General features: G+C 42.8%; 1 protein-coding gene and 1 non-coding gene across 2 annotated transcripts; both read left to right on the top strand.

Annotated features, from left to right (window-relative positions):
- Window positions 1-20,370: 20,370 nt before the first annotated feature.
- Window positions 20,371-97,826, top strand: LOC130487970 (sodium channel protein type 2 subunit alpha-like). Its single transcript, XM_056861541.1, has 27 exons — window positions 20,371-20,402; window positions 25,018-25,339; window positions 30,624-30,742; window positions 35,638-35,727; window positions 37,857-37,985; window positions 38,854-38,945; window positions 40,088-40,360; window positions 43,232-43,295; window positions 44,615-44,756; window positions 47,752-47,958; window positions 49,485-49,778; window positions 52,696-53,043; window positions 56,007-56,139; window positions 58,192-58,430; window positions 60,068-60,241; window positions 61,262-61,618; window positions 62,607-63,086; window positions 75,267-75,387; window positions 78,344-78,498; window positions 81,210-81,383; window positions 83,289-83,411; window positions 89,181-89,462; window positions 90,989-91,042; window positions 92,962-93,099; window positions 93,879-93,983; window positions 95,467-95,737; window positions 96,187-97,826. The coding sequence occupies exons 2-27, from the start codon at window positions 25,070-25,072 to the stop codon at window positions 97,380-97,382; spliced, it is 6,030 nt and encodes a 2,009-aa protein (XP_056717519.1). The 5' UTR covers window positions 20,371-20,402; window positions 25,018-25,069; the 3' UTR covers window positions 97,383-97,826.
- TRNAA-GGC (transfer RNA alanine (anticodon GGC)) lies at window positions 40,714-40,785 on the top strand. The gene has a single exon. It is a non-coding gene; the product is annotated as a tRNA-Ala (tRNA).
- Window positions 97,827-111,164: the final 13,338 nt, after the last annotated feature.

Consider the following 111,164-nt stretch of genomic DNA (forward strand, 5'->3'; position numbering starts at 1 on the left):
TCCCTTCCTTCCAACCTCCACAAGATTATTCTATTCTTGTTAAATATTCATTTCTCATTTATAAAATACCTCTCTTGATTAGATCTTTCAAGTTAAATCTCAAGTAAAATCTCAACAAAATATCTTCTCATTCTGTTCCATGTGAAATATTTGCATTGAGAAGGGGGGAGTCTATTTTCCCTTCCTTTACAGTTGGAATAGCCAGTTTCACATTGAGACATTAAATTAAGAATAAAAAGAAAAGAAGTCAAGCTATTTCAATTTTCCCAGCCCCCCCCCCTAATTATTTTTATGGGGCATTGGTCTAGCCTGCTCCATTCTGAGAGCTGGCAACAGGGCAATTAGAAATTCAAACACAGTAAAAACCTGAACTAAAGGTAAGCTAAAAGACAGAACATCTCCTCACTCCCTCACTACTTTTTAGCCTTCAAAATGCCTCCTTATTGGGTCTGGTAAACAGCATTGTCCCTAGATCTTAATTTGGCATGGTTCCATGAGAAGGGAGTTCTGGAGTTGTGGTGCTGCCTTGAGAACACTTTCCTCAATGTACAAATAAAGAATTTTCTACTAGGTATGACTATTTTCACAGTGTTTCCTGTCCCCTGAGGGACAGGAACGGAGGAGACCCACTAAAAACAAGTACACCTATGGTTGCAGCGATGCATACATGACATGTTAGGTTGGCCATACAGGGCAAAGTCCATTCTGCTCACAGCCCTTCTGAGGGCTGTTTCACATGTTACAGCAATAAACTTGGATTTGTGTACATTCTGTGTGTACATTCAATATAGAATCATAGCCCATCCTGGCTGTCTGACAAATGTGACTGCCTGATGTGTATTTTCAAAGACGTATTTATTACATTGTTATGTACTTCTCATGTTTTTAAGCAGCAAGACATTCCAGGAGCTACACCTATCTGGGTAGGGTCTATTTGAACAAAAGATGTTTGGAGATGTAGGATATTTTTGTAGTTTTTACTAGTCCTTGCATTACATACCATATATGATTTTACCTAGGATTGCCAGCTCTAGGTTGGGAAATTCCTGGATATTTTGGGAGTGGAGCCTGGTGAAGGCAGGGCTTGGGGAGGGGAGGGATCTCAGTGGGGTATAATGCCATAGAGTTTCTACAGGGGAATTTATCTCTGTAAGCTGGAGACTAGTTGTAATTCCAGGAGATCTCCAGCCACCGCCTGGAGACTGGCAAACCTGTTCTACACTGTACAAATTTAAAAGACAGATTCCTCACAGTAAACCCTTCCAACGGAGGCATCTATGTTTGTTGCAAGGAAAACACCCCTATCCATTTAAACATGTATGCACCATTCACAACTAATAGCGTGCCATGCTTGTTTTGACCTGAGAATTTTGATATTTTTTCCTATCCGTATTTTAAATGTTAACGAGAGTGAACAAGAATGAGTAAGTTCAGAATGGATAAAAAGATACTCCTTCGCATACAATTTGATTTAGTTATCATAGCTTAAAAATACAATGTGTGGTATTCATTACCATAAGATGTAGAGATGGCCCATATTTTAGATGGCTTTGCAAATCTATTCCAGGGCTACCCGTAGTTATTTAGCCCTAATAACTCAATCAAAACTTCAGAGGCAAAACTTCAGAGCATCCTATGCCATAGACAAACACTAGGGGAGGCCGATCGCCATCAGGTTTTGGTTCCCAGAGAAATCTGGCAAGCCACTGTAGAAAAACAAGGAAGCTGATGGAGCTTAGCCGGACCCACTAAGAGAAATCTAATATATTTGGTTCCTTGAACAGAAGCTCACAGGTTCAGTCTAATAAGCATCAGTACTGGAGGGAAATTTGTGACACTGACTGTCCTCAGAGCCTTATCGGTTTTCTTCCTTTCCTTCCAGTTTAGTGATCATATGTGTGGCTACAATACAGGTTAAGAGTATCTGAACAGTCACAGGGTTTGTTTGCTTGCTTTTGGTTCTGTTGACGATGGAATTGAAGCGAACAGTGGGATTATCCAGACCCACGGCGCTTCCTGTTCCCAAACTCATTTCAGACACCAGCAGGGTGAAAAGAGGCTTTGCCGTTCTCCTTGATCGCCTGTGGTACTTTCAGCAGCTTGGTTCGCTTCCACGATCTCAAAAAAAGCAGAAGAAACGGCATCGACAGAGAGACGCTCTGTTGCCGTTTCCCGGCTTCTCTTGTTCGTGCAGAAGACCCGGAGGGCGAAAACGCACGGTCGCTTTATCCTCCTGTAATCCCTGTTTTAGCCAGGATCGAACGCACATTAGGCGAAACGCATGCGTTCGATCCTGGCTGAAACAGGGATGAAAGGAGGATAAAGCGGCCGTGCGTTTTCGCCCACAGAGTCTCCCTGTGCCTCCCTTCCAGCCATGCCTCACCCCACGGCATAGCAGTAATCTTCATTTTCATCACTCTGCGGGAAGATTTTCACATCCCTCCTCCTGTGTGTGTTTTTCCTTTGCCAGCGCGCCGAGGTTTTCTTCTTCACTGCAGCTCAGGCTCTCCCTTCACCCCCAGCCTTTTAATTACCGGTAGAGTCTGTTATCGCACGTGGACGCTCGCCTTTGGGAGGGAGACCATTGTGCATGACAACACGATATATATATATATATTTTAAAAATGCTAAATTGTCTCCGGCCCTGTGGCAGCGATGGTGAACGCCGCCCTTGCGTTCCCCCCTTCCCTTCACACTGTTCATGCAGCTGCCAGGTCACAGTTCCCTGCTGCAGCTTCCAGGGCTAGTTGCTAGGCAACCTTTCCCCCACTCCCTTGGCTGTGCTGCTTGACTGCTGCAAGGCCGCTTTTCCTAGAGCAGGCAGAAGTGCCGCCGCTGGTCCCTCGACGAAGGGGCGGCTTGGCCGTCTACCCAGACACATCCTCCGTCTACTCTCTGGGCGAAAACACCTGGTCGCTTTAGCCTCCTTTATTCCCTGCCAGGATGCAGCCAGGATCGAGCGCGTGCGTTTCGCCGAACATGGGTTCGATCCTGGCTGAACCCTGGCTGAAGCAGGGAATAAAGGAGGCTAAAGCGACCGTGCATGTTCGCCCTCTGTTTGCTTCTGATGTCCTCATCCTTGTCAGTCAGTCAGTACGAATATGTGGGATTTATATTGCAGCTGAGAGACTCCTCAAGGGGCAGGAGGAAGTATCCTTGCTCGGATTGTCTATATGTGCCTGTACTCAGGGCCGGGGCTACCATTAGGCGGACTAGGCGGCCGCCTAGGGCGCAGACCTCAGAGGGGTGCAGAACTGGCCTGAGGGGCACAGTTATATATATATATATATATATATATATATATATATATATATATATATATATATATATATATATATATATATATATATATATATATATATATATAATTTTTAAACATTAAACAAAACAAATACAATAATAATAAAAAATTTAAAAAAAGAAAAGAAAAGGCGAAAGATTTATACGATCTGAGGAGAAAGCATTTTTTTTTCATAGATCAATGCTTAATTTCTCAAATGAGATATTCTGTGGCCCGGGTATTTTTTGGTCTCTTTGCGCTGGCAAACTGAACCCCTAACTGTTTATGATCACTCAAAAGAGGCATTCTGCACATGCTTAAATGCACTCTAGACTCAAAATTAAGACCTGCTTCATGTTATGTAGGGTTGCCAACCTCCAGGTGGGGCTTGGAAATCTTCAAGAGTTGCAACTGATTTCCAGACTACATCTGTAAATTCCTATGGAGGAAATGGCTACTTAGGATGGTGGACTCTATGGCATTAAACCCTGCTGAGGTCCCTCCCCAGGCTCCACCCTCAGGTCTCCAGGAATTTCCCAACTCGGAATTGGCTATACTATACATAACTGTAGTTACATCGCTTTTGGTGTGTGTGTGTCGGCTCTCTAATTTAGCATACATGAATGTATGGAGCTGCTTTAGACCACTGGTCCATCTAGTTTGTTATTGCCTACTGTGAAACTATTATGAGGACAGCAATTTCATATTTGCGTTCAGAACCCCATGGGTATATGCGATATAAACCTTGCCGCTTGTCAGTTTTTTAATTCATCATTAAGTCCCAACATGTCTTGTCACCACTATCTTCAAACAGCCTCCCACAAAATAGGGGCTCTAATGTGAGTAACTGTCCAACATCATTTCCCATGAAAACCACCACAAAGAGTTCATGTAGCTTCTCTGCATTTTTCCAGTTTAATCTTTCACAGTTTTTATGTCCCCCTTCCCCAAAGGAACGCGCTCAAGGATACATATATGGTTCTCCCTTCCCCCATTTTATCTTCCCAATCTCTCTGTGAGATACATTAGGCTGAAAAAAACATGACTGGCTCAAGGTTAGCCAATTAGCTTCCTAGTAATGTGGGGATTTAAGCCCGTGTCTTCTAGACCCTACTCCAACACTCTAACCAACTGTACCACACTGGTACTGTACAGCCCTCCTTTTAGCAATTCTTTCACTCCTTTGATTGTAATAGAGCATTAGCAACAAAACCTATCAGCTAGAGATTTGTGGTTAAGTTGCATATTCTGCGGCTGGATATATTATATTGCTTCTGCCATTTCATTTGTGGCATTTTCCACAGTGCTGGGATTGCTGAACTCGCAGCTAATGGAGCTATCGGCTTACAGCCATAAAAATGTTTGACACAGCTTCCTTTTGCAAGCAAAGAGGTGAGCTGCCACACCTGTCTTGCCTATCTTCGTGATCCATGCATGGTGAGAACGGAATGTGCAAGCTATGGTTAGACTTTAGTAGGGTTCTAAAGATGCACTTCAAAGGGAGGGTACCAAAAGCCTCCTTCTGCAGTGTTTCTTTCCTTGTTCTACATGCACAGACTCTTTAAAAGTTGGAGAGCTATCCCCCTCCCCCCATACACACACAACACCTAAGTTGGAATTCCAACACCATCCATTCTCTGCATTTGTTCATCAACATTTTTAGCAATGCAGGATGACTAATCCCATCTGTGGCTCAGCATCCTCAGGTGACACAGCAAAGAGGACCACCAAACAGGATCCTCAGTGAGGCTTTTCTTTAAATTAAGGCTCTTAAATTAGCTGCCTGCCAATCAACCCAAAGAGAGAGTACAGACAACGGCTCCCTGTTGCGCTGTTCAATCCGGGTGGGGGTTGTCTGTTTTTGCATATAAAAACTGGGTTTTTTTTTTTTTTGCCTATTAAAAGAATGTTTGTGTTCAGTTTACAAGGGAGTCTGCATACTTTCTGCACATTTCATTTCAAGAGTAACACAATATGTCTTGTGTCTGAGAAAATGCAATACTTCCCCCTAGCATTCATTGCCATTGTAACTGACAACACCACTGACAGGATGCACTTTCTGACATAATTACTGAACAGCAGCCCAGTTCCTGTCTCTCACACACAGAGAAGCTGCCTTATACCATATCAGATCTTTGGTCTACAAAGGTCAGTATTGTCTTTCTGACTGCAGCTCTCCAGGGTCTCAGACAGAGGTTGTTCTCATCACCTTGAGCCTTTAAACTTGAGATGCCAGGGATTGAACCTGAGACCTTCTGCATGCCAAGCAGATATTCTGCCACTGAATCTTGGCCCCTCCCATTCCATTTGGTTGCTCACACACACCACACTTTTCTAAATGTTCCCTTAGGCTTTTCTTTTCCTTTTAAAAAAGGGGGGTTAGCTCTTTAGAGATAGTATGAAAAAAGTACTGCATAAAGATTGCTCCGCTAAAGTTTCTTGAAAGAGCCCCATGGCGCAGAGTGGTAAGCTGCAGTACTGCAGTCCAGGCTCTGCTCATGACCTGAGTTTGATCCCAACGGAATCAAACATGTACATGTACATTCTTAAAGCCCAATTCCTCCCCATAGAACTTCTTACAGGGAAGCGCCCTATCATACTTTAAAGCTAACTGAAGATACTGAAGATGTGCATCCAAATGCGCATCTTACTGCTGATGTGGTCTACACATAGTTGACCACTTTCAGGGGAATGCCCCTTCCAGTGGGTAAATACCATTTACATCACAATGTGCATTTTGATGCACATGCAAGCGCACATCCCATTGATAGTAACATGATGTGTAGAGGAAGCATCCATAGTTGGATGCATATCCAATTTCGACTTGATTCAGAAAGCAGCATGCATGCAGAAGGCTGCTTATCCATACAGAATTCCTTAACTGGATCAAGCAAGGAAGTGTGAACAGAGAGGGAAGGAAAATTATTCCCTCTTTGCTCGGCACACTATTTGTATGTTCTGGTTGAGATGTAATACATGCAATGCTGGAGAAGGACACAAACTGAAATTTTTCACAGGTCTACAGTTGTTCTGTTCTATTTCCTATGAGCACAAACTGTCTTATCCTATTTACTCCTCGCCCTTATAATCAGATATTGTTCTAAATGTCTACTCCTCCTACCAATCACTAGAGTCTTAGTAGGAGGATATCATGGAAGCTTTGTGCTCCACATTATGGAATACACAGGTTGGGCCAGGTGTAATGCCATCACAAATGACGTGGGGTTCCTTTCAATTATTCTACATGCCATGTCTGATTTGGATTAGGACTATGACACACATGGAGGGGTTAATAGTTAGGGAAACCCATGTGTTCCTTGAGGTACAAGTGGGTTTCCCCAAAAGGCCAACAGCACCTCTTTAAGACTGTTTCAGGAAAAAAGAGAGAAGGAAGTACTCCATTTTTCTCAATGATGAATTACATTGCATGTAACAAAGAATCAGAATGAAGAAGAGGAACTATTATTCACCCATCAGCACCAAAATCTGTATCTCCTTCAAAATGCAGCCATACTAACAAAGCGCTTTCCAAAATGTGTATCTTTGTTGGCAACACCCATCTCTTTAAATCAATAACTATTTTAGGGGTTAAATCCTTCCACAGTAATGGCACAGGGATTTACTGCTCTGGGGCAAAACCTGTGCATTTGGCAGTCTAAACTCATCTTCGTTTAACTTACAGAATGGATGGACATTTGACTAAGTGTCTAATAAAAAGGAAAGGGAAGATTTGGAATTTATTAGTAAAGGATGTGTGCATTGGATCCAAGAAGATAGGACTGGTCAACTTCTTTGAATTATTATACAAAGAAATCTCTTGGAAGAACCAAATATTTATTATTTGGGCAATTTTGCACTAAAATTGCAGAAGGTGGAACAGAAGGTGGAAGGAGGAGCAGAAGGTGGAAATCAAAATAAATAAAATAAATAAATAAACTGTCCTTTGAACATTGGGATTACCCACCTTGTCAAGCCATTAGCAGAACTGGCCCAGAGTCTTCAAAGAATGCTGCTTGAAGAAAATTCTATTCATTGTGATATAGAGAAAGGAATGGCTTGGATGTCTAGTTGCTGCTTTGGCTAGGGTTGCCAGGAACCTGGAGGGGGAAAAATGTCTTTGTCCCTTTAGCAGAGGCTTAAGTGTGGGAATGGTCAGTTGGAGCTTTTCATGGTATGGAGGTAAATAAGAGCAAGATTCTTGGGGTGTACCCCCAAGTTCTTGTTGGTCTCTACAGCGTTACTGGACTCGAACCTTGCTCTTCTGCTGCAGACTAACATGGCTACTCTCTGAAACGATTACCTAATAAGGAGCATCCCATTAAGCCTCTGTTAAAGGGACAGGCCACTTTCCCCCTAGTCTATTGGCAACTATAGCTTTGGCATTTATTTTTGTATTTCTCAGATAGTTGGTACTGAATCAATATTAACTACCTGTAATGAATAAGAGGCTATTACTAACATAGCAACAAGAGGCCATAGAGCACAGCTGTCCTTTTCTGCCTTTGTTGCTTTTCTTTAGAGCTGTGCAGAATGCTGACGTGAGCATTATCAGGCAACCCATGCCAGGAAGAGAAGGAGGTGGAGGTCGATGCAAAGGGTTTTTACATTCCTTGTCTGTTTTTAGATATATTGGCCTGAGTCCCTGGGGTTTGTTCTACTAAACCATATCAATCACATTTAAGCCACACTTTGTACACCAGGTAGCCATGGTCTTCCAAGACCTGGATGACTCTGGAGGTGCTCTGTATCGACAGTTCTCTGGATGGGGCGCAGATGAGGATATCGTCCAGATAAGGGTGGATCTGGATCCCTTCCTGTCTCAATAAGGCCACCAAAGTCACAAGGACTTTTGAAAAGACATGCAGCGCTGCGGCTTCACCAAAGGGAAGGGCCTTGGATTGGTAGTTCCTCTTCATGTAGGCGAAGTGCAGGTACCTGCAGTGATCTGGATGAATGGGGACGTGTAGGTAGGCTTCAGTTAAATATACAGCTGTTATGAACATCTCTGGTAGAATGGACTCCACAATGGACGGAAACATCTCCATACGGAAATGTTTTGCCTTGAAAAATTTGTTTATGTTCTTTAGATCTAATATTGCATGCCAGTCCCTGTTTTTCTTGGGGACTGTAAAAAATATTGAGTACACTCCAAGGCAGTATTCCCGATGTGGTACCGGATCTATTGCCCCAATCTGAAGCAGATAGTGTATTGCTCTCAAGGTCCTTCCCTCGTTCTCCATTCGAATTGAGGTGGGGGATGTCAGGAACTTGTCTGGGGGTAGACTTTTGAATTCTATTAGATATCTGGTTGATACAATCTGAGACATCCAGGCATCTGGTTCGGAAAGGGACCACTGATGGTAGAAAAGTTGAAGCCTGCCCCCACCTTCAAGGTTCTGGCGTCACTGTTTGCTGGGTTTGGCAGACTTTACACCCTTGTTGTTATGGAACTGTTCTCCCTGGCAGGATCTAGTAAATCTCCCTCCTCTGCAAAAGGAACCCCTCCTCTGATTTGATCCAAAGCGTGGGAGGATTCTGTAAGATTTAAAAGAAGGAAAGGAGGATTTCCCACTGTTGTCCTTCCTAGAATGCTTTGGCAATGCCCTTTTCTTGTCTTTATTACCATCAAGGGCTTTGTCCAATTTGTTTCCGAAGAGACATTCTCCTTGAAAGGGATATGCCATTAAGATGGTTTTGGCCCTAAAGTCAGCTGGCCATACTCTGAGCCAAAGGGCCCTCCTAATGGCTGCAGTAGCTGCCACTGATCGTGCCAAGAAGGTAATTGTGTCTAAGGAAGTGTCAGCCATGAAGGTTGCCACTTTCATTGTTCTACTGAGACTTTCAGCTATCCTACTGTCGTTGCCCGGTATCAGTTTGGATAAGTTTCCTGACTCATACTAGCCTGCTCTGTGAATTCTTTCTTCCGCTTTTGATCTGTACAATCTTTTAGCTTCATCTGGTCACCTCCCAGCATAACCCTCCAGGGCGTGTAAGGAGATTTGTTTCCAGTGCAGTTTGCTTATCTGGATTATTCATTTTGGTCTAATCATGACGTTACCCTTATTAGGGAAATGCTGCTGCTTGCGAACTGTAGACCTGTTGTGCGTGTACAGAATTGCAAGGCCCTGTCCCAGTCACTTGTGTTTCATTAGGAATGGCTAATTACAGGGGAAGGGAAGGTTGGGGCTGGAGGACACTATGTATTATGTTTCTGAATAAATGTTTAAAAAATTAAAAAAAATGGTTGCTCTGGCAAAAAATGGAAGTGGTGGCATTTGCTTGGATAGCTAAGGTTGCCACTTGGGCCTTTCTCGCTAGGAAGTCCATCTTTTAATCTAGTGAATCCCTGATGGAGCCAACCCCATCTTTGGCCAATACATTGGAGGATTGTATAGCCTACACTGGAGCATCCACCAAGGGCATTTTAAACATCTCCATAGCTTGGGAGGCCAACTCATGTAATTTCTCGGTAGTAACAGAAAACTGTCTATTTGCTAGCGGCTTGTCCCATTTAGCCCTCACTAGTTTCTCAAAGTATTCAAAGTATTTAGGGAGGGGTCGTGGCTTAATGGTAGAGCATCTGCTTGGCATGCAGAAGGTCCCAGGTTCAATCCCCGGCATCTCCAGTTAAAGTGAACAGGCAAGTAGGTGATGTGAAAGACCCCTGCCTCAGACCCTGGAGAGCCGCTGCTGGTCTGAGTAGACTATACTGACTTTGATGGACCAAGGGTCTGATTCAGTATAAGGCAGCTTCACATGTTCAAGGAATGGGACTGTGGCATTTTGAGTTTGAAATCTAGGGGGGAACTCTTCATTCCCTTTTGGCCTAGATTTATTTTTAGGTTCCTCTGTATCAGCCTCTTCTGCTAGATCTAATGCTTTAATGTCATTGGATAGCATTGCTTGGTAGTCCTCAGATGCAGAGTTTGGGTTGTTGGTCGTCCACCTCCATGGGCTCTTTGTCAGAGATGAACTCACCCTCCTCCCTTTCCTGATCAGCAGACTCTTTGGCTTAGGAGTGATATTCTTCCCTACGGCCTGAAGCAGCAGCCTGGTAAGGAGTCTTCATGGCAGCTTTAGGGGGGCAGTGTCCGGCAGCCCTCTCTTGAAGGCATTGGTCTTCCCCAAAGGAATACTCCCATTGTGTAAATAGGTGAGCTGGAAAACACCCAGAGGACTCAAGGGGGCCCATAGGATGGTGAAGAAAAATGGGCAGTTGAAGGGTCCTCAGGGCTTGCAACTGCCTCTCCAGCACTACATTTACAATGGCCATATCAATGCCTCAGTCACTGGGCTTCCACCTGCTGCTTAGCTAGAAGGGGTAGGGGTTACAATACCAAGAGCCATCTCTGGCTGTTGAGAGGAAGCAAGTTGACCCGCTGAGACCTGCAAGCTTTCCTCACCCTGTGGGACTGCACGGGCCATTGCGGCAGCTGCCTTGCCACTCGGGGCCTTTTTGTACCTGTTTTAACAAGCTTGTCAGGACGTGATCGTTTGGGTGCACTCAGCCTGGCCTCCGCTTCCATCCCCTCTGTGAGTCCATGGCAGCAGCTGTTAAAAGGATCACCAGTCTTTTTGGCAGTAAGGACAAGATTAATGTCAGAGTCCTCCTCAGAGAGGAACTCGCCGTCCCTAATTATTCTGGCGGTCACCATTTTTCAGACTGCGATTGTTGGCTTCGTTCCAGACCCAAACAGAGAAAGCCTAAGGAAAAGTGGCAGTAACGAGACAGGAAGGCTTTAGAAGCAGATAAGGACAGGTTCAGAGTAGAAAGGCTTAGGACAGAAAGAAATCAAAGTAGAAAGAAAAAAGTTTCCTAAGAGCTAAATCTCAGCTGGAACAATGCTGTGTAGATGCTCTCCCCATTGAGGCAGGACGGAAACTGAGCAGTGGGTGGATTCCTGCCCAGGAAGACAGGAAGTAAAGAATTAGTCCTGCCTCCCCAAGAGTGCAACGGGAATCACAGCTTTCAAGATGCCCTTCCCTGAAAGCAAGACGCTTCCCCCCCACCACCCATCGCTTCAATAAATACTGGACACTGGTAAAGCAGAAAATTTGGAAATGCCCACCAAAACAACATAACCACCAGCGTTCTATGATGTACTAATGCTTCATTTCTATCTTGCTGTCTTCTGTCTCACTCCAGAGCACCCTTATGGCCAATTGACTTCATATTGCCAGTGTATTTGTGTTGCCACTGCTCAGAAAGCAGGACTCAGGTCTGCTTGTACAAAAAGGCAGGGTACTTTTTCCTCTCCAGTTGAAACAGAGCAAGTTTGCACATGTGGAAATGCGTGGCTGTTGAGACTCCTTTAAGCTCATTCATGCAGAAATTCACACACAAGAAGAGACTCGGTTATAACTCCCAGAGAAATGCAGGTCCATACATTAATAACCACTTCACTTTTCTTATGTAACTCTTGAAAGCTACCTTCCAACAGAAGCAGCAGCTCTGTATTTAATAAAGCCAATGGGACAGCCTTGAAAAATGCTCGTTTCAGTGTTCTCTGCAAATACACTAACCTAGTTACAACAGTGTCGCCTTTTTCCTATTAAAAATGTTATCTGCAATGTTTAATCTCTATTTCCTTCTACTCCATGACCATCTTTCTTCCTCCCACTTTCCCTCTCGTTATCCCTCCACCTGACTTGCTTTGTTGTCAAAGCAACAGGACATAAGAGACAAACGAGAATGCTACCTTAAATTCCTTACAGCACAAAATTAAATTAGTCTGACCCCTAACTATGCAAAATTAAATTGGTTTACGCCCCATTGTTTTCAGTGGGCTTAGAAAGGGGCAACTCTGCACAGGGTAGCACTGTTAATAACCAGTTAGATGCGGAGGTGAGAGCTTATAAAAATAACAAGAAACCCTGCCTTTTTTATTGGTATATTGAGAAAGTACATTTACTCATCTACTTCTTGGCTTTAACAATGCTCATGATTTAATTTTAAACCAAATTGTGCTTTATAGATTTTAGGCCTTCAAAAGTATCATTAGCATCACCTTGAGGTCTGTTTCTTATACTTTGGTACCGTATACTTCACCTTAGTAATCAAAGTCATGCTGACATATCAGAAGAAATACCACTGACCATCTCATAATCACACATATATTAATTGATGGCTTCTTATATATTTGGTAGATTATATCAGAGGGTTTTCACCACTTGTATTGGCTTGCTTCCCTAAATGCATAGTATATCTTATTCTGAATGCCAGGGACAAAAAGCCAGAGAAAACCTGTCAGTCATCATATTAAATTAAATTTTATTTAAATAAACTAAAATATATTAAAATCACTAGCTTTCTACTGGTCTAACAATAAGCCTCCGAAATCTAGCCCAGACAGAAATGGTTTCTAATACTTTAAAAAAAGACACTCTGGGGAGAACTTTAGCTCTATAATTATCCCCGTCGTCTGACCATTGTGTATGAGCGATATTGTTAAGAGTGCTCTCTTGCTAGATAACAAATATTTGCATGGGACATAGGTGATCAGTCTATTCCGGCGTTTCTCAACCTCTTTACCCTTGTGGAACCCTTGAAATAATATTCCTGTATCAGGGACCCCCTACATATGATTACATATGATTTACATACAATTGGCCAATTCATCACTATTTCTCACGGAACCCCTAGCAATTTCTCACGGAACCCCAGGGTTCCGGGGAACTCTGGTTGAGAAATGCTGGTCTATACCATTAAGGGGTGTACTGGTTAATATCAATACCTTCGACAGCAAGCTCATGTAGATGACAGAAGATTGTTTGGGTACCCATGTTAGAAACTGGACTGTCACAATTTACAGCAACTGAAGCTGCTAGGTCAAGGATGCATTACAATACCATCATACAGTAATCTTAGGCTATAGATTAAGACAGTGTTTCCTAAGCCATGGGCCAGGAATCTCTAGTGGGTTGTGGGCCCCTGAAGAGCAGACTTTTTTAGGTTTTTTGCTGCCTTTGAAAGAACCTGCTGCACAGAGTGCAAAAATGACACGCCTCCTGTTGCTCTTTGCACTCAGTAGTAGAGAGAGGATTGCTCTGTGGTTCTAAGCCTTGTCTTGTTCCTCACTATAATACTCCTCCTGGTGCTTGGTGTGTGTTTCCTCTCCCTGTCTCTTTCGGTCTGATGCCCCCGGTCCTGGTTTTGACACCAATGAAATCTTAACTCTGGCTCCCCTTCTTCATTTCACTCTAATAACCCATGGCTTCCTACCGTATGCTTGCATTTCAATGGGTTCGGGGTCTGGAAAGGTCGATGGCCAGAGGCCATTCAGAGGTCATACCTAGAACCCCCAAAACATTTCCACTCATTGCGCAATAGAATATTTGCGGACACAGACAACTGGTGAGCCGATCTGGCACCTATTATGATCTGCAGTCCAGCTACCCACTCACTCCACCACCTATTGTTTCTGGTGTTGAGAGGTTGATGCAACTTATGAATAATATGTTGCAGTGAGACAGTGCCCCTGCCCAAGTCATCATTCATGGTACGAAGTGGTTTCTACCTCCCCCACCCCCACACCAGATAATTTCCCTTCCTTCCTCCCATAATGCAGTGCAAAATATCTTCCTGGTGAGGAAAAAACATTATTTCGAAAAGAAAGTTAACAAAGCACAATTTATTCTTCATAAACTGTAACTGAACATCAGCATTTGTAATGAGGGAAGATTTCCAGAGCCAAATGTTCCTAGCTGATTGCTCTACACTCAGACACCGCCATGCAACAGGCACAAATTAGAGGAAAAGATTTTGTTAGGTCAAGATTCATAGCTAGGCTTTATCTTCAATAGATTCATGATTTTAACAGTGATGCAAAGTGGAAACTTTTCTTCTACTATATGGAAAATTTCATAAAATCATACTGAACGATTACAATATACACCTGAGTAATTTCAAAGTTGTGATTAACTTTGTTTAGTTGATTTTCCCTAGGGAAGCATACATGTTAATACTTACCATTTTAAGAAAGCATGCTTTATTGTTTCTTGTCTGACCAAATATTTCAGGTCAGTTGCTTTTGGCTACTAGAATTTTTTAATGTGTTGTAAAAAGCACACTTTTTTAGTCTTGTTTACTACCTGTAAGTCAAATAAGCACATTAGTTGATGTTGGGCAATGAACATTTTTTCCGCTCATAATTTTTATAAAACCCATTTTGTTGGACTATATTGTTAATAGAGAGAGGGAAAGAGAGATAACGGGAGAGAGAGAGAGAAAGCTGTGAATTTTGAGAGCATTAATGCGGGTTATTTTAAATACTTTGCTACTACCAGAGATATATAAGATCCTAAAGCAAGGAGAGGAGAGGAGACTGCTTTCTCTAAATGGCACCCCTAAGAACATTCTGACTTGGGACTTGCATATCAGGATTCCTAAAATACTTTCCTCCAACATCCGAAAAGTATATTGAGTAAAGGACATTATAGTTAAGATTTACCCCAGACGTGCAAAAACCTTGGGGCAATCCAGTCATGAAGAGCCTCAGTGTGTATTGTAAGGAGCCAGCGTGGTGTAGTGGTAAAGAGCCGTGGTTTGGAGCGGTGGAGTCTGATCTGGGGAACTGGGTTTGATTCCCCACTCCTCCACATGAGCGGCGGAGGCTGATCTGGTGAACCAGGTTGGTTTCCCCACTCCTACACATGAAGCCAGTTGGGTGACCTTGGGCAAATCACATTCTCTCAGACCCACCCACCTCACAGGGTGTCTGTTGTGGGGAGGGGAAAGGAAGGTGATTGTAAGCCGGTTCAAGTCTCCCTTAAGTGGTAGCGAAAGTCAGCATATAAAAACCAACTCTTCTTCTTCTTCTTCTTCTTCTTCTTCTATGTTGGAGTGTCTTTACGGTAAAGAATTAGGGAGTGTAACTTAATGACAAAAGTTGGCCATCCTAAAGTTGAAAGGAGATGGGGAAGAGAAACAGACTACTCCCTCCAGGATTGAAGACTACTTAGACCATGGCCTCAAAATTTATTTCTAAATTGTTTGGGGGTCCTAACTCAAGGAAGTAACCCTCAGCAATGCACAGAGGCACATGCTTAACCCATACAAACAACTCAATATTCGTAAGGCCAGAGCAAGTCGCTGAGGACCTGTGGTTCACTTACCTCCTTTTGAATGACACACACATATTCAATACAGATCCATTAACTACAGTTCACTACCTCTCACCCTCTTGCAGGGCTCCAAGAAGTAGATGGAAGTTCAGAGGAGAATACAGGTAAGAGAAAGGCAAGAATGTATTACAGCATGACACTAGTCAAATCCAAAGCTGGAGAGAATGCCACTCTGCTGCATAAATGTGCATCTTGGCATGCCTTGGGGTGGCGGTGCCTTCACTTCGGTGCAATACAGAGCAGAATATAGGACTGGCTTTATATCATACAGGCTCAGGGAGCAACCTGTGCCTTTCTAGGAGTACCATCAGTCCTTACTTGCTGTCCTCACTGGAGCATGCCCATGCCACTGGCTGGCCATCCATGTGGTAGTGAGAACAGAGTAGTAGAAGCAGTATTGTTCCTGGCTGTAGCAAACCAGGATGTAAAGGAATACCTCCAGTGGCACCTTTAAGACAAAGGTGCTATCCACACAGCCCAAATAATGCACTTTCAATCCACTTTCACTGCACCTTAATGATCGTTTGCAAGTGGATTTTGCCAGTTCACACAGTAAAATCCACCTTCGAAGTGCATTGAAAGTGGATTGAAAGTGCATTATTTGGGCTGTGTGAATAGCACCAAACAAAACAAAATTTATTCTGGCATAAGCTTACGTGAGTCCAGAGTTTACTTCACCAGTCACATGAAGTAACAGCAGTCAAAATGAAAAGGGTAAAGAGGTAAAAGAGCCCCCAAATCATCTCTACCAAACATATATGTAACAAAAATGCATGTGAAGTTACACAGGTATGCAAACAGTTTGTCGTATACAAGTATAACACTGACAGTGGTATCTGAAGAAGTGAGCTGTGGCTCACAAAAGCTCATACCCTACCAGAAAATATTTTTGTTAGTCTTTAAGGTGCTACTGGACTCTTGCCCTTTTTGACTACTGACAGTGTTGTTTGTTATTTGATATATATAGAGAATGAGAGAACCACAAATCTCAGATGTTTGGAGGAATGGTCTACATCCTATAGCAGAAGTCCCCAATGTGCTGCCCGTGGGGGCCACGCTGCCCACTGACACCTTTCCTGGCACCTGTCTAGTGTTTTTGGGAAGTGGGTGGGACCAGGTGGGGCTTTTGCCCAGCAAGGCTTCTAATTGGCCATTGGAGATTTGATTGGCTGTACATTTTTTAAAATGTTGCTTTGGCAGCAGCTATCGCCACCGCACAAGGATCTTGACTTTATGACTGCAGGTAAGCTGTGGCAGCCATTCTGTGGATGGCTTCACCTCCTGCAGCAGCCATTTTGTGGCAGCCACTTTGTGGTTGCACCCTCCACACTATGTCTGAATTCCAAAGGTGCCCACAGGCTTAAAAAGGTTGGGGATCTTTGTTCTATAGTATATACATAGCTATTTATAGAGACCTCAGCTTCCCCCAATACATGGGGCTGAAAGTGGCCTGCACAAAAGATATCCCAACCAGGCATATGAATAAAAGCCATAAAAGCACACCAATTCATAAAACCAAGTAAAGCAGTTTTAAAACATAACTTTCATCATAAACACCAGACACGCCCACCAGACGCAGCTCCAACATTTTATATGAAAGCTCTTCTAAATAATACAGCCTTCAAGATTTTCTGCAGACCAACAGGCAAGGTGATTTTCTATTTCTACTGGAGGCCAACAGGCAAGGTGACTTTTTATTTCTTTCTATTTCTATTATAAGCTACCTTGAGTTCTGCAAGGAAGAAAGGTGGCAGGTAAACTTTTTAAACAAACAAATAACCTGCTTTGGAAGGCTGTTCTAAAGAATAGCGACTAGTGCCAATAATGTGCAGAGGCGGATTTCACATCTCTAAGAGATGATTTCACATCTCTAAGAGAACACCTACAAGCAGCCATGCTGGATCAGACCAATAGTGTATCTAGTTCAGCATCCTGCTCTACACAGCAGCCACCCATATCTCCCTAAAAGGCCTACGAGCAGGACACGGAGGCTGAAGTGTCGCCTCCGCAGATGCCCCTTCGCAACTGGGCTTCAGAGTAGGGTTGCCAACCTCCAAGTGGCACCTGGAGATCTTCTACTATTACAATGGATCTCCAGATGACCTAAATCAGTTCCTCTGGAGAAAATGGAAGCTTTGGAGGGTGGGGCTCTATGGCAATATATCTTGCTGAGGTCCTTCCCATCGCCAAAACTGCCCTCCCCAGGCTCCACCCCCCAAATATCCAGGTATTTCCCAATACAGAGCTGGCAACCCTAGGTTTCATGCAGTCATTGAGGCCAACAGCCATTAGTACAGCTGTCTTGCATGAACTTGCCTAATTCTCTCTTAAAGCCAACTAAACAAGAGGCCCTTACCACATCAGCAGCAAATACCACCAGCCAATCAAATTAATGGAGCGATAGGACATGCTGAACAAGCAAACTAAGGTGAAGGAAGCCAACATAGGCCACTGTCTCCAAGTTTACACCCTTATCATTTTTTAAAAAGATCTGTAATAAGCCTTAGTCATGGAACTTTTGAACACGAGCATCTCATGCTGTGACATCTCATCTGCTTAGGACACCACATGGAAAACTAGAGAGAGGAAGGGGTGGAAGAAAGAAAACAGTGCAGAGCCTTCTCTATGCATCTTGTCCAGAGTGGGTTTGCACATCTTATACATGATTCACTGCAGTTCTCATTCCTAGTTAAATGTGGGCTAAAACAGATGCATTGTACACTCCAAATTGCTTTCCCGCTTCAAACTGCAAAGAATCCCAGGGGCATGCTACTCATTCTAACAGTGGTTAGAGTGGTTCCTCAGTGGCACAGGCTTCCTTGGGAGGTGGTAAGCTCTTAGGGTTGCCAACCTCCAGGTACTAGCTGGAGATCTCCTGCTATTACAACTGATCTCCAGCCAATAGAAATCAGTTCACCTGGAGAAAATGGCCGCTTTGGCAATTGGACTCTATGGCATTGAAGTCCCTCCCCTCCCCAAACCCTACCCTCCTCAGGCTCCACCCCCAAAACCTCCCACTGGTAGCAAAGAGGGACCTGGCAACCCTATAAGCTCTCCTTCCCTGGAGGTTTTTAATGTCCATCTGTCAGCAATACTGATTCTATGACCTTAGGCAGATCATGAGAGGGAGGGCATCTTGGCCGTCTTCTGGGCATGGAGTAGGGGCCAGCTCGAACACTGGCGTGTTTGCCCTCACGCCGGCTAGATGCTACCTTATTCCTAAAGGGGGGGCAGTGCTCCAAAGGGACACATGGGGGGAGGTAGTTGTGAATTTCCTGCATTGTGCAGGCAGTTGGACTAGATGACCCTGGTGGTGCCTTCCAAATCTTATGATTCTATGATCCCTTTGCCCTTTTCACACTTCCCATAGACCACTCCCAAATTAATCTAGAAGTTACCCTGTTGCTGTGTTGCTCATAGTGCTTTGTATGGAAGCAACCCCCACTCCATGGGGCACTTTTACACAGCCAAAATAATTCACTTTCAATACACTTTCAGTGCACCTTCATGATCGTTGGCCCATTTCCCCCATCCAGATTCTGAAAACTCAACAATAAGCCCCCATGCAGAATTTTGAGAATTCGGATGGGGAAAATGTGCACTAGTGTGTGTGTGTTAAGTGCCGTCAAGTCGCTTCCGACTCATGGCGACCCTATGAATGAAAGTCCTCCAAAATGTCCTGTCTTTGACAGCCATGCTCAGATCTTGCAAATTGTGCACTTAGAAAATCTTAGAAAATGTGCACTTAGAGAGTGGCAAATCCAAGGCAAAACCTCCCATGCACAAATGGCCTACAGTGAAATCCACCTTCGAAGTGCATTGAAAGTGGATTGAAAGTGCATTATTTGGGCTGTAGTAGAAAAGGGCAAGAGTCCAGTATCACCTTAAAGACTAACAAAAATATTTTCTGGTGGGGTATGAGTTTTCGTGAGCCACAGCTCAGCTCTTCAGATACAGCTAGAATGTGAATCCAGCTGACTTTAAGTAGAGGAGAGTGAATTCAGACAAGCATTAGTATGTCAATGTGAACAGTATGTCAATGGGAATAGCAGGCGTGATGGGATTAGGTGTGGTATGCAGAAGAGTCTGTGATGTCCAGGGGAGAGATGGGTGTGGAGAAATCAGCATTGGTCATGAGCCATGAATGCAAGGTCTTTATTCAGCCCAGGCAAATGCACTGACTTTATGAAGAAGTGAGCTGTGGCTCACGAAAGCTCATACCCTAACAGAAAATATTTTTCACAGTGGGTAGCCGTGTTAGTCTGTTTGCAGTAGTCAAAAAGGGCAAGAGTCCAGTAGCACCTTAAAGACTAACAAAAATATTTGCTGGTAGGGTATGAGCTTTCTGAAGAAGTGAGCTGTGGCTCACGAAAGCTCATACCCTACCAGCAAATATTTCTGTTAGTCTTTAAGAAAATATTGTTGTTAGTCTTTAAGGTGCTACTGGACTCTTGCCCCTTTTCTACCACTGCAGACAGACTTAACACGGCGACCCACTGTGAATTATTTGGGCTGCGTGAAAGTGCCCACATCGCCTGCGTTTTTAAAACCAGCATCTCTCCCAAACCGGCCTTGGTTGCTGGTACCATTCCTAGCTTGCTTCGCGGTCCAACAATGCACGCCTTGGGGGTAGGCTGGGCAGATGGACCACAGGATGCTAAGGGCACCGAAGCTTCAGCTCTGAAACCCAACGCTGCCAGGCTCAGGCTGCAAAGCCCGCGAGCCTCCCGCAGCCATCGCCTCTGAGCGCCCCCTCGTGGCGTTTCCACGCAGGGCACCGAGTAGTCCCTTACACAGGAAATGCTGGTTTCTACTCCAACAACCAGGATCCTTTCGCAGGAAGTTAGGTGTGGTCTATTGAAGGAGAATTGAAATAATCATTAAAACACACGCACACACCAAAAAGGCACGATGATGGAGTTTTGCTCTCTCTCTCTTTTTTGGGGGGGCTGCAGTCTTCCCGGATTAAAACCCACATGAGTGAACGAGCCTAGGACTGGTAATGCATGCCTTATTTCTCTGCAGTCTAGACAAAAAGGGTCTCGCTCCCTCTCCGGCTCGTCGTTGTTCCGCCGGCGAAGGAGGGGACCCGATTGCAAAGACCACTTTCCTTTTCCCGCGGTGGAGTCTCCTGCGGCGATCTTGGCAACTGTGGACGCCCGTCGCGCGGTTGGATGCGCCAGATGCGCTGGGATGCAGCCGCAGAGCATCCCTCCCAGATGTGTACACCTGCAGGAGTTGACGCGCGCGCGTGCGAGAGAGAGAGGGAAAGGGATGCTGCGGTTGCCTTCCACGCCGCGAACCTCGGATGCATGTGTCCTTGTGTATATTAAGGGTGGAGGGGTAGGTGGGAGATTGGGTGGGGGGCAGTCGGTTATTGCATGCCATGTCCCGTTTATAATCGCTCTTCTGCTGCATCGCCCGGCACTCGAGCTGTTAATCTTCTGGCGCTGTTGCTATTTAATTGCTCGGATAATGCGGCTCGCTTATTCAGGGTTGATGTCTGCGTTTGCGTGTGTGGTCGTGATGTGGCAGCGACTGGGCACAGAATTTGAATGTTTGCATCAGATCCCCCCCTCCTTTTTTTTTTTTTTTTTTTGAGTCAGCAGATGTGTAAGGAGGCAATAAAAAGATTGATAGATTAGAAAGTAACAGGGCGACTGTTTACACAACCGGACCCGTCATCTAATTGAGGATGGTTTTATTTATTTTCCCCCCCAAACCACAAAATGCTTTCTTTCGAGAGGCCACCCATCTGAGTTCAGGTGTCCAAGCCTGATCGGTCCTTGTTCCAAAAGAACTGGCTGCTCTCCTGAGTTCTGCACGTTCCTCGGTAAGCAGAGGGACTACCACACAAATGAATCTTCTCGGTGACAGTAATGGCCTCCGGCCCTTATACTAATGAGGCCTCTTTGTGGTAATTGGAAAAGGCAAAGGGGAGACCATCAGGTACCATCCTCCTCCAAATCCTGAATGTTAAGAAGAAGCACTTTCTTCTTCTTCAGACAACCATGTATGAATTGCCTCTGCACGTTGGGAAAACAAGACTGCCAAGCGATTTTGTTGACAGAGCGCCCACCAGCCTGGTCAGATTTTACTGGAATGGCCCGTTGTTGCCACTGAGGTCTTTTTGACAGGGGTTTTGTGCTTTCTTTCGAAATACAGGGCAATCCCCTGATGCCACATGAGTCCCTTGCAGGCAGCTTCTTTTACAGGACAAAAAAAAGCGCGTAAACGTTTGCTCCTAAATAAAATATTTATTTTATTTATTTACTGACGTTTATACCCTACCTTTCTGCTCTCATGAGCTGCTAACATGTTAAAAGCAGGCATAATAAAAACACATCTTAAAAAGCCATTAAAACCAAAACAAAGCCCATTCCAACAATCGAAACCAAGTTAAAATAAACATACAATATAGCTAAATGCAAATACAAAAGAACAATAACTAAAAACAGGCCAGGAAGGAGAGGTCACTGAAGGAACAACACATGATGCAAACAGTCTTCATCTGCTGGCAGAAGACAGCAACAGAAGGGGACAGGCAAGTCTCATCGGGGAGAAAGATCCAGAGTTTCTATGCTGCAACTGAGAACACCCTGTCCCAGGTTGCCACCCACCTAATCTCAGAAGGTGGGGGCACCTAAAGCAGGCCTCAGTTAGACTTGTAAGGCATGCTGGTCCCAACCTGTGTAGGGCTTGAAAGGTCAACACCAGCACCTTGAACTGTGCCAAGAAACAGATTAGGAGCCAGTGTGTAGATGGGCCAAGACTAGAGTGGTATGTTTCCTATGACACACTCCAGAAAACGTCCTGGCTGCAGATCTCTCCACCAGTTGAAGTTTCCAAATGCTTTTAAAGGGCAGCCCCACATAGAGCACATTGTAGTAATCTTATCTAGATGTCACTACAGCGTGCACCACAGTGGCTGGATCCTTTTTGTCCAGAAAAGGCGGCAGCTGACTAAATAGCTGAAGCTGGTAAAAGGTAGTCCTGGCCGCATCTGCCACATCTGCTTTTCCAGCAGTAGGCCTGGGTTGAAGAGCACCCCCAAACGACAAACCTATTCCTTCAAGGGGAATGTAACCTCATCCAGAACAGGTCATACTTTCCACATGCCAGTATCACTTTCATCATGTCAGGGTTGCACTTCAGATATTAGTCTGCATCCACTCCAAAACTGCCTCTGGGCACTGGTTCAGGTTTTCTACAACCTCTCTGGGACCAGCCAAAAGTGTGAGATAGAGCTGAATGTCATCTGCATATTGGTGGCAACCCCATCCAAATCTCCAGATGACCTCACTCAGTGGTTTCATGTAGATGCTGAAAAGCGTAGGGGACAAGATGGAACCTTGCGGGACCCCACAGGCCGAAGGCCCAGGGGTTGAGTAGCTGTCCCCTAGAAGCACCTTCTGATATCTACCCTTCAGGTAGGACTGGAACCACTGCAAAACAGCACCTCACAGTCCCAGCCTGGAATGGTGGTCCAGAAGAATAAATACTATGATCAATGGTACTGATCGCTGCCGAGAGGTCCTGGAGAATCAACAGAGTAACACTCTCTCTGTCAATCTGGTGCAGGTGATCCACCAAGGTGGCCAGGGCTAGTTCAATCCCATAACCAGGCTTGAAAATAGATTTAAGAGGATCCAAACAATTCAAGCAATATGCTTTTTCCGGGAATGCCTGAAATTGTCCAGCCACAACCATTTTAATTATCTTGTTCAAAAATGGAATATTCAAGAATGGTTACTGAAATCTCCCAGGTCCATGGCACACTTCTTTAGTAGTGGACACACCACTGTTTCAAGGCTGGAGAGACCACCCCCCTCTCTCAAGGAGACATTAACTATCTCTCGGATCCTCTCAGCGAGTCACCCCGCCCCCAAAGATTTAAGTGGCCATGGAATGGCAAGGGTCATGCAAGTGGTCCTCAAACCTCCAAGGACCCTGTCCACATCCTTTGATTGAATAAACTGAAAATTATCCCAAACAGTTGGACAAGTTGGCACCCTGGCGCCATCTGTCTCTGTCACTGCTAATGTAGACTCCAAGTCAGTAAGGATATGAGTGATTTTATCTGCAAAGCGTTGAGCAAAATGGTAATAGTGGACCACCGACCACTCTACCTCCTCCTGCAGGCTAGATCACAACATGCCTCTGACCACCCAAAACAACTTTGGTAGCCTATACCATGCAGAGGCAATGGTGACAGAAGAGTAGTTTGTCTGCTGCCGACAGTGCCACAGAGTATGCTTTAAAATGAGCTTTCGCCCATGTCTTCAAGAATAGCTGAAGCTCTAACATTTGTCATTTACCTTCTGCGACAGAGGGGGAAAAATATACAGGGCCAGAGTGGTGTACCAGTTAGCGTGTCAGTCAAATCCCTAATGGGCCATTAGGCCCAGAGTAACCTACCTCACAGGATCATAATGAGAACAGAACAGGGAAGAGAGAACCATATACACCATCCTGAACTCCATGGAGGAATCGTGGGAAGGAAATATGCTAGTTAGATTTAGTAATTTAAACAAAACAGGGGTGCTATCTGGAATGGAAGCTATATTCTGTGACTTGGAATGAATCCCAGATGTTAGGGGCTGCATGTGGTTGCTCACTTGTGTTCAGAGATACTCTTTCTGTTATTGTTTTACAACTCAGCCCTTTTCTATTGATAATGGGTTCTGACTGGGGCCGAGTCCTAATGTGCCTTGATTCAGTCAACTAAGACCCGCATGAGAGAATTCATGACAAAATAATGCCCTATACTGTGGAATAAGATAGAATGAATATAATTACATCCATCTCTTGTAGCTTGTGCCTCCCCTCCCTCTTTATCCTTTGCTGTTTACACCACTTTTGTTGACTAATTGTAAGCTTCTCAGGGCAGGGACCTGAGAATTTAAGTCTTTTGCTTATATCACTCTATGAAGTGCTGTAAAGGTCCCCTGTGCAAGCACCGGGTCATTCCTGACCCATGGGGTGATGTCACATCTCGATGTTTACTAGGCAGACTTTGTTACGGGGTGGTTTGCCATTGCCTTCCCCAGTCATCTTCCCTTTACCCCCAGCAAGCTGGGTACTCATTTTACCGACCTCGGAAGGATGGAAGGCTGAGTCAACCTTGAGCCGGCTACCTGAAACCAACTTCCGTTGGGATCGAACTCAGGTCGTGAGCAGAGCTTGGACTGCAGTACTTCAGCTTACCACTCTGCACCACAGGGCTCCTATGAAGTGCTATACACACTATATAAATAATACTATACTATACTGAACTACATAAATAATAGCCATAGTAATTAGTACTTGTAGTCAGTGCAGAAGATTTTGATTGTTGCTGGTGTATTTTACAGGAGTTTAATTGGGGAGAGTTTGGAGCCCCCCCCCCCCCGGATTGTTATAATATCTTCTGTTCCCTTGGATAGACAGATTTGCAAATGAGAAAGAAAATGGGATTAAAGGAGAATGAAGAATGAATGAACAATCATCAAAACATACAACTCTCACATTTTAAGTAGCCCAGTTAATAAGCTGCCCTGCGGACAAGTATTTTCCTTTCCTTGCGCAAAGCATAGTGCTAATCTTCTCTCTCTCTGTGTTTTTTTTAATCCTAGCACTTTTTTATGCATGGGGCACAACAATAATTAAGAGGTGCAGGATGAAAAGATGGCACAATCAATGCTGGTACCACCAGGACCTGACAGCTTCCACTTTTTCACGAGAGAATCTCTGGCAGCTATCGAACAACGCATTGCTGAGGAAAAAGCGAAGAAGCCCAAACAAGAGCGCAAAGACATTGATGACGACGAAAATGGACCCAAACCCAATAGTGACTTGGAGGCAGGCAAATCACTGCCCTTTATTTATGGAGACATCCCTCCGGGAATGGTCTCTGAGCCTTTGGAAGACCTGGACCCATTCTACCTTAACAAAAAAGTGAGTGCACGTTGTGAGTCTAACATAGTCCCATGGGAGCTCGGTAGGACTGGAACCCCACAGACACTTCCATGGAGTACTCTTTAGCCAATATTTTGGAACATGATAATTGCAGTTTGCTTTTGATTTCATACGTAGTTGTTACCGTGATGTGTTTTCTCTGTTCACCGATGCTGCTCACAAGCAAACTCTCCGTCTCGGAATCTTAGTGTTGACAAGATATCCCCCTGAGTTTACATGCGGTGAAACAGGTTTATTGTAACACTCTGGGTATTTTGCTGTAATTGTCACTAACCTTATTTTACAGCTGGGAAATTATTGAAGCACAAATGCACAGAGATTTTTTTTTTATTAACAGTGGTACTAGCAGCAAAGGTTTTATGGGAAGGGTTGTTGTTTTTAATGAATTGTGCCTCTCTTTGGGCCCTTTCCCCATCTTTTTCTGTGCAACAAGGGTGTAAAAAATTGGCTTTACAGTGCAATCCTAAGAACTCTTCCCTGGCAGAAAACTTCACTGAATAGACCTGGATAGGATTCTGCATGGACCTGCTTAGGATGACTGTTGGTTCTGGAACTATCCTATCATTGACTTGGTTGCTGTAGAAGTGCAGAGTCAGAATAAACATCTCCAGGGTCATCCTAACCGTGAAGCACTTTGAACAACTAGATTCAGGGCAGTCCATCAAACAGATGGCACCATTTCGCTGACTCCATCTCTGAGCTAGTACAAATATGTTTTCCTGCCTTCCTCCCCTATGTAGGCCTATGGAGGGTGAAGATTAATTTCCTCGTCCTGGTATGATTCCCTTCAGAGGATGGGTAGAGGGGAAGAGTTCAAAATGTGCCTCACAGCCACAAAGGACAGGTCCCAACTCATGCCAGGTGGCCATGGGTATCTCAAAAGGGAGAGCTTCTCCATATTTTAATAACCTCCTCTCTCTGACCTGGGCTTAGGTTTATGATTATTTCATTGAAGCCTTCCAGGCATGCACACACACACAGCCCATACATGCCTCTTGGCAGCTTTTTCTGCATGTCTTCATACGTCTCCAGCTGTTGTTCTTTGCCCTTGGTGGAACTTCCTATATTAAGCAGAGACTGACTAGCCAGTTGGCATCTCAGGGAGGATGTTAGAAGCCACAAACTTGAAACTGTCCAAAAGACACGTGTATTCTGAAGAGGGTTTACTGTACAACAACGGACAGAGTGCAGTTGAAAGGCAGATAAAGTTCCTGTCTTCCTCCTGACCCATTTCAATAAAATAAAGCACCGTTCCTTTATGAGGATTGTCATCTTGGCTAGTAGTATAATTGACTCAACTGGATAGTGCCTACAATTTCATTACAAACAGAGAGGTGATTTTTTTTTCACTTAGCTTTCCAAAGCAATATGCAAGTAGCTTACACAGATGACTTTAATTTCTTCTGTTAGCGCCTTTGGATGACTAAGCATAAACCAGTACTACTTGACAGGACAGCTCAGCAGAAGTCAACTCTTACAATGCCATTCTAAGCAAAATTACAGGGTGTAACTGTTCAAAAAGTTTTATAAGATATATAGAAAGTTTAACAGAAAGATGAGATAAGAAGAGCATAAGAATGGCCTTGCTGGGTCAGAATCAAGGCCCATCAAGGCCCATCTAATGTAGAGACTCCGTTTCCTCCTGCTTGTCAGTTCTGAAAGGAAACTTAAACTGATGGCATTCCCCTGTTGTTTGATATTTAGAGCTACACTGCCTCTCTATACATGGAGGCCTAGTCACTATTGTGGCTGTTGATAAACCTGTTGTCGGTGAATCTGTCTAATCCTCTTTCAAAGCTGAGTATATACTGTAAGAAGATGTTATATGAAAAAAAATTAGCCCTTTGGAAACGGATTAGCCTTTTAAAAGATGGATTAAGCGCTATGCAAAGCGGCAATGAAAAAAGGAGCAATGACAGCCCTAGTTTATATTACAGGCCTTTGTTTTTGCAAAATCAGGTCATGCAAGATTTTTGAGCTAAATTGCTGCAGAGAGACAGACAGGCAATGCAATCCTGTGCAGATTTAGACTGGAGTAAGTTTGCATTGAATTGTTCTGTCAGCCTCCATTAGCAGCTGCTTTTACATTTCAGCTGATCAGCATGCCAAATGCTTCCCTCCCCCCCCTTCACCCACTCTGTAGAGGATGGGTAGAAAAGTGGATGAGGATTGTAGAACGTGGCCCCCCTAACTTCTCAGTCCTCTGAATAAATTGTTTGCCGTTTCATAGAGTGTTAAGAGAAAAGACGCTCTGAAACTGAAGTGCCAAAAATTCAGTGTGCAACACAGATCAGAAGAACAGATTCATTATAACATCTTGTTCTAAGCAGATTCCTGGGAAGGAAGCTGATCACAGTGTTTAACAGCCAGAGCATATGTGAAGCTATAGAAAGACAGACATGTTTCTGAAGAATCGGAGAGCAGGACAATCAGCCTGCATACTTCCTACTCTGCTATAGAGGGTGTAGCATGCTCTTCTTTAGCCTGCCCTCTGGTTTTAGTTAATGTTGAATGGAACCAGCTTGCCTTCCTTATAAGTTCCTCTGGGATCCACAGTACTGCTGCCCGAGCTGACTGGTCCCTGTTGCAGCCGATGAACACAAAAGTTCATATCATGGCTGTCTCCAGAACAAGAAGGAATGGTGCTCCGTTTGCCTCACCCTGAGTGGAGGCAACCATACTTCTGGCCCCAAATGTATTAAAAAAAAAAAAAACATGTTTCAGCAGAGTAAGAGACTGCTGAAACAGAAAAGGCAAGTTTTCTAGGTCAAGAATTACATACAGGTTGAGATTTCTTCTGTTTCTAAACAAGGAAGCAAAATATATATTTTTTAAAGAACATGATGGATGTGCTACAAAAGGACTGTGAATAAAATAATGGATGCTAGATTGCTGTAGATGGCTCAGCATCTCAACAGGTAACAGCATAGGCAATTCATGAAATAGGGAGGGTAAATATGTTGGCATCTTCTAAAAAGCTGGCACACTAATGCGAGCTTCAATTTTGGCAGGCATAAAGGAAAACAGCTATCGTAGCTGTTCCAGCATTTATTCTCTTGCACGTGAAAGATAAATAGTAAATATCTAAGTACTTCCTATTAATGTGATAGAAAAGCAAACTCATGGCCACAATTGTCAGGTACTTGGTGCTTTTCCCATTGCAATAAACAATTTCTAACCATTCATCTTCAAATGTAATAATGAGAATAAAGACTTATGAAAAATGTTTGAAATGTTCAGCGTTCTCCTGCACAAATTGTGCAATGATTCAATGAATCATTTCACAAGGGTGTAAGATTTTATACATAACTTGGGGATATTTAATAAACCAGGCATGAGCACCGCAGTGGGGGAAACATGATGCTTTTTCAAAGCTAAAGAGACCTAAACTTGTAGGGTTGTGGGTGATGGCTGCGTACAGTTGTTAATTACTTTCTTGAATGCAGCGTGTTTCTATATAGATGATCAAAAAGTTTTTCTCTTGTGGCTTTGTCAGTTATTTCCTCAAAATGGGTACCAGAATTACCCATGGGTTATCCGGTGAATGTCTTCTATGCAATCCTTCCTGACTGTGCACACAATACATTTTTTCCCTATGTGCTACATTCAGCTGGTGATTTCCCAGAAATGTGAATGTGAAATTTGCAGCAAACATAATATCTGTGGAGCACCAGTACTTATACCATGAGATGTGGGGATGCCAGCCTCCAGGTGGGAGCTGGGGATCTTCCAGAATTATAACTCATCTCCAGACTACAGAGATCAGTTCCCCTGGAGATAAGGGATGCTTTGGAGGGTGAACTCTATGGTGTTGTACCCCACTGAGGTCTCTGTCCTCTCCAGGCTCTATCCCCAAATCTCCAGGAGTTTCCCAACCCAGATCTGGCAACCGTACCCTCCATCCCCAGCCGGTGGCTAGGGGGACCTGGCAACCCTATGCCTTATCGGTAGGGTTGCCAGGTCCCTCTTCACCACTGGCGGGAGGTTTTGGGGGCAGAGCCTGAGGAGGACGGGGTTTGGGGAGGGGAGGGACTGCAATGCCATAGAGTTCAATTTCCAAAGTGGCCATTTTCTCCAGGAGAACTGATCTATATCGGCTGGAGATCAGTGTTAATAGCAGGAGATCTCCAGTTAGTACCTGGAGGCTGGCAACCCTACTTATGGGGTTAGTGTCAGAAGAGACCTTCTGCAAGCCAGTGAGTCAATCCATATAGTCTCTAACTGCAGAGCCACGTTCTGCTAAAAGCAGAAGTTTTAACCCACGTCTCTTGATCTGGCCAGTGCTGTGATCCTGGATAGAGAGAAGTGTGACAAAGCCATTGATTTCAGTGGGTTTAAGGTCTATCCTACTATGAATAGTGGCAAGGTGACAGAAATATCCATTTGTGTTGCGGCAATAGTAGATTACACTGCTCAGTGCCTGACAGTATGGACCTATGCAGAGTTATAGCCTTCTCAGCCCGTACCCTTCAATGGAATTAGAAAGGTGCAGCCGTGTTTAAGATTGCACTGTGAAGCTATAAGCTTTAACATACCTCCTGTTCCACTTTGATGAGAAGTTGGTTGGTAGTCATAGGGCGAAAACGCATCGTCGCTTTATCCTCCTTTAATCCCCGTGGCAGCCAGGATTCAGCCAGGATCGAACGCATGCGTTTCGCCTAATAGGCGTTCGATCCTGGCTAAAACAGAGATTAAAGGATAAAGCGACCATGCGTTTTCGCCCATACTCTATATGGAAACAAAGCAACCCTGTCCATCTAAATGCCATCTACTTTTTCCTACTGGGTGGGAAGAACACCACTTTATGTTTATGAATACTGTTGTGTTTTATTTCTAAACTGATTGCATAATTATGGCTACACATGGGAGGGAGCCTTAAAACTGGGTTCTTCTGACCTGCAACAGATTGGCTTAATCCAGTCCTTTAGGGCGAAAACACAGGGTCGCTTTAGCCTCCTTTATTCCCTGTTTCAGCCAGGATTGATCGCACGTCCGGCAAAACGCATGTGTTCGATTCTGGCTGAATCCTGGCTGAAACAGGGAATAAAGGAGGCTAAAGCGACCATGCGTTTTCGCCACCACAATATTAGGTGAACCCAGACTCGACTAGGTGGGAAAGGGATTTGTTTGCATACGAATACAACCTTCTTCCTGCCGCTAACGTTAAAGCGTAACCAACTTTTTGCACATGACAGAGTTTGAATGATGCACAGGGCATTACTCCCCTTCCCCCTCCCCTTCTGTCTTTCTTCTTTTCTTCCAGACATTTATAGTATTGAATAGAGGGAAGGCGATCTTCCGATTCAGCGCCACCTCTGCCGTGTACCTGTTAACGCCTTTCAACCCTATTAGAAAAATAGCTATTAAAATTTTGGTACATTCATATCCTTTTCAAACGGTTGGTTCGCAGTGAATGAAATGATATTATTCTGTTTCTCAATGCTTGGGTCATTTTCTGTCTTGGGGAGGCTGTGAACCACATAACACCATTCTTTTTAACCCCTGGTTTTTCACTGTACTTTTTAAAATCTCCTCCTGGTCCCCATTTCTGCATCTGCTGCTTTATAGGTCACTGTTGGAAAGCAGGGCTCTCATACAAGCAGCTAAATAGCTATACTCCACCCCTTCCGTTTCTTTACTTTGCTCCTTTTCGTTTAATTTGCTCTTCTCCTCTCTGTTTTCTTGCATCGGCATCCCTCACTCCCCCATTCCCCTCTTCTTCACTTTCTATGCACAGAGCAAATGTTCCTTTTCGAGGTGTGTTTTGAGGAGCTCTGGAGAAGATTCTCAGGGCTTTCATAAGGAGAAGATTGGCATTTCAGTCCTGGTGAAAGCTTCCTTGAATGACAGCCCGCTAGTACTAGCAATCCTCCCTGCACCTGTGCATTGTGGAGAGAGTATTGGGCATGTTGTATATCTCACTCTCAGTTAGGGTTGCCAACCTCCAGGTACGAGCTGGAGATCTCCTGCTATTACAACTGATCTCCAGCCAATAGAGATCAGTTCACCTGGAGAAAATGGCCGCTTTGGCAATTGGACTCTATGGCATTGAAGTCTCTCCCCAAACCCCTCCCCCTCAGGCTCTGCCCCAAAAACCTCCCGCCGGTGGTGACGGGGGACCTGGCAACCCTATTCTCAGTTCATATGCAGGGAGGCTTAGCCCAGCCCTTGTGTGACCTGTGTGTACCTTTTAGGCATACTTCAGAATCTTACTCAATTACACAGAGATTCTGTCTGAAGATAACTTTGCAGGCAACTTGTACATTATGATGCTTTATACTCTCATGGGCTTCAAAATAAAACTGTGAATCAAGTCACAAGTCCAATGAAACCCTTTTTTTATGATACAGCTTCATCGTAGAGTACTTGTATTAGTTAGGACTTTGTTGCTACCCTCAGAAAATTATATTGAAGTTGGAGTGCTCCAAATCGGTATCCTTGGGTGATTCAGAAGCACTGTGACTGCTCGGCAAAGAAACTCAGGGCTGATTTGTAGTATGAGGTGCATTCTTCCTTCTGCCAATAGATCTTGAGTGTGGCTCCCACATAGCGTCTGCTGAGATGAACCAAAGCACAGCAGGTTTGCTTGGTAAAGGTCACCCATTACGTGGGAGTATAGATATGCATGTCCACATATTGCAGCCCCCAAAACATTTCATCCCAACTCCAGTTAGTCTTGTTGATTAAGTTTAAGGTAAGGTAAAGGTCCCCTGTGCAAGCACCAGGTCATTCCTGACCCATGGGGTGACGTCACATCCCGACGTTTACTAGGCAGACTTTGTTTACGGGGTGGTTTGCCAGTGCCTTCCCCCGTCATCTTCCCTTTACTCCCAGCAAGCTGGGTACTCATTTATGCTGATTACATTTACCTCGCTAGATAAACTGAAATGTGCTTATGTTTCTACCACCACCGCAATGTATAAATATACACACATCGTTGTTTGGCTCCCAAGAAGGAACTTCACAGACAAATCGGGGGGAAGGTTGTACCTATTGGCCCACCCACTACAGCCCAAAATATCTCCCCAAATGCTGCTCTTGTGGGAAAGGGAACCCCTCGCAGAAATAGAATGGGAGTGGGTTGGTAGTCTCATTCTCAAGGAGTGAATTGGCAACAGGGAATGTTACCTCTTTCTGTCTGTGGAAATACTCTGTGGGACTGAAGCCCCTAAGTCAGTGATGGCGAACCTTTTAGAGACCGAGAAACTGCAACCCCAAACCCACTTATTTATCGCAAAGTGCCAACACGGCAATTTAACCTGAATAATAAGGAGGTAGCACATACCCATCAGGGCTAGTAACCCGTGATGGACTTTTCCTCCAAAAATTTGTCCAATCCCCTCTTAAAGGCATCTAGGCTAGATGCCATCACCACATCCTGTGGCAAGGAGTTCCACAGGCTAATTACATGCTGGGTAAGTAGGTGTTCTTCTTTTAGTAGGGGATTTCACTGAAAGTTGGGTGGCGCCGCAAAGCCCGTGCTGTGGCCCGAGCGCTCTGCTCCCCTCCAGCTATGCCACGTTGTGAGCTATGCTCCCCTCCAACCTACCTCCTCTCCAACCCCACCACGGGAATCACCTTCTCCACAGACTCAACAGGCTGCCGTCCGCGCCGCACCCTCACGCTGCATGTGAGCCGCCCGATATGTGAGTTGCCCTGCGGCATGTGACAGGGGAGGGAGGAAGCGCTCCCATTGGGCTGCTGGCCATAGGTTCGCCACCACTGCCCTAAGTCAACCAATGTGTTTTAACTTGCCTGTGGAAACACTGATTAACAGTGACTGGACTCTGAAATCAGTACTATTTTTACAGTATAATCCTTAGTGTTGTTGTGTCCTTTGAATTCCATTCAAATCAATGAGCTTAAACGGGTGTATCTGTTTGCAGGATCACACTGTGCAACTTCTCTGGGGCATCCTGGACAAGTCCCTTTCTCTAAGTTTTATCTGTCTCACAGTGTGGTCTAACCTCTTTGGAGAAAGAATGAGGTAAAAATGTAATGAATATGTGAGTTAATGTTTAAAAAGACATTGAGCAACAGGAGAAATAAAAAGATAAGGTCCTGGGAACATTTATGCCAAGAAATGTTGACTTGTCAGTTAAATTTATTTTTGGAATGCCAGGTTATGTGATCTCTGTTTATTCCTGAGGCAAGCAACAAGCATCTTACAAATTCACATTTTTATCATTTTCAAAACTGCATAAAGTTATGTTCTCTAGGGCTCCACAACAGCTTTTCATTTATTTTGGACTAAATGTTAAGAGAGTTATCATTGAACGAGACTATATTTGTAGTGGCAAATTGATCAAGCTATCAGGGAGGAGAACAGAAGCGTCAAAACCCCTAAATGTCAAAATCCAGGCTTCTCTTATTGGAGAGGGTTGAGGGGTGTTAGTAGTTCCAGTCTTAACATCCCAACAAATAGCCAGAGGAGACTTCATAATCCTTATAACTCTGCAACTCACGTTCCCTGGCAGAAACACCACCCGTGCTTTCGTTACTATAATCAAACCAAAATAGCTGTCAAAAGTGCATGTTACTCCTCGAGCATTATACTGTTAGCCGCCCTGAACCCAGGCTTGGGCTAGGGATTGAGGTTGAAATATAAATAAATAAATAAAGTTTTTGGATCAGAGAAAAGTCCAAAGGTACCACATAGATTTCCATCATCAAAACAATGCAACTCTGCGCTTGCCCTGGGGATCACTTGTCAACTGCTATGAGCATCCCACAGGAAGGATGTGATGCAAATGTAAATTTTTAAAAATACTTATCTATCTGAAAATATTTGTGGTCCTAAATTAAAGCAGCTCTAAACATTTCCTAGTTGGTAGTGCCATCATGTGGTCATTTATGGCCTATCGTGTCTGGGTAACTTCAGTTTTGTGTAGGGGATGTACCTTTAAGCAAATACTTTTTGAATAATGGAAGGTAATGTTTCTAGTACAGAGCAAGAAGCCCTTCTCATTGTTAAGAGCAATGTGAAATCCAACCACTTTCCTAATCTGTGTCCATACTGGCAAAGCCCTCCTTCCTTAGAAACAACCCAGGTTTCCATACCTAAACTTCCCTTTACCTTGAAGGTAAAGAACCCACTACAGGGGTTCTTTGACAAAAATAGGGCTGTGCTGAAGCCATCCACTTTTCAAATTATCCTGCCTGTCTTCTGTTAAGAAGATCAGAGGTCTTCCATCCTACTCAGATCAAGACCTGCTTAGCATCAGCAACATTGCTGTGTAATGTGCCATCCATCCATACTCAGAGAACCCAATGACTTTGTCCAGAAGAAATTGGAATTGTTACTTTGATCTAGCTACCACAGCAGGGATAGCTGGGAGGGACTTTAAAAAAAATGTACTGTGTTTATGGAATTACTGGGAAAATTGATCCAGGATTTGTATAAACAAACTTTTATTTTGATCTGTATTGAACCCCTTTCTTGGTTAACATTCAGGGTTCTTCATTTATTCTACCATACGTGATCCATGTTCTAACGTGTGATCTACCATATGCACTGGTTTGGCCCCAGGGGGTTCAGGGGGTCATTAGCTGAAACACTGAATTTGCCCCTTAATGTCCTGTATATGAAGCATTGTTTTGAAAGCATAGAAAGATTGAGGTTATAAGTAGTCATGACGTCTCATGTCCCATATCAATCTGCCCATACTTCAAGACCTCCATCAGTTGCCCTCCTCCTGATATCCCTACCATAGGAGATGCTAATTACCATAGATAAAGGCTTTTCAGGGATTCTGCCTCAGTTCTGGTATCTCCAGAAACATTCAGTTGACACATACTTCAGTGGGTTTTCTTCTGTGCTTTTTATACAAGATAGGTTTTCCACATGATTTGTTTGTTTCTCCTTTTATTACTTTTAGTGCTTGTTTTAGTGTTATCTTACTGTCTGTTGTGAGCCACCTTTGGCTCTTAGGCTAAAAGTTGTCACAGAAATTCTTATACAAATAAATCAGTAAAATGTCTCCATGAATTCATATGCATGATACAGACCCTGCTAGCTTTTACTTTTTGTATATCTGTGGCCTTTTGTATATTTCTTTTAGAAATCAACTTTATTTCTTTTATGTGGCAGAAAGTTTACTTGAATGTCCATCTGTTCTCTTTTAACTGTGGAGCAAAGTGTAGTGAAGTTCTTGATATTTAGTCTTGGGTACCCACTAAACAGAAAAGAATAGTGATTTTAGAAATAACGCATTGTTGATGTGGTACGATTCTTATGATAAATTAACTCGTCTATGTATTCCTTAACTCTACTATACATTATTCAGCATGCTCATTATGTGCACTATTTTGACCAATTGTGTATTTATGACCATGAGTAACCCTCCTGAATGGACGAAGAATGTAGAGTAAGTCAAACTTAATTTCCATTCAATAATTATTTAGGACATGTCTACCTGTTTGTCTCTTGCATTAGAAACCCTGTGGGGGTCACCATCAGTCAGCTGTGACTTGACAGCACTTTACACATGCCCATGTGTCTCCAAAGTCATCCAGGAGCCAAATACAGGTGACAACCTGTGTGACTGATTCTCATGACTAGAGCTTTTCATGCATTGTGCACTGGCAAATGTGGGTGATAACATGTTTAGAAACACCAGATTATCCCCACTTGATGTTTACACTTACAAAGTGTACACTGAAAACATCTTGAGATAAACCTAAATTATAGGACCGTCTCCCATGAAATGCTCTTTGGCCTCCCTCACTACAGGGGTTCAGATGGCAATCCTTAGCAAAACACAACCTTCTAAATCAATTGAAGTCAGTGTGCTTAGCAGGGTGTGATTCTCCTTAGGACTATACTGCTACATCCTGCTGAAATGGCAGGATTTGTTGCCTATCCTCATACATTACCTCTGTTATTTTATTGCTGACGGTGCTGTAAATGCATCGATGCTTTAATATGCTATTATATGTTTTGATTTTATATTGTTGTTAAGGTATTTTGCAGTTCCTTTTCAATGGAAAAGCTAGAAACAAGCATTTGAAATAATATAAATATATATATTTTTTAAAAACCACCGAATTGGTCCTAGTGGCAGCACTTTTATTCTGTATTGCCTGTGCTTAGCAAACTGGTCCCCCTAATTCTGAGAGCTCCATTGTTTCTTTAGAGTGGAATTTGAAAGTTCAGAATGTCTCCCTTTCTGCTTCTCCTTAGCCCTGTACCACGTATGGTGCTGGAATCTAATTTCTAATGTCATATCCAGTAGAATGCCAGCTTTTGATATTTTTATCAGGTCTTTTCAAGTGAATGTGCAAATGAGAGTTGGGGTACATGTTACCTCCATAGGGAGAATTCTGAATTTGGAATGCACATTGTTGGGAATTCTGGAGGCTCCCCTGCCCACAGAAAGAGAATACTGGATGGGACCATAGACAAACATGGGCCATTTATGCTTGGTAATTAGCAGCGCGTTCCAGGCTGAATTGCCCCGCATATTTTTTTGAGTTTTTTTATGCTGAATCGGAAGTGACTGCGAAGCCGGCACATACCTGCCTCGCATTTCTTAAGAGCCCCTTTAATGTGACCTTTTGTGTTTGCTTCGCCCCCACCGCGAAGAATCCCCTCAAGGAACCATGCAAAATCAAAGCCGCACGTTAGCTATGCACACGGTGGTTGCTAATGGCTATGCAAACAGGAATGAAGGAGCAGGCGAGTGGGATGTGGGATTTCTCCTTTTGCATCGGGGCCGTGAATAGGCATTTTAAAGGTTGGATTTTAAAAAAGAGCTTTGAGCGAGCATCTAAATTGACCCACGGAGTGAAGAGGAACAGCTAGCTGGCTTTTGGTGCTTTTTTTGCTTGTTATTTACCTCTTCTTATCTCACCCCTTATTGGTTAATTTCCCTTAGGTGTTGGTAAGAGGGGAGAGCAAGGAAATTGGCCACTAAAGAGAGAAGTTATGGTAGAGCAAAAAGAATCAGCAAAAAGAATCAGCTACTGCTTGCCTCTGACTTTGATTTCGATCCCCTCCGGTTATTCTCTGTCTGGTGACAGAACCTTCAGAATTGTTAGCTATCAGAACTGGATTGTGCTGATATGGTGAGCGTAAAACTACATGGGTTGGTTCTGAAACACATTTCATTTTTGTATAGGGTTGCCAACCTCCAGGTAATAGCTGGAGATCTCCTGCTATTACAGCTGATCTCCAGCCAACAGAGATTAGTTCACCTGGAGAAAATGGGCGCGTTGGCAATTGGACTCTATGACATTGAAGTCCTTCCCCAAACCCCACCCTCCTCAGGCTCCGCCCCGAAAACCTCCCGCCGGTGGCAAAGAGGGACCTGGCAACCCTATTTTTGTACTTCCAGCTTAGGAGAGCTCATTCCTCTTCCCCTGGAAAAAATCGTTTTTATAATTTTATTTTAGACCATTGAACTTCTCCTTTTAATAACATCCTGTTATTTGGAATATTATATTAAAATCATTCCTGTTTTGTTTCTTTTTACTCTTACGCTAATATTTTCCACAGATACACATTCACTGGAATTTATACTTTTGAATCCCTAATAAAAATTCTTGCAAGGGGCTTCTGTTTAGAAGGTTTCACTTTCCTTCGAGACCCCTGGAACTGGCTTGACTTCACTGTCATTACATTTGCGTAAGTATTTTTCTCAATATTTAATGGGGTTGGGTTAGTCACTCATACAAATGGTAATTTTTATTTGACGGAGGAAGGATTTCCTGTTGTAATAAATTCCCGTTTTGATTTTATTTTTTAGTCTTCCTGTGCTGCAGAGCAGAATGGTTTGTCTGCCACTAGGATTGCAACTAATATAGTTTATTCTTTTGTCAGCTGATGTCAGTATCTTATCTTCTTTCTGTTCACCAGAATGGAAGCCCACCTCAAAAAATTCCCAAATGATTTGTTTAAAAAGAAAATGCAGTGGGTTGTATCCTGCCAAAGGCTTAATTGAATGGTAGGATGCAGGACATGGGGAAGGCACTGGCAAACCACTCCATAAACAAAGTCTGCCTAGTAAACATCGGGATGTGATGTCACCCCATGGGTCAGGAATGACCCGGTGCTTGCACAGGGGACCTTTACCTTTAGGATACAGGACAAGGTGATTTGCTTCAGCGATATTTAATTTTTAGTTGTCAGTCAGGAAAAGGGTATTATCAAACACAAGGCAAAAGAAGATGGACGAGGTCTTGATGAAAGACCCTGAGTAGGGTTGCCAACCTCCAGGTACTAGATGGAGATCTCCTGCTATTACAACTGATCTCCAGCCGATAGAGATAAGTTCTCCTGGAGAAAATGGCCCCTTTGGCAATTGGACTCTATGGCATTGAAGTCCCTCCCCTCCCCAAACCCCGCCCTCCTCAGCCTCTGTCCCTGGCAACCTTAGGAAAAGGGTTTTATCGAGCACAAGGCAAAAGAGGATGGATGAGGTCTTGATGAAAGACCCCGAGTAGTTGGCGTAAGCTCTGCCTCAATTCTGAATAACTGTGATTTAATTCTACAGGTATATAACAGAATTTGTAAACCTAGGCAATGTTTCAGCTCTTCGAACTTTCAGAGTATTGAGAGCTTTGAAAACTATTTCTGTAATCCCAGGTAAGAACTGAGCGTTATGAAGCGCCAGGTCCCTTTGTATCTCCAACTGTTCTTTGCGTGCTGTCATTGTGTTTGTGTGTGGACTCCCCTATTACAGATATGTGACAGAGTTTGTGGACCTGGGTAATGTCTCAGCGTTGAGAACATTCAGAGTTCTCCGGGCATTGAAAACAATATCAGTCATTCCAGGTGAGAGCTAGGTTAAACACGGAGGCTGACTTTTGAAACTCCATTGAAGGCGAAACCCCTTTTTTTTTTTTTGAGCATAAGCCTCGTTACTTGCTGCACAGTGCAAAACCAAAAATAAAAAGCTGGAATCAAACACCTTTTGTTTTGGTGAAACGTGATTCTTTGCTTTTTAAATATTTCAGCTTGATTTTTTTTCTTCTCCAAATCAGCCTTTGAGTTTAACGGATTTTTTGCATGAGACATTGGCAGTAAGTGGCTATATGATTTGCATCTTATGACATCGAGCTTTCCACTGTTAAAGATCAATATACCGAGGCTTTCATACTGATGCAAATTTTACCATTTGTTGCAGGCACTTAAGACTAAAACCGGCCGCAATCTGTTTTCTTTTTTAATTTTTAAATTACGCGTAGAGATATGCAAACATGAAGGACAGCATGGGCCATGCATGGGTATTTTTTTTCTAAAAGATGTCCTTCTTCTCCAAACCATTCCCGGTTTCATGCAGTGAGACTGAATACACCTTTAATAAAATATTAAAAAACAAACACAGTCATCTTGTTCCTCTATGGAATATTTTTTAAATACTGATTCTGCAATGATGGTTTGGGCAAGAGACACCCGCAAAAGAAAGCGATATCCTTTTTTTCTGTGTAGAGCTGAGATAGAGCATGGATAGCCGAGTCATGTTTGGGCATAGGCAAAACGTTTCTGTAGTTTTCTATAAATATATGTTATGTTTTATTTCCATACACAGTTTTGAACTGGTATAAGCTTAACAGCTTCTCATTCATGTTCACAGGCTTTTCATGAAACCGTAGTTTGTCACCATCCTAAGACTCATTCCATGGTCATTCTGCATGAAATGTTACCTAAATCAAGTACATTCGCAGGGATGTCCTCTACGTTGAGGGTATGACATTGTAATGAGTCTCCCTTTTTTCCCTTTACAGGCCTGAAAACTATTGTGGGAGCCCTCATTCAGTCTGTGAAGAAGCTCTCGGACGTAATGATCCTGACTGTGTTTTGTCTGAGTGTATTTGCGCTCATAGGGCTCCAGCTTTTCATGGGGAACTTGAGGCATAAATGTCTGATCTGGCCACCAGACAATTCTACTTTTCATATAAACATTACTTCCTACTTCAATAGCTCAGCGGGAGAAAATGGTACCTTTATTAACACAACCATCACCACATTTAACTGGAATGAGTACGTCGATGATGACAGTAAGGATTGGTGATATTTTTTAATATTTAACACTTAATTTTACTGATCACAAGCAGACAATGGTCAGTGTTCTCCAAAATTATATAACGAACCTAGACTAGTCTTCACTCCTGAATAGACACCATTGATATAATTTATTCTAGTGAACAAAAAGTTAACACCCCTTGATATGTTCTGTTCAGTAGGGCTAGCTTGGAATAAGCTGTTTGATCATGACAATGAGAAGAATGCATGTCTAACTTAAACCAAAGGAATATTTTGGGGGAGGGATAGTGTTACATTGCCCTGATCTGGATAGCCCAGGCTAGCCTGATCACGCCAGATCTCAAAAGCTAAGCAAGGTTGAAGGGGAGGGGCTGTGGCTCAGTGGTAGAGCATCTGCTTGGCATGCAGAAGGTCCCAGGTTCAATCCCCGGCAGCTCCAGTTAAAGGGACTAGGCAAGTAGGTGTTGTGAAAGACCTCTGCGTGAGACCCTGGAGAGCTGCTGCCGGTCTGAGTAGAAAATACTGACTTTTATGGACCAAGTATTGGATGGATTCAGTATAAGGCAGCTTCATGTTCTCCAAAATTATATAACACGTGTGTTCATGTGACTCTGGCAAGTATTTGGATGGGAGACCTGTAAGGAATACCATGATCATGACATGGAAGCAGGCAATAGCAAACCACCCCTGAACATCTCTTGCCTTGAAAACCCCAGGGGTTGCCATAAGCCAGATGTGACTTGATGGCAAAGAAAGTGTTACACTATGGTCTTATGTCAAGTTAACTTATAGCTAATAAACTGCCCCTGGAATGCTAATTTCTCCCATGTTCCTCTCCTCTCCTCCAGTTCCTTTTAAATCTTGGAAAGATTAACCATGTAGGCTGGAGAGCTGCAGTAAGGAGGGGAGAAGATCATGGATCCTTTGCAAAGGGGGAAAGGAATGTGGGAGAAATTCCTGTGTTTCTCATGGCTGTTCACTGGATATAATTGAATTACTTTCAACCACCCAGTTATCATTTTGATCACCTTTAGCTGTGCCCAGAAGAGAAGCTTCATATCTTTGTGCCATCATGGTTAAAAGAAAGCAGTTGACCAAGTGAATTTAAAGGTCTAGCCATTTCAATATATGTAGCTGAGTCTAGTGGCTCCTAACAGGCAGAAAAGGGGAGATACGGTTAAGGTGTGCAGCGTCTTGCTCGTAAGAGGAATGCACCATCTATGCATCATCTCAACCCAGCGTCTAATTGTTGGCTGTAATTTGTTGGAATGTGGTTTCAAGAAGTATCAGGATTATCCTATTGGTTTTGTGATATAGTCACTGTGGCTCAGTGGTAGAGCATCTGATCGGCATGCAGAACGTCCCAGGTTCAATCTTGGGCATCTCCAGTTAAAGGGACTAGGCGAGTAGGTGATGTGAAAGTCCTCTGCCTGAGACCCTGGAGAGTCGTTGCCCGTCTGAGTAGACCATACTGATTGTGATGGACCAAGGATCTGATTCAGTATAAGGCAGTTGAATTGTTTATTTTGGTACTTTTTATAGCATAACCTTGCTTCAGATGTGGCACTGTATGCCCATCCTGGTTTAATATTTACCTAACCAAAGTATATTATAATGTAACTGAATGATGGGTACTGTACAGTGGGTTGGATCCAGGCAACTTTTCCACTTGTGAAAGAGGAAAGATGGAATTTCCTTTGACCACTCAAAAAAGGCTATGCTGAGGATCATAAGACCAGCATGAACAAAAGCCATGTGAAAGATGATTAAGTTAAAAAAAAGTTTGCTGGATCCAACCAAGTATCTAAACCTGCAATTAGAATTTGCATTCGCATTAGGCGAATGCTCAATCCAGCCAAAGCAGTCATAGCAAAGTCTCACTGAAATCAGTGGGATTTAACTTTGGTGCAACTAACCCTGCAGTCCCAAGGACACTTTCTTGGGAGTAAGCCGAACTGAGCAGATTTAGGAATGCTCTCCAAGTCTAGTTCTGTTGTTTTCAATGATACTCAGGTACATCTGACCTATGGTAGGTTATTCTCAGAAAGAAGCTCTTAGGCACATTCCTGCTGCTTTGATTCTGGCATTGCACAAATAACAAACTCTTTTGTAATCTACACCTCAATCCCGTTAGGCATGTTGGATTGGAAGTATGTTCCATTGTGTTCAGTGCCTGTTTTGAGGTAAAGGGATTTAATTGCCAATCTGCTACTTCCTGTGTTGCTTGTAGTAGTGGTAGAACTCTTGCCTAATTTTCAAAAATTGAGCATCAACAATACTTCAAAAAAAATCTTGATGAACTATCTTGATTACATAGGCCTTGCATTACTATTGCTGTAGTAAAGCTTCCCAACCTTTAAGAAATTTAAGTCAGGACTTTTTTTTTTTTTTTTCCTCTGATGCTTAATTGTGGCTATAAATTGCATTGTGTATCTTATTTTTTTAAGGATGTCCTTCATTTAAGCACAGATAAATTCCATGTTAGTCTTTGAAGTGAAAACAAAAACCGGGTTATGCATACCTGTAACTCATCATTGTGGCTTCAGCGTTGTCCCACATGTGGGACTGCAAAGGAGCCACAAAGATGAACAGTAAATCATGTGGCACCCCAAAAGCTAACTGATTTATTGCGGCATAAATTGTTATGGACTATAGCCTCTGATTAAATGGGCTGTACTCTGCAGAAGCGCATGCCCTGATAACCTTTCCAATCCTAAGCAGTTATACCTTTCTAAGCACATTTGACTCCAATGGACTTAGAAGGTTGTTACTCTGCCTCAAATTGCACTGTAAATCTGTTAGCCTTTGAGGTACCACAAGATGCTTTTGTTCAAGTCATTAATTTCAAAGCAATTCAATGTTTTTCACTTCTTTTTCTAAAACAGGTCACTTTTACTTCTTGGAAGGACAAAACGATGCTTTGCTCTGTGGCAACAGCTCAGATGCAGGGTAAGCAAGTGGCCCCATTCCAGCAAATGGCCAGCGTGGTGTAGTGGTTAAGAGCGGTGGTTTGGAGAGGTGGACTCTGATCTGGAGAACCGGGTTCGATTCCCCACTCCTCCACATGAGCGGCGGAGGCTAATCTGGTGAACTGGGTTGGTTTCCCCATTCCTACACACGAAGCCAGCTGGGTGACCTTGAGCTAGTCACAGCTCTCTTAGAGCTCTCTCATCCCCACCTACCTCACAGGATGTCTGTTGTGGAGAGGGGAAGGGAAGGTGATTGTCAGCCGGTTTTATTCTTCCTTAAGTGGGAGAGAAAGTCAGCATATAAAAACCAACTCTTCTTCTTCTTCTTTTCTAATCTTGTAATAGAGTGCAGCAGCTACAGTTAAAACAAGAATAGTTAATTTTTGCTTTCATATACATCACTTTTCAAATTTCTATCCATTTTTGAGCAGAAACTGATTGATATCTACAACAGTTTGAGAAATTAAGAAAATAGGTGTGGGGGCTATATGTAATATATATTCCCCTGGAGAACATGTGTGACAGTAATATCTCCCCCTGCCCACAATCTCACATTGCTTTTTTTCATTTTCAAGTTTAGGAGGCATTCCTAAGGCCATTTACACACAGGAGGTTGTGCTTCAGATTTGCCCATCTAGATGCACATTTTCCCTATCCGAATTCTCAGAACTCTGCATGGGGGCTTATTGTTGAGTTTTAAGAATTCGGATGGGGAAAATGGGCATCTAGATAGGGGCAAATCCAAGGCAAAACCTCCCGTGTGTAAATGGCCATAGTCTAAAGGTGGGTTCCCCCCCCCCCTTGCTTTCAGTTAGCATTGTTTCCCGGTGTGTTAAAGATCTGGTCAGGGCAATGGCTACTTTTTCTCCATTAATGCTGGAAAGATAAGACATCAGCCCTGTAGACCTTTGCAATTACTTCTCTTGAATTTTTTCACAGAGTTACTGAGAATCACGTTCATTCTACTGAATATTTATAAACCCATTGACTTTGATCCAGACAAGGAATTTCCACAAGTGCAAGGACTTCCACTCATGCAGTGCCATCCCTCCCCCAGCCCAAAATACCCCCTGAAATCTTGTTTTTGGAGGAGAGGGGACCTCTCAGGAATAAGATGGGGGGGCATTTCTGATTGCCCTGGGAGGAGAGAGGCAGGAAAATTGTGCTGTGTGGGTGGAAATCCTTGCAGCTGAAGAAATGTTAGTCTTTATCCAACCCATTTACTCAAACTCCAGCTTGTAGTAAAACACAGTTTGATTTGGAAAGTTTAAAAAATGGATTGTTTTCTTCTGTCCATAGCCAATGCCCAGAAGGATATATGTGTGTAAAAGCTGGTAGAAACCCCAACTATGGCTACACGAGCTTTGATACCTTCAGCTGGGCCTTCTTGTCTCTCTTTCGGCTGATGACTCAGGACTACTGGGAAAATCTCTATCAGTTGGTAAGGTTCTGTCATGAGGTTCTGTGTCTTTCTGTATCAAGTTGCTCCGAGCCCTACAAGATGTTAATGGCAGCTTCATAATCTGGAATGTTATTTATTTATTTTATTTATTAAAAATCTTTTAAAATAAAATTTCTACCCAGTCAGGGTCCCCAAGGTGGCACACATAAAAGCATTGAAACATTTGGAGCGATTAAAAACAACCTTTACAATTATAAAATAATTTGATAAAAACACATCAAGCAAACAACACCAGAATTAGGGAGCAGACTGTAGAACAGGGGTGGGGAACCTTTTTTCCACCAAGGGCCATTTGGATATTTATAACATCATTCGCGGGCCATACAAAATTATCAACTTTAAAATTAGCCAACCAAGCTCCAAGCAGGCAGCTGCCCCACATGACCCCCCCACACACAGGCAGGCATCCAACCGGTGGCGCACTGGCCCACCTGGTGGCACAGAATGGTCTGTTGCACCAGCCGGGCGTAGCCGTCCAGCCGCACGCTGGAGTTGCTCCTGCTCCGCATGGTCAGGGCCGGATTCTACAGCCTGCTCCTGCTACCTCCGCCTCCAGGGATGAAATGAGGACACACTGGCTAAGAACTCCCCCCACACCGCACATTCTGGTCCTGCCCTCTTTAATCCCTCCATTGTCGCCACTTCCGCCCCCAGCCCTCTTGTAGTACAGAGGGAATACATTTCTCCATGGCCCAGGTGGGAAAGGGTTAACACAGCTTCTTGGGCACTCCTAGCAGCTCCATAGCTAACGACTCTTCTGCAAGGGGGAAAAAAGGTTCCTTTTCTTAGCAAAACAAACATCTTCCTTGAATAGAGGCTATTCCTGTCCGCAGGAGGGGGCGGATCACCAGTCTTAGATCCTTCTGAGCTAGAGATCTGCCAAGACCCATGAAAGGCCAGACCAAATGACCTCACGGGCCTTAAACACCCCCCCGGGCCTGACGTTCCCCACCCCTGCTGTAGAAGCTGAAAGGTATCCCACACAACTGGACAAATTGGCACCCTGGGAGCATATGATCCTGTTGCTGCTAATATAGAGTCCGAGTTGGAATGGATGCAAGAAATCTTATACATAAAGCACTTAGCAATATGTTCACACCTTCTCCTATTGGTCAGAAGCCAATAGGCTCGTGATCAACTGGAATGAGTTCTCCAGGTCTACACTGTGCAAATGCAGTTATGATGGAGGAATATTGCTTATTGCTTCTTTGCCACCATCACTGCCATGGAGTAGGCTTTCAAACAAGCTATAGCCCGTGCCTTGTCAGATTTGTCCTCTTTCTTCACTGTCACTCTAGTCTTTTCATTGTCCACAGCCCCTCAATAAACCAAGGGGCTGCCTGGGCTCTTGGACCTGAGAGAGGGCATCTAGGTGTGATAGTGTCAGTTTCCCGGGTCTTTTCCCATTCCAGAGGTCAACTAGGTCAACCACTAATTTCCCATTCCAGAAGTCAACCAGGGCATTGACAGAAGTGCTGACCACATCAGCAGAAAAATCCCCTAAATGCTGTCTGAAAACCTATTGGATCCATCAGGTGACAGGGAAGATCCTCTTAATGGATTCCCCACTGTTGGGGTAGAAATTACTATCAAGTGGCAGCCAATGTATGGTGATCTCATAGGGTTTTTAAGGCAAAAGACATTCAGAGGTGCTTTACCATTGGCTGCCTCTGTGTGGCGGCCCTGGATTTCCCTTGGTGGTCTCCCATCCAAGTACTAACCAGGGCCAACCCTGCTTAGCTTCCAGGATTTACTGAGATCAGGCTAGCCTGGGTCATTCAAAAACATGAGATGGATAGACCAAGGAAGCCATAGCCCTCATTTTGCAAGACCTGAGCAAGGCTGTTAGCAATAGGTCATTTTGGAGATTGTTAATTCATAGGGATTCCATAAGTCAAAAGTGACTTGGCAGCACTTAACACACACACAGTGCTGAGGAGTTTTGGTACCCCTGTAAGTCTAAACCCTTTCAAGTAGTGGTCCACAACAAGGGGACCATCTTCAGTCCCTCCATCTTTGGATTACCTTTTTCCTGCCCAGAGCAAAACATTAGATCAAGAGTGTGACCTGCAGAGTGTGTGGGGCCTGTTATTACCTGAGACAGGCCCATGGTTGTCATATAGATCATGAAATCCTGAGCCACTCTCGACAAGGCAGTCTTGCCGTGGATGTTGAAGTTCCCCGAGAGAACCATCTTAGGAGTCCTCAACACCATGTCAGAGAACAGTTCCACAAGTTCAGGCAGGGAGACAGTAGGGTGGTCTTCTAGTGTTTAATATTAAAACTTCTCTGGCCTTTCTCATCATCATCCATCATGGGGTATAGATTAACAGGAATGAAGAAGAAGAAACAACAATTAATCAATGGAGAAGCTGACTGAAGCAGTGCAGGAGACTGGGTGATCCATGCTAAATGTAGGGAATTGAGGTGGCTGACATAATTAATTCCAAATGGCAAAAATATGAGATCCATACAAAACAGCTAACCGTTGAAATACTAGGAAACTTTGCTCAAATATTCAATCTTTTTCAGTCCCATGGATTTTTGCTTTGTGTAGCCTTTCATATCTTCAGGACGTGGGCTTGTTGGAGAAGATGATCCCTTTGCTTCCATCCCCAGCACAGGTCCTGCAGCTCAGGGAGGCTCCTTCCAGCAGTGACTGTTTTGAAGTTGGAATCACCTGCCAACTACAAACCTCAGCAGCAGGGCTACCAACCCTGGGTTGAGAAGTTCCTGGAGGAACTCCAGAAGAACAGGTCTCTATAGTTTGGAGATCATTATTTTTCCCCAACCTGGAGGTTACCAACCTTGCTCAGTGGGCAACGACCTTGGCCACTTCCTTGGAACATGGAATGGATGCCACATTGGGGAATGGAGCTCAAAAAAGCCACCTGTGGCTGCAGAGTCACTGAATGAGTATCACTGTTTTATAGGAATATTATGAAATTGTTTATTCTTAATTTTTCTTTAACAGACCTTGAGAGCTGCTGGCAAAACATACATGATCTTTTTTGTTCTGGTGATCTTCCTGGGCTCTTTCTATCTGATCAACTTGATCCTGGCTGTTGTTGCCATGGCCTATGAAGAACAGAATCAAGCCACCATGGAAGAAGCAGAGCAGAAAGAAGCAGAGTTCCAGCAGATGCTTGAGCAGCTGAAAAAACAACAAGAAGACGCTCAGGTAACTTTCTGGTGGGATGTAACTTCTAAGTTTTTTAAGTGGCATGTAAGGTGAGCATTCTGCTGGACCAAATGATGGTGGTTTCCGGTAGTTAACATCAACTGAAGGTAATCCTAAAACACTGCAAGATAATGGTTGAATTGTGGGTGCATATGCATACCCTTGAGATCCATCTCTCTAGTGAATGGCTTTTTTTATTTATCAGCGTACGGGGAACGGAGTTTGGAGACAACTCGTCTGCGCCTTCTCCCCGTCGTTCCCATACGCAAATTCTTGGGAATGCGCGGTCAGTAGACCATTCCTCTGAGGTTCTGGCCCTTGGCTTCTTCCTCAGTGTGGCACATCTCCTGGTTTCCTATCCATGACTCTCTTGATCTGCTGTGCGGCTTATGGCTTTGACCCTTCTGGGTATGGAGTAGGGGTCAATAGGGGGGTTAGGGAGAGGTAGTTGTGAATTTCCTGCATTGTGCAGGGTGTTGGACTAGATGACCCTGGTGGTCCCTTCCACCTATGATTCTGTGGGGTAATAACTCTGTGTTCCTCTTCCTGGCACATGACTTCCTGTGGTTCCATGGTGGGACTAATATGTGGAAAGGTAGAAGACTTTATCTTGTGGATAGAACTGTGTCATGAGTTCTGCTTTTTCCATCCATCAGTAACAAAATGATTTAAAATGTGCCTTCCCCTAGGAAATACATTAGTAGGAGTAATCAGATATTGAGTGTGTTTTCTATACAGTACTAAAGCAGTAATTTAATTTGGATCTATGTGTTTGTTTTTGCCCATGCGCTCTTTTTTGTTGTTGTTAAAGACCACTTTAGGGACTAAGAGCAAGTTCTGGCTCTCTTTTTCCTGTTTCATGTCTGAGCAAAGAATTTATTTCCCTCATTTCCCTAGAGGTTTCACTAGGCTACATTTAATAATTTATGCAGCTTAAAAAATAGTGATGCTGTCAATAGGGCTGTCTTGCATGGTGAGGGATAATGTGTGTATGTGTGTGTAAAGTGCCGTCAAGTCGCAGCCAACTTATGGTGACTCCTTTTGGGGTTTTTATGGCAAGAGACTAACAGAGGTGGTTTGCCAGTGCCTTCCTCTGCACAGCAACCCTGGCATTCCTTGGTGGACTCCCATCCAAATACGTCACACCAATTTAGTGTTCCTTTCTTCATCTGTAGTGAGTTGTTTGCCAAAGAAGCAGATCTCTGTAGTGACTTGAGCCTGTTGCATATAGTCTGCCACCTTCTCTTTGTTTCTCACTAGTAAAGAAGGGGGGGAGAGTACTCAAATGAGAATTGTGCACGATAAGGATGAATTGGTAAATTTGGTGGTGAGGTACTGAGATAGTTCTTCAGATCTGAAACCTGCAAAATTGTTCTGTGAGATCACTTTTCTCTCTCTGCTGAGTTTTGGAATGCAGGATTAGTATAGTGAGCATCCAACTCATCTGCTTAGGAAAAAAACCCAATAATAGCATTAACAGATTAGCACTGTACATCTTAAATCTATTTAACTTTATTACTCAACAGGCAGCTGCTTTAGCTGCAGCGGCAGGCGAATCTCGAGAGTTCAGCGAACCTGGTGGCGTAGGAGGGTTCTCGGAGAGTTCTTCTGCAACATCAAAGCTGAGCTCGAAGAGTGCTAAAGAGAGGAGGAACAGGCGGAAAAAGAGAAAACAGAGAGAACAATCTGAAGCAGACGAAAAGGATGAAGACGACTTCCACAAATCTGAATCAGAGGATAGCATTAGAAGGAAAGGCTTTCGATTCTCCATTGAAGGGAACAGACTGACGTATGAAAAACGGTTTTCTTCCCCGCACCAGGTACAAAGAGTATTTCCTGGTCTGTGTGCAATGAGTGATATAGGGCCAGTTGTAAAGCTGTGTGTTCAGAAGTAGATATAGGAGTACTTCAGGTACTGAAGTAAGCACAAAATGTATGAATGGGAGTGTTTGTATATGTTTGTTCGTTATTTTTGTTTTGAAAATATCTTTAAAAAAGAAGTAGATATAGGAGTGTTTGATCAAGCGCGTCCACTGACCCTGACACAGGCTCTGATTGTTCACGCAGTGTGATTGAACAAAAGCAGACCCGACAGTTTCTGCAAAACACATATTTGCTCCGTTAGCAAAGTTCTCACTGTTAACATCTTTGAGAAACATAATGATGAATCATTGGATGTAAGCCCAGAAACAAACTTTATAATATGAAGAACGAAAGTTAACTCAGAAGCATTTACTTCATGGATTCAGAGGAGACAAATTAAATGGTTTTGATAGAGTCATGTGAATTCTGTCTAAGATAGCCAAACCCAAAATACCCCACATCTCTCAGATGTGGGTTGCATGAGACTATCTAATATTTCTGAAAGCACTTTGGTGAGAATCTGAAAAATTGTATTTAACCTTTTAAATTTTAAATAGATAAGAGATTGTATGTCTGTCTTTCTGTTTCTGATTTCATTGACCTATGCAAGTCTTTTTGTGCCATTATGATTCTTTCATATCTAATCATTTCAAGATTGATTAGATTGATTTTAAATTTAAAAAATCTTAAACGATCTAACATGAATGATCTTTGGCTGGGATACAGGTTTTTCACTTGACACCTGGAATAAATAAACTTCTGACTTCTCAGAGGGCTAATAACCTATTGAGAATAATCATCTCAATATAGCACTTCAGCTTATTAGTTAATGCACTGCTCTGAAACAGATAGAGTTTCCACGTGTCTATTTTAAAGTAAAGGCTTCCCCATGGATGGGATAATACTCTATCACAACCCCCTCCATGTTCTGATACCACTAAATATTGGTACCAGCTTTGACTCCGTGTGTGATTCAGTTATAACTGCGATCACGTAAAATTACTACTATGAATAAATGATTCATGGAATATATCTCTGTGAGACCAAGAGGTTAAGCATATAATAAGAAAGAATGAGTCAGGATAATGGATCTATATAATCAGATGACTGAAAATTATTGAGTAGTTGATGAACAATATCTGGGGTAGAACAGTTCACTCTGGAGAGTTATTGCTGGATCAATACTACTTTTAAATTTGTTTTGGAACAGTACCAAGGCCAGATCAAAATGTTAGACAACCATTAGCGGTGGTTTAACCATTTCTTTAACAAGGATTGACTTGATATATGATATATAAAATTTATTTCTCACTAAAAATATTAATGTTCAAAAGATATCTAGATGATCAGTAATGCCGTGTATGAACAAAGTCCCTAATCTATGGGCACAGTAGTGTGCTTCCTGTGTGTCTGTGTGCTCATCTGTTTGCCCAACACAAAGTGCTAGTAAAGCTCTGGTCAGTACTGTTCATAGCGTTCCTCATTCTATGGTCTTTTATTCATGGCTGTTTCACTCGCCATCAACTCTCTGATGACTTTGCGTCTTCGTTTTGATCATGCCATTTCCAACCGTAAGAGGTCACCTGGCTTTCCCCCCTGCATTTCACCACATTTTTGCCAGCGTTTTCAAGACCTGTTTTATCTCAAATTTGAAAAGCGGGCAAAATGCAGGGAAACATGGGGGAGAGCCAGGCAACCTTTGACGGTCGGAAACGGCATGCATAATCAAAACAAAGATCGGAAGTTGTCAGAGGGATGATGGCGAGTGAAACAGCCATGCATAAAAGACTTATATTGAAAACTGTATACCTGTGCCTGCACTTTAAATATGAATATCACTAACACAACACTGTTCTGCACATCATGTCCCCTTGTGCAAGTTTATGGACTTTGAAAGCTCAACAGGGAGAGTAAGTAAATGCAGCGTGGTATAGTGGTTAGGAGTGGTTAAGAGTGGTGGTTTGGAGCAGTGGACTCTAATCTGGAGAACCGAGTTTGATTCCCCACTCCTACACATGAGTGGTGGATGCTAATCTGGTGAACTGGATGACCTTGGGCTAGTCACAGCTCTCTTAGAGCTCTCTCAGCCCCACCTACCCCACAGGTAGGGAGGGGAAGGGGAAGTGATTGTAAGCCGGTTTGATTCTTCCTTAAGTAGTAGAGAAAGTTGGCATATAAAAACCAACTCTTATTATTATTATTATTATTCCCTTTTCCACTTGGATGAATGTGTAGCTCCAAGGGTTAAATGGGTCAGATAACAGCGACATCAACACAAAATGAAGTGCCAAACTAAGTGGGACAAGAAGAGTAGGATGGGGGAGAGTTCTCAGTAGCTCATGTCCACATTTCTGCAAAAAGATAGTCATTACCAAGTCTCATTTGCCAGTTACCTAGCAGAAAAAGAAACAGTTGCCTGAGCATGCAAGCCAGTGCTAAGATGGAGAGAGCTGCGGTTAGCTGGTTTTATTAATTTATGAGCCATCTCATAAAATATGCAGCAGTATGAGGAAGAGGGAGAGCCTTTTACTGTAATTAAATAGAACTCTTTAATGCATATTTATTTAATATTGTCTTGTGTTAATATTTATGTAGATCACCCACGCGCTCACGGAAAAGTCCCTAAAAGCATCTTCCTTTCCTGTGTGATTTAAGGAGCTATGGGAAATCTTACAATTTCATTGTTTCACCTTTACTTGAAGCTGTTTTTTGTTTATTGCACCATTGATGCAGTGCAATTCTAAGCAGAAGTCAATGGCTTTAGAAAGCTATGACAGCTTAGGACTGTATAGGTAGGACATTAATTTCTCTCTCTCTCAAAGATGTTTCCATGAACATTTCTGCTCTTTATTGTCTTCTCTCATTTCCTTGCAGTCATTGCTGAGCATTCGAGGATCCCTGTTTTCCCCACGGCGCAGCAGCAGAACCAGTCTGTTCAGCTTCAGAGGCCGAGCAAAAGATATAGGATCTGAGAATGACTTTGCTGACGATGAGCACAGCACGTTTGAAGACAACGAGAGCAGAAGAGACTCTTTGTTTGTCCCTCACAGGCACAGTGAGCGGCGCAATAGTACCATCAGTCAGGCCAGCCGATCGTCCCGGATAATACCTATACTTCCAGCCAATGGGAAGATGCACAGCACTGTGGATTGCAACGGGGTGGTGTCCTTAGTTGGTGGGCCTCCAGCTCTCATGTCACCCACAGGCCAACTTCTGCCTGAGGTAATTATGGATGAAGTTGACAGATTTAACAGTTAATTCGGAGAGGGGCTGTGGTTCAGTGGTAGAGTTTCTGCTTTGAATGCAGAAGATCCCAGATTGAATCTCCCAGCATCTTCAGTTAAAAAAGATCTTGTAGTTGGTGATGGTAAAGACCTCAGGCCCTGGAGAGCTCTTCCAGTCAGAGTAGAAAATACTGACCTCAATAAACGAATGGTAGCTTTATTGGTTCATCTGTACTGTTTCACCTAAACCAGCCCTTTCACGCCATAGCTGCTACTGTTTCTGAGAAATGAAGCTCTTATGAATACCCAGCAGGTCAACCTATATATGTTGATGCCCAAACTGATGTTGAAACAGGAGCTTCAAGGGTGGGGACATGGGGAGACTGTGTAGTCATGTGTGCTGCTATGTCACTTCTGGAGAAAAACACAGGACATGATGTAGGGTAGCTCTAGGGATCACCGGAAATTCTATGGTTTTCCCCAGAAGTGACATAGCAGCACACACAGTGCCAAAAAATTCTCCCTCCGCCACTGGAAGCAGCAACAGGAAACAATGGCTGCTGGAGGAAGGCCTCCTCCCGTAGCAAGAGGGCTGGCAGCCCCAGGATGAAATTATGCAAAACAAAAATGTGGAAAGAACTGTGAACATAAACTAACCATCTTAAGCTATTGGAGGAGGCCGTGCAGTGTGTCATAAATCACACCTGGGAGAGGACCCCCAAAATACTTTGCTTTACTTTTTCAAGAAGCTTTCCATATTGTCACTTCGCTTCCTATTTAACAATGCTAGAACAATTGGGGGGGGGGAATCAAGCAATATTACCCGAAGGACATTTTTTTATTCCCCTTTTACAGAAGCAAACTAAACAGCGGGCCACAGTCCATCCACTGAGTTCATAGGCATTGCAGGGATCTGAATTTATATCTTCTTGGCCCAATAAGCTATTACTTACATTTGTTTGTTTAATTATTTTACCTTGCTTTTCTTCCCAGTGGGGATACAAAGCAACTTGCAAAATGCAAACAGTATGATATAATTCACCAATTCATGGGCTAGTACTGGATCTGCTGACTCAGCTCACATGAAGCTGCCTTCTACTGAATCAGACCCTTGGTCCATCAAAGTCAGTATTGTCTACTCAGACTGGCAGCGGCTCTCCAGGGTCTCAATCAGGCAGAGGTCCTTCACATCACCTACTTGCCTAGTCCCTTTAACTGGAGATGCCGGGGATTGAACCTGGGACCTTGTGCATGCCAAGCAGATGCTCTACAAACTGAGCCACAGCCCCTCCCCCTCAGGTCCACGGGCAACAGGCCTAGAGTGAAATGTCAAGAGTCTCTGGCCACATCCAGATTAAACGTGACACACAGGAGGAGCAGAGGCTGAGTTCAGATTCTGATATATGGATTTATGGTTTATGGCTTCAGTAATTTTTTTTAAAGTTACCATTAGAAGCAACTATTTGTTCAGGATCACAGTGTTAATGGGCACAGGTCAGCCTAGAGATTTACCACCTAACCATCTTTACCCTGGGAACTACAACCATGTTTAATTTCATTGGGACTTGGGCTCAATTCTGAGATCAGAAACCAACTGGAGTTTGTTTGTGATAGTCACAGATCTAATTAGATGCTGACCTACAGTACTCTCCCTCCTTTCACATGGCAAACTTCAACTAACCCTAATTATAATGTTGATGTCTGAATGCAGACGCCTTAGGGTTGCCAGGTCGCTCTTTGCCATCGGCGGGAGGTTTTTGGGGTGGAGCCGGAGGAGGGCAGGGACTTCAATGCCATAGAGTCCAATTGCCAAAGCGGCCGTTTTATCCAAGTGAACTGATCTCTATCAGCTGGAGATCAGTTGTAACAGCAGGAGATCTCCAGCTACTACCTGGAGGTTGGCAGCCCTAAGGTGCCTTAATAAAATGAAGTTAGTTTCTTTCCTGGTAACTGGCAGTATAGAGTTACTGCAGTCTAACCCTATTGATTTCAGTGAATCTAGACTAGAATAACTGCATAGGATTACACTGTGGGATTCTTACTGCACAATCCTGGGGTAGCGGTGGTGGTAAAGAAGTGCCTGGGGACGGCGCCACCTCCTGACCAGCTTGCTGCTGAGTGCAACAAGCTGAAAATGCCTTTTTCAAGAAAACCCTGTGAAACTCTCCATTGAGCTCCACGGGGCTACGCCTGCCTTTTTACAGACGTAACTCAGCACCTGCAGAAAGGGCATTCCCAGGCCAAAAGGGCTTAGCTGACTCCCTAAAGTCAGCTCCACCCCTGGGAATGCCCCCTTTGATGCCAGCGTGAGCCCTTGTGCTGGGAAAACACTGCCGGTGAGGCTGTGCCGGCTCCCATGGCTCGCCGGAGTCGGTGTAAGTGGCCCCGCGCCGGCTTTAGTGCCACTTTAGCCATCACAAGTGGCACTAACACCAGCGTTGGGGTCACACCAGCTCCTATCCGCTTTCAGCCTTCCCCTCCTGTGAGGATTGCTCTGCCCATCAGGGTTAAGAATCAGTGTGCCGTATGAGGGGAGAAGGAAGGAAGCGCACAAACCTTGCAACTAACCAGATTCACATAAATACATGTAGCTGTCTTATACTGAACAAGAACATTGGTCCATCAAGGACAGTATTGTCTACTAAGAACAGCATCAGCTTTCCAGAGTCGCATAATTACAACCTGATCTTCTAAACTGGAGATGCCGGGGATTGAACTAAGAACCGTCTGCATGCCACACAAATGCTTTGCCACTGACCCATGGCCCCTCCCACATCCATCACAAGCAAACTCTGGTCTATGTTTGACCTCTGAATTGAGCCTTCCTTTACATTTAAAAGAGTGTTGCTGGAAGGAAACTCGAGCAAAGATCTTTTCCTTCAGTGTTTGTGGTGCTTGTTGATCATTTTTGTGGCGTTCAGAGTGTGTTCATTTTAAATTTCACCAGTCATTCATTTGCAGGGCACCACTACAGAAACGGAGTTAAGGAAAAGGCGCTCAAGTTCTTACCACATGTCTATGGATTTTTTGTCTGATTCTGCTGCAAGACAACGGGCAATGAGTATAGCTAGTATACTTACTAACACAATGGAAGGTAAGCAAGCATAAACAAACTTTCCATAAATTGGCAGGCAAGAACTGGAAAACCATTATAAAAAACTATAAAATGGCTTGGATCCCACACTAAATCTCTGATGAGAGAAGAGATTTATGTCAGAGGAGCATTAATTTTTCACCTCCTCCCTCCAGCTGCATTCCAAAATGGTCCCCAGAGCACTGCTCTAAGGAGACAGGGAACCCCCTGGAACAGCATAAAGGAGGAGTTGGAGGGGCAGCGAGAGGGGGGGGAGTGAACCCTCCCCTGTTCCATTATTGAAAAATTTCAATGGGATCCAACCTACTTAATTTATGATCTGTCTGGCTTCTGGTGATGTTCTTTGCTTGCACAACAGTTCTAGGGAGAAAAGTTCAGGGTTTTATTCCTCTAATAGTGACCTGGATAGCCTAGGCTAGCCTGATCTTGTCAGATCTCAGAAGCTAAGCAAGGTCGACCCTGGCAAATATTTGGATGGGAGACTTGCAAGGAATATCAGGGTCATGACGCTGAGGCAAGCAATGGCAAAACCAGCTCTGAGCGTTAAGTTGCCTTGGAAACACCACCGGGGTCGCCAAAAGTCAGATGTGACTTGACGGCAAAAAGAAGAAGTAAAAACCTAAATATGTTATTTAATGGGCCTTTGGTCTGATCCAGCACGGCTCCTCTTGTTTTTTCACTGCAGTCCACTGAGCCTAGGGTTGCCAGGTGGGAGATTGCCTGCCATTCCACCCAATTGGTCCAGGGGTTTGAGTGCTAAAGCGGCCGCGGCAGTGCGGCACTTCCGGAAGTAAACCTGGAAGTGACATTACTCCCACCCCAGCCCCAAAATCTCCCGCCTACCGAGAGGGGGGACCTGGCAACCCTAATTGAGCCCCTTTCCAATTTTGTTCCTGGGGTCAGTGGCCCCATAGCAACAGCATAAGGTATGAAGCCAGAGACTGTAATTGTAGGGGGGGATTTGGTGGAAATTGCCACCCCCTTTTTCGCAAGCAGAAATCCTATTCTTGGATACCGACCCGATATTGGAAATTTCCCAATTTAACTGCTTCCCTCTCTTTTTCTGTATCCCTAAAAAACTCAATAAAATATTATTGATGGAGGAACTGCATGGTTGGATACATGCCACTATAGACTAAGGAAGTAACAGGTAGATTTTGTTGCACTCCAAAGGAAATCATGACTATTTAAGAAGTCTCTCTTTCTCTCTCTTTCAGGACTTAGTTGGCAATAGAATCTATTGGCTGTAGGGCAGCAAACCCTCCAATGGACACAAGAATTCTCTTTGTGTGCGCACCTGGGGAGGGAATTTCATTCTCTCCCATTTAGCAGCCCTCTTGCTTCTCTATCCCCACAGAGCTGCCATGCTTTTGGGGGGAAATGTAAAACGTAGTGGAGGGATTATTAATCTACAACACAAACTGTCCATACGCATGCATGAATCTTGTGCCTGTGGGATTCTGAGTCATGGGTGTTCACGCTTGTGCCCTAAGAGCAAAAGTACTCTTCGGCTTTATTATCTGTGGTTCAGCTGGTACATTACCCTTTCGCACTTGGAGAATTCCAATGCCTGAATACCATATGGTTTGCAGGTCCCTGACAAAAGCCGTGGACTCAAAACTGGATTCTGCAGCGTGGCCACATGCTGCTTTGGCCGGAGAGGTTGCATTTTAGACAAACCTGTGTCACTATGGTTGAGAATAAAATAACCATAATTCAGATCCTGCAACTTTAAAAAGGCCAAATATTTGTCCACTATGTGGTGTGAACACACATCAGAATTCCATGGCATACCGCTTTCCAGCATATGGTCTAGTTTTGATTTTCTTCTAAAATGTAGTTGTGTTTACTGAATTTGCGGGCGGAAAAGATGCTTACGCTGTTTCATAATTTTATCATCTAATCTGCTTAGATTGGGCTCAAGGATGTCTAGCATATTAACAAATTGTATAACATGCACCATAAAGGGGACGCCTACTGTTGGACATAATTATTAAATGCATTAATCGCACTGCTTTTTACATGTGTCCATATGCATTTTTTCTTGTCTAGAACTTGAGGAATCCAGACAGAAATGTCCTCCGTGCTGGTACAAATTTGCTAATATGTGCTTGATATGGGATTGCTGGCCTCCATGGCTAAAAATAAAGCATGTTGTTAACTTGATTGTGATGGACCCGTTTGTCGACCTGGCTATCACCATCTGCATCGTCTTGAACACCTTGTTTATGGCCATGGAACATTATCCAATGACACCTCAGTTTAATAATGTGTTGTCCGTTGGAAACTTGGTAAGTCCCTCACAGTATCTTAAACCACTGAGATCACATGGCTGTATTCATTGAAAGAATGGCTGAACTGCTTTATCGTCATGGCTCTCTGTGCATCAGGTTTCCCTAAAGAACCAGAAGCAGTTTATGATTGGAGGTACTAATTCTCTCTGTGCCTCTCCAGTCTAGTTTTTGCCATGTGAGTGGCTTGGCTCTGGAGACCAGAGGCCAACTCCCATCTCCCAACAAGGGCTGCTGATGATACTGTTAGGACCACTACTACGTGACATGTCTCTCAGGGCCAAACTAGATGATACCATGTCCCCAAGTCCACCATGAGGACATGGCACCAAAATGCCACAGAGCCTGATCCTGCTGGAGACCGCAGTGCAGAGGGATGAGAAGAAGAGTAAGAATAAGAATTGGTTTTTATATGCCAACTTTCTCTACCACTTAAGGAAGACTCAAACCGGCTTACAATCACCTTCCCTCCCCACAACAGACACCCTGTGAGGTATGTGGAGCTGAGAGAGCTCTAACAGAGCTGTGAATTGCCCAAGGTCACCCAGCTGGCTTCGTGTGCAGGAGTGGGGAAACAAATACAGTTCACCAGATTAGCCTCCGCCACTCACTTGGTGCTCTGCGAAACCTCTCCTAGTGCTCCGTGAAGAGATTGGAAAGAAAAATACTACTGTCGTTTGATTTAGTATATAAGCGTTAGGTGAAAATTAGTGCTCTGTGACAAATTTCTCTCTGGAAAAAAACTCAAAAGGTTTGGCAACCGCTGATTTAAAAGATTCTGGTTTGGTCCCATAGTACATCTGTGCTAACAGAAGGCATGCCTATGAGCAAAATGGGACTTTGTTGCCCCCAATCTCCAGTTGTGTGTGTTGGGGGGGGGAAGGTATCCCTCTGTCTGTAGATATGCACAGGATAAACATTGGGATGCGGTTCATCATCTGCAGATACATTACTCTTATTTTGGTTGTGTCCAATAATCCAGTTGTTTTGGAAGGCTGTGGTTCACTTTATTAATGAAACGTTATATTGTAATATGCCCTTTGAACCCAAGATAATGTTGTTAGGCTATTTGAAAGGTTACATTGATTTTTTTTTAGATGTAGAGTTCATTTTGAGTTTATTTAATGCAGCAAAAACAGTTATAGCAGCCATTCGGAAGAAATCAGTATCACTCTTTTTTTGTGAATAAATCTAGAAAATGGCTTTATTGGTAAAACTGACACCTTACCAGAGAACTCAAAGGAATCACTTCCAGAATACTCATAAACAATATCCAATGTTTATTAATTATGTTTTGGAATGAGAAAAATAAGAGATAAAATCTATCCATTTACCTTCTATAATTTATTGTAATTTTTTTCTTTGTTGTGCTTTTGTGTTGTTGTTTAAGTTGTGTGTTGTTTTACAGTGTTGAGGAAGGGAGGAGGGAGGAATTGGCAAATATTGCCCCCTCCTTACGTTAGCGGAAATTTACCGCAGACCCAAGCCTCCATTTTCACATGGGATGGTTGGTTGCACGCGCAAACTTTTAGGATCTCTTTCGTTTAATTATAAAAACAAAACACGTGGAGTCCCAACTTTGACCGACATAAACACTGTTATTTGGCATTGATGACCAATTATGTTTTTCTCTGTAGGTGTTCACTGGAATCTTCACAGCAGAAATGTTTCTGAAGATCGTAGCCATGGATCCTTACTATTATTTCCAAGAAGGCTGGAATATTTTTGATGGCATTATCGTCAGCCTTAGTTTAATGGAACTGGGTCTTGCAAATGTGGAAGGGTTGTCAGTCCTAAGATCCTTCAGACTGGTAAAATAACTGACTAATCTGCAGAGCTTTTAATGTATATTTTGATCATGTTGTAATTATTTACATTCATGTAGCACCAAGACTGCTCATCGTGCTTTGCAGAGTTTGAGACTGGAACAAAGGAAGGTTGGAGGCACTGATAAACCAGGGACAAAAAGGCATTTGTTTCAATTACGCTACATTTCAGTAGGGGTGGAGGATCTACAGCTCATTCCTGAGCTCTGCAGCGGCCGGGGACGGAGTGGCCGAGGCGCCGCTGTGGCGCCTCCAAAAAGGATTTGCGGCCACTACAGGAAAAAAAAACTTTTTAAAAAACAAAATGCCGAAATGGGGGAAATAGCCCCATTGAAAACTGCAATGCTGCGTCAACAAAAAGCTGGCACGGCTCCAGTTTCTGAATGGGCATTCCCGGGCTGAAAGGGGTTAGGAGGCAGCCTAGGGGCAGCCCCACTCACTGGAACACCTCCTAGGATGCCAGTGCAAACACTTGCATCGGTGGGATGCTGAGCTGGCATCCAAGGGCTGCGCTGCCCAAGCAATCCTGGGGGCTGCTGCAAGTGGCACTATGCCAGCGTTCTGACTCAGTATCAGACAGCCTCATGTACTTATGAATGAATCAGCCACCAGGTAACAGTGAAATAGTCTAATATACTCAGAAGTAAGTATCATCAAGTCCAAATTAAGCAAATATAGCATTACAGTTTAAAGCTGTTAAAAGTTCAAAACACAAACAGTGCTATTCTAAGCAAAGTTACATACTTTGAAACCCAATCCAACAGATGTAAGTCCACTTACAATGGCACTGCAAATGTCATATGTCTACTTTGGATAATAGTTTTTTGCCATTGAGTGAATGCAAAAAATGCTGATGTAAACCTCCTGTTTGCCATTGAAGCAACAACCTCTAAATAGATAAATAAATGGAGCTTTCCTCAGCCAACATTTGATAAAAGAGAGCTCTTTTATGATTAAAGTGTAGAGATAACAAACATTTATATTGATACGTGTTTTCTGTTCCAGTTGCGAGTTTTCAAGTTGGCTAAATCCTGGCCAACCCTAAATATGCTGATAAAGATCATCGGCAACTCAGTGGGAGCCCTGGGAAATCTGACCTTGGTCTTGGCCATCATTGTCTTCATCTTTGCTGTGGTTGGCATGCAGCTTTTCGGCAAGAGCTACAAAGAATGTGTCTGCAAGATCTCGAACGACTGTGAACTTCCCCGCTGGCACATGAACGACTTTTTCCACTCTTTCTTGATTGTCTTTCGTGTCCTTTGTGGGGAATGGATAGAAACTATGTGGGATTGTATGGAAGTTGCTGGACAAACAATGTGCCTTACGGTCTTCATGATGGTCATGGTGATTGGAAATCTAGTGGTATGTATCGAACAAATGCATATTTTGTAAAGAATGCATAAAATCTAATGTTTAAAAATGTTTTACTATTTTGCATATAATAAAAGACACTTAGGTAAAAAAAAAATACCCAGTATTGATGACAAACTTGTTTATATTACAAATCAAAGATAAATTAGAATTCTTGTATATATATATTTTTGTACCTGTGCTGCTTAACAGGATATACAGTTAGTACAGTGCATTGGTAAAGAGAATTGAACCTTTATAAGCCTGTTGAAGTCAAAGAACTTAGAAGGGTGTAACTCTGCTTAGGAGGGCATTGTTAAATACATTTTTGTTGATAATAGTCTGCAGATAACAGAGGGCAGTTCTACTAAGCTTCTGTGATTCTTGTGTATACCTCTGAAGTCCATGCAGTAACTTCTTGATTCCTCTGCGGTGTGGGAACTCTACACACAGGGCCATTTTCTAATGTATGTACCAAGTGCTTCCATTTTCAAGGAAGAAAAGTGAAAAATCCTGGGAGTATCCAGATTGTGGCCATAGAATTGATCCCCAGAAAAGTTGAGTAGTGGGCTTTTCAATCCTCAACAGCTACCTGAATATCAACTAGTTGGCGCAGAAGTGGGTTAATAGGAACATTGATTTGACTCAGTGTCAGCTCCTTAAAGTAGTCTGAATAGCCCAGCTTAGCCTCAGCTTTCCAGAGTTTGGAAACTAAGTGGGTTCAGCCATGGTTACTTCTTGGGAGACCACCAAAGAAGACTGGGGTTGCTATGCGGAGGAAGGTAGTGGCAAACTACCTCTGCCCACCTCTTGCCTGGAATGCCCCATGGATGGAGTTGCCATGAGTTGGTTGTGATTCGATGGCACATTTTATCTCTTCAACTCTTTAAATCCCAGATGGATTTTAGACCAGGAGGCAAAGCATATTCTGCTGAAACACCGAAGTAGGAATTATTCTTATTTACGTGACATATATCAATGTTTTGTTTTGCCTTAACAGGTTTTGAACCTGTTTCTAGCCTTGTTGCTGAGCTCCTTCAGTTCAGACAATCTCGCTGCTACAGACGATGACAATGAAATGAACAATTTGCAGATCGCTGTGGCAAGGATTCAAAAGGGCATTGATTTTGTGAAAAGAAAAGTGCACGAATGTGTCCAAAAGGCCTTTGTGAGGAAACAAAAAGCTTTAGATGAAATCAAACCACTTGAAGACCTCAATAACAAGAAAGACAGCTGCATTTCCAACCATACCATAGTGGATATTGGTAAAGATCTCAACTACCTTAAAGATGGCAATGGAACTACGAGTGGTATAGGCAGCAGTGTGGAAAAATACATCATTGATGAAAGTGATTATATGTCATTCATAAACAACCCAAGTGTAACCGTGACGGTACCCATTGCTGTTGGAGAATCAGATTTTGAAAATCTGAACACCGAGGAATTTAGCAGCGAGTCAGATTTGGAAGAAAGCAAGGAGGTAGGTTTGTTTTGATGCAGAATATTACGCTCTTTTGAAATATAGTCCTCTTTTTAAAGTTCTGGTGTTTAAAAAAATTCTTAAAATTTCATCGGGCACTTTCCTGTTTCCATAGGAAACAGTAAATATTTGACAGCTTTTGATATGTGTGTGTGTCAAATGCAACAATAGAAGATAATCCTTATTAAGATAAATTGGTCATTAAAATAATGTAGACTGTCCAAGATTATTAACTTTACATTCTTTAGGTTTCATTTTAGTAAATATATGTAATTATGAAATAATGATAGTTTTGTATTCTTGCAATTAATCATCCTTTATTCACAGCAGAGTTTTAGAGGGATAGTATTGTAAGATTCCTCACAATCTATAAACCAATTTATTTTCTCATTCTGTTGCATTCCCTATGAAGAAGTTTTCTGTTCAGTTCCTCAATTTTTCTTCAAGTAAGATGAGAATATTTTACAGTATTATATTTTAGATCATGAAGCCATTAATCAGAAATTAATGAACACTAATTTAAGATTGGTCCCCAAAAGCAGACTTTTGGATAATAAAGTACTATTTGAGTCAAGTGTGGTCAAAGGTCCACCCTACATCTCTGGGCTCTGTTCGAATTGCTGTTTTGTTTCCCATGCAAGATTTTGCATCTGACTAATGAAAGGTACAGACTTTTCCACAAAAGCTTCAAGGCTTGCTGTGGCCTATTTCCTGTCTAGGGAGGGAGGGCTGGGAGTGGAAACATGGGGTGGGGGTGACATTGCCAACATTGCTACGTTGCTTCCAGGTAAAACCCAGAAGGGACAAAGGGTGGCGCTAGGAATCTCCAGAAACAAAGAGTTTCTGATTATTCCTAGAGCCACCGTATATCACTTCCAGGTTTTACCCAGAAGTGACATAGCAATGTCAGTGATGTTGCTGGTTCCCCCCCACCCCAATGAACTATGGCGCAGCACATTGCTGTGCAGCTTGCATGTTCCCTGCCTAGGTTGCCAGCTCCAGGTTGAGAAATACCTGGAGATTTTAGGGGTGGAGCCTGTGAAAGGAGGGGTTTGGAGGGGGGAGGGACTTCAACGGGGTTATAATGCCATAGAGTCCACCTTCCAAAGCAGCCATTTTCTCCAGATGAACTGATCTCCGTCATCTGGAGATCAGCTGTAATAGCGGGAGCTCTCCAGCCACCATCTGGAGGTTGCCAACCATATCCCTGCCATACTTGCAGAGAGCAGGATTGCATACTAAAGCACTTCCTTAACCAGGACTGGAAGTAATATGAGCCAGTACTGTGTACCAGTAAGAACATGGCTGAAGTGTTATTCTGCTTCAAGCTCTTAGAGGTAGACCATACCAGTAAGACGTTTAAGTGACTTTTACTTATGACGTTCCATTTCCCCAGAGAAGTGCACAGGGCTTAAAGTGCCTGGCTTTTGTTGGTTGACATAATTAATAAGAAACTGTCCTTGTGACGTCCAAGCTTGCATTAGAAACTTCTCAAGAAATGATTGCGACAGACATCTTTTCTCAGATCCATATTCTCACTCTACACACTTGTGGCTGATTTCCATGGCAGTGTTAAGAATGTAGGCCGTTTCAATTAGAGGAGGGGGGTGGGGGCTACACTGACAGCATTATATGAGAACTATGGCTTTTAAAATATTAATGTAGAGAAATACATGTTTCAGAGAAGGGGTCTGAGTTCCAAAACCACCATGCCACTCATTTGACCCCTTTGTTGCTGCAACACAAACAACACTCATTTTACAACATGCAGAGGAGTGAGGCTGAAAGACCAATGACTTGCCCAAGAAACTGACCTTAAGTGATCGGTAGTATGAGTTTAAAATAGAAACAGGGATATTGTGCTACATTTCTTCAGTTCACTTTATCCATAATATATATAGGCTGCAAGTAGTCAAGAAAGTCCAAAACTGAAATCCTCTCTAGCAGTACCAAATGGAACACACAGACCCCTTAATTATTTATTATTATTTATTTATTATTTTCTATTTCTAACCCACCCTCTCCAGCCAAAGACAGAGTTGCGTGTGTTAAGTGCTGTCAAATAGTTGCTTCCAACTTATGGCTATGCTATGAATTAGCATAGGATCTCCAAAACATCCTATTGTTAACAGCCTTGCTCAGGTCTTGCAAACTGAGAGCCGTGGCTTCCTTGATTGAGTCAATCCATCTCATGTTGGGTCTTCCTCTTTTCCTGCTGCCTTCAACTTTTCCTAGCGTTATTGTCTTTTCCAGTGACTCTTGTCTTCTCATAATGTGACTAAAGTACAATAGCCTCAGTTTGATCATTTTAGCTTCTAGGGAGAGTTCAGACAGAGGTAGTCATTTAAACTGGGAACTTTCTCTATCTGACTATATGCCCACACACACACTAGCATATAGGCAGTATGGAAACTGAATGAGGACAATTTCATGAGGCTGTTGTTGCTAAGCTCATTGCCTGTTCCTCTGAGGACAAAGAGGGAGATGGTAGTTTGGTGAAGTCGGTGAACACACAATCCTAGATTTGGGAAGGAGGTTGGAAGAGATGGCCTTTTGGCCCCACTCATTTCTGTGAATAACAGGATATTACACTTGCTGTCTAAATTGTAATTTAAGTTCAAAGAATTATTATTTTTATTTTAAAAAGTAGGCATCTGAATTATTATTGTTAGGTTCTAATGTGTTCTGAGAATTAAGAAACTTATTAGGCATTGTATTTGTTAATTTTGATCTTGAATCTAACTGTATATCAAATTAATACTGATGAAATGTAGTAAAGCTGTATTCTAAATGTGTTTATGAGCTCAGTAGCTCTGTGCATGACACTGAAAATTATTGGAGCTTTATAGGCCAATCGAAAACTGAAATCAGAGCATTTTCTGCAGTCATCCCCAATTATTTTAGAATTGGCCTCCAAGATTATAACATTCTAACTTAGCTTAAAAGTGCATGTTTCTTCTAATAGCTTAAAAGTGCATGTTCTTCTGGAGAGTTAAACTGGCCAACTTAAATAAGACTACGAATAAAACTTTTTTAAAACACTTATTTTAGATACTGTGTCATAGCTGTAATTAAGTTTATACATGAGAATCCAAAGCCGAAAACTGAGGTGCTATATCGTAAACTTCATTTCCTACCATTCTTACTTCTCGCAGGATTAAAATCAAGCTGGATCATTCAAGAATGCAGCTCTGGTGCTGCTTTTTTCCCCACCAGACAGAGCAACATGCATCACCAATTTAATACAGGTTACCTAAACAAATTCTACCTCTGTATGATGACTTTCTCAATGGGCATTGACTGGCCTGCATGCTAATCAGCCATCTTCCTCCCACATCCATTGCAATATGATAGAAACCTCCATGGCTGCCACCTGCTGAGTCGGATGACTTGCGTCACAGCATGATCAGGCAGGACTGGCAACCCCAACGTTTGTGGGAATCAGACGCCAATTAACCTGTGTCCTTTACCATGCAGTTATACCAAAACTTAGAAGTACATGCGTGCTAACTTGAAACGTATTTGTTCATACAAAGCTAGGAAGCAAAACATGTCGAGAAAGCGACAGGATTGATTTCTGACTCAAACAGAAGTGCCTTTTATTGATTATTTTATTTTATTACATTTCTACCCCGCTCTCTCCAACCCAAAGGTTGGGCTCAGAGCGGCTGAGTGGATGGAGTGTGTGATTTTTCAGGGTATTTTTTTTTTAATTTAGGTAACCTGCTGTTGGTAAGCTTCAGTACAGATTTCGACATTCAGATTTACCACAAACACAAAACCTCCAAGATCCTATCTTGGCAACTTTTTATAGATGTCAACCGAAAAACCTAAACAGGAAAATTAACACACAAAGTAGTAATGCTGCCAACCTATTAGCGTACAAGTTGGAATGAATGTACCTGCTTAAATACCTGTTTATTACTAACAGCACATGAAATCCGCATCCATTACATTCAACGGTAAAACTCCTGTTGGCTTTAACAAATCAGACTCCATCCATTGTTATTTTCCCCCTGTTAAAATGCATTTCAGCTGCAGCACCCCCCAAAATGTACTAAATATTGTATGAATATAGCCTCATTTACCCTTTTCTCTGTTCACACTTTCTATGGATAGTTGCTTTTGCTAAACAAACATCCGGTTGGTTCAATGAGCACGAGATGGCAATGTCTGATACCCCAGCCTCCAGACATAAGTACAATGGCCTAGAAAACAAGTCCTTGGCAAATGGGGCAGTGCAGACAGAGACAGGAGAAAGCCCCCAGTAAGCACTTAATTCTCTGTACGTAGTAGAACCAAAGGATTGCTGTATTTGGCCACTGGAAAAGCTCTCGAAATGCTTTTCAGTGGGGTTTATACAACTTGAACTTCTTAATTGATTGGCAGTGTAATCCTCAGCAGAGAGCTGTACCCTTCTATTTCCGTTGAAGTCAGTGGGTTTAGAAGGGTATAACTCTGCGTATGGTTGCACTGTTGGTCTTTTACTTCTCAGGGAGATGGGAGGTTAAGAAAAGATACTTCACGGCCTCCACACTCACACCCAGAGGTAAGAGACTAACAGCCCATTCCTGAGCTGACAGCGTGCGGAGTCGACGGGAAAGAGGCGCAGCGGCACCTCTTCCTAAGCTGACTCACGCATGCTGTGGGGGAAAAAAATCATTTTCAAGGCTTTTTTGTTTTCAACGGGGCTACAAGCCGGTGGTGGCCAGGGCCGAAACGGGATAGGAAGTCGCCTAATCGGTGGCTCCTCCCCCTGCCCACCCCCGAAACGCCCCCTGTGCCAGCACGGCCTCTCTACGCCATGGCCTGCGCCACGGAGAGGCCACGCCGGCGGAGGGGTGAGGTGCAGTCCTGCGGCGCTCAGCCTCCGGTGGGACTGGCCTCCCCACCAGCGTAAGTGTGTGTAATCACGCGATTACATGCACTCATGCTGGCAGCAGGGTCACACTGCCTCCTAAGAGGTTCCCCCCGCTCAGGAATAGGCTGTAACAGTGCAATTACTGCCGATTCTTAAACATAACTCCCCAACTCAGGAATCCAGGAGCATTGCAGAAAATGTGTGCACTACTGTGCATGCAGGAATTTTATACAGACTCAGCATAAAAGCCAGAGGTGCATGTCATTCCATATGCAGGTCTACTTTCCTCAGTGCAACACCCTGCGGTAACCCCACTATAGCGCATCTGCACGCAGGGTTACTTTTTCTGCATGCAGGTTACTGTCACCAGATACTGATGTCTTTGCAAGGTTTGTACAGACAGATGGCTTATGAATTCTTAAAGGCATAATTTCTCCAAATTTAAGACTTTACAGGTGCGTCGAACAGTCGTTTTAAATGAGCTTGCCTGCTTTGTCCTCTCAGTCCCACGTTCTTTTACTAGATCCCCCAGTCTCTTTTCTTTCTTCTTCTTTTTTTGCATAATTCCCATATTCTGGTGGGTCACAGTATTTTATTCAGAAAATATTAAATGGAGATAGTTGGCATGCTCTCTCTTTGAATAGCATTTTTTTAAAAAAAAAATTCTTACATTTGAAAGCGGCTTGCAAGTGGTAGAAATGAATTATGAATGAGAGAATCACAAGCTAAGTTTTTTTTTAACAAAACGTATTCAGAACATCATTAATTAAGCTACTTTGCCACGTTCTAAGGAATCCCAGATGACCATGAACTCCCCTCTCCCTTCAATTTTACCTTCTATTAAAAGGCTAAATTTAAAATTGCTTCCCTCTTGTAACATTGCCGAATGAAAGCATGACATTGCGACTGGCAAATCTGGTGTGTGTAACATGAATAAGACTACTTCAAAACTATATGTGTACATGGGTACCCTTTCTTTTTTTTGATTTGTGAAGAACGGCAGGTATTCAGAACCAAGAGAACATTAAAATGTTACCAGATTGTACTATTCCTTCTGCTAGCCGTGCAGCCTCTGATGCACCTTACCTGCCCCCCAAATGGAACGTTAAGGTTTGTACTGTAACTGCACAGTAATAAATTAGCCATCTTTTAATAAAATGTGACATAATTTTTATAGCATACGGTTTGGGGAAGCTTCCTTTATCAGCATGTTTTCTGACGCTGTATATGGTTGGCATTTATTTAGATAATTTACATTCAGTGTCACAAAACACTTTTTGAAATGGGGGGAATTCAATATTTTAAATATTAAAAAGACTCATTGACACGGTAAGTGTGGGAAGGGGAGTAGAGAGGGAAGGATTTGCTACCTTGTTTGGCTTAAAACATGCATTGCTTCAAAAACAGCCATCCAGATACAATATACTGGGTAGTGCATTGTAAATGTTTTAGATCATTTCATGCTTAACACTACTAAATAACCATATTCTACAACATTATAAGCAAAGGGGGAGAAAATTGGAATCTAGAGTTGGATAAGACAGTGGAAATTCTTTGAACTGCTCACAACTGCTCTACTCTTTATGACAGCCATTTGGAGTGAAATATCTTGTACCTTGGGACTATTCTGTTCTTTGGCTAGCAAACTATGGAGCATGCCATCATGTAGGTTGCCTGTGGTTTGCCCATATCGAACGAAGAACTTCTGTGGCACAAGTATGGATCTCTGGCAGTCAGTTCGATTCACCTCCACCACGTAGATCAATTGCCACAAACAAGCTGAACTCTGCATGGCTCTGGTAGTCAGTAGGGCTGTATCACAATTCTTCCTTGATACATGAATGACTTGGAGCTCAGATCTAAATTTCTTCTGAAGCAGATAGATACTTCCAGTCTTAGATGTGCCAAAACAAAAATTGAAATTACAAAAAAATTAGGTTGGACGTCTTGCAGTAGAACAGGGATCAGAGCCCAACTATTTTTGATGGACCTGGGGCAGAACCTAGCACAATAATTGTTTATTCATCTGAAATGTACATTAAAAAAAAACATCAAGAATACATTAGTATGGGGGGGAGGTAGCCTTACCCATCTCTTTTGGCATTTAGGTCAGACCCCACATCCGCGAAAACATACAAAACGCTTAATTTTCTTGCTTAATTGGCAGTTCCAAGCCTAGCCCCGTAACTATGTGGAAAAATCTGCTGCAGGTACTTACAAACAATTCTAACACATTCTTACCAGTTTCCTATTACTCTGGTTAAGTGGAATTGATTTTTTATACTTAATCTCAAATTAATTTCTTTTGGTCTTTTGGGCTCTATCTGTAAAAAGAAAAAGAAGGCTACAAAAGTAATCCCAAGAAGGTCTATTCAGAAGAAACTCCCATTTTATTCAATAGGGCTCATTCCCAGGAATATGCTGCTAAGATTGCACTAATTTTAGAAGGTAGTTGTGTTGGTTTGCAGTAGAACAGCTAGATTCCAGTACAGCAGCATCTTAGAGACCAACAGGGTTTTTGGGGGTATGAGCTTTCGAGAGGCAAAGATCCCTTCATCACATAAAAGTGGGAATGGAGATCCATCAGTCCTTACATGACAACCTGAAGGTGGGAGGGGTGTTGCAAACAAGAGTCAAGATGTAGAGGTACAATGTAAAGTGTGATTAGCGTGATTAAAGCAGGAGGGAAATGCTTAGGGTCAGAAAATTAGCATCCGTACTGAGATAAGAATCGCTGGAATCTAGCCATTAACACTGTACCTCTAGAAAGGCCTACGATTTGCTGTGTCACATTGCTAGAGGGAAGGAGTTAATTAAAGGTTCAGCCAGGCAGACCATTGCACCTGTGATCAGACAGAGTTCATTTTTTGAAACCTGATGGATGGCCATGTGGTAATTACTGAATATATTCAAAAGCCAATTTGTCTGCAAATTTCCAAAGGAGTCCAAGCTCAGCTGTCACCAGAAGCTCAGCCATATGTAATACCACGTTTCTAGAACAGTGGTCTTCAATTCATGGATTGGGACCCTTAACAGGGACCACAGAGCAGTACCTGCTGAACCACAAACCCCTAGACAGCTGCCATTTTGGGCTTTTTTTTTTTTTTTTTTTGAAGCACCTGCTGCATAGAGAGCAACGGCATCATGCCTCCTGCCTCTTTTGGCAGATACGCTAAGAGGAGTGGCAGGTTGGCGAGGCAAGGTTACTCAAGGATGGAGTGGATTCCCTTTTAGCACAGGCAGGCTCCAACACACACAAGCACTCGTTTTATCTCTTCCCTTGTCTGGCCCCACTGGGCCTGGCGCCAATCAATTCTCCAATACTCCATGCACACTTTCTTCCTGTCACATGACTATGATGTCACTTGACTTTCTGTCATGTGCTTATGGCTCACTGGATCCTATGCTGCTGCCTGACAGTGAGAGGTCAGGGAAGGTTGAAGGCCACTAGCCTAGAAGGCTGTTTTCCATAACCCCTCAATCCTTTCCACCTGTAGCTTCCAATAGCTGGAGCCTCTCAAAAAAGAAAAAAAAAGTTACCTCTCTCTAACTTTTTCCCCATTTGGTGTACACTCTGCCTATCCAAAGTCTTGATTTTGCTGTTCCAGAGATTTACAGCCCAATCCTAACTGGGCGGGGGGGGGGGAGAGAAAGCGGATGGGAGCCAGCATGACCTCTGCACTGGCGTTAGTGCCACTTGCAGTGGCTAAAGTGGCACTAACGCTGGCACAAGGACACTCACGCTGGCTCTGGGGAGCCGCACAGCACAACCATGCTCGGGCTCTGTCACAGCCTCCATGGCAGCATTTTCACATGAACACATGAAGCTGCCTTATACTGAATCAGACCCTTGGTCCATCAAAGTCAGTATTGTCTACTTAGACTGGAAGCAGCTCTCCAGGATCTCAGGCAGAGGTCTTTCACATCACCTACTTGCCTAGTCCTTTTAACTGGAGATGCCGGGGATTGAACCTGGGACCTTCTGCATGCCAAGCAGAGGCTCTACCACTGAGCCACAGCCCCTCCCCTTTCCTGATGCTGGGGCTCATGCCAGTGTCAACGGGGTGTTCCCAGGGGCGCCCTTTCGGCTCAAGAACACCCCTTTTTGCAAGCGCCAAGTTGCTGGCGTAGCCCCATGGAACTCTATGGAGAGTGCCACAGGGTCTACCTCAAAATTAGTATTTTGGCTTGCTGCGCTTGGCAGCAAGCTGCTCTGGAGACTGTCGGTGATGCTGAGGGGGGCAGGCAGCCCCTGCAGCTGTTCAAGGCACAAAAGGGGACCAGGCCGCATGACACGAGAACATGAGCCTTTGTGAAAATTAAGGCAGCATTTTGAGTTGATGCATGGCCTTTCCAGGGCAAAGTAAAAAATTGCTCTGTGTGATTTGAAAGAGAGTCCTTCAATACACCCAGTGAGCTTTGTGTAAATCTGGTCCATTGCTTTGCCCTTCCAAACCCTTTACAACCCACCCATCCAACTGGGCACCATAATCTTGTTCATGGCTCATGCGCCTATTGAAATCTTCTTAGAAGGCTAAATTGCTGGCCTTTGGTATTCTATGTATTTCTATCGGAATTGCCTTATGACGTGGGCAAGGCTACAGAGGCTGCGCTGTAGTTTTAAGGAAACTGGGCACGGATATCACAAAGGTAGTAAGTTTGAATAAACCGTGCCTCAAAAAAGACCGAGGTGTTTTTAGTTTTTCAATTGCCTGGCCACTGTGCAGTGTCTAATTCAGGCTCTAATACGATTATTATTATTACAGCCCATTACAACAAACGTACCAATTTTTTACTGAGAAGAACCTTGAAAGGTTTAATTTACAATTCACTAAACGTATATACTTACCCAGCATGAATGAAGACTGTCTGTTTGTGTTTTCTGAAAATTATCTCTCAGACCTTTGCCTGAGCACTTTATTTGCATACGAAACTAGGAATTTTGTAACATGCTAATTTGATGAAGTGCAAATACTTTCACGGATCAAAAACAATTGTCAGATTTACTTCTGTTTATTATTTGGACCTGACGATTCAATACATACGTTACTAAACTTTTTTTTTCTTTTCTAAAAAAAGTGAACAAGCCCAAAAAATTATTTTTTAAAAAAGTGGTGAATTATTGTGGTGTGGTTTGCTTTTTCCCTCTGTTATTGCCTTAAAAACTGTTGCTATAAAACTGTTTGAGATGGAATGATGCAAGCAAAATTTAATATAGTTCAAAATGATGTTAAAAAGTAGGATTTTCTGGGTTTCGTTTCTTGTGGAAGGAGCAGTGTGTACCAGAGGAGTGTGCATCCCAATCCAGCGATAGTTTTCCAGCATAACCATCCCAGTTTATGCACAGAAGTTCCAAGTGAATATAAACAACTCCATTCATTGCAATAGGGGGAATCTGGACCAACACACATGTGTGGATTGGGTCCCCCTCTTGGAATGAATGACGCAGTCAGTGCGACACCAACAATTTCCACATTTGCTTAACTTTCCCCCAAATTAACCCAAAGGGGTTAATTGTATTAATGTTTTAGGAACCAAAAATGCTTGTTCCGAATTTCATTGTGCTGTGAACTGCCTATAGAGTCTCAGGGAACGTTCTAGATTCTACAAGCTTTTTTGTCCAAAATGTCACCTTACTAATTTTTCCTTTAAGGACTTTGAATATAGACTAGCTTAACCCCAAGTGAAGAGCCCCGTGGGGCAGAGTGGTAAGCTTCCCTGAATAATGATTTTTTAAAAGTTTTTCAGTGCCTCCAAAATTGTGCCACTGTGGAAATCCTGATGTACCAGAGAATGGGCATCATGACTGAGGTTGATTGTGCTTGATCCAAGGCAGATATAATAGACATAAGGCTGGATTATTCAGGAGAAAGTCCCAGCAATCCATACATTGGTATATGAGAACCTTTACCTGGAAGCCAGCCCCTTTGATTTCAGTGGAACATTTTTTTTATTCAGATAACACGCTTTTTAGAGGTCAGAAACAGTTTGATGAAGAAGAGGGCCACGCCAAAGACAGAACCGCCCCGCCCCCCAAGACCAATGGTGCAGTGGGAAGAAAAATTATTTCATTCAGTTATATAGTTTGAATAATCTGAGATATTTAAAAAATACATTTAAAATGGTAATCGTACAGTTTAAAAAACTGAATGGGAATGAAATTGTTTTCGCTGCCTAGAATCCTCATCAGAAATAATGCCTACGTTTGTTTTTTAAGTGTCAAATAAGCAGTGATGTTTTGTAATAGGGCACAAGTACGTGTGATTCACCATCTGCTTACATCATTCCCCATATAAAGAGAGCTTCTTAGCAATGCAGCCATTTGACTGATGTTATACACTACATGGTAATAACATTGTACCAGGCTAGAGAATGCTATGATCAATACTACTTTTATTCACTATGGTACTCATATCTGTCTACTGTTATTCATGCTGTGCTCCATTCATTCCTCTTAAAAGCAGCAGGAAAGAAGTACAAAGTTTGGATGGTGTCTTTTATTTTTGGTCACTGATACAATATTTTTCTCTCTCTTCCAAAATAAGCTTTTATTGTATTTCAACTGCTATGTCTTTTTAATATATATATATATATATATATATATATGCATATTTGTTACTTATTCAAGGAGGACATGTATGCGTACCATGCAAGAATAAAAAGTAGTTTGGAAATGCACAGTCAGCTGTGCGAATGCAATGGCAAAAGAGAATGCAAAATAATTGCTCTTGCTCCAGAACTAATACGCTGCTTCCTTTTTCTTTTCTTTTTTGAAACTATAGATATTTAAAAGTACCTCTACACTGATTAGTGTGTTTTCATGTCGATGGGGCAAAAAAAGGGTTCAGTAATGATTTTGCCAAAGTGTGCCTCTTCTATCTACATTAGACATGAAAATACTTTGTTCGGCTTATGGTTGGTTTGGCCATCATTGGTGGGGAAATGACGTGCAATTCATGGTGCTCTCGATATGACGTGATTTGAATAACTAGCCAGCCACGTTCCACGTAAATAAAAACGGGTTTCAGAATTTTCTGTTCTGTGTGTGGCCTAGTTTAGTAGCAAAATTCACTCGAAATTGTGGTCCCCTGTATGAATACGTTAATAGTATTTGCATTGTGGTTAAAGCCCAAGCGGCCTTGTTCTTGTGACCTCGTGTACAGAGAAGGAAATTGGCATGACACATATACATTAGCAGTTCAGCTCTTCATTTTGGAGCTCTTGAATGTATGTAGAGCATTTTGGAATGCATTCAATACATCCAACGCCGTAACAAAGAGAATGGCAATTGATAGCTTTGCATGGGGCTTTATTTGCAGAAACTAAATGCATCTAGTTCATCTGAAGGAAGCACAGTTGATGTTGGAGTTCCCCTAGTAGGAGAGCAGCCAGAGGCTGAACCAGAAGAATCTCTTGAACCAGAAGCCTGTTTTACAGAAGGTGAGTTGTAGAAGTGGGGTTGGGGTTTTTCGCTCATCTACGTATCTGTGTTTAACAAGATGCGAGTCTAGTAGCATCTTAAAGACCAACAAGATTTCCAGGATGTAAGCTTTTGGGAATCGAAGCTCCCTTCATCAGAGAGCTTTGACTCTCAAAAGCTTATGTGTGTGTAAAATGGTGTCAAGTCACAGCTGACTTGTACGACCCCGTAGGGTTTTCAAGGCAAGAGATGTTCAGAGGTGGTTTGCCATTGCCTGCCTCCATGTAGTCTGAGAGAGTTCTGAGAGAACTGTGACTGGCCCAAGGTCACCTAGTAGACGTTGTGTGCTGGAGTAGGGAATCGAACCTGGTTCTCCAGATTAGAGTCCGCTGCTCTTAACCACTACACCACTCTGGCTCTCTACACATCTGACTTATGGAGACCCCTGGTGGGGTTCTGAATGCAAGAGACATTCAGAGGTGGCTTGCTATTGCCTACCTCTGTGTCCCGACCCTGGTATTCCTTGGAGGTCTCCCATCCAAATACTTGCCAGGGTCGACCCTGCTTAGCTTCTGAGATCTGAAGAGATCAGTCTAGCCTGGAGCTATCAAAAGCTTACACCCTGGAAATCTTGTAAGTTTTTAAAGTGCTACTAGACTTGAACCTTGCTTTTATACTGCAGACCAACATGGCTACCCTCCTGAAACTGATTTTAACTGTAGCATATGAACACACTAACACATGAAGCTGCCTTATACTGAATCAGACCCTTGGTCCATCAAAGTCAGTATTGTCTACTCAGACTGGCAGCCGTTCTCCGGGGTCTCAGACAGAGGTCTTTCACATCACCTACTTGCCTAGTCCCTTTAACTGGAGATGCCAGGGATTGAACCAGGGACCTTCTGCATGCCAAGCAGATGCTCTGCCACTGAGCCACAGCCCCTCCCCATATAAGCAGTGATTCTCTAGGCTACTTTAAATGGAACAGTTGGTGTTGTGGAAATGCTTTTAGAGTAATTCTAATGAAGACGTATGGTTGGATCCCAGAGATCCGTTCCATTAATAGTGGTGTTTTCTTCCAGGGCAAGGAACCTTCCCCTGATTTAAGAGGATCTTCTAGCAGTAGAAAAACTTTCTACATCAAGGGAAGGCCTCTCACATTAGGGGAAAGTGCCAGCATTAGCAGAACAGATCTGGAGATTCCAGTTCATATATATTTTCAGTACTGTAGCAGAATTTGCAGCCTATGTTGGTTTTTATTTCTCATTCATTGCACAAGCTAGAATGGCCAGAAATCTAGCAAGATTTTCACTGGGGGAAAAACCCCAAGTTTATTGCCCCAAATTGGAATATCCAGAATGCAGTTGAACTTTGTTTATTTTCAGACTCATGTCTCAGCAACATTCCTGTAGAGGTGATTATTTTGTGGAAAGAACTGGCCCTCAGTCCCCCACATCTCCATACGGCCACACTATTCCTAATGAGACAGAATGATGAATGGAAAATTTCATTCAAAGTGGCATTCATGCAGCTCAATCAAGGAGAACTTTAAAATAATATAAACGCACCAGGACCTGGACCAAATTGGATCCATTTGGAGCACATTCCATGTTTATAGACTAAGTTGATATGAGATGAGATTGCCAACCTCCAGGTACTAGCTTGAGCTCTCCTGCTATTACAGCTAATCTCCAGCCGATAGAGATCAGTTCACCTGGAGAAAATGGCCGCTTTGGCAATCGGACTCTATGGTATTGAAGTCCCTCCCCTCCCCAAACCCTTCCCTCCTCAGGCTCTGCCCCCAAAACCTTCCGCCGGTGGCAAAGAGGAACCTGGCAACCCTTGATGAGATGGAGTGCTACGCATGGCTGAATTGGCATATCTTCCCCCCCATAAAGAACTGTGCTGCCTAATTGCATAGATATTGATACCCCACTTTTCTCTCCAGTGGAGCCCCAAAACAACTTTCAATATCATTCTTTCCACCTGCATTTTGTCCTCACCTTGCAAGGTAGATTAGGCTGAGAGAGTGAGAGACTGCCGGGCTCCAGGTAACCCACCATATTTCTGTGGCATAGTGGAGAGTCAAACCTGAGTCCCCCAGACCCTAGTCCTAACCATTACACCACACTGGCTCTTCATTGTGTTTTTACAGGGCAAACTATTTTTAAAACATCTTACCCTAGATGTTTTTGTTTTGTTTTGTCTGGCGTTCCCTCTGTGATCCCTCCTCCCTACCCAATATTTTAATTGTTGTTTTTATGTCTTTAGTGTGTATTTTGTTCTAGTTTTAATTGTTTTAATTATGGTGTTTTCGGTTGGCTTTAATGGTTTTAAAATATGATTTTATTGTGTATGTTTAATTTGTTAGTGAGCCCCATGGCGCAGAGTGGTATGCTGCAGTACTGCAGTCCAAGCTCTGCTCATGACCCGAGTTCGATCCCAACGGAAGTTAGTTTCAGGTAGCCAGGTCAAGGTTGACTCAGCCTTCCAGCCTTCCGAGGTCGGTCAAATGAGTACTCAGCTTGCTGGGGGTAAAGGGAAGATGACTGGGGAAGGCCCTGGCAAACCACCCTGTAAACAAAGTCTGCCTAGTAAACGTCGGGATGTGACATCACCCCATGGGTCAGGAATGACTCAGTGTTTGCACAGGGGACCTTTACCTTTACCTTTTTTAATTTGTTAGCCATGTTGGTGGCCCTGGTAAGGAGTAGCATGTACAAGGTGGCTTTTGTATTTCATTATGTAAAAAAAAAATATAGGGGTCATCTTATACATGGGGGCGTCTTATACACAGTATGTCCCTGCACTCCCAATACTGGATTAATAAAGTGTTATATCATGCTTAGGTGGACTTTTGTATTTCATTATGTAAAATAAATAAAATAAACAAATGATAGAATAAGTCGTTCATAAACTGTTGCTTCAGAGTAACTTGTTACCCTACTCTTACCTATTGCATCCTTGTTTTGCCAGGCTGTGTGCGGAAGTTCAAGTGCTGCCAAGTCAGCACCGAAGACGGGAAAGGGAAATTATGGTGGAGCCTCCGGAAGACCTGCTACAAAATAGTAGAACATAATTGGTTTGAGACTTTTATTGTCTTCATGATTCTTCTCAGCAGCGGTGCTCTGGTAAATTGAAGCATGGAACAACGATTAGTATTAAAATGTGTTGCTTATCATTGGGAGTTAGCATAGGAAGCAATCCAGCACATGCAATTACCAAGCTTGAAAATGCATACATTTTCAATGCATCCAAGCTGCCTCATTTTTTGCCATCACTGGTCCCAGAGTCATACAAAGGTATTTAAAGATTTCCACCTAACTTCTGCCAAACAATACTCCATTTAATTTCCTACAGAATGAGGTCAGTTGTTCTGTGTTGTTTTAAACTCCACCGCAACTACTGTTCAGAATTTTTCTTTAAACTTTTTGGGGTTAGGTAGACCCCAGGTAAGGCCAAGTTGGAGAATCAAACACTGAGGGCATGTGTGCAGTTTCAAAATGGGGCAGATAATTCCCTCTGAGGCTATTTTGGCTCAGGAAAACAACACATCAGGGAAACAGGAGCCCCTCCTCGCCCTGTGCCACAGTCCCCAGCTGAATAAGCCCCCTGCAGACTTTTAAAATGCCTTCCCCTGCAGCTGCTGTGTGGCTGTTGGGAAAGCAAGTTGGGTCTGGATTCCATTAGAAATAATAACACATCATTTGGCCCTGACTGTCCAAGTATTTAGAAACCAAACAGCCCCAAATAGTGTGAGCTTTCTCCTTAGCATAATATGTTGAATAATTAAGATGAGGAAGAGTTCACTGATCAGTACTTTGTGTGTGTGTCACAGTTCCAGGATGTTCTGTAGTAGAAATACAAAATACAGGAGTAGCATATCTGTGGGCAATGGGACCCCTCAGAGAAATTATCAAGAGTCATTATATACCATACTATACTATACTATACTATACTATACTATACTGTACTGTACTGTACTGTACTGTACTGTACTGTACTGTACTATACTATACTATACTACACACATTTTAATCTGTAAAATAATATGAGATCATATCCAAATATATTTCATTGTATTTGTTACTGTGACTTAGTTGGGATCTATCTACCATATTTTTCCGTGTATAAGACGACCCATTTTTCTAAAAAATTTAAGTAGAAAAATATACATGGAATACAGGGTGGGATGAGCCGTGTAGCCCTGGCCCACCTCCACTCTTTCCCCCGACTGCCAGCTGACAGGCTGGGGAAAGAGCAGAGGGAAGAGCCTGGTCGCCCTGGCTGGCTGGCGATGGGCCTTCCCAGGGTCCCCGCTCTCTTCCCCGCGTGTCAGCTGATGGGCGGAGTAGAGAGCGGGCCAGGAAAGAGACTGGTGGCCCTGGCCGGCCTGCAACCAGCCTTCCCAGGGTCCCCACTCTCTTCCCTGCCGTATTTTCCCCTACACCCCCATGTATAAGACGACCCCTGATTTCTTAATTTTAGGTTAAAAAATATAGGGGTCATCTTATACATGGGGGCGTCTTATACACAGTATGTCCCTGCACTCCCAATACTGGATTAATAAAGTGTTATATCATGCTTAGGTGGACTTTATATGGAATGAACTGGAATAAAAAAGGTACTGTAGGAATGAGAGTTTGTATCACATTGATCATTGAAACTGAAAATGCCTTATGTGTATCATAAAATTCTTGAAATATGGAACTGAGAAAAAATTAAGATCAAGCGGATCTTCAGTAGTGAAAGTGGATTTTCCACACCACAATAACCTTATCAGTTCTTACTATCAAGAACACGTGTGCAGTTTTTGATGAGGCTTATCTTTGTTAGGGTATCATAGGGGTCAAAACTATACTGTCCAGTCTCCATATCAGTTAAGGCTTATTATAGAAAGAAAGGGAGTGGCATTAGGGAAAATTAAAATTTCTCATTCTAGAAAGGGAAATGCAAATATTTCTAACAGGAAAGTAACAGTGAAACCCTATCTGGGTACTATATGTATTTATAGTTTGAGACCAACATGATTTAAGAGCCGCCTAATCTCATATCAGGGCAGCCCTGGTTAGTATTTGGATGGGAGATCACGAAGGAATACCAGGGTTGCTGTGCAGAGGAAGGTACTGGCAAACCACCTCTGCTAGTCTCTTGTCTTGAAAACCCCAAAAGGGGTCGCCATAAATCGGCTGCGACTTGAAGGCACTTTACACACACACACAATCTCATATCAACGTACCCAACCTCTATGGTCTTCCTCTTAGGTCCTGCTATGGGTGCCCCTGCTTTCTGAAGCTAAACAAATGGCAACTTGGTCGGTAGCCAGATTTCTCATAATTTAATTAAGTATGCTGCACTAAACGGACCTTTGCATACAGTGTGCTCTCTCTGATGATGTGACAATTGTGTTGATATTTTAGGCTATTTTGCCTTCTGCCTGGCAAATTTTAAGTAGAATCGCTTTGTTTATGCCAGTAAAGGTATTGAATTTGAATTTGAAAAATTTGACAAATGGCAACTTGAGGGATGGCATTCTTACTCATGGTACCAAACTTATGGAACTCCCTCCCCAGAGATTGCACTTTTCTATCACAGTTTTATACCAGCGGGTGAATACTTTTTTGTGTGTCTGGCATTGCCTCAATGACCCTTCCTGCATTATTTTTAATTTGCTGTATTTTGTTTTATATATACATTCTTAGTTATGTTTTTAATTGGTTGTATGATGCATTTTTATTATGCTGTTTCAATCTTTAGCCACCTTGGTGGCCCAGATTGGGCAGGAAAGCTGGATATAAATGTTGTAAATAAGTAAATGAATAACATAAAACTTTATTTACAGGCCTTTGAAGACATTTATATTGAACAGCGCAAGACTATCAAGACCATGCTGGAGTACGCTGACAAGGTCTTCACATACATCTTCATCCTAGAAATGCTTCTGAAATGGGTGGCTTATGGTTTTCAAGTATATTTCACAAATGCCTGGTGCTGGCTGGATTTCCTTATTGTTGATGTATGTATTCTGCCTTTAATATATACGTATGAGATATGTGCATAAAATTATTACTGTTTCTTTCCCAAAAATGATGGAATGAATTTTTAACTGTTGCTTTCAAGAAAGGAAGTGCTTGAGCAAAATCAAGGAGTAACTTGGTCCAAAGCTCCGTAATGGGATGCTTCAATGTGAATAGAAGTGCAATATTTAACTGCTTGTATAAACCGCAGATCTAGAGAATACATGGTAGACTTCAGAAGTGCAGTGATTTAGCTTGGACAATGGTTTTGTATTGGGGTTTCCATTGTGGCGGTGGAATAACTACCTCAAGCATGCTTTGGAGAGGGTAGTATATAAATATATTTATTTAAGTACTACAGAGAGGAGCCCCATGGCGCAGAGTGGTAAGCTGCAGTACTGCAGTCCAAGCTGTGCTCACGACCTGAGTTCGATCCCAACAGAAGTTGGTTTCAGGTAGCCGGCTCAAGGTTGACTCAGCCTTCCATCCTTTCGAGGTCACTAAAATTAGTACCCAGCTTGCTGGGGGTAAAAGGAAAATGACAAGGGAAGGCACTGGCAAACCCTGTAAACAAAGTCTGCCTAGTAAACGTCAGGATGTGATGTCACCCCATGGGTCAGGAATGACCCGGTGCTTGCACAGGGGACCTTTACCTTAAGTACTAAAGAAACTGGTGTCAGTTGGCCGTACCAGTTTAAACTGTGTGAACTAAGAAAATAATCAGGGAAGATGAAATTTGCATTTAGCTGGAAAAGAAATTTCTAAGGATAGCACAGCCCTAGATGGGGCGGGGGGCGGTCTGATGTTTTTGGCAAAATTTTGAAATCTGAAGCATCCAAAGCTTTCTTGAACTGGAGGAGATGTCTCCTGTGCTCCTCAACCTCCAGTAAGTAATGCAAAGCGGGGACAGCAAATAAGGGCTTTCAACAGGAGGAGGCCACAGGCCTTGTACCAAGTCTGGCAAAGCCCTCTAAAGGGGTGGAAGCTGAGGATGCAGACTAGATCTTGCTCTCAAGCAAGAAGGGAGGGGTGCCAGGGAAGAGAAGGAAGATGGGAATGACCAAACCCTAGTTCCCCCTTTGTTTGGGGCCTGAGGGAGGGTACAGAGTGACACTCAAAAGCTGAAGCCTGCTGAGCTGGAGTGGCTACCCCCAGAGTATCCCTTGCCCCTACTAAAGATAAGGCACTGTTTTTTTAAAACCCTGAATGGGTAATATTGCTTCGTTGTAGATAGCTGACATGAACTCATTATCTAAGTTCTATTCATGGGCATAGGGTAATTGCTAAAGTTAGTAATGCACTAGAAACTTTTCTCTTGCAATATGTCTCAAAGGGGGGGCATATTGTTCCTTAGGAGGTGCCTGGGTCCACTCCCATTTGACTGGGGTGCCACTGATGAGAGAGGATTTTGAGTTGGCATTCAGCACATGGGAACAAGCATACTGGTTAGAAATATTAGGCTAACACCTGCCCCCTGGTTTCCAGTTTCGTTTGGGGAATTCATCAATCTCTTCTGGATTTGATGTTCCTGGGCTGGCCCAGCTCCCAGCAGCAAAAAAAGAAAAAAGAAAAAAATTGGGACAATATGTGGGTGGATCTGGCCATGATTGGTGGTGCATCCTAAACACTAGGTAGTACATAGTCATGTTCGCAAAGGATTGATGCTATGTCTGTGATGCTGTGCTTTTCAGATAATTTACTTGAGTTTTCTAGCTCCTCTTTTACAAAAATAATATATTTTCTATGACCTAACCTGGTATTATCAGGATATGCCCTTCAGTAGATATTTATTCTTTTGAAAGATTTCTCCAAATATACAAAAAAGTCTTTTTTGAGCAACAAGTGTAGTGGATCTTTTACAAGTATGCATACAACAAATGGATTTCTTGCCTTTCTTTATACAGGTCTCTTTAGTTAGCTTAACAGCGAATGCCTTGGGCTACTCGGAACTTGGTGCAATTAAATCGCTTAGGACTTTAAGAGCTTTGAGACCTCTAAGAGCCTTATCAAGATTTGAAGGAATGAGGGTAAGAAAAACAATTAAGAGCCTGAAACAATGCACGCATAAAACAAAGACAGCCGTATCATTTCCTGCCGATATATTAAGAATGCGAGTTGTATAGACCCCAGTTCGAATTGCATCTCATCCAATAATTTAATCAGTGGGTTTTGGTAACAAGCCATTTATTGGCTACACTTACAGCCTATTCCTGAGGTGTGCCAGCGGGCATGCCCAAAGCCCTTAGGAGGCCGATGAAGGCCTCCGCTGGCACAGGGACCCACACGTCGGTGCCCGGAAAAAAGTACAAAATACAATTAAAATGGAGATACTTAAAAATGGGGGGAAATGCAGAGGTACAAAGCTAATCAAGTAGAACGAAAGCAGTATATTATTAAAATCGGAATGCTCAATAATAGCAGAAGCTTGGTAAAATAAGTCTATCAGAAAGCACATACATTAAGTATATAGATAAAAACAGTACGCAGAATACATATTCCCAATTTGCTTGGCTACTGTATAGCCTTAAGCGATCTTTGCCTTATTTTCATTGCTAACCAAGCAAACCTGGCCATGCTAGCAGATAGGTTAACTATTGTGTCTGATAGGAGGAGCGCTAGATGTTGTTTTCTCAGAGATCTGGGACAGTTCACTAATAATGGAATCAATGGCATGTGATTTTGAGGGCACGGATGTTTAAAAGCACATGTATAATTAGTACAGTAAAAGTGCCCAGGGGCAATGGGGGTTGCCAGGTAACAGGATTATTTTCTGTTTTTTTCGTGCAAAAAACAACAACTCTGCTTTCTCTGTGTTAATATTGTAGATAATTGACGACCCAATGCTACTCACAAATCATTTGAATCTGCCTTTCTCCTCTTTCAAAGCACCTAATTATCTCTACTTTCTGGGTTATTAGCAGCACAACATTTTCTGTGCTTTTCTTTTTTTTAATTAAATTTTATTTTTAAAACATACAATACACACATATAACACAAAACTTTCATTCTTCATACTTATTCAGTGCTCTGTACTCATAGCAAGGCCCACAACATAAACCCAGTATAGCGGAGCTAAATCATATTGTTTTGTCGAATATTATCCTTGCGTCCTAACAAAGCTTTGAATTTTCAGCTAAACATAAAATATAGACTTAATATATTCAAAACCTACATTCTAAACACTACAAAACAATATCTGAAATTATATTATTTACTAATGCCCTTCACTAGAATCATAGAATCACAGAGTTGGAAGGGACCACCAGGGTCATCTAGTCCAACCCCCTGCACAATGCAGGAAATTCACAACTACCTTCCCCCCCATACCCCCAGTGACCCGTACTCCGTGCCCAGAAGATGGCCAAGATACCCTCCCTCTCATGATCTGCCTAAGGTCATAGAATCAACATTGCTGACATATGGCCATCTAGCCTCTGCTAGCCTCATGGTTGGTAGCCTCATGGCTAGCCTCATGGCTGATATATCTAAATTATAATGGCTCATATATCTAAATTATAATATCTAAATTATAATGTTACTATTTAGTTATATGGTCTAATAATGTACTTACATCACTACATACATAACCTCATGGCTGGTATATCTAAATTATAATGTTACTATTTAGTTATATGGTCTAATGTACTTACATCACTACATAACATTTAGTGTAACTGTCCATACATTCATTATTTTGCAACATAATCAAAATACAGCTTCCAGTTCTTCTGAAATTCTTCCACCAGTCTTCTGTTCACAAAATTTGTCAGCTTGGCCATCGATGTATCCTCTTCTAGTTGTTCCAGCCAACTTTCAATTGATGGCAATCTTTCTGATTTCTAGTTAAATGCAAGCATCACTCTCACAGCTGTTAGCATGTATCTGAACAGTTCCATTGAGTTTTTATCAATAGTCGATGGTAGAATTCCTAACAGCATAGTTTTTGCCTCTAGTGGAAAATTGATTTCTGTGCTTTTCTTGTTGGTCATGTATTGCTAGCCATATTGTGTGAGGCTGCACTGAGAGTGGAGGAGGTTGTCAGGCACCCTGGGTGGGCCCTCTCTTTTCTCTCGCCTCTAGGCTGAAAATATCAGGGGATTTGGGGGCTAGCTTGGCCAGCAAGCCACTCTCACAGCTCATCTTTGGCTGGGGAGGCTACAGCCCAGTTCCATCATGCTCCACAACATCCCTTGGATTGGTGGCATCCCTTGCTTCAAGCCACAGTGCCTATATAAGACCCCCTCCTTGCTCACTCTTGCTCACTCATGGTGAGCGTGAAGGTAGGCACATTTGTGTGGACGACACCAGATAAATTGGGGAACTCACTGCCCCAGGATGTGGTGATGGCTGCCAACTTGGAAGGCTTTAAGAGGGGAGTGGACATGTTCATGGAGGAGAGGAGTATTCATGGCTACTAGTTAAAATGGATGCTAGTCATGAGGCATACCTGTTCTCTCCAGGATCAGAGGAGCATGCCTATTATATTAGGTGCTGTGGAACACAGGCAGGATGGTGCTGCTGCAGTTGTCTTGTTTGGGGGCTTCCTAGAGGCACCTGGTTGGCCACTGTGTGAACAGACTGCTGGACTTGATGGGCCTTGGTCTGATCCAGCATGGCTTTTCTTATATAATTATAATTCAGAAAGGTGAAATCCAAACAGCTCCAACAGAATTTCTTGACAAAGAAGTGGGATACCCCCTTAAGCTTTCTCATATCCAAGCTAAATGTTCATATTCTCACTACTCTAGAACCTTTACCCATTTGACAATGGAGCTGGAGCGAGAAAATGAAGTTGCACCAGTGGGCAAGGAAAAGACAAAGGAGAGCAAAGTGCAAGAGAGTTTATTTTGCTCTTCTAGATCCCTACATGTTTCGCAGTTTGCTCCATCAGGGGATCTTCTATAGAGATTTCTCAGCTCCCACTTTGAACAACTGAATGATTGAATAAATTGTTCAAGGTGGGAGATGAGAAATCACTATGGAAGATCCTATGAGGAAAGGTTGAAGGAGCTGGGTATGTTTAGCCTGAAGAGGAGAAGACTGAGAGGGGATATGATAACCATGTTCAAGTACTTGAAGGGCTGTCATATAGAGGAGGGTGCCGAGTTGTTTTCGGTTGCTCAAGAAGGTCGGACCAGACCCAACGGGTTGAAATTAAATCAAAAGAGTTTCCGTCTAGATATTAGGAAGAATTTTCTAACAGTTAGAGCTGTTCCTCAGTGGAACAGGCTTCCTCGGGAGGTGGTAAGCTCTCCTTCCATGGAGGTTTTTAAGCAGGGGCTAGATGGCCATCTGTCAGCAATGCTGATTCTGTGACCTTAGGCAGATGATGAGAGGGAGGGCATCTTGGCCATCTTCTGGTCACTAGGGGTGTGGAAGGGGGAGGTAGTTGTGAATATCCTGCATTGTGCAGGGGGTTGGACTTGATGGCCCTGGTGGTCCCTTCCAACTCTATGATTCTATGATTCTATGATCCCCTGACGAAGCAAATTGCGAAACACGTTGTGATCTAGAAGAGCTAAATAAACTCTCCACCTTGCACCTTGCTCTCCTTTGTCTTTTCCTGCACAATGTAGCCTGAATCAAGCTTCTTCCTAATGATCTCCCCCCCACCCCAAAATGCAGTCCTCTACTTAATGATACATCAAGGGCAACATTCCATATGTATGCAATATTCTACATTACACATATGTGCCTGCATTCAGAATTGCCATGCCTTTTGCCTCCTCAAGTAGCAACTGTCCCTGGAGCCTTTATAATCCCCATTTCATCTTGGCAGATGATAACATGTCTCTGACACTCTTATATTTTGAGCTTTGTCAAAGGATTCATACTGTAAACGAGTGGAATCGCCACAGGACTCAGGAAAAGGGGAAATGTAGGTCAGCTGTAGAAGCACAGCAATTATGGAAGGAGTAAGGCATGACTGTTCATGTAACTGGAAGAGAAAGACAGGCACCCCCCAGGGTTTGGCAATGCCTATGCCTAGAAGTCAGTTATTTGTACTATCTACTAATGTTTTCATTAGCTGTCCGTTCACATATTATTTTAAACATACCACATGGCTACGATTAAAGTTGGGTAACCTGATTTTGAAAATGAGACACACACAAAACAACAACTATGCCATAGAAACAGTGCTACAATTTAATCCCTGTTGCATGCTTGACCAAATAATAATACTACACAATTCCCAGGAACCTGGTTTTTGAAGTACCACAGCTCTAGAAAAGACGGTGAGGTTTCATTCTTTAGCTGGTCTCACAGCTTCAGATCTCACCTCCCTGAATCTACAATATGAGGCAGATGAGTTATTTGAAAAGAGTTATTTTTGAATAGTGGAAAAGATACAAATGCTAAATCCCATGTTGGATGAAAATTCCATTCTGATTACTGCAGTGAACTGGGCAGGCTTACACACAGACACAGAAACACACACACACACACACACAGATAGAGGGTCTCACATGCACATTAGAACTTTGAACTCTGGGTTAGGCTCTGTCATTTCTTCTTTCTCATAACAATTAATCCTGGTATCGTTAAAAAGCACTTTGCTATTGCCGTCCTATTATAGTAAAATCCAGGCACCTAGGGAATCAAATTTCTGTTCCACAACATATTTTGAATTAAAGCTCTGACTTCTGTGTTTTATATCTGAGGAACTGAGTTTTAAAACAGAAGCTCATAGAGAAACAAACGCTCATTTTTAAGGTGCTATTGGGCTTTTGTGTTATTTTTCTGGCAGAGCACAATGCAGAGTTTGCAAGTTGTATTGGGAGTGGTGGGTCACAAGTTGCACAGACTCACTTTAAAATAAAATACTCAGCCAACTAGGCTTTTTAATCTGAATATGTCACATTATTGTGTAAGGGGTACCTACTGATAACTGCTATCTTGCTTATCTTTTGATTGTGTCCAGACTTATACAGAGCATCATTTCAAACTGTTTAATATCTATACAGGTTGAGTAACCCTTATCTGGACTGCTTGGTACCAGAAATGTTCCATAGTTTGGATCTTTCCGTAGTTTGGAATAGGAGGGCTAGTGGTAATCTCCTCCTCCCCAGATGGAAAGCTGGCCTGGCTTCCCTTTTTTTATCTCCCCTAGCTCCCACCCATTCTTATAGCCTCACCCTTTCCCATCTTCCTTCCTCCTTCCTGTCTCCTCTTTTCGCATAGCACCATGGCAGGAGAGGGGGGAGGCACTTTCTCCCTCTGGCTGGCCGTCTCTCTTTGCGTCTCCAGCAGGTAGGTAGGTTCCCATGGCTGGACTCCAGACAGGGCAGGTAGCATGGATCTGCCTGCATGTCGGCTCAAAACGTCCAGTTTTTGCATGAATCTGGTTTTTGGATGTCTGGTTAAGGGATACTCAACCTGTATTTATAAGCCTTAGAAGCCAGTGTGGTATAGTGGTTAAGAGTGGTGGTTTGGAGTGGTGGACTCTAATCTGGAGAACCGGGTTGATTGCCCACTCCTCCACATGAGCGGTGGACGATAATCTGGTGAACCGGGTTGGTTTCCCCACTCCTACACATAAGGCCAGCTGGGTAACCTTGGGCTAGTCGCATCTTTCTTAGAGCTCTCTCAGCCCCACCGACCTCACAGGGTGTCTGTTGTGGGAGGGGAAGGGAAAGTGATTGTAAGCCGGTTTGATTCTTCCTTAAGTGGGAGAGAAAGTAGGCATATAAAAACCAATTCTTCTTTTTTATTTCTTCTGAATGATAAAATATCTCATTTGTTTTGTATTTGCATGAAGTTCACACTTTTCCTCTGTGGTTTCCTTTACTCTGTAGGTTGTGGTGAACGCTCTCTTGGGAGCTATCCCATCTATCATGAATGTACTTCTTGTGTGTCTTATATTCTGGCTCATCTTCAGCATTATGGGAGTAAATCTGTTTGCCGGCAAGTTCTACCACTGTGTTAATACTTCCAATGGTGAAATGTTTGACATCAGCCAAGTTGACAATCGGACTCAATGTAAGGAACTTATAGAAAGAAATGAAACAGCTCGATGGAAAAATGTTAAAGTCAACTTTGATAACGTGGGTCTTGGTTATCTTTCTTTGCTTCAAGTAGTAAGTAACCATTCTATCCATATCTCATAAAGTTATAGCACACAATTGCTACCCTGTGCTTGCTTGCTTTTAACAGTGCTATCCTTCACTGTGTGTGTGTTAAGTGCCGTCAAGTCACTTCCGACTCATGGCGACCCTATAAGTCAATGTCCTCCAAAACGTCCTATTGTTAACAGCCTTGCTCAGGTCTTGCAAATTGAGGGCCGTGGCTTCCTTTATAGAGTCAATCCATCTCATGTTGGGTCTTACTCTTTTCCTGCTGCCTTCGACTTTTCCTAGCATGATTGTCTTTTCCAGTTACTTTTGTCTTCTCATAATGTGACCAAAATACGATAGCCTCAGTTTAGTCATTTTAGCTTCTAGGGTCAGTTCAGGCTTGATTTGATCTATAATCCACTGATTTGTTTTTTTTTGGTAGTCCACGGTATCCGTAACACTCTCCTCCAACACCACATTTCAAAGGAATCGACTTTCTTCCTATCAGCTTTCTTCATTATCCAGCTTTCACGCCCATACATATTAATAGGGAATATGATGGCATGAATTAACTTGATCTTGGTTGCCACTGATACATCCTTACGCATAAGAATCTTTTCTAGCGCATTCATGGCTGCCCTTCCCGGTTTCAATCTCCTTCTGATTTCTTGGCTGCAGTCTCCTTCACTAGAAAACTATAAAGATGAAGAAGACAGCTTTCCCAGAGCAAACTCATTTCAAAAATGCATACATTTGCAATAGTGTATGCATTAACTAAAATATTTATATTATGCTTTTCCTTGTGGCTCAAAGCAGCTTATAGTGGTAATTTAAAACATATAGCTAGGATATCTGTGAATTTCCTCCATGAACAATTGAACTGTGATACATCCATTAGCACACATCAACGCAAATCTTACCTATGAAGCCAAAATTAGCATTTGCAAAATTAACATTTGCTCATTTGTTAATATATGTTGGGAAATGGTATTATGTGGTCTACATATGAGAAAAATATTTATGAAACCTACATTGTATCTTTCATGAGTGGTTAAGTATTTTAAATTATGCTCGCTGGATTGCAAGTTTATACTACAGTGGTATTCTAGACAACAGAATGCTTGATACAGAACAAAAGGCTTTATGAGTAGGCACCTATGTACTAAATCAAATGCACTTCATTTAAATGCCTGTTTATGAGGATTCTGCTTTTCTGTTATCATGTATGCCAACTGAATGATCATATACAGATTTCAATACCTTTATTGGCATACCATCAAGCAGTGAATCAAATAAAACCAACCCTCTGAATGATCATATACTTGTTGATCTATTGGAAGCACTCAGGAAGGAGTTCAGTGAAGGCATTTTTAAATAATTGCCTTGCTATGTATTTTACTATTAAAGGGGGAAAGCATTTAAACTTATTAGGTTTGTCTTATCTGAGATCAAATAGCACAACTGTGAGCTCTGCTAACCCAAAGGTTTTTTTTTTTTTTAAGACCACAATATTTACACGAGCAGACATTAAGTATATCTTCTACTTGCAGGCCACTTTTAAAGGCTGGATGGATATCATGTATGCAGCTGTGGATTCACGAAATGTAAGCATGATGTTGTGGCACATTTATTTATTTTTGCTCTCAAATTTCACTTAGCTATTATTTTTGGCTATCATTTCTCAAGGCTGGTTTTTACATGTTCTTATTCTGAGCACATGAAGGGACCTTATACCAAGTCAGACCATTGGACTATCTAGCCCAGTACTGTGTAAAGGTAAAGGTCCCCTGTGCAAGCACCGGGTCATTGCTGACCCATGGGGTGATATCACATCCCGACGTTTCCTAGGAAGACTTTGTTTACGGGGTGGTTTGCCAGTGCCTTCCCCAGTCATCTTCCCTTTACCCCCAGCAAGCTGGGTACTCATTTGACTGACCTCGGAAGGATGGAAGGCTGAGTCAACCTTGAGCCGGCTACCTGAAACCGACTTCCATCGGGATCGAACTCAGGTCGTGAGCAGAGCTTTTGACTGCAGTACTGCAGCTTACCACTCTGCACCACGGGGCTCTTGATCACATCCCATACTATCTAACTGGAGATGCCCGGGATTGAACCTGGGACCTTCTGCTCACAAACAGATGCTCTACTCTTGAACCACAGTCCCTCTTTACTTCCAGGTCACTTAATTCCAATGCAAAATGTGAAGCTACTTGTTGGCTGAAGTACTACAGTCCAAGAAGGGTCCATACCATTTGTGATTTCTGCATGTTTGAATTAGCTCTTAAATCGTCTGAACTGTTTTCTCTGTTCTTACCTTATTAGATAGCTCACATACACCCTCATTGGCTGTTCTCCACTCACTATCTAGCTATGCAAAAATCTCAAAGACCCGCTAAGAATTATCAGATTCCATTATGTCATTATCACTGAGCAGCTCTGAGTAATAATTCAGTTTGTACGTCTGAACACTGGACACTTATCTTACCATAATAACAAATGGTAGGTATTTAACATGGGAAAGTACAAACATTAAATTACTCTCAAGTTAAAATCTAAATTAAAAAGCCCTAAAATCTTAGCTAGTCAATGCATTTATTATTAATCAATGAATGCAATAAAGAGAGGTTATTTCACTGGTTTTACCAATCAGTCTTACATGTGCCTCCAGAAAATAGAACAATATGCTGCTCTATTTAGGCCTTTTCACATAAGCCCAAAGGAAAACAGGATATCAGTCATTGGGGCCTGATACATACAATGATGCCAGTGGCAGTATAGGAGTAACACAAGTCATGTTTTTCCTTTGTTGGTTCTACACATGCTTCAAGAAATGTAAATCTGACTTCTGTTGTTGAAGATGATGGGTTTTATAAGTTGCCCCAAGATGCCTACACCTTGTACATGACCCCTGCTCGCACCATGCTGAGCAGAACCACGGTGCCCTCCTTGTTTATGGCTGCCAGGGATCATGTGAAGGAGCAATTGTCCCACACTCAGGTGATATCTGTGCACTTCACATTTGACATCTGGACTTTAATCGCAGCACGAGAGCTACTGAAATCTTACCACTCGCGCAGTGTGAAGGTAGGGTTGCCAGGTCCCCCCTCTCCTCTGGTGGGAGGTTTTGGGGGTGGGGATTGCATGCATGTAGCTGCAAGCATCACTATCCCGTCACTTCTGCTTTACTTCCAGAAGCACCACAGCACAACGGGATGATTTACCACACAACCGCCCATTTGAGTGGTAAATCGTCCCGTCATGCTACAGCTTTCTGGAAGTAAACTGGAAGTGACAGGATCACATTGCTTGTGGCCGCGATTCTTGCTGTCAGCCAGCAGATGGATTCCAAGCCACCTGGCAACCCTATGTGAAGGCTACCAATCTACTGCACCAGATTTTACCCAAGAACGGTTCAATTAATTAAACTGATATTAAACATTGGTCTTAAAATGCATATTCCACTTTATATTATTGATAATGTTTTACCCCAGTATTTGGTTTAACATTTGTGTTTACTTTGTAGGTAGAGGAGCAACCTAAATATGAAGATAACCTATATATGTACCTTTACTTTGTCATCTTTATCATCTTTGGCTCCTTCTTCACCTTGAACTTATTTATTGGTGTCATCATTGATAATTTTAATCAGCAAAAAAAGAAGATAAGTTAATTTTATCCCTCTGTTTTTCACACATTGTCAGGGGTTGTAGCGATGATGATTCAGCTGCTGTTACGTTTCCCTTAAGGGTTTAAAACTGATGAATTTCTTTGCTGAAAACAATAAAAGAATTTTCAGGAGTCAGGTTTTTATTTTCTAATTTCTGGCTGACAAAGTCACTATCCACTGTTCTTTGATATACACATGGAGCTATTGTGCTCTGGTGGTGTCTCAATAATTTCCATAGAAAAAGTAGATTTATATGTACAAACGAATGGACACACTAGCCTGTTTTGTAAAGTAAAAGGAACAGGGCCAAAACATTTAGGTGTTGCTTCCGTGCGTGTGTGTGTGTGTGTGTGTGTGTGTGTGTGTGTAAAGTGCCGTCAAGTCGCAGCCGACTTATGGCGACCCCTTGTGGGGTTTTCATGGCAAGAGACTAACAGAGGTGGTTTGCCAGTGCCTTCCTCTGTATAGCAACCCTGGACTTCCTTGGTGGTTTCCCATCCAAATACTAATCAGGGCTGGCCCTAGCACTTCTGAATTCGCACACTAATAAGGAAAAAAAACTAGATAAAGGAAATTATATACATACGCTTCTGAAAGCAATGACAGTATCCTGTCCCTCACTGAAAAATTAGCCTCCCCTATTCATCCAGTGCTGAAGTTCAAGCTTTCGGCCTCTTGGGAGAAGGCTGCCCATTCTGTGAGAATAATTATGAATATATTTGCTTAAAAAAAGAGGTATCTGGTTGTAACCAGTTTTGCTGTCCTCAATTTACTTTGGAGGTCAAGACATCTTTATGACAGAAGAACAGAAGAAATACTACAATGCAATGAAAAAACTAGGGTCCAAGAAACCACAGAAACCTATTCCTAGGCCAGCGGTAAGCCTCATTAGTTTTACTATGATTATTTACTATTTGTTCTGTTTTAAATTATGTCTTAGAGCAGGGGTCGGCAAACTCATTAGTCAAAAGAGCCAAATATCAACAGTACAACAATTGAGATTTCTTTTGAGAGCCAAATTTCTTAAACTTAAACTATATAGGTAGGTACACTGTTTATTAACTTAATAAACTTTAATTAAAGTTTTAAGTCTTAATTAAACTATAGGTACACTGAATAAAACTTGATATCATACTTAATAATGATCTTATTTATTGATAAAAATTAAATTGTAAGTCCCTGCCATTTCCCCCTCCCCGTCTGGAGTCCTCGTCTAGAGGCCTGGTCTACCGCCATAAAAGCCTATTGGTAGACCTGGCGGAGTCCCATTGGGAGGCCAGGTCTACCCATTGGCTTTCTTGTCAGTAGACCTGGCCTCCGGAGGCCCATAGAACCCAATTGGTGGACCTGGCCTCTGAAGGGTGACTTTCCCCTCCTCGGAGTCCAGGTCTACTGCCAAGAAAGCCAGTGGGTAGACATGGCCTCCCAATGGGACTTAGCCAGAGGCCAGGTCTACCAAAGGAAGTCCGCCCCGCCCAACAGCTGATAGGCGGGGGGGCAGGAACCGCTGAGCCGCCCACCCAGCAATCGCAAGGCTAGAGGGGAGGGGGAGGCTTTAGCCTCCCAACCATTGAGGGCAAGGGAAAGGGGGACCCAGCCATTCTCCACGGTGTGTGTGTGTGGGAAAGACAGTGCGGCCGCTTGCCCACTCTCTCTCTCTCTCTCTCTCAGGCGCGCCGGCTCCACAGACCGGCTGCCGGCGTGAGTGGGCACAAGAGCAGGGGCTCCGAACCAAGTTCGGAGAGCCGCACTCAACGGGCCAAAGAGCCGCATGCGGCTCTGGAGCCGCAGTTTTGAGACCCCTGTCTTAGAGTTAGTTCCATTGCAAATAAGTGGTGATTTTAATTCAGTCTTAATCGAACCAGCTGTTATATTGTAGGCAACTATCATAAGAAAGAACATTTAAAAGACACTTTCTTACACTGTTTCCTTTGGAGTACTGGAAATCATAAGCATACCTAGTATTACTAATTTGGAACACTATAGCCATAACATTTTAACCTGTTATCCTTCCAGCACTGCTCAGGTAATGGCTGTAACATCACATGGGAAATCCACTAATGCACTTATTTCCAATACCATGTTGCCCCACCTCCTAGAAGGGCTGATGGTGAAAGAAAAGGTAGTTATGTTGCTGACTCCTCTTATGTGGGCATATAAACTACAGAGTGGTGTGAGAAAAGCTACCTAGCAGCAGTTCCCACTGTTCTGAAGAATGAGCCTAATAGTATACCACACTTTGATTGCAACTTAAATTAGTTTACTGTGGAGTGAATTTACACATGTTCCGAATAATTCTATTTTAATAATCTGGATAAATCATGAAGTAACTGAATAATACATTCTTTCCTTCATCCACAGAACAAATTCCAAGGCATGGTTTTTGATTTTGTAACAAAGCAAGCTTTTGACATCAGCATCATGATTCTTATCTGCCTTAACATGGTCACCATGATGGTAGAAACAGATGACCAAACTGATGCAATGGAAAATATTTTATACCGAATTAACCTGATCTTCATAGTCCTTTTCACTGCAGAATGTGTCTTGAAACTGATTTCTCTCCGATATTATTATTTCACCATTGGCTGGAACATTTTTGATTTTGTGGTTGTCATTTTATCCATTGTAGGTAAGGACAAATCAATTCGGTAGAAGATTAAATGAAAAAAATAAACAATGAACATTTAATATTGTGTACTTTAAAATTAATTTATAGAAAGACTTTATTACTGTACACTGTTAATTAACAGATCACATGAGTTGTCCATTCTGTTCACCATTCCATACTTTTTTTGTGCATAAGGAGTGCTTCTGCATATTTAGAGAGAAATATTATATGTTACTCTCCTTCAGTGGATTTAAAAATCCTCACACTTACTAGAGGTATCATTGCTAAACTCTCATGGCTTAACCTGCTGTAAATATATAGTACATTAAGTGAAAGCTTGGAATCTAATTTTCTGTAGCATGTACAAATAGTCTATATTTTCAAGGGTTAAGTCTGGGGTCTACAATTTTTAATATACAATAGATGTAATTATCAAATTTCCTAATCTATTTTTAAAACTTTGTTTTTAGGTATGTTTCTAGCAGAGATTATTGAGAAATACTTTGTGTCTCCCACCTTGTTCCGAGTTATCCGACTTGCCAGGATAGGTCGAATCCTGCGGCTTATCAAGGGCGCTAAAGGGATCCGCACTCTGCTTTTTGCCTTGATGATGTCTCTACCTGCCTTGTTTAACATTGGTCTCTTGCTTTTCCTCGTCATGTTCATCTATGCTATATTCGGAATGTCCAATTTTGCCTACGTCAAGAGAGAAGTTGGGATTGATGACATGTTCAACTTTGAAACCTTTGGTAACAGCATGATCTGCCTTTTTCAAATTACCACCTCTGCTGGCTGGGATGGCTTGCTAGCACCCATTCTTAACAGTGGGGAACCAGACTGTGACCCTAACAAAGATCATCCAGGAAGCTCAGTCAAAGGAGACTGCGGCAATCCTTCTGTTGGGATTTTCTTCTTTGTCAGCTACATTATCATATCATTTCTAGTTGTAGTAAACATGTATATTGCTGTTATTCTGGAGAACTTCAGTGTTGCAACAGAAGAAAGTGCTGAGCCTTTGAGCGAAGATGACTTTGAAATGTTCTATGAGGTCTGGGAAAAGTTTGATCCAGATGCAACCCAATTCATAGAGTTTAGTAAACTCTCCAATTTTGCTGCTTCATTGGATCCTCCTCTTTTAATACCAAAACCAAACTATGTTCAGCTTATTGCAATGGACCTGCCTATGGTAAGTGGTGACAGAATTCACTGCCTTGACATCTTGTTTGCTTTCACAAAACGTGTTTTGGGCGAAAGTGAGGAAATGGATTTACTTAGAGTACAAATGGAAGATCGGTTTATGCAAGCCAATCCTTCAAAAGCCTCCTATGAACCAATCACAACCACGTTGAAACGAAAGCAAGAGGAAGTGTCTGCTGTCATTATTCAGCGAGCCTTCAGGCACTACCTCTTAAAACAAAAAATTAAAAAAGTGTCCTGCCTTTTTAAGAAAGATCGAATCAAAGCTGGAGATGACATGCTTATCAAAGAAGATATGATCATTGACAAACTCAATGAGAATTCTACTCCTGAAAAAAACGATATGACCCCCTCCACCACCTCTCCACCTTCCTATGATAGCGTTACAAAGCCAGACAAAGAAAAATATGAAAAAGACAAATCAGAAAAAGAAGATAAAGGTAAAGATATCAGGGACAGTAAAAAATGAGTAAAGTGAATGGTTCCATTTGTGAGAAATTGTTTACAGCCTGAGAAAGCAAAGTATTATTTCAAAAGGACTCCCTATAGGAGGTTTATGCCAAACTGACTGTTTTTACACTCAGACACACCCACATATAAATATATCTATAAATATATATACAAATGTTAGATATATACTTAAGGTCCGTGCCTATTAACAAGGCAGTGACCCCCTTGTCATCCAAACGCTACTCTGTAAATCAGGGCGGCAACCTTGAGAGGAGGTTACTGTTTTTATTACCAGCTGACACTGCTGAAGAGGGAAGAAAAATGGCTACCCAGACTGTAGGGACCAGTCAAAGAGGTGCAAACCTAGGATCGCTGTGTGTTTAACATGAAAACACTTGAGTACAATAATTGTATCCACTGTTTGCATTCCAACTGCCACATTTTTGCCATATTTTTACAAAAATCTGTGTTGGTGAGGTTGTCATTTTTTTAATTCACAGGTTGTTTACTATTATATGTGACTATTTTTGTAAATGGGTTTTATGTTCCGGGGTGGGCGGGTGCGGGGGTAGGGGGAGCATACGAGGAGCAGCTGTTCTCCTATCTGAATCTCTTGTAATGTACAGACAGAAGCGATTTGCATGAAGGCATGCCGCACTTATAGACCATGCATGGAAAACAATAAGACTTTGCACAAGAGTTTTAAATACTTCCATGTTTCAGGATGGCTCCAGATTCTGAGGTGCTTAAAAACAGTATACATCTTTTGTGTCTCATCCTGACAATTCTTAATGTGCCTGTAAGTCTCATAAAATCAACAGTTATTCAATAGAGGGTTGTGGGGTTTTTTGGTTTTTTTTTTTTTTAAAAAACAGACCATTTGGTTGTATCATTGATACAAAACAAAGTTTAAATTGTGAACGGGAGGAGGTACAGAGTTTTGGAAAGAAAATGTCAATCAATCAATTTTATTAATTCTTTAGTCACAGACCTTAACAATATTCAGATTAAAACCATACAAAACCACACTCACTATAACCCACAACACCCAAAATGTCTTGAATAAAAGATTTAAAATGTTACAATCCCATTTATACATATTATTACTGATTTAATGAATGAATTTATTTTTACAGCATTAGCCAGAACAATATTACTGATTTAAACATTATAGTTCCCCTAAAATATTTTTACTTTGGCAACTTTGCAGCCAAATTTTCGGCAAATTTCTTCCTTAACTTAGTCACTAACTTGATAATAAAAAAAGCCACGCTAAGCGTGATTTTAGAAATAACGTCTGCCATTAAAAATCTAATTCGAGAAAGAAAATGTGTTTGCTTAAAGTGTGCAACTGGCCAAAGGAAAGGGGTGGGGTGAGGGAGAAAAACCCGACATTCATACATTTGTTTGTTTTTTGCTTTCTCCCCGCAGTATTGTTTAGCCATCTTCTGCTCTCAGCAAGGTTGACATTGTGCATGTCAATGAGATAATGCTGTCTATGTAAATAGTTATTTTAACCCCGTGGTGCATGTTTGAGCAAAGGAATAATGACCTGTGCACAATATTTATTGCATCAAATATGTACCACAATTACTGTAGTTTCGCAAGCCTTGAACAGAAAAAAAATTATGATGTATTCTGTACCATTATAAGTAGTTCGGAGGCTATCACTGATGCATGTTGTTTATTCTTGCCTTCGCTGCTGTATTTTACTTGGATTTGTTCAGAAATCTAATATGGGAAGCCATATGTCAGTGGTAAAAGTGAAACAAATTGTTCAAACGGACTTCATTCCTCATTTCATCAAGCAATAGTATGCAGCTTTCGGGATTAAAAAACAAAAACAAAAAAGCTTCTTGCTTTGCTCCTACTTATTTTATTCTTCTCTTAACTTTCAAGTGAGTACTGTACAGTGTGTAGCCAAACTGTACACATTCATGTTGCCGACAGCTTAATCTGTTCAAAATACATGGTTAGAATTTTCTAAGGAACAAACAATTATAAATAGTGTACAAACATCATTTGATTTGATTTTTCAGCATTTTGTACATAAACGACAAAACAAAACTGACTTTCTGGCTGATGTCACAAGTGGTTATTACTTTCTATTCATAGCACTTTTTAATTGAAGAACTTCACAAAGTAGTCGAAAAACAAAAGGAGAGAATGGGAGGTAATGTTAGGTTTCTTTTCTTTTCTTTTTTTAATTAGTACTGTATTTTTGCACACATCTAAATGTGAATTTCAGACTGAGTCCAAAATGCACTTGCTTCCAAATAGCTATAACTTGTTATTGAAATGTGGTGGGAAAGATTTGTTTGAATTCCTAGCACTGCCTGCATCAGCAGTATCAATTTAGTCTAATTATTCATAAAATCCTTGGTCATTTCCAGTGTTTGTTTGCATAGACTAATCTTATTGATTAGTCATGCTGCACTAGAAGGCGTCTAAATATTATATGCGGTTCCACAATTATATCCCACCCCCCACAAGAACCAAGTAGTGAACTTATATATTCTGATCACATCAGGACTTTTTCTTTTTTTTTTTAATTTCATTCACGAGCAAAAATTAAATGTTAATTCCTCCTTTTACTGAAACTGTTGACTTTGTGTGTTGGTGAACTGCATGCAGGAAAATGCTATTACCATAAAGAACGGTAAGCCACATTACAATTGAGCCAAAAGAATAAAGACTTTGTTTTTTTTATCATATTTCATGGTTCCGTCTTTCTGTTATATTGTAAAGCTTTTATGTGGCTGGCATTCTGACTTTAAAGATAGAGCACATGGGGTTTTCAACAGTGCTTCAACAGGGTTTTTTTCTGGAGCAGGTATTGTGGCACCACTCAGCAGTAGGGTTGCCAGTTCCAGGTTGGGAAATACCTGGAGATTTAGGGGGTGGAGGGCAGAGTTTGGGGAGGGCAGGGACTTCAGTGGGGTACAATGCCATAGACTTCACCCACCAAAGTGGTCTCCAGGTAGACTGATCTCTGCCACCAGGAGAGCTTCAGCCACCACCTGGAGGTGGGCAACTCTACTCAACATAAGGTTGCCAGGTCCGTCTTTGCCACCGGAGAGCCAAATCAAAAGAGCCAAATATCAACAGTACAATGATTGAGATTTCTTTTGAGAGCCAAATTTCTTAAACTATATAGGTAGGTACACTGTTTATTAACTTAATAAACTTTAATTAAAGTTTTAAGTCTTAATTAAACTATAGGTACACTGAATAAAACTTGATATCATACTTAATAGTGATCTTATTTATTGATAAAAATTAAATTGTAAGTCCCTGCCATTTCCCCCTCCCCGTCCTGATTCCTCGTCTGGAGGCCTGGTCTACCGCCTCCGGCTGAGTCCCCTTTCAGAGGCCAGGTCTACCCATTGGCTTTCTTGGCAGTAGACCTGGCCTCTGGAGGCCCATAGAAGCCAATTGGTAGACCTGGCCTCTGAAAGGGGACTTTTTCCCCTCCTCTGAGTCCAGGTCTACCGCCAAGAAAGCCAGAGGGTAGACATGGCCTCCCAATGGGACTCAGCCGGAGGCCAGGTCTACTAAAGGAAGCCCGCCCCGCCCAACAACTGATAGGCGGGCCAGGAACCGCCGAGCCACCCGCCCAGCAATTGCGCGGCTAGAGGGGAGGGGAGGCTTTAGCCTCCCAACCATTGAGGGCAAGGGAAAGGGGGACCCGGCCATTCTCCATGGCGGGGGGTGGAAGAGACTCGCTTGCTCGCTCTCAGGCGCACCAGCTCCGCAGCCCGGCTGCCGCGCGAGCGGGCACGAGAGCAGCGGCTCCGAACCGAGTTCGGAGAGCCACACTAAACGGGCCAAAGAGCCACATGCGGCTCGGGAGCCATGGTTTGACAACCCCTGCTCTATGGCATTGAAGTCCCTCCCCTCCTCAAACCCTGCCCTCCTTAGGCTCCACACCAAAAACCTTCCGCCGGTGGGGAAGAGGGACCTGGTAACCCTATATAAAATCCACTTTCTGTTTCTCCTCCATTGAGGCCTGAGCAGAATGAGAGAAGGCCAAGACTGAGACCTCTGTAAATAAACTGTTACCATAAAGTTTGTTCAAAGACTGATAATGTTTTAACATAGAGATAGAAATAACATGCCTTGAAACATGGTGGCAGCAGTGAGTGAATACTAGATAGATGAGCGGCAGCAATCAGTGAGTAGACGTGAAAATGAAGGAGAAAAAAAGCTACGCACAGGAAAAGAGGGATAATGGTCTGTAACCACCATGAACATTGAACCTCCAAGTCTTGAACTTAGCCAGGCCTGACAGCCCTGGAAAGAGGAATTCAATTTGTATGTGAACATTGCAAAGGCAGATAAAGATGAGGCCGTAAAAGTAAAATTATTTTCATACTTAATTGAACAAAAAAGGGGGGGGATTAGTGAGACATTGTGAGCAAGTATTCCTCAAGCACAGCATAACCTGATGACAACATTGGCCTGTTTTGATGCCCATTCCAAACCCATAAAGAATGAAACAAAAGGAAAGTACAATTAATTAACCTGGAATCAAGCAATGGGGGGTGGGAAATATTGATGGATTTTGCACAAATCTGAAAATGCTAGCAGCCAGCTGCAACTTTGTAAAGATTAAAGACTCACTGATAAGAGACAGCATAGTGTGTGGAATACAGGACACACGAATATGAGAGAGATTGCTGAGGGAAGCTGATTTGTCCTTGGAGAAAAGTTTGGAAATATGCAGGGCTGCTGAGTTGTCTAAAGACAGCACTGGAACCCCGGAGGGACAGATAATGGAGCCAGTACATGAAGTCCAATAGAGAGAGAAGGAGAAACCAAACACAAGAACCCCAGTGAACATTGCTGAGCAGTGTACATATTGTGAGGGTAAACACCCAAGACAGATGTCTTATGGAACGAAATGTCATAAATGTGACAAATCAAACCACTTTGCACCCAAGTTTCTCTCTAAACAGAACAAGCCCAACTCTAGAGTACATATGGTAAATATGTGGAGTGACAGTGAATGTGAAGATATGCTTTGGGTAACAGATCTAGCGATAAATGCAATACAGGAAAACCCAGCAAGGCACCAGAAACACTTGTATGAAGCGATAGTTCTGTGGGATAAAAATAATACAAGTCCAATCAGACCATAGTGCCAGTTACAATATTATCCCAAGGCTCCTAGTGAATCCCAGCACCCCCCCCCCCCCCGGAAGAAACGAACCAGTTGTTAACTATGTATAATCACACTACATTGAGGCCAGTGGGAAAATGTAAAGTCAAAACTACTACTAACCGAAGAACAGGCAAGAAATAAAGACTGGAGTGTGTGGTTGTACAGGATCAGACAGCCATTCCACTGGCAGACAAGACAGCAGCGCAAGCTATGAATCTGATAAAGGTACAGTACCACAACATTACAGTACCCTGACCTGGATGGCCCAGGCTAGCCTGATCTCGTCAGATCTCAGAAGCTAAGCAGGGTCAGCCCTGGTTAGTATCTGGATGGGAGACCACCAAGGAATACCAGGGTTGGTGTGCAGAGGAAGGCACTGGCAAACCACCTCTGTTAGTCTCTTGCCTTGAAAACCCCAAAAGGGGTTGCCATAAGACAGCTGCAACTTGAAGGCACTTCACACACACACACACACACACACACGACAACAACATATTAAAAGTAGACAATGAAGTGACAGCAGATTCAGGAAAATAGTCCAGCTGAGAGGCACAGGTCATTTATGCATGGGTACTTTCACTCATGTTCACTCCCGGTCTGTCTCAGTTGTTCCTTGGAGTTATGCATGAGTTTTCCGTCCATTAGAGATGCCCTCGCAGCCAGCCCTCACAAACGCCAGGACTTCCTGTTCCTCTATTAACCCGATTCTTCGATCTCTCCTGAGATCAGCTGGGGTGAAATCCCCATGCATAAGGCAAAGCACGGGACACAGATGCTTGGGGCAGTGACAATTACAAAGCAGCATGTCAAGGAGCGGGGATTCAAATGCTTCCTGCTTCCTGGGTGTTATTTCTGAGAAGAAGAAAGGCTTTTTAAAACGAGGCTTGTGTTTCTCCCCTCCCCCTTTTAGAGAGATCCATGGGTTGTTGTTTTTTTTGTTTCTAAAATGCTTTTTAACATGGCAGTTGGGTTTTCACAAGGGGGGGCTTTTCTCTCAGAGTAAGCACTATAGCCAATTACAAAGCAGTGTTTCAAGGGGTAGGGACTCAAATGCTTCCTGATTTGAGCTTGGAGACTGCTGGTGCGTAGATTCGCAACAGGAAAGTGTGGGTCCAGGGAGCAATGAACTGCAGGTAAACTTCCATGCATAAATGACCGCAGAAATCAAGAGACTGCATTCAAAGACAGGCCTTGAGACAGAAGGAGAGGAAAATAAGAGGACAGTTGACTGAGGTCACACCAGAACTTAAATCCACTAGAAGTAGGTGTGTTATAAAGAGACCCATACACCTCAAAGGTTAAGTATAATGTATTTAACTTTTTTTTTTTTTTAAGAAACGGGATGTAGCAATATAGAAAAACTGATTATATTGTCGTTCCTAGGAGGAGCCTGGAATTAGGCAAGTGTAACACCCACTTTTTGTTTCTCTTCAGCTGGGGCCTGAGCAGAATGAGAGAAGGCCAAGACTGAGAGAGCTCCGTTAAAAGCTGTTACCATGAAGTTTAAAGTTTGTTCAAAGACTGAGAGTATTTTAATATAAGGACAGAAATAACACACCTTGAAACATCCTGGAAAGAAGCTTGGGTTAAATAAGCCTAAATGCTTCCTTTCCTTTCTTTTTAAACTACATTTGTTATGTATATGTGTGTAAAGTGCCATCAAGTCACAGCCGATTTATGGCAATCCCATAGGGTTTTCAAGGCAAATGATTAAGAAGAGGTGGCTTGCCATTGCCTTCCTTTCAAAATCTTCCTTGGTGGTTTTCCATTCAAGTACCAACCCTGCTTAGCTTCTGAGATCTGACAATATCAGGCTATACTATATAATTCCACACAGAATCATAGGCCATTTATGCTTGGCAATTAGCAGCGCGTTCCAGGCTGAAATGCCCCACATATTTTTTTTAGTTTTTCACGCTGAAGTGACTGCGAAGCCTGCTTCACCTTTCTTAAGAGCCTCTTTAACGCAACCTTTTGTGTTTGCTCTGCCCCCGCCTCGAAGAATCCCCTCAAGGATGCATGCAAAATCACAGTCGCTTGTTAGTTATGCAAACGGCAGTTGCTAATGGAAGGAACGAAGGAGCAGGTAAGCGGGGGGTGGAATTTTTCCTTTTGCGTTGAGACCGTGAATAGGCATTTTAAAGGTCGCATTTTTTAAAAGAGCTGTGAGCGAGCATCAAAATTGACCCTGCATAAATGGCCATAGAGTTGGAAGGGGCCATACATGCCATCTAGCCCAACCCCCTGCTTAACGCACGATCAGCCTAAAGATTAGAGCATCCCTGACAAGTGTTTGTCCAGCCTCTGCTTAAAGACTGCCAGTGAGGGGGAGCTCACCACCTCCCTAGGTAGCCAATTCCACTGTTGAACAACTCTTACTGTAAAAAATAAAATAAAAAAATCCTAATATCCAGCCAGTACATCCCATACTTGTTATTTTTATACATGCCTAAGTCATTATTGCCTCCGCATGGTAATGTGTTTGTATTTTATCACCGTTCCTCTGCCCTTTCAGCCTCAGGCTTAGAATGAATGCAGCATTCCAGTGTTGCGTAGGGAAGGAGAGCAGAGTCAACGATGCTACTGGCCTACAGTTTCCAGAAGCAGCTGTCTCTGAGTGGCAACCGTGATGACTATCCTGTAGGCTTGTCATTCACTGCAGCGCCAGAAGAAAGACTGTGATTGTCACATCAAGATTGCATTGGAAGGGAAAACATCTATTGCTGACCTTGTTCAACTGTCTCCATTTGTATATAGGAGAGACCACATACACCTTACATGTCTGAATGAATGAAACAGCAAGCAATGTCACATGACAAAAAAATTTGTTTTGCCTGATCTTGAGGTTGCTTCAGTAACAAGCCCGTGGGGAGGCTTCCGTCTCACCCTGTTGGTACAGTACAGGAAGCTTTAGGGTTGCCAACCTCCGGGTACTAGCTAGAGATCTCATGCTATTACAACTGATCTCCAGCTGATCTCCAGATCAGTTCACCTGGAGAAAATGGCTGCTTTGGTAATTGGACTCTATGGCATTGAAGTCCCTCCCGTCTTCTAATCTCACCTTTCTTGGGCTCCACCCCTTCTTTGCTAGTGGCAAGGAAGGACCTTGATAAAAATTGGAGCCTGTGGGCTGCTGAAGTTAAGCTTTAAAAACACTAGAAGCTCATAATTCATCCAGTGCCTCCTCATCAAGTGGCACTCTTTGCGTCTGTCTCTTTTCAACCCTGCTTTCCTTCCTCCTATGATGAAGACAGGGAGGGACTGACCTGCCTTGGGCCAAATCCTCTTTATTTAGTGGCTTTGCCATTTCCCAGTGTTTGGGGGGGGGGCTGCATTCAAAAGCTAGGGTTGTCAACAGGCCTGGAGGAAAATGCCTTGCCCCTTTGATAGAGGCTTAATGCATGGAAATGGGAAGCTGAAGCTCTTCATAGGATGGAGGTGTATAACAACACCTGGAAAATAACATCCTATTAAGCTTGCTGGGGGTAAAGGGAAGATGACCGGGGAAGGTCCTGGCAAACCACCCCGTAAACAAAAGCCTGCCTAGGAAACGTCGGAATGTGATGTCACCCCATGGGTCAGAAATGACCCGGTGCTTGCACAGGGGACCTTTACCTTTTTAAGGGACAGGATGCTTTTTCTCCAGGCAGTTGGCATCTCTATACAGTCTGGCCCCCACAATAATGTGAGGTAGTCAGTTAAGGCTTGTTGACGGTTTAGAGTGACTCACAGGGCTTGTGCCCCCTCAGGATTTGCTGCCAAATTTTAAGTAAGCCCTATGTTTTTACAGCAATCAGTTATCATGTAGCTAAAAGGCTTTCCCAGGACTTAATTGGTGGTATGAGTCAGTTTTTCTGCCACCCACAGGAGTCTGTATGACTATTTCATATAACAAAACCATCAGCCTACTTACATATTTGGAAAACGCTATACAGAGAAATGTGCTTCTACTCAAAGATCCTGTATTCCTCCACCTAGAAAGTCAGTTGAGCATTTCTGAAATGAGAATTTTGCACAAGGCACGGTTTCCCAGCACTGTAACTGGTAGGGTTGCCAACCTCCAGGTAATAGCTGGAGATCTCCTGCTATTACAACTGATCTCCAGCCGTTAGAGATCAGATCACCTAGAGAAAATGGCCACTTTGGCAATTGGACTCTATGGCATTGAAGTCCCTTCCCCAAACCCTGCCCTCCTCAGGCTCCACCCCTAAAACCTCCCGCTGGTGGCGAAGAGGGAACTGGCAACCCTAGCAACTGGGAATGCACCACTGGGATGCTGTGACTGGCTTTTGGCCGTTTCTATGGGAACCAGAATTTTTGACCGGCAAAGAATCAAGCAGACTGTTTTCATTTTTTCTTTGTAATTGAAAAATGTTGTAAGATCAAAGAAAATGAGGGAGGCTGCTGCTAAGGTTGCCAACTCTGGCTTGGGAAATTTCTGGAGATTTGGGGGCAGAACCTGGGGAGGGTGGAGTTTGGGGAAGGGAGGAACTCTGCAAGATGTGATGCCATTGAGTCTGCCCTCCAAAGTTGCCATTTCCTCTGAGGGGAACTGATCTCTGTTGTCTGGAGACCAGCTGTAATTCTGGAAGAACTCCAGGTCCCACTTGGAGGTTGGCAACACCAGATGCGGCAGTGTTTACATCTTAGACACAAGACTTCTAATTGTTGGATCACAATGTATGCATGGTTCATTTTCATTTTGCAAAGCCTTCCTTTGATTCTTTCGGCTAGTACAAGGAGCTAGCAGCAAATATGTGAATGGCTTGACTCCCCCTCCCACCAACCTACCTCTAATATACACAGATATTTTTAGTTTTTTATAATAGAAGGCAAAACAGTACCTTTGGGATACTGTTTTAGAAGTCTACCTTCATCTTTTTCAAGAATTTCTCATTGTTCATAGCACATCATATGCTAATTTTTTTGCTTTAATCCTCAAAGCATTTTTTTAAACTGTAAAAAATACTTGAAAGCATGCTTCTGTCCTTGCTTAGTTGTTATTTGTCAAAATGTGTATATTTTCCTCTAATCACATGCTGCCACAAAAGTTTAATTAATGCCTCTGAAATAGCATGTGAAAAGCCCAAGGGATGAAAACAATTGAGTTTTATAAGAAGTTCATTAGGTATTAATTGAGTTACTTTTCAAGTCTATCAAATCTGAATACAGCATTAAATATTTTAACGATGGCTGGTGAACTCTCTGGAATTCTGCTACAGGAGACTAATTTCTTACTAAATACTGTGTGTGTGTGTTAAGTGCCGTCAAGTCGCTTCCGACTCATGGCGACCCTATGAATGAAAGTCCTCCAAAATGTCCTATCTTTGACAGCCTTGCTCAGATCTTGCAAATTGAAGGCCGTGGCTTCCTTCATTGAGCCAATCCATCTCTTGTTGGGTCTTCCTCTTTTCCTGCTGCCCTCAACTTTTCCTAGCATGACTGTCTTTTCCAGTGACTCTTGTCGCCTCATGACATGACCAAAATACAATAGCCTCAGTTTAGTCATTTTAGCTTCTAGGGTCAGTTCAGGCTTGATTTGATCTATAACCCACTGATTTGTTTTTTTGGCAGTCCACGGTATCCGTAACGCTCTCCTCCAACACCCCAGTTCAAAGGAGTCTACTTTCTTCCTGTCAGCTTTCTTCATTGTCCAACTTTCACACCCATACATAGTAATAGGGAATACGATGGCATGAATTAACCTAATCTTGGTGGCCAGTGACACATCCTTACACTTCAGAATCTTTTCTAGCTCTTTCATGGCTGCCCTTCCCAGTCTCAACCTCCTTCTGATTTCTTGGCTGCAGTGACAAGATTAAAAAAACACACCTTGTGCCCTCATGTAAGCCTTTAAGAATGCTGCCATCGGGGAGGTGATGGTTTCTACACAGTCCATGTTGTTGCCTAGCAGACGTGTCCCCTGAGGTGGAGAATGAAGTGGGAGAACATTTAACAAAGTTTTCCCTACAGAGCTACTGTGGTTTTTGCTGAAGTGCTTCCTTTAGACTAGTGTGAGAGGGTCAGATTGTGCTTGTGGAAAAGTTGACAGCATTCTGATGCTGGCCTCTGTGCCTTCCCCAATGCCTCAGTGAAACCAAGGAAAGCAAAGGAAATCAAGGAAAGACCTAAATGTGTGCATCACATCAAAAGGATGGGTCACTGGCCACCAAGATTAAATTAATTCATGCCATCGTATTCCCTATTACTATGTATGGGTGTGAAAGCTGGACAGTGAAGAAAGCTGATAGGAAGAAAAGGATAGATTCAAAGGATAGATTCCTTTGAAATGTGGTGTTGGAGGAGAGTGTTACGGATACCATGGTCTGCCAAAAAAACAAATCAGTAGGTTATAGATCAAATCAATCCTGAACTGACCCTAGAAACTAAAATGACTAAACTGAGGCTATCGTATTTTGGTGACATTATGGGAAGACAAGAGTCACTGGAAAAGTCAGTCATGCTAGGAAAAGTTGAGGGCAGCAGGAAAAGAGGAAGACCTAATAAGAGATGGTAACTTAACAAACATTGGTACCCTACAGAGCTACCAATCTGACTGGATTGCCCAATTACAACCACCTAAGTGTGAGGGTCTGTATGCCTTTGTCTGTGTGGTTCCCCCCCCCCCCCTGGACTCGTAGAAGCAGTCCAGGCCTTTTGCCTTTCCTTGGTTCAGGCGCTGGGTCTGACAGGCTCCAGGTTGGAATGTCTCTTCCCTCTTCCCACGTCCCTCCCTTGCACTCACTGACTCCCTTCCACCAGCTATGGCCTTGGTGGGTAGATAGTACTAACAAGCCCTGAGTTCTTTGATGTTTTGTACCATGCACAATTATCTCGTAGATTCCCATAACATACGTTTGACATCTGCTTCCCTGTAGGGGTTATAATTCTGTCTGTGTGAAACTGTATTCACTTGCAACTTTACCAGTGTAAGGCCTGTACTACCTGAAGCTTCCAATAAAGTTCCTTGTTTCTGCATGACAGTCTGAGCAAGTGATTTTATGGAGTTTGCACAGGAAGGTTGGGAACCCTCACACTAAGAACGTCTCTTGCCTTGAGAACTCTATGGGTCTCCATAAGTCAGCTTGATCACACACACACACACACTGTCAATATTACAAGGCTGTCAGATTAGTTTGACAGGTGCATGATAGATCGGATAGATCTGGTAATGATGCAATCAGCCTGGAAAGTCCCTGGAGAGCTAGAGGGAGCTGGCCTAATCCAGTTATGACCAGGTGGGCTGATGCAATACAGGAGCAATGTCAGAATGACTAAGCATCTACCGTGATTGGTGGCTGCGACCACCAGGTGTATATAACGGAGTGAAACTGAAGTTCTGTGTGGAATGCTATGAGCGGACAGAGTGTGACAAGTATCTGTAATATATCTTTGCACTGTAAAATCTTTACACTTTTCTAAGCAGCAGAGGACTTTTTCTGATGGTGGTATCCTGGACTGACTGTCAATCCGCTGGCATCTGCATCTCACACACACACACACACACACACACACACAATCACTGGTTTATGGCTTGCTCTCTTTTTGATGACATGACCCTCAGTCAGCAGCAAAGAGGTTTGCAAACACAAGAGAGAATCTTGAGAGTGCACACGGCGCCACCTACAGGCAGAGCCGACCTCTGCAGCTCAGCCATTTTTCATGCTTTTCCTGCACTGGGCAAAAGGTGGACAGCGCGAGAATCTTGTGTTCTTTTCTGTCTCCCAGGTGCCAGATCTAATTCTACACTGGTGACCCAGCTAAAGCATTGCTGCACTTCTAATAATCCTTTCCTTCCTTTCCTTTCCTTTTATCCCTTAGAAGCTCCTTGATCAATTGCTCTTGAGCAGCAGATATCTAGTGTTGGAGGACTTCTAATAATAACAATGCAGGATTTCTACCGATATGTCTTGTTTTGTGCCCACGCAGTAATTACCATGTTATGTCATAACGTGTAACATTCTTCAGTAAGTATAAAGAGTGTGTTCCTGCCACGTTATGCAATGCCAAGTCCCCCTGGTTTTAATGGGGGAGGCTTGAACTCGGAAATTGTGGCTTATCAATAAGGCTGAGCTGCCGTTCGAATTAACATGGATGGCTCACCCTCTTTGCAAGACCCACTTCTAAACGACTTTTCGGGGCTCATTTGCAAAAGATTCTCGTGCTGCTTTCCCTCTCTGCCACACAAAACACAGGAACGTCACATCACTTAACTTGGAACAAATTTATATTTCATTTATCAGTAGGGTTGCCAACTGCCAGGTACTAGCTGGAGATCTCCTGCTATTGCAACTGATCTCCAGCCGATAGAGATCAGTTCACCTGGAGAAAATGGCCGCTTTGGCAATTGGGGTCTACGGCATTGAAGTCCCTCCCCTCCCCAAACCCTGCTCTCCTCAGGCTCCGCCCCAAAAATTTCCCACCGGTGGCGAAGAGGGACCTGGCAACCCTATTTATCAAGTCTGGTATATACAGTATCAATATATAGCATTACTGAATTGCAATGGGTAGTATTCCATTTCACATGGTATGCAGAGGTGAACCCAACTTTGCTGTAGAGCCTCCCAGAGGCTCCTTTCCCTGATCACCCTGTTCCTCCTTTTCTACCCTCCTGTCCTGCTGACCCACCTATGTGAG

The sequence above is a fragment of the Euleptes europaea genome, chromosome 15 (assembly GCF_029931775.1).
Source record: "Euleptes europaea isolate rEulEur1 chromosome 15, rEulEur1.hap1, whole genome shotgun sequence".
NCBI classification, from domain to species: Eukaryota; Metazoa; Chordata; class Lepidosauria; order Squamata; family Sphaerodactylidae; genus Euleptes; species Euleptes europaea.

Excerpts from the sequence above, each read along its gene's own strand:
- LOC130487970 (XM_056861541.1), top strand. The coding sequence starts at position 25,070 with ATGGCACAATCAATGCTGGTACCACCAGGACCTGACAGCTTCCACTTT. Across the intron at positions 40,361-43,231 it reads TGAGTACGTCGATGATGACA|GTCACTTTTACTTCTTGGAA; the intron begins GTAAGGATTGGT and ends TTTCTAAAACAG. Across the intron at positions 93,100-93,878 it reads TTAATCAGCAAAAAAAGAAG|TTTGGAGGTCAAGACATCTT; the intron begins ATAAGTTAATTT and ends TCCTCAATTTAC.